We start from the raw sequence: 144,179 nt of genomic DNA, 5'->3' as shown, positions 1-144,179 counted from the left end.
TTATGGTATTATTATGTGCTTGTCGTAATTTTTGTAGCCTTATAATATGCTAAGCTTTAGGGTAGTTAGATACTCCTTGTTTTAATATATGTTAAATCGGTAGTAGAAGCAAGAATATGTTTTAGTTGTTAAGTTAATACGTGTTAGATGAATTTGTACCTTGTTTGATGAAAATACTAGTTAGCTTAGTATCTTAGTCATTAGAGTTAGCTTAGTAGATTAGTAGATGTATTTTTATTTTAAGAGCTGCTGTTGCTAAAATACTAAGTGTTGCATCATCGTTGCATGCATGTAGAGAACGAGTTGGTGGAGTTCATGACCACCGGAGAGCAGGAGTACGAGGAGGTTATCGAGGAGTACGAGGAAGAGGTCCTCGTACAGGAGGAAGCCTCGGAGCCACCGACGATCGACATAGCTGACAATCCGCCTACCCAAGGCCAGCCCTGGTGCATAACCCTTATTTTGAATAATCACTGGATATGTATATGTGATGTGCATTTACGTTACAGGATTTATATTGAAACTACATGCATAGATAAACCTACCTATGAGTCCTACTAGCATAGGTCGAGTAGTTGCTATGCTTAGGCTATCGGTAGCATGAGTTACCTGTCGTTACTCACAATATATGATTATTATTATTACTCTCATGATAAAATGGTGAAAGGAAATGGAGACCAGCTAGGGATATGGTACGGGTATTGGTGGGTGTAATAGGTTGTGCCCTACGGCCAATGGGGCATAGCTTGGTTACACTGTTTTCCCTGTCTATGTCGGTTAAGGACCATCCGTTGTTGTGGATGGTAGTCAGGTCATAGACTTATTATCCTGAGCACATACTTGTTTATGGGAGCGGGAAGGCTCGTTACTCTCTTGTCATGGGTTCCGGCTCTTTTCGGACCGATTGATTGAAGGTGAGGATGGTGGAGGTCTAAGCACCACACTAAGTTCAGAACTCAGGAGTGGGGGCTTGGAGTCCAAGTTTGGACGGGGACCTGGACCCCTTGACAGGAGAGTGGTGGGTTGACCTTGCTTGTGCTTGGGGTACAAGCGGGGCATGTGTTTTGGAGTACCTAGCTGGGATACATTGGTTCGTGAATCACCATGTGAGACAGTACAACTTGGCTATGGTCTAGCACCATAGTAAGAACTGGAAGATGAAAGGGGATGAATGGATCTAATTGCTCAACTCTTGCTTGAAAGTAGAACAGGTGCTTACATAGAATGGTTAGCTAATGAACTAATCATGACTGCTAATAAAACACATACATAAAGATTCACTACTAGTAATGCTTTTCATAAAAAGGAAACCCAGCAAACCATAAAACTTATCATATCCTTTAGAGTCGGGAAATTATTCCTACTAGTCGGGTAAGTCTTGCAAGTACATTGTGTACTTAGGGTTTATTTACCCATGTTGTTGGTGCAGCTTGAGAAGTGACTGTTGTGTGGATGATTTTTCTAGTGGGCACAGAAGGATCCTTGTATCTTATCGTTAGATGTTTATTTCAATTCCACTGTTTAAATTATGTACTCTGAACTTGGTATTGTAATAATGCATTTTCAAGAACTCTTGTTGTATGAAATGGACTAAGTATTGTAAGTTCATTCTCATTATTGGATTCTGGAGGTAAAATCTGGATTGATTCGAGTTCTCCCGTGTGGTGTGCTCGACGGAATTGCCCGGTGTAGCTTCCTTTCGAGATGCTTAGTGTCTAGTGGAAGACGAGCGTCTCCAGAAACGTGTTATTCGGGCGGTTCTGCCACAGACGAGCCGCTAGTGGAGGCTGCCATGTGTGAGGGTCAGGCTGCACCCAAGCGGCGCAAGCGCAAGAAGAGGCCATGGAGGACCGCTCCTGCCTTTGGGGACAGCGCTAGCACACTGTCGCAGCTGGGCGCATACTGGCCCACCAGTGCCTCGGGCAATGGGCGGACGCCAACCACCGACACAGCAGAGAGCGCATGCCCTTGCACCAACACCTAGGGTCCCAAGCTCCACCTCCAAGGCGACGCCGCATCTTGGCACCAGACGCCGAGGGGTGGAGGGAGGTTCTGCCTTGGCAACCAGTGGAGCACAGACTGCTACCTCCACGCAACCCGTCTCGTCGGCGATGAATCCTAGACACGCTCCGCGACAGGTGCCTGAACTGCCTTTCCTACAACCATAGGCTGGCTACTTGTCGTGCCTCGCTGCGCTGTCTGCGGTCTCACAGGCTATGGCATCTCGCGTGAGACTACAAGCATGGCCGCTCCCCAAGAGCGACGACAGCCGGTGATGGGCCATTGGGCCGCCACTTCGTCAGGGCGCCTCAGGGTCCGAAGAGCCCCAGAATGCCGTAGGGTTCCTAAGCGGGTGACTCCACTCCGCTAAACTCCCCGCTGGTCGACCACAACAATGGCAGCGACTACGACTTTGATGACCGTGACCCCTTACCACTGGGGCACCAGAACGAGCGGTAGGTGGAGAGCGCCGGCATCATCCAGCATACCGCCACCATCGATGATGCCGAGGTAAGCCTACGCCTTTCCTTCACAGCCATGGTGGCTGACGGCTTTAGGGACATCTCCACCGAGGACATGTCATGAGCACTGCAGATCGTGTGGGGGTGGGGGAGGGCACCTTCATAATCGTCCCATTCTACCCCAAGAACTTCATGATCCACTGCCACTCCTAGGAACTTTGGGATTTGCTCCTGGCCACGCCTGCCATGCCGGTCACAGCAATGGCCCTGGTCCTACACCCGTGGACGCGCTTGGCCCAAGCTGAGTTGGCAACCATGAAGTTCAAGGTCCTGATCAAACTTGAAGGCCTACCCCCACACGCTTGGGCAGAAGATACGGTGGCCAAGATCCTTGCGCCCAGTTGTTGGGTGCATATCATCGACCCCATCTCCACGAACAAGACGGGTCTCTCCTCCTTCAAGCTCGCTGTCTGGACATGCGACCCCAAGGCCATCCCCAAGGTGGTGTGTGTTGGTATATTTTAACGCACATAGATAAATCCGCAAGCGCACGGATACCATTGTAGCTTTCACCTGGAAGTATTCCAAGTATAGTATCCACAGGAAAACGTGTGAGACTAACTATGGTCTAACTTAACTAAGGGTAGCAACAAGGTTAGAATAAATAGGAGTGTAGAGAGGATAACTAAGGTTCTCTAATTCTGACTTTGGTAAGCTATGTCTTCTATGATTCAACTAGGGACATTACTAGGGAAAGACACCAGTAGAGGATGCTTTCCTTTGCAACCACGTCCTATGTGCCCTTACAAATGGGAGGTGGACTACAGAGGATTCAACGAGGCTATAAGAGTCACCCTCGTGAGCTACCACCAATCCAGAATTGAAAGGATCTAACAATGCCTAGAGGGGGGGTGAATAGGCATATCTAAAAATTTACTGCAAATGCTAAGTTCAAATCTGTCAGCCACTGTCGGAAGTCCCGACGTTTGGGTCGGAACTCCCGACGTTGTCAGAAGTTCCGACGCAAACGTCAGCAGTCCCGACGCCTAAGTGAACTACAAAAGCAGTGCCAAATTTAACTTTGCGGATAAATAATCTTACAACCTCACTTCCTAGTGGTTTGGTGAAGATGTTGGGTCACTCCCTTGACGCCGTAATGCCTCCAAATCGTAGATCGAGTCCAAACCCTAAAATGGAGATTTTGGAGACAAAGAGACAAACACATACAAGTAATCTCAAGCAATCATAACAACAACAAGCACGCGGGACACAAGGATTTATCCCGAGGTTCGGCAACCCCACAAAGGAGCTCCTACGTCCTCGTTGTTGAGGTGACCACTAAGGTCGGAGTCTTTTCCACCTCCTTGCCTCTCTCAAAGCGACCACAAAGGTCACTTGAGCTTTCCACTAAGAAATCGAAGGCTGATACAAACTTCCCAAGGCTCTTCCACAAGATGGAAGCTCTTGGGCAACGCCTAGCCGGCTAGGGGCAAAGCCCCAAGAGTAATAGACGCAAAGACAACCGGCTTGACGAAGAAATCAAGTGCTCAAGCTTTCCAAAGTGATGCTCTCACTTAATTCACTCTCCTTTCACTCAAAAACTAAGGGAATCGAAGATTGGAGCAAAGGAGGAAGGAGAGGGGTGCTTTGGTTGCTTGGGAGCTATTCATCACGAAGTGAGTCAACTGTGAAATGAGTCCGTAATGGTTAGAAGTGAAGAGAGGAGTATTTATACTCCAAGTGAAAATCCAACCGTTCAGATCTACGTCGGAAGTCCCGACGCAGATCCCGGCACTTCCAACCTTAATAGAAAACACTGTTCACAACGGGTCAGAAGTCCACGGGTGAAAGTTAGTGTCGGAACTCCTGGCAAACATCGGGACTTCCAACGGTCAGAACTCCCGACGATCGTCGGGACTTCCGACGTGCACAGTTAAACAAACAGTCAGCACCGCTAATGCCGGGACTAACAGCTTGGGTCAGGTCAGTGTCGGAACTCCCGGTGAACGTCGGGACTTCCAACGGTCCGAACTCCTGACGAACGTCGGGACTTCCGACGTGCACAGACAGCGAGCAGTCAGAAGCACAGGTGACAGGACTCCTGGCTTAGGTCGGGACTTCCGACATCGAAAGTCACAGAAAATTATTCTATGTGCTCGTGAAGTGCTAGAGTGACTCTCTTTAGACTTTATTTAAATGCTTGAGCACTCTATCTTCCTCAGACCAACTAAACTTGCATCCCTCTTTATAGTGCGGCAGATTCTAAACTCAAAAACAAAATTAAAACCTTTGGAGATCATTTTGAGTTCATCCACCTTTACAACTTCAAGAATTGAGGGATACCATTTCATCTTTATCAACTCTTTGAATCTTTCATGGGACTAATAGCTGCAACATATCTCATTAAGATCACATTAGTCCCTAATTTGGATGTTATCAATACACCAAAACCCACATAGGGGGCAAATGCACTTTCAATCTCCCCCTTTTTAGTAATTGATGACAACCAACTTAGGCTTTTATAAGAATGAAAGATTTTAAAACTTTTGAACCCCAAAATTTATGGAGGGCTCCCCCTTGATGTATGCATGAATTTGAATTTCAATTGAAATCATGTATACATGATTGCATACACCAAGACAAAAGCTCCCCCTAAATTTTACAATCCGTGGGGTGCAACAAGTATGTGTGAACAAATAAGTATCGGTGAAAAGAGATGCAATATGACATGTTATTTCACACAACAAGTAAAAAGAAGTATGATGGCCAAGATTTCAAAGTAGAAACTTGAAGAACACATGGCCATACAAAAAAAACATTCATCATGACAAGTAGAGATAAGCACAAGCAAATAAGATAGATTAAAATATAACTTATCCTACAATCATCCATCACACATATAAATAGATAGTTGTCCATCACACGGTTGCCACCACACGACATAGTTCATACACGCTAAAGGTTTTAAAGTTCCAAAACATAAAGACCAACTAACTTATTACAATAGATCAAAGCCTAACACTCCCCCTTTGTCAACAAGTGCCAAAAGGGGTAGGCCGCATGAGAAACCAACTACTCATCGTCGAAGTCATCATCCTCGCCTTGGTCACCTTCCTCACCATCGTCGTCGTCTTCATCATCTTCTTCCTCTTGATATTCCTCATCCTCTTCAGTTGCTTTCCCCTTGCCATGCGGGCGAGAAGAAGCATCATCTTCGTACGCCGCACAAGCCTCATCATACAAAGCCAACGGATCACGAGGAGGCACAAATGGCGGCGGAGGAGAAGATACAATGCCTGCTTGCTGTTCCAACCGATATAGCCTCTCTTGCATGTCTTGCTCACACTGAGCACTAGCACAACACTGTCCAAACATGTAGGTCATTAGAAACTTGAACTTGTTGGGCTTCTTTCCGGAGGAGGACGAAGAAAGGGGCTCGTCACTGGATGAGCGAGCAGCAGCAGCAGTGGTGGCAGCACCACGGCAAGAGCGAGAAGCCGAATGACCTTTCCCTCTAGCTTGGGCTGCCTCAGCTTGTTCTTTGAGTTCTCTAGCGGCAATGATAGAGGTCTTGTTGGATATCTTGAGGAGCTTATGCTTGGAGTCATAGGGAAAACAGATGCCGGATACATGCTCTATGATATGCATGATGTACGGAGCATAGGGAAGATGCTTTACCGGATCCTCAGTAGCATCATGAATCTTATTCCATATATAGCGACTGATGGAGAACTTCTCAAACTCATCTCCAAATCTCTGAAGCACCTTCTGCGAATCATCACGAAGGAAGGTGGAGTCACCTACCTTCGGATACAATATCTGTCTCAGGATGTTGTTCAGAACATAATAATATGGCTTCAGAAATGTGGTCTGCCCATCAGCTCTGTGACCCTCAAGATACATGTGTTGATATTCCTCCAAAGCAAGATCCTCATACTCAGTCAACTCATTTGCATTCCGGTCGCTGTGACCCAAACCAAGAAGGCGAGAGAAATTAACAAAGTCCACCTTATAGTGCTTGCCTTTAGTGGTCTAGTGAATAAAGTCCACAGCACCGGTCTGGTCTCTCTCATGATGATAAGAAGCATAGAACTGACAAATCAGCTCGTTGTTCCAATTCTTCCGAAACTGTAGCAGGTAGGACAGCCCCATTGATTGTATATCCTGAATCATCTGCACCAGCTCGAGTTCCTTGTACTTGCCAAGAGAATATGCATCAATGCACTTCATCTGAAGGACCGGTGGCTCCTTCTTCTTCAAAAACTTCCGATAAAGAATGGAATCATAGAAACCATAATGGAAGGGGTGCCAGAAATGATACTCAAGGCGGAGATCTTTCTCATCCTCTGCAAACAGGTCCCTTCCTCTGTTGTACCGGATGTCCTTGACTCGGTGATGATAATTCACTGGAAGGGGAGGAGTCCATCCATCAGCCGGATTCGGAGCCATGGAGGGCTCCCTCATGACCGGCGACACACCGGTGAATGGAACAAGCTGAAATGTCCCCGGCGAACCACGAGTCAGGGTGCGAAGTGGTGGTACAGCAAGGGTGCGTCCGGCACGGTCCAACGCTTCTTCTTCATCAACCATTGGCTCAGCCCCAATAGGAGCAGGAGCAGGAGGGGCAGGAGGAGGAGCGGCAGCCGTTGACCCCTGGTTGCCACAGCCACGGGAACCACCAGCACCACACGAGTAAGATGCCTTGGTGCGGCCATGCGGCTTGGGAATAGCGGCACGATCTTGAGTCTTCTTGGAACGCTTTTCCCGATGGCACGAGGGACTGCTACCACCATCCATGACTGCGTAGAACACAAAAAGGAACTAAGAAACAATACAAGGAGTGGTGAACGAACATCGAGAAGTGAAGAAATGGGAATGGAGTGGTCACCATAGGGTCGGTAGTCCCGATAGAAGTCGAGACTTCCGACAGCCGGGAGTTTCGGCGTATGTCGGGACTTCCGACGGTCGGAACTCCCGACGGTCACCGGGACTTCCGGCGCACACGGTGACCATCCCATTCATGGGGCTTCAAATCATGACACACATCCAAACAAGGGAGATAGAGGAGTAGAGAGGAAGAAAGAATAGAGGCAAAACAAAAGGTACATTGGATTTAGGGTTAGAACACCATGGTAGTACCTTGAAACGAGAACGGAGGAGATGAAAAGAAACGAATCGCAGTCATCGATGAACAAATCCACGGGCACAAACTCCTCCACCAATGAAATCTCCTCCACCAAAGGAATAGCCTCCACACCAACGACAAGATCACCACAATCCGAAGAAAACGAGGGCACGGGCGGTGGAAGGGAGGGAGGGAGGGCGGTCGGCACTACCGGCAAGACCTCCGGCGGTGGTGGAAGAAGGAAGGAGGCTGGAGGATGAGGTAGGGCGGCGGTGGGAGGGGAGGGCGCGATGGGGCAGAGCCAAGGCGGCGTCGGCGTTGAGAGGTGGGAGGAAGAGAAACCAAACCACAGTAAAAAAAATAGGACGAGGCCGGTTATAATGGAGTCAGGTAACGAATCCGGCGCAGTCAGATCTGCGTCGGAACTCCCAGCGTACGCCGGGACTTCCGGCGGTCGGGACTTCCGGCGCGAGCCGAGACTCCCGGCCGTCGGGACTTCTGACGAATGTTGGGACTTCCGACGCAGGGAAACAGAAAAACACCTTAACCTACACTCGCTCTGCCATGTGGGGCAAAAATATGATGGACACACATATTTTCATAGGTGACTAGATTTCATTCATCCGATACAAAACAATAGTCACTCATGAAAATTACAAAATAGTTTTTGAAAGTGGCACACAAAGTTTTCACAATTCTTTTCTCCTAACTAGATCAAACAAAATGTGTGTGCAAGGGATCAAGCCATGTTACGAGAATCAATGATATTTAGTTCACTCCTCAAAGCACAAAATCTTGACTCATCTAGGGGCTTTGTGAAGATATCGGCTAATTGTTTTTCGGTGCTCACATGATGAATGGCGATATCTCCTTTGGCTTCGTGGTCTCTCAAAAAATGATGCCGGATGTCTATGTGCTTTGTTCGAGAGTGGTTTACGGGGTTGTTTGCCAACTTAATGGCACTCTCATTGTCACACAAAAGTGGAATCTTGGTTAACTCACATCCAAAGTCCTTTAGTGTTTGCTTCATCCAAAGTAGTTGGGCACAACAAGCGCCGGCCGCCACATACTCGGCTTCGGTGGTGGACAAAGCAACGGAATTTTGCTTCTTAGAGCTCCAAGACACCAAGGAACGACCAATAAATTGGCAAGTTCCGGTAGTACTCTTTTGGGTTACTTTGCAACCGGCATAATCCGAATTGGAATAGCCAAGTAACTCAAAAGTGGAGCCCTTAGGATACCACAAGCCAAGATTAGGAGTGTGCACTAAATACCGAAAAATTCTCTTAACGGCCATCAAATGACATTCTTTCGGATTAGCTTGAAATCTTACACACATGCACACGCTAAGCATAATATCGGGCCTAGATGCACAAAGGTAAAGGAGTGATCCAATCATGGAGCGATATACCTTTTGATCGACGTCCTTTCCTCCTTGATCAAGATCAAGATGTCCATTGGTTGGCATGGGTGTCTTGATGGGCTTGGCCTTGTCCAAGTTAAACTTGTTCAACATGTCATTGGTGTACTTGGTTTGACTTATGAACGTGCCATCCTTGAGTTGCTTGATTTGAAATCCAAGAAAGAACTTCAACTCTCCCATCATGGACATCTCGAACCTATTTGTCATAATCCTACTAAATTCCTCACAAAAAGCCACATTAGTACTACCAAATATTATGTCATCGACATATATTTGGCAAACAAAGATATCATTATTGACTTTGCAAGTAAACAAAGTAGCATCGGCCTTTCCTATCTCAAAACCTTGTTTGAGTAGGAAATCCTTTAAACAATCATACCAAGCTCTAGGGGCTTGTTTGAGCCCATAGAGCGCCTTGTCGAGCTTGTAGACGTGGTTTGGATACTTGGGGTCTTCAAAGCCCGATGGTTGCTCTACATACACCAACTCAAATAGGGGGCCATTGAGAAATGCACTCTTCACGTCCATTTGATATAACTTGAAATCATGATGAGCGGCATAGGCAAGTAGAATACGAATTGATTCTAGCCTAGCCACCGGTGCATAGGTCTCCCCAAAATCCAAGCCTTCAATTTGAGTGAATCCTTGAGCCACCAACCTTGCCTTGTTCCTTGTTACCATGCCATGCTCATCTTGCTTGTTGCGGAAGACCCACTTGGTTCCAATCACATTTTGCTTGGGTCTTTCCACTAAGGACCAGACTTCATTTCGAGTGAAGTTATTCAACTCCTCTTGCATGGCTATCATCCAATCCGGATCATCAAGTGCCTCTTCCACCCTACGAGGTTCTAAAGGAGAAACAAACGAGTAATATTCACAAAAACTTGCTAAACGGGAACGTGTAGTTACCCCTCGTCGAATGCTCCCCAATATGTTATCAACAGGATGATCCCGTTGAATGGATTGATGCACTCTAGGATGCAGCACTTGAGTTGATCTTTGGATAGGGCCATCATCATCATCATCATCATGGTCATGATCGATTGGAAGATCACAATCATGAGCTTGTGGAGGGTTGACCTCACTACTTTCTCCATTGTTGAGTTGTGGTTGAGCTCGCTCATTGTTGACACCATCTTCATGAGAATGACCTTGTGCTTCTTTTGATCTCCCATCTTGATTATCTCTTGTTGCGGAAGCTTCACCATGTTCATTTGATGAAACATGATGAATGGTTGGATCAAGATCATCACGCACAACATGGTCTTCATCTTCGTCTTCAACGGGCTTTACTTCACCAATAGCAAGCTTCTTGATTGCTTCATGTGGGGCTTCCTCATTACCTACATTCTCAACATTGACTTGCTCTTTTTGAGAGCCGTCGGTTTCATCAAAAGTCACGTCTACCGCAATTTTAATCAAACCGGTGGTTTTATTGAAAACACGATATCCATGTTCGTTAGTACCATAACCAAGTATGAAACCTTCATCAACCTTTGGTGCAAACTTAGAACTTTTGGATTTCTTGTTAAGTATGAAACACTTGGATCCAAAAACTCTAAAGTATTGCACCTTAGGCTTTTTACCGGTTAGAAGTTCGTAGGCGGTCTTTTCTCTTATCTTGTGAAGATATAAGCGGTTGATGGCATGACATGCCGTGTTGACCGCTTCCGCCCAATAGTTGGTTGGAGTCTTGTACTCATCCAACATTGCTCTTGCGGCTTCTATGAGCGTTCGGTTCTTTCTCTCCACAACACCATTTTGTTGTGGAGTGTATGGAACCAAAAACTCATGCTTGATTCCTTCTTCATCAAGAAACTCTTCAATGTTGGTGTTCTTGAACTCCGTCCCGTTGTCACTTCTAACTCTTTTGATTTTGACATCAAACTCATTTTGGGCTCTTTTTGCAAACTTCTTGAAGATTCCTTGGACTTCACTCTTTTCACGCAAAAAGAATACCCAAGTGAAACGAGAATAATCATCAACAATTACAAAACTATATTTGTTACCACCAATGCTTATATAAGCGACGGGTCCAAATATGTCCATGTGAAGCAACTCCAATGGCCTTTCGGTTGTCACAACATTCTTGGCGGAATGTTTAGCTCCAACTTGTTTTCCCGCTTGGCATGCGCTAGAAATCATATCTTTCTCAAAAGAAACATTTGTTAGTCCAAGGATGTGTTCGCCTTTTTGAAGTTTGGCCAAGTTCCTCATCCCAACATGGGCAAGTCGGCGATGCCATAACCAACCCATGCTAGATTTTGCCATTAAACAAGTCTCGGGATTTACTCTATTTGATGTGAAATCAACTAGATAGAGTTTCCCCTTTAAATGACCCGTAAATGCAATAGAGGAATCCTCCCTTCTATAGACTTCCACACCCTTATCTGTAAAGAGACAATTGTAACCCATCTCACAAAGTTGTGAAACGGACAACAAATTGTATCTCAACGAATTCACAAGTAAGACATTGGAAATGGAATTATCATTTGATATTGCAATTTTACCCAAACCGAGTACTTCACCTTTTCCATTGTCACCAAACACAATATTTCCACTTTGATCATGACTTGGTTGGAATGATGTGAACATGTCCTTCTCTTCAGTCATATGATTGGTGCATCCACTATCCAACACCCAACTTGTTCCATCGGAGGAATATTCCTACAAAGACAAATTAAGCTTTTGTTTTAGGTACCCAAAAAGATTTGGGTCCTAGGGGGTTAGTCACATAAAACTTGGGCACCCAAACACTCCTCATAATTTCCTTTCTCTTTTGGGCACCAACATACTTAACCACAATCTTGCCATCCTTGCCCCAACAACACATATAGTCACTAGCATAGCACCGTGGAAGTGGTGCTTGTGGCTTGAGGACATCGGATTGCTTTGTCTTGCTTGTCTTGGTATTTGTAGGTTGGATCTTTGGAATGTATACCTTGTTGTTGGCCTTGCATATAAGCTCATCAAGAGCAACACCCTTGTTGAACTTCACACAAGGCACACCATTTATCATATTCCTTCCATTGGCCTTTCCATCATACCTATTGTAGCCAATGCCTTCCTTAATTGATGGGTGCCTTGATGACTTGTATATAGTCTTGTTAGATTTCTCTTGACACTTACACCCATTTTTCAATATCATCTCCAACTTATGAATCTCCTTGTTTTTCTTCTCTAACTCAACAAGGTTAGTTGCATATGCATTTACATTAATTTTATAGCATCTTTTACAACCATCACTAGTGGAGACATTAGAGACTTTGGTTGCCTTAGGAGAAGTTGAAGTGCTAGCCCAAAGAGTACTATAGTTTAGCTCAAGATTTTGATATTTTTCTTTCAAGCTTGTGAGGCTTTCTTGAGCTATACTCTTTTCATTCTTAAGGCTAGCTATTTGATCATTAACCGAGGAATGTTCCTTAGTCAATTTCCCAATTGAGTCATTGGCTAAAGACAATTCAACGGTTAACTTCTCAACCTTCATCTTTTCCTCGGCGATAGATGCTTCAAGTGCAAGGTTTCTCTCTCTCTCTTGAGTAATTATATCTCCTTGCAACTCTAAGCATCTATCCCTCTTCTCTAGTTTCTTCATTAGCATTTTTATTTTAGTGAAGGCCTTTTTACCAAATTTCTTTATCATGGTTGCTTCAATTTCTTCTATGTTATCATCACAACTATCATACTCATCACTAGAGGAAACGGGTGTAGTATGTACCTTCTCCCCTTTTGCCATGAGACAAGTTGGGGTGTAGTAGTCGTTGTCGATGAGGTTGGAGAAAAGCCTCGGTGGTGAAGATATGTTGGAGAAGAGTTTTGGTGGTGAAGTTGAGTCGGGGAAGATCATGGTCGGTGAAGAAGAGTGGTGGATGGCGATGTTTGCGGCTCCCTTCTTCTTCTTCTCATCATCACTTGAGTTGCTATCACTTGACTCCCATTCTTCCCCAAGATGAGCTTCACCTCTCTTCTTGCCTTTGTTCTTCTTATCTTCATCCTTGTCATGCTTGTGCTTCTTTTTCTCATTAGGACAATCGGCTATGAAGTGACCAACTTGACCACATCCATAGCAAAATCTCTTTTTGAACCTTCTCTTACCATCACCATAGGTCTTGCGGTTGTTTGTCTTCTTCATAAACTTTCTAAGATTTCTAATCACAAATGCAACCTCCGCATCAGAATCTTCTTCTCCACTTGAGGATTCATCCTTCACTTTCTTCATCTTTTCTTGACTTGAACCTTCATGTTGTTGAGTTGCTTTAAGGGCGGCACTTTTGTTGAATCTCATTGCATTAGGATTTTGATTGTGAGCATTGATTGCATCTTCATCTAGACACTCATGATGCTTGAGCTTTGAAAGAACTTCTTGAGGTGTCATCTCATCATAACCGGGCCTTTCCATGATCACAGATGCTAGCATGTTGTTCTTGGCTCTATAGGTTCTCAACATCTTTCTAGCAACTTTGTTGTCATCCCATTCGTTGCTACCAAGAGCTCTTATGCGATTGACCAATGCCATGAGCCTATCAAACATGGATTGTGTTGTTTCATTTTGCAAGAATACAAATCTTTCCAATTCACCATGAAGTAACTCTATGTTGCCTTTTCTCACACTTTTATCTCCTTCAAATGATACTTTTAAAGTATCCCAAATTTGCTTTGCACTTTCCATTCCATTCACTTTTCTAAACTCATCCAGAGCTAGGCTTGACACAAGCAATGCTACGGCTTGTGCATTTTGATGGAGGTTGTGCACTTCTTCTGGAGTTATCTCTCTATCTTCATCGGTAGGAATCATCACACCCAACATCCACAACTTCCCAAAGTCTTGCGGCTATTAGATGCATCTTCATCTTGTAAGACCAATCGGTGTATCTTGTTCCATCAAAGTGAGGTGGCTTGCCAATATTGACGGACGGAGTATGTAGTGTTGAACCTTTCATGATTTGTCCATAGTCAAAACTCATGTGTGAATATATTCCTTTTCCATGAGCATGCTCACCGGCTCCAACATCACTAGCGGCATTTTTGTTTGCTTCATTCTTGTCACTAACATCATTCTTGCCACTTATTGCATCATCAACCTTCTTGCTCAATTCATCCTTCAACTTGCTCAACTCTTCTTGCATCTTTTACATTTCATCTTAAAAGAGCTTGACTTGAGCACTCATCAACTCTTCAGCTATTTTCTTGGCCATTTCAATGGCAACGTCTTGCATCTTGTCGGTCTCCGACATTGTTTCTTCTCACGTGGTGAAACACAAAGAGAAGACCTTGCTCTGATACCAATTGAAAGGATCTAACAATGCCTAGAAGGGGGGTGAATAGGCGTATCTAAAAATTTACTGCAAATGCTAAGTTCAAATTTGTCAGCCACTGTCGGAAGTCCCGACGTTTGGGTCGGAACTCCCGACGTTGTCAGAAGTTCCGACGCAAACGTCAGCAGTCTCGATGCCTAAGTGAACTACAAAAGCAGTGCCAAATTTAACTTTGCGGATAAATAATCTTACAACCTCACTTCCTAGTGGTTTGGTGAAGATGTTGGGTCACTCCCTTGACGCCGTAATGCCTCCAAACCATAGATCAAGTCCAAACCCTAAAATGGAGATTTTGGAGACAAAGAGACAAACACATACAAGTAATCTCAAGCAATCATAACAACAACAAGCACGCGGGACACAAGGATTTATCCCGAGGTTCGGCAACCCCACAAAGGAGCTCCTACATCCTCGTTGTTGAGGTGACCACTAAGGTCGGAGTCTTTTCCACCACCTTGCCTCTCTCAAAGCGACCACAAAGGTCACTTGAGCTTTCCACTAAGAAATCGAAGGCTGATACAAACTTCCTAAGGCTCTTCCACAAGATGGAAGCTCTTGGGCAACGCCTAGCCGGCTAGGGGCAAAGCCCCAAGAGTAATAGACGCAAAGACAACCGGCTTGACGAAGAAATCAAGTGCTCAAGCTTTCCAAAGTGATGCTCTCACTTAATTCACTCTCCTTTCACTCAAAAACTAAGGGAATCGAAGATTAGAGCAAAGGAGGAAGGAGAGGGGTGCTTTGGTTGCTTGGGACCTGTTCAGCACGAAGTGAGTCAACTGTGAAATGAGTCTGTAACAGTTAGAAGTGAAGAGAGGAGTATTTATACTCCAAGTGAAAATCCAACCGTTCAGATCTACGTCGGAAGTCCCAACACAGATCTCGGCACTTCCGACCTTAACAGAAAACACTGTTCACAACGGGTCAGAAGTCCACGGGTGAAAGTCAGTGTCAGAACTCCCGGCAAACGTCGGGACTTCCGACGGTAGGAACACCCAACGATCGTCGGGACTTCCGACGTGCACAGTTAAACAAACAGTCAGCACCACTGATGCCGGGACTCCCGGCTTGGGTCAGGTCAGTGTCAGAACTCCTGGCGAACGTCGGGACTTCCGACGGTCGGAACTCCCGATGAACGTCGGGACTTCCGACATGCACAGACAGCGAGCAGTCAGAAGCACAGGTGACAGGACTCCTAGCTTAGGTCGGGACTTCCGACTGTCGGGAGTTCCGACTTACGTCGGGACTTCCGACATCGAAAGTCACAGAAAATTATTCTATGTGCTCGTGAAGTGCTAGAGTGACTCTCTTTAGACTTTATTTAAATGCTTGAGCACTCTATCTTCCTCAGACCAACTAAACTTGCATCCCTCTTTATAGTGCGGCGGATTCTAAACTCAAAAACAAAATTAAAACCTTTGGAGATCGTTTTGAGTTCGTCCACCTTTACAACTTCAAGAATTGAGGGATACCATTTCATCTTTATCAACTCTTCGAATCTTTCATGGGACTAATAGCTGCAACATATCTCATTAAGATCACATTAGTCCCTAATTTGGATGTCATCAATACACCAAAACCCACATAGGGGGCAAATGCACTTTCAAGAATGCAGGATGCATCTATGATTAACCTAAGTCTAAGCACCACGCTTACACTTATGATTAATACTTTACTCCCCCTACAAAGAGAATAAAGCACTCAAAAGAGTCGCAAACCTGATGAATAATATAAACAAGAGCTTACTTGGATCAGAAGTTGATTACCAAAGAAATCTCAGAGACAAGCTCAGATAGAACTTGGATCCGCCAAGGTACAAGCCATAGAGAGAGCACCGACAGGTAGGAACCTCCTCCAAACTCTTCCCTCCCTCTCTATATCACTATTATTTACAAGACTAGATTCTAAAGAGGACAAATCTTCTCTTTATAGCTGGCTCTAATCCTGACGAGGAGAATATGAATTAGGGTTTTAGGATAGCTCTAGGGAGGAGGGCAGGGGCTGGTATATATAGGTCGGAGCATCAATTCTGGACCCTCAGATCATATCGACTTGAAAGAACGGCGTAGATGTAATCTAGGAGGCGGTGGAAAACCGACATACGAAGGAGGGCTGACTGGTGGGACCCACAGGCCAGCCAGCCTGTAGGTGGGGCCAGTCGGCCACCCATGTCAGCCTCTTGCGGTCATCTTTGGTGGAGTCTCCTGGAGTCTTCTAGAGTCTTCCCACGCTGTTTACGCGGCTGAATTCCATGATTTCCTTTGAAGAATAAGTCCTACTTGGCGATTTTTTGATTAAATCCTGCTGAAAACATAGATTCACCAAAACTCATGGAATTTATTAGTTTAAACCCCTAGACCTATGTTGGTGATCCTTTTTATGCATTTATACAAGTTAAGTTGATGGTTTATAAAGCATGTTAACGACCATCAACAGTGTGGCTGCACGTCGCGGAGAACGAGCTAGTTCACGCAAAAGCCAACTCGGGCATTCGATTCGGCAACCTCCCGTTGTATCTCTACCGCAAGGACATCCTCACGTACAAGGTCATTGTCCATGTCTGCTGTGTCACCGACTTCAATCCGGTAGACCCTACACCCCCGCTGTCACCGCCAGACTCCGACGACGGCGACAGTGGCCACGATGGCAACCCCGACTGCCACCACTTTTCTAGCGGGCAGGGCCCATGCATCTAAGGCTTCGCTTGCCACTAGGGGATCATTGATGGCGAGCACATGACGGACACTATCAGCAATGGTGCGCGCCATGTCAGCGGACAGGATCAGCAAAGCCAGGCTATTGCTCTACAAAAGGAGTCGCTAGTTGCAGATGCAGACCCCATCTATAGGGAATCTATTGACAGAATGATAGATGTCACAGTGGGGAGGCCACGAGCGCACCCAAAGCAAGACCAGCCGTGGGGCCTAGCCATTTCGAATTTGATTCTTTCTCCACCGGTCAAGAACTCGCTAGAGGACAGCATGCCTTGGATCCTATGGTCATTGAGGCAGGGCTACTCAGCGTAGAGACAAAACCGATCTCCATGGCCAATGTCTAGAAGAACACCAACTACGGTGGTCCCCCAGAAGATAGCGATCGAGCAGAACACCGAGATAGAGCCGACGTCGGGGGCGGGACCTAGACGCACTCACGACCAACGTCGATCACCCACATCCTGGGGGGAATGTTGGCACGGGCCCATTGTCAGCGTCCACTCCAAATGGCAAAGCAGTGCTAGAAGAAAGGCTGGACAAGGACATGGAGGATGCACAGGATGCGACTATGGGGTCTGCCGTAGGCGCGGTCCTTCTGGGCACGACGCCGTGTTCCCAAGCTGCTGTATATGTGGAAGACCAAGCAACCAAGGATGCTACGACCATGGAACATGCAGCGCATGCAGCCGCTCCCTCTCAAGTTGATGCGGCAGCAACACATCATGTGCACACGCCTATGGCCATGAACACTACCGTGCTGGGGGCTACAATCCACCCAGCGGCAAGCTCTACTGCTACCATTAGGGCAGGTACTGATCAGGTGACAACTACACTCAGTGAGGTGGGTAGACGGCTAGAAAGGTTCGCCGAGGAGGTGCAAATACAATTGCGCTCCCCTCTGGTTGCCTCCCTGCCAAAACAGAAGCCGATCATCAAGAAATGGAGCATGCCGCTAAGAAGCACCCGCATCGCCGCTAAAAGGTCCTAATGGCTAGAGGGGGGTGAATAGCCTATTAAAAAATTCTACAACAACACTTAACAAACCGGTTAGACAATTATGAGGCGAAGCAAGTGTTGCGCTAGCCTACTAAAATTGCAAGCCACCTACCACAATTCTAGTTTATATAGTTTCTATCCACACAATAGCTATGTCACTACACTAAGTTAGTATGCTCTCAAAGGCTAACTAAAGAGCCACACTAACCAAACTAACAAGCTCTCACAATTAGCTACACTAAAGAGCTTGACAACTAGTTTGCGATAATGTAGATAGAGTGAGCAAGATGGTTATACCGCCGAGTCGAGGAGTGAACCAATCAATCGCAAGAATGAATATCAATGAAGACCAATCACCTCGAAATCAAATGATGACACAATGATTTTTTTACCGAGGTTCACTTGCTTGCCGGTAAGCTAGTCCTTGTTGTGGCGATTCACTCACTTGGAGGTTCACGCACTAATTGGCATCACATGCCAAACCCTCAATAGGGTGCCACACAACCAACACAAGATGAGGATCACATAAGCCACGAGCAATTCACTAGAGTACCTTTTGGCTCTCCGTCGGGGAAAGGTCAAGAACCCCTCACAATCACCATGATCAAAGCCGGAGACAATCATCAACCTCCACTCGACGATCCTCACTACTCCAAGCCGCCTAGGTGGCGGTAACCACCAAGAGTAACAAGCGAATCCCACAGCGAAACACGAACATAAAGTGCCTCTAGATGCAAACACTCAAACAATGCACTTGGATTCACTCCCAATCTCACAAAGATGTTGAATCTATGATGTAGATGAGTGGGAGAGCTTTGGCTAAGCTGACAAGGTTGCTATGTCAATGCAAAATAACCAAGAGAGTGAGCTTGAGCTAGTCATGGGGCTTAAATAGAAGCCCCCCATGAAATAGAGCCATTGTACCCATTCACTGGGCACTACTCAGGGTGACCGGATGCTCCGGTCAGATCGACCGGACACACCCTGCTAGCGTTCGGTCAATGGATGGCTACCACATCATCCCTCTCTTCAAATACTGAACGCCCGATCCCAATGGTCAAGTGATGACTGAACGTGCTGCTCGAAGTGACCGAACGCACCAACACCAGCGTCCGGTCGTTTCCAGTAAGGTTCCAAAGGCGACCGGACTCACCCAGCATCTGGTCACACACTGTCTCCTCTATGCGCTACCACGTTAGGAGGACCAAACGCACCCAGCCAGTGTCCCGTCATGAAGTGACCTAGCATCCGGTCGAAGACAGATGCTAGTGTCTTCACTGCTTCCACTGACCGAACGCTCTGGTCCAGTTGAAACCAGCGTCCGGTGCACTCTGTGAAACCCTATCTTTTCTGTATAGGGTGCCGGTGGCACCGTCGGACACTCCACCGGTGAAGTTTTGAACCCTTACTCAAATGTGCCAACCACCAAGTGTATCATCATGTGCACATGTGTTAGCATATTTTCACAAACATTTTCAAGGGTGTTAGCACTCCACTAGATCCTAAATGCATATGCAATGAGTTAGAGCATCTAGTGGCACTTTGATAACCTCATTTCGATACGAGTTTCACCCCTCTTAATAGTATGGCTATCGAACCTAAATGTGATCACACTCGTTAAGTGTCTTGATCACCAAAATAAAATGGCTCCTACCACTTATACCTTTACCTTGAGCCTTTTGTTTTTCTTTCTTCTTTTCCAAGTCCAAGCACTTGATCATCACCATGGAATTACCATCATCATGTCATGATCTTCATTTGCTTCACCACTTGGAGTAGTGCTACCTATCTCATAATCACTTTGATAAACTAGGTTAGCACTTAGGGTTTCATCAATTCACCAAAACCAAACTAGAGCTTTCAGCTGCCCAACAAATAGATCACATCCCAGTGGCAAAAAGGGGCGAAGTGATGCTCATGAAGAAGATGGGCGTCCTAGTACTAATGGCGCTGCCCTCATCGGCCTGCCGGCACAACTACAAAGCTTTCTTCAACAGAAAGCTCTCCACTTCGGATGTCGAGGCGTTCGACGAGCTGTTCCTAGCCACAAAAACAAGGGCTAGTCGAGCCACTTGCCGAACTCTAATCATGATGGTTTAAACGTCTGATCATGTGTCCCACGGTTGCTAATCACTAATGGATAATACAACCATCATTTCATGGAACGTCCATGGCCTAAACTCGTGGGCAAGACAGGACAACGTCAGAACACTTGTCAATGACATCTGTCCCACCATTGTATGTCTCCAAGAGACAAAATTGGATGTAATCTCTGTTTGCCCTGGATCTTTGGCACGGGTGAGCTGACCACTCACCAGCGTTGCTGACCACACACTATGGCTAGAGGTAGAAGAAGGGAGGGAGAACAGAGTGCACGCACACACAGCACAAGCACCAGCATTGGCCGAAGCTCTGCAGAGGAGATGGCAAAACTAAACTCGCTCTCTTTATTGAGTTGCAATGGGAAACTATATATATAACTCTACCCATCTAATCCTAGTACACAGACATGTCAGGCTGTCATGCTGCTACAGTGACTAGATATGACAACAGGACTGACCTTGGTGCCTGCTCCTACTGTGGCTATAGTGCGGCAGGGAAGCCTTTTGGCGCCTGCCCCTGCAGCGGCTACAGTGCAGCAGCAGGGAGCCCTTTTTGGTGCTTGCCCCCTGCCGTGCGTTCACACAGGGGAGCAACAGATTACTTAATAATTCTTCTCCTAATCCTGCTACTAACCCTAGAACCCCCTCCATGCCGATCATCTTCTTTAGCTCCATGAGCCAAAGACGGCCGAGCGGCTTGGTGAGGACGTCCGTGAGTTGCTGACCAGTTTTGATGAACATGATGATGATCTACCCTCCATCGATACAGTCCCTGAGGAAGTGGAACTTGATGTCGATGTGCTTGCTCTGGTCATGGAGAACTAGATTCTTCGCGAGGGCGATGGTGGGCTGGTTGTCCACCATCAGTGCTGGTGGGTGAGGTTCCACACCGATCAGCTTGTCCAGTAGCCGACGTAGCCATACAGCTTGGCACGCTGCTGTGGCCGCCGCCACGTACTCTGCCTCACACGTGGATAGCTCCATCACCTTCTATTTCAGCGACAGCCATCAGATTGGAGCCAACCTAAGAAAAATGAGCACACCAGAGGTGCTCTACCATTCATCATTGTCCCGCGCCATGTCTGCATCGCTGAACACAATGAGCTGCAGCCTACTTCTACTGGTCTTAGGGAAGATGATCCCCTGATCCACCGTTCCCTTGACGTAGCGCAGCAGTCGCTTCACCGTAGCCTAGTGATCCTCTCGGGGATCCTCCATGAAGCGGCTGACGTAGCCCATGGTAAACGCAATGTCTGGCCTCGTGTGGACTAGGTAGCGTAGACTATTGATGATGCTCCGGTAGAGTGTTGCATCTTCCTTTGCCACGGTACTAACCTTCATCAGCTCCAGTCGCTCCTCCATCGAAGTCACACATGGCTTGCACTCAGCCAAGCCGCTCCGCTCCAACAGCTTCGAGGCGTACGTGCTCTGACTGAGCATGAGCGCCACCTTTCCCTATCTCACCTCGATGCTAAGGTAGTAGGAGAGCGCACTGAGATCGCTCATTCAAAAATGAGCCACCATCTCATGCTTGAAACTGTCGATGTCCTCCGCACGCGCGCTGGTGACGATCAAGTCATCCACATACACGTCGACAACGAGCTCCACCTTCCCCCATCGCCGTGTGTAGAGCGCATGCTCGGTTGTGCATCTCGTGAACCCAAGCTCGCCCAGCGTGGCGTCGAGATTGGCGTTCCACGCTCGCAGGGCCTATTGTAGCCTATAGAGCGTCTTGCGCAGTCGGAGCACCCTATGCTCCACTCCCTTTACGGCGAAACCCAGAGGTTGCCTGATGAAAACCGTCTCTGCTAGCTCGCCATTGAGGAAGGCCAATTTTACATCAATATGATGGACGCGCCAGTCCTTCGTTGCTGCCAAGGCTAGAAGCAGTTGGACAGACTCCATGCGTGCTACCGGCGTAAAGACTTCCTCAAAGTCGATGCCCTCGTGCTGGACAAAGCCTCTGGCGACAAGGCGCGCCTTGTGCTTAAAAATGGCACCGCGCTCGTCCTGCTTGACCTTGTACACCCACTTTAGGCCAATCGGATGGCATACTGGAGGTGGATCAATGAGCTCCCAAGTCTTGTTTTCCTCGATCGCCTTCATCTCCTCCAGCATCGCCCATCGCCAATTTGCATCATGCTCGGCCAGCGCGAACGTGGGTGGTTCCTCTGCACTAACGAGAAGTAGCTCTAGGTCATTGAGCAGCTGACCCGCCAGGCCTGAGGGCCCTATGTCACCGATGATGTCGTCTAGCCTGCAGAACCGCACCTCCTCACTGTCGTGGAAGGCATCCATGAACTCAGTGATGTCGCTTGGAGGTGAGGCAAATTTGATCAGTGTCAATGGAGTTCCCTGCTTCGCTAGAGTGGTCGGCACAACACCTAGAGTGCTCGGCACCCTGACTACAGTGCTCGACACTACTCCTGGACCAGTCGTCACCACTCTTGGAGTGGTCGACACCACTGCAGGACCTCTCGGCTTCACTATGGGAGTGTTCGGCACCCATCCTAGAGTGTAGGACCGCTTGGCACCACTCCTGGAGTGCTCGGCTCCGTTGCTAGAGTGGTCGACACCTCCTCTCCAGCGTCTCCACCACTGTGGATGACCAAGTGCTCAATGACGAAGGTGTTGGTGAAGCCGCTAGCTTCCCTCGTGCCCGGACTGTCCTAGTCCCAGGCCGCCTTCTCGTCGAACATGACGTCGTGTGAGACAAGCACCTTGCCTCCACGTGGGTCATAGAGCCGGTACGCCTTGTTACCTTCCTCGTAGCCTAGGAGAACCATCAGTGTGCTCCTGTCCTCTAGCTTGGTGAGGACCGGCTTCATCTTCCTGACATGGCCAAAGCAGCCGAATGTCCGGAGGAAGGACACGCTCGGCTTGCACCGACACCAAGCTTCAAACGGCGTCATACCCTGCAGGGCCTTGGTGGATGCGCAGTTGAGGATGAACATCGCCGTGGTCACCGCCTCATCCTAGAACCTTGCTGGCATGTCCTTTGCCTTCATCATGGATCAAGTCATGCCAACCACTGTTTGGTTCCGCCACTCCACCACGCCATTCTGCTATGACGAGTATGACACGGTGTGGTGTTGTACCACACCCTGATCCGCGCAGTACACAGCGAACTCCACCGAAGTGAATTCACCGTCGTGATCAGTCCTCAGCACATGCAGCTTCTTGTCGCTCTCTGCCTCCACGCGTGCCTTGAACTTCTTAATCGCCTCTGCCACCATGTCCTTGCTCGTCAGGAGTTACAGCCACATATAGCGACTATAATCATCCATGAGCAGGAGGAAGTACCGTCGATCATCGTTTGTGGCTGGCGTGATTGGCCCGCAGAGATCGCTGTGGACGAGCTCGAGAGCGTCCACCACACGATACTTGGCCGCCTTTGGGAATGGCAGCCTCCTCTGCTTCCTAGCCAGGCAGCTGTCACACAGCTTGCCTCCATGCTTGATGTGGGGCAGCCCTCGGACCATCTTCTCCAGCCGACCGAGCGCGTCGAAGCTGAGATGGCCGGACTAGGCATGCCACAGCCACGGCTCCTCGGTGTGCCGTGCTACCAGGCACACCGGCTGCTCCACCTTCAAGTCGAGCAGGTATAGCCGGTTCTGGGACCTCTTCACCTTGGCAAGAAGGCACTGCTCTGGGTCCCTGATCCTAAGGACGTTGTCCTTGATCAGTACCTCACTGCCGCGCTCATCCAACTGCCCAATGCTGATAATGCTTGAATACAGCTGCGGGATGTAATATACATCCGTTAGCGCGCGGTGCTCGTTGTTCTGGCACCTGAAGATGATGGCGTCGCGCCCTTGGATCGCCACCCTTAAGCCGTCATCGAGCTTCACCGTGCCGGTCACGTTGCCGTCGAGCTCAGAGAAGGCTTCCCATCATGTGGTTGCTGGCGCCGGAGTCCAGGTACCACCGCTGCTCCTGTCCACCGCCCACACGTCCGAGGTGGACTTGGGCGTGTGGTTCGTCGAGGTGGACAGCCCTCAGAGCCTTGTCGTGCCCTTCCACCGCCGTCACCTCTCCCTTCTCCTTGGCCTCGACGTCGTGCTGTGCATAGAACATCGCCATCAGGAGAGTGGCCACATCATCATCATCAACCTACGTCAGATGAGCCTCAGCCTTCTTCTCCTGCTTGCGATTTGGGCACTCCTTTACCTAATGGATCGTCTTCCCACAGCGCCGGCAGGCGTTGGGGTCGACCTTCTTCTTTTTCTCCGAAGAAGCCTTGCCACGGCGCTTGCCATTGCCGCCATGGCTGGAGGAGGCTTCCCCGGACCTCTTCCTCCGGACAACCCACTCCTCCTCTGTTAGCAACAGCTTGCCGCTGTCCATCGTTGCTGTGGCCAGCTCCATGTGCTCGTCCACCGCCCGCAGACGGCCTGTCACATCCTCAATGGTGAGGGTGGATAAGTCCAGCATCGTCTCTATGGAAAGAACGATCTGGATTTACTTCATCGGCACGGAGTGGTGGTATTTGGAGGCCGCCTCTTCTTCGTCGATGGTGACGCCGTGGCTCCTTAGCTTGCTGATGAGCGTCTGTAGGCGGAGGGAGAAGTCATCCACTGATTCACCATCCTTGAACTTGAGATTGGCGTTCTCCTGCTTCAGCGCTGGGCCATCACCTTCTTTGCGCGGTCGGAACCAACGCGCATCGCCACAATGGCCTTCCACGCCTCCTTAGCAGAGCTCTTCGCCTCCAATGGCTCCCTGTACTCCGTTGGCATAGCAGCGAGGATAGCGTCCAACGCAGACATGTAGTCTTCTTCGTTGTTGGTGCCCTTGTCAACAGTATTTCAGAGCCGTCGGGCTCTGAGCTTGACCTTCATGGTCACCGCCCATTCGCCATAGTTGGTGCGAGTCAGTGTCGGCCAACTGGTGCCGCTGACCCCTCGCACCGTGCGCACGACGACCTCCTGTCGTGGCTGGACAGCCACCGCAGCGCCGCTGCTATCGCCCATCTCCAAACCGTCCGTCATCGCCAGCGGTTAGTCCAGCGACGGCGCTTGTATGGCTCTGATACGACTTGTTGACCCCTGGATCTCCGGCACGGGTGAGCCAACCACTCACCAGCGTTGTCGACCACACACTATGGCTAGAGGTACAAGAAGGGAGAGAGAACAGATCGCACACACACAGCACAAGCACCAGCGTTGGTCAGAGCTCTATAGAGGAGATGGCAAAGTTGAACTCGCTCTCTTTACTGAGTTGTAGTAGAAAACTATATATACAACTCTACCCATCTAATCCTAGTACACAGACATGTCAGGCTACCATACTGCTACAGTGACAAGATGTGACAGCAGGACTGACCTTGGCGTCTGCCTCTGCTGTGGCTACAGTGTGGCATGGGAGCCTTTCGACGTCTGCCCCTGTAGCGGCTACAGTGCAGCAACATAGAGCCCTTTTCAACGTCTGCCTCTTGTCGTGCGTTCACACAAGGGAGCAGCAGATTAGTTAACAATCTCGCAGTCGCTTGTGTTTTCCATGTTGGAAATTGAATTTTCAGACTTTGGTTACCTGCCGGCATCGCACACGCGCGGGGGTGTCTTGGTTGCTGGTCGTCAAACCTGCCTGTCTTTCAGCGAAGTCCTGGTTTGGCTGCTACTCCATCGCAGTGGCGATCCAACCGGCTTACCAGTCGCCTGAGGTCGATGCTAAATGGTGGCTAACCGTGGTGTACGGGCCACAGGAATACGGTGACAAGGTCCTCTTCTTGGAAGAGCTGGAGGCCATCAGGGACTCGTTCACAGGGCCTTGGGCGGTGACCGGCGATTTCAATCTAATCCTATCTGAACAGGACAAGAACAATGACAGAATCGACAGAACAAACCTATGCCGTTTTCGCTGGACCGTCGCGGCTCTGGAACTGCAAGACCTCCACCTGCATGGCCGGTGCTTCACGTGGAGCAACGAAACGGACGCGCCGATGCTTGTGCGTCTGGATCGGTTCTTGGTCTCCTTTGATTGGGACCAAATGTTCCCCAACTGTCACCTACGAGGGCTGGGCTCCGACGCATCTGATCACTGCCCTTTGTTGCTACAAACCAACTTGGGCCAAAAGGCCAAGGCGCGGTTCCATTTCGAGATCTTCTGGCCCAAGTTCGACGACTTCGACGAGGTTCTCAGTCAGGCGTGGCGCAGGCCGCAACATGCTTCTGACCCCCTGCAACGGCTCGACAGCATGCTTAGAGCGCTGGTAAAAGCTCTTCAGCGGTGGGCGGCCACAAGGATCGGCGAGATCAAATCGCAGCTGCTGATGGCCCGCGAGATCATCTTACAACTTGGCACAGCGCAAGAGAACCGGACGCTTTCTGAGGAAGAATCAGCCTTCAGGAAGAGGATGAAAGTGCGGTGCCTGGGCCTATCTTCGCTCGAACGCACAATGGCCAGGCAGAGATCGCGGGTCCGCCAGTTGAGCGAGGGCGATGCCAACTAAAGATGGCAACGGGGACCCGATCCCCGATTCCCCGCGGGGAATTCCCCTATTAGGGGACGGGGATGGAGTCAAATATGCCCCCACGGGGATCTAAACGGGGAGAAAACGTCCCCCGTCGGGTTTGGCGGGGACAGGTCTGGGGGAGCATTCCCCGTCCCCGATACCCGCATCCCCGCCCCGTTTATATACAGGCTTTGTTCTCTTTCCTGATGGCCCAACCAGCCCACGAAGGCCCAATGTCTTCTGAGTATATATAACAGCAATAACCCTAGTTCTACACCTTTGTGATGATTAATATCCTGCTTCTTGCTATTTAGCTATTTTTGGATTGTGATTCGTGGTGTACTCTAATATTGTGTCGATGAACTCATGTAAATGATGATGAATTAACCTAAATGGTGATGAACAAATGCGGGGACGGGGATCCCCGACGGGGATTTTTCCCCTCGCGGGGGCGGGGATGGGGGAGAAATTGTCCCAGTGAGCTTTGGCGGGGACGGGGACGGAGATTTTTTCTCCCCGCGGGGACGGGGATAGGGAGGCAACCTCCGACGGGGAATTCCCCGTTGCCATCTTTAATGCCAACACCGCATACTTCCACCTCATTGCCAGGGGACGAAGGAGACGGAACTATATACCGTCCCAAACTGTGGCGGGCCACGTCATTGCAGATCATGAAGGAATGGAAGAGGCACTCCACGACCACCGCACATCTCTGAACTTCGAGGCGCTGGACATCATACCATTTGACCTCTCTGAACAGGAAGTTGATTTCAGCACCGAGGAGGTATGGAATGCCATCAAGGCAATGCCCAGCGACAAGGCGCCCGGACCTGATGGGTTCACGGGAGCATTTTACAAGGCAGCCTGGCCGGTTATTCAAAACGAGGTGATGGATCCAATTCATGCGCTCGCACAAGCTGACAGTCGAAGCATGGCTAAACTCAACAACGCACTAATCATGTCCAGGCGGCTTTAGGCCCATCACGATGATCCACAGCTTTGCAAAGCTGGTCTCAAAGATCTTGGTGCTAAGGCTGGCACCAAGGATGGATGAGTTCATCGGCAAGAATCAGAACGCATTCATTAGGCAGCGAACGATCCATGGCAATTACAAGTACATTCAGAGGGCTGCCGTGCTCATCAGGAAGAGGAAGGTGCCGATGCTGCTGCTCAAGATTGATATCTCTAAAGCATTCGACACCCTCTCTTGGCCCTTCCTGCTTGCTGTCCTGCAGGCACGGAATTTTTTTTTAATTTTAATATTTTTTGAAAACTAATTTTAAATCTAATATGGTCGGGTTTTTTTTAACTAACACTTTTGGCCACGCCTATTGTCCTGGCGCGGCCAAATGCCTGTGTCGCCTCATGCATGTTGACGCGGCAGAGGGCTGACGTGGCGGTGACCGGAATCGCTGACCGCTGACGGGGCAGGGCCTGCCGCGCCATCGACCTTGGCGCGGCAGTGATGCGCCTTGATACGTGGCGCGGCAGAGCCGAATAAAACTCCGCGGCCAGTCCCGCCTGCCCGAGCAGCAAGCCCGTCTGCCCGCCGCGCCCACCGCCCGCCCGGCAATACCTGGACGGTTTAATCGGAACGCGTCGCGCCGATAGTGGGAGTTATTCTAAGTATTGCTTGACGTAAAATCAATAGTGGATTTATTTTTGTCTTTTGTTGAATTAGTTTTACGGCCGAATAGAGAATTTGATAAGGCAATGATTTTTTTTCCGTCTTTCATAATACGGTTAACCACCATGTTAGCTAATCGATTATGAAAAATTAGATCGGATTGAAACGAATATTTTTTTAAGAGAACTTATTTCTTGGACTTTTTGGCCCCATATTGTAGGATCGGCAGCGACGCGACCATAGATCCCGGCTTCCTCGACCCCTCGCGCAAGACGCCGACCATCGGCGTCGAGATACGGCGGGACTGCCGGTTCCCGAACTAGTTGCTACTTAATCTCACCGGCAGTGCTGCCGCGACGCATAGAAACGAATATGAAGCAAATAAATAAAGTCCGTGCGCAAGTTGACAAGCTGCTACATAACATTTTTATTGGTTTGACATAAGTTTGACATAACATAACCAAATAACCCCGCAAGTTTCGGACGCCAATATTCGTTTGACCTAACAAACTAAGACCCAGGAGTGTAAGGATCCCTCAGACGCCTCTGTCTCTTCGGATTTGTTGGCAACACATTGGGAGTGTAGCCAACGTCGGTATGGTCACGTCGACGGTGCGTACGGCTCGTACCCTACAAGTATATGATACGCAAGATTACTTATAATTCTTTACGATCGTTAGTTCATGGAGCATACGTATTTAAAGAAACTACCTTTGTTAGTACCTGTGAGGCTCCTTGGGTACCAAGCGGGGCACCACCTAGCTGAACACATGCCGATCTCGTCCTGCGGCTAATCGTCCCACTGGTCGTGCTGTCTGCGAAAGCCCGGGGGGTCGTCTTCGTCATCCTCGTCGTCCTCGGTTGCAGAGTCCTTCCCAGCGCTATGATGTGGTGGTGTACGCACCGCGGAAGTGGCACTTGTCATCGGCTGAGAAGAGCCGGCTGGTGTCCTCAAAGAGGCTGAAGACGTGCCACCCGACCACGCCGGGAGTGGCAGTTCCTCATAAGGAGTGTCCATGCAGCTCAGCTTCTGAGCTAGCTTCCTGCAGCTCTTCTTCACCTTCTGCATAAATAGACGTTAAAGTTAGTGCATTTTCCAAACGCATATATACTAAAGAAATATTTTTGGAACGGACAAGTTTATGTTTACCTCCACAAAAGCCGCAAGAATGCCTGACCCCTTCCCTCTAGACTCGTGAAGCCGAAACGCTGCTTCGTTGGACAGTAAGTAGTGCTGGGTCAAGAGGCGGAAGACCGTGGTTGACAACACGGACAAGCTCGAGGAAGCCGGCACGCCGTATGTACGGCGCATAACGCTCGTCCCACTAGTACGCCTTGGTGTGCGTGCGGGGCCTCAAAGTAGGCAAGGCCACCTCTACGTCGTTGTCACTCAAGAGTGTGCTCGGTGCTGGTCGTCGTACTTCACCTCAAGAATGGGGTACAACGGGTGCTGCGTGGGAGGGGCCATCCTGTTACAAATTGATAAACAAAGCGTTAGAGTATTCAAATTAACAAAATTCAAATTAACATTACGTAGCATTGCAAAATTTGAACTACTTGTTATGCAATATGAAAGCACATGTATATATTCAAAGTAAAATTAACAGACATATCACGCACTAGTAACATAAACAACTTCACTAGGAATATAAGCATTTGACGAAACTTCATGAAGTCATCAAAATCGACGTATCACACACTAGTAAGTACCGACATTTGTAAACTAGTATCTATACCCAAAATCTTTAACTGAATAACTAACTATAAACTAAATAATAAATACATAATCAATCCCTAAACCCAAAATCCTAACCTCAAACCTAAAAACTACCTACGTAAATCATAAACAAATTCACTAACCTAACTATCCTAAATCACTAACTATCCTAAATCACTAACTATCATAAATCAATAACAATCATAAAATCATAACTATCATATATTACTAATTATCCTAAATCACTAATTATCCTAAAACAATAATAATCAAAATAACATGAAATCGAGAGGGAGGTACCTTAGGAGCGCACGGCCTTGACACGCCGGCGTTCGTGGCGCGGCCGGCGCGGGCGCGGCCGCATGCGGGCGCTGGCGGCGGGGCGCGTGCGGCTAGCGGCGGCGATGCGGGCAGGGGCGATGCGCTGTGGCGGGGCACTGTGCGGCTGGCGAAGGACGCGGCGGCGGGCGGGCGGGCAGGGGTGCGGGCGGGCGGGGGGCTCGCTCGCGATATTTATTTGGCCCCGCAGCGCCATGCTCCGTGGCGTGGTACTGCCGCGTCAAAATCGGTGGCGCGGCAGGCCCTGCCCCGTGAGCGGTCAGCGATTCCGATCGCCGCCACGTCAGCCCTCTGCCGCGCCACCATTCATGGTGCGGCACAGACATTTGGTCGCGCCAGGACAATAGGCACGGCAAAAAGTGTTAGTTTTAAAAAAAAACCGACCGTCTTAGATTTAAAATTAGTTTTCAAAAAGTGTTAAAATTAAAAAAAAATGCAGGCACGTGGTTTCGGGCAAACTTGGCGCAGATGTATCACCACGCTACTTTGCACAGCCTCCTCCAAAATCCTTCTGAATGGTCATCAAGGTCCACCTATTCAGCATCTAAGAGGAGTGCGCCAAGGCGACTCAGTGTCTCCGCTCTTGTTCATCATTGCCATGGACATCCTCCATAGGCTATTCCAAAAAGCAACAAATGATGGGGTACTCAGGTAAATGGAGCCGGCGGCCATCAAGTTCCAATGCAGTCTATATGCTGACGATGTCATACTCTTCTTTCGACCCACTATGCAAGAGGCGTCGGTTGTCAAGCGTATACTGCATATCTTCGGGGAGGCCAGCGGGCTCAAGGTGAACCCTGCAAAGTGCTCGATCACACCTGTCTACGGTGGTGAGGATGCTTTGGAGGATATTGTCGCAATCCTTGGCTGCCAGGTCCAACAATTCCCAATCAAGTACTTGGGCCTGCCGTTAAGCACGAAGCTGATTCCCAGAGCACAGGTGCACTCAGTGGTGGAGGCGGTCACGCGCAAGCTGCCACCAAGCCACGGCTCGCTGATGGCTAGAAGTGGGCGACTTGTGTGGATCAAGTCCGTTCTACGAGGGGTGCCAATTTACGCGATGATGGCAGAAAGTCTACCAGCCTGGGCACAGAAGGAAATTGACAGTGTGTGCAGGAAGTTTCTTTGGGTGGGCAGCGATGCCTCTGTCCGCGGCAAATGCATGGTAGCCTGGCCAACCGTGTGCAAGCCAACTGAGCTGGGAGGACTCGGGCTCAGCGACCTCAAGCTCCAGGGATTCGCGCTGCAATCTAGATGGCTGTGGCTGCAGCGGACTGATCAGGAACGGGCGTGGAGCCAGCTACCGATCAAAACAGCCCCCGAAGTGCAAGCTTTCTTCAGGGCCTCAACCTTCATGTTACTCGGCGATGGGCGACAAGCGCTGTTCTGGGAAGACAAATGGATTGATGGTGAGTGCATCCAAGACATTGCGCCATGCATAGTCCAGACGGTTCATAGAACAAGGCGCCGCAGTCAGACCGTCAGGGAAGCTCTGGCTAACAGACGCTGGGTGCGAGAAATCAATGGCGGCCTCTCCTGGACTGCTCTTCAGGAGTACTTGACCCTTTGGCACATCATGGAAAACGTTCAGCTAAGTGACCAGCCGGACAGGCTCATATGGAGATGGACTGCGGACACAGCTAGATCGGCATGCAAGATGCTGCACCATGGTACCACCTCTTTCCGCGGTCACCGGCTCGTTTGGAAAACCTGGGCGCCTTTGAGGGTGAAGATATTTCTCTGGCTGGCTCTCAGACGCCGTCACTGGACTGCGGATAGGCGTGCTAGGCATGGCCTCCAAGCTAGAGAGACCTGTTTCCTCTGCGATCAAGACCAGGAGACAATTGACCATATCATCGCAGCGTACCCGTTCACAAAGGAGCTTTGGCACCACATCCTACAAGCTCTTGGTCTTCAGTTACCTGCCGGGACAGCATCTTCTCTTGCCTGGTGGCGACGCATCAGGTTACTCGCCAATGGACAGCGTCGAAAAGGTCTCGATACGCTATTTGCTTTGGTCTCTTGGCAGGTTTGGAAAGAGCGTAACGCCAGATGCTTCCGCGACGCCTCGGCAACAATCGTCGAGTTGCTCCAGCTCATCAAGATGGAGGCCGACCGATGGATTGAAGCGGGCGCCGCTGGTCTTGCAGAACTAGCTAGGGGATAGCTATGCTTAGTGTCTGCTATGTCGTTGTCGTTTCAATCATGTAGTCCCAGATGTGCAGACGGCTACGCCGGCAAAACCTTGTATTTCATTTTGCTTCCTTTTTAATGAAAATGATGCGCAGCTCCTGCGTATTCGATAAAAAAATGATTCTAGGTACAGCGTACCGAAAGCTAACAATAAGACATAAAAAATTCAGTAAATTGTCCCATCAGTTCTTGATCACTTTGGGAACTAATCGAGATCGTCATCCCGTTGTTCTATGTATGTGCGCGTGCACAGTCCGGTGCCTACAAATTAGTGGACAAGCAATGCTGTGCTAGATTAGTGAAAGCAAGTGCTTACAGTGTGCTACGACATGTGCCTACAATTAGGTAGACAGTGACGCTTACTGCTAATATGATTGTAGGTCTACAGTTCATCCACAAAGAATATGTATATCTCCTGTCCCTGCATTAATTGTCACTGCTAGCTATACATGCTTCAACTTGATTTCTCATTCATAAAAGAATTCCAACTAGGTTTGGGATCGAGTTGCAACGTCGACGTGCCCAAATTTCATTTTTCACTTTTATATATTACATACTATACAATAGTCAACCCGGGCATTTGCACAAGCTAATACTATATAAAGAAAAGCAATTTGAGAGTTGTTCCTTTTAATTGTAGAGACGGTCCATAAAACCCACCATCTCTAATGTATCATCTCCGAAGGTCTAGAGTTACGGCCCACTTCGGAAATGATTTTTTGAGGCGGTCAATATATCATATAAGCTACTGCCTCTAGAAATCCTATTTTTAGAGACCGGTGTTTATGAGACTCGTCAAAACAATATATAATTAACTATCAAACCTATTATCTACAACTCTTCTCTCTCATTTATCGAGTCCCTTGGCCACTGCCACCACTCGTCTCCTTTCTCTCTTCTCTCTTCTCTCTGCCCCTCCCCCGTTTGACTTTCCTTGCCCTCCAACCCGGTGGGACAGCTGCATTTGGGAAGGGGGAGAACGGATTTTGCGGGATCTACGGTGGCACTTCTAGATGATCCGACACTTCTCCAACTTCAGCCCCTCGCTCTCTCCATTGCAGGGGAGCACATATGGAGAAGTGGCATGGACCGGGGAGGCTAGAAGGTGTATCCTCCATGGTGTGCTGGTGGTGGATTCATCGTGACCGGTGGTAGATATGAAAACAGAAAGAGGGCTTAAAAAGCTCTGAACTATTTTGTGTCCATGTTTATCATCGAAAATGGGAGCAAGAACAGGACTACGGGTACGAGAATAGGATTGGAACATGTGGGTGCGTGTAACGAATGAATTAATACAGATGGAAGTGTTATGGAAACAGAACAAAAATGGGGAACTTATACTACTATAGAGGACATTTGTAGTCATGGTCAAAATTGATTTCTAGAAGCGAGTCTTCCATCGACCCCTCCCCATTTACTCAAGCATCTCTAGAAATCATGAAGAATCTATAGTAGAAATCAGCGATTGGCCGATTTCTAACGTGGTTAGTATCATGGCCCACCTCTAAAAATCATGTTTCAGAAAATGAAAAGGGACCATAAAAAATAGCAACAAATGTACGTCATAATCCATGTGTGCATGCATTTTCTATGAATCAAACTCAAGACCCCTTACCTTACTTGAGCATACCCTACCACTCCACCACACAATCACTACTTGTGACCAAATGAATGAACCTATTATTTTGTATTAAGTTTTGTGGATTTGTATTGAATATTTGGTATCCAAAATAATTTCAAATAAAAAAGTTTGAACTACAAAGTTTTAGATCTTATCGAGACTAAACTTTAGTATAATACATACGTTCATTGAGATCATTTGAAAATTTCGATAATCTGAATTTCAAAATCTAGTTCCAACTGAGTTCTGATTGTTTTGAACCATGACATAGCAACAAAGCTCATGCTATAGTACCAGTTCCGCCTGGTTCTACCTACACAACAGGACGCTGCTACAATACTTGCGCTATAGTAACGAAGCTATCCAACTGCACCTAGAAATATATTTTTAGAGGCGAGCCAAAATCCACCCGCCTCTAGAAATCGTTTTTCAGAATCTGCAAAATAGGCAAAAAAAATAGCAAAATGAAATTTTAACCGCAGGATAAGTTCGTCAGGCAACCCCCGTGGTCATATGTCAGTCACAAATCAGACAATTTTAGCGCAGGATTGAACTTATTAGGACCTCAGGCTTCATACTTTCCTTCCTTAATTACCACTACACCCCAAAGTAAATTGTGACCAAGTGGCTGATACAATCCTTTTGTATTCAATTTAGTAAATGTTGTAATAATATCTAAACAAAATTCAAATGAAAAGGTTGAACTAAAAGGTTTTAGATCTTATCAAGTACTATAACTTTTATTTATGTCATTTCTCTATCTAAGGTCGTTTGAGAAATTCAAGAAAAAAATTGAATTCCAAAATTTGGAAACATATGATAAAATGGAATTTTTGGGACCTAAATGGTTTCAAATTAAATAAAAAGGTATAAAGTTTGTCTTTATCTGACATGTTATGAATTTTACTATGCTAGCCTATTTTTAGAGGCAGACCAAATAGCCAACCACCTCTAGAAATCCATTTCAAGATACACGTCGAATTTCTCTATCCGCCTTTAACATTTTTAGAGGAAACTAGAAAGCCTATCTGCCTCAATAAAATAAAAGAAATTCCTATAGGTGGTTAGACTTTCCAACCGTCTCTAAAAATCGTATTTTAGCGGTTGGCCAGCTCAAAAACCATTTCTATAGATGGTTCTTGATAGAGCCCTCTCTGGACTAAAAGGACTACACATCTAAAAATGGTTTGTATAGCAAGGACAACAGCCGATAATTTCAATCCCCTCCAAAAACAAGATTTGCAGAGGTTGGTTTTTAAAATAGAGAGGCTATCTTTGAGGCGATTGACAAGGCAAGCTGTCTTTAACAATCGATTTTAAAGTCGGATTACGTACTCGATACTGTAACAGTTCTAGCAAGTTCTTCAAGAATATAAACACATGTATATGTAACAGAATTGATGTCTGACCGAACACTAGAACTTTTCATCCATATTTGTGCGAATTCTAGGCACATATCAAGTAATAACTAGTATATATAAGTGCGTCCACAATGGCAATTTGTAAATAGCTAGCTAGACGAGGCATTAAAAAAACACTGTAGTGGAGAGTTACGTGAGTTGTGAGAGAGGTATTTTTAAAAAATCGTGCTAGACTAGCTATTTGAGAGTCGCCAGCTATTTAATCTCTCACCTTCGTAGCCAATAGGATTTTTCTTAGACTAACTATTTGGAACCACTGGGACGCCCTAAGCAAGCATGTCTGACAGAACAATTTTCAGAACACTCATTAGAAGAAGATGCCGCGTATCAGCCTGACAAGTTTGAGACACGGACCAAGAGACGTCCGGTCCTGGGGACAATAATGACAAGTTGGAAACTTCCAGTGGATTGATGGCACGAATCGAAAGAACACGTAAAGGTCCATGGCGATGAGGGAAGCACGCCAGGGTGTAGTTACCGGGGCCTGTGCGGCTGTGCGACAACGTCGGCTGGCCGGCCGGCATATTCGGCCAGGAGACCGGGGGCACATTGTGATGAGCAGCTTGCTTATTGGGCTTGGTGGCTGGCGTGGGCCGACAATGACCTGTGTTGGTGGGAAGTTCCGAAGTTGGGTTCTTGTTTGTCTGATCTCTGGATTTAACAAATCTAGTTCCTGTTTCTCAAAAAAAAACTAGTTCCTAAAAAACCAAATCTATACTTTCTTAATTAATTAATATTAATAAATACAGAAGGCATTTTTTCCAAGCCGTCGATAAAAATAATGACAGATTCAATCCTCGACTAATGAACGCGTTCAAATGATCCATCGATGATTTGCAGCTTTTGGAACTAGAACTAAGGGGGAGACGTTTCACTTGGTGTGATGAGCAAGATACTCCAACAATGACACGCATAAACAAATACTTTACTCTAACTATCCAATGGCTAGAAGCCCACTTATAATCTTCTTCATTTTTTCATCTCCTTTTTCCCAAACTTTGTAAGCCAATTTTTCTTTACAGTAGGGGCACCTCTCCTGATTTTTTCAAAAAATAAATAAAGAATAGATGGGTTGACATCTATTTTTTATCTACTCAACTGATAGACTATCTAAACTCGTATCTCTGCTACTCCCATAGAAATTGTGTTGCTTTTGATACCACAGGTTAATTATTAGGTACTAAAAATTAGTCTTAGACGATCTAAGCAGAATGGCTAAAAGGTGCACTAAAAATTATAAGTCTTTGTCTAGTTATTAGCCCATTAGCTGGACACAACCAACTATCAAAAGCTAATAGTGGGGATTTATGCACCTACAGGGATCCAAACACACTGGGTAATATAGTTAGTGCAACTTCCAAAAAGCTCCTTAAAAAACTTCTTTAATTCGGTTAGTTGGCAAAAGGAAAAACTCTAATAGTTTTGTAAAACAACTCGATGATCCTTTGTTAAATCTCTTCCTCAACTCCTCGTGTCTTCCACACGTGCTATCCTCCTAGGTCCTCCCTTCCCCACGGTTTTTGCAACCCAAGTTCTCTCCTACCGTAGGTTTTCGAGTTTTAAGAAACTAACTATTGAAAATTAATTATTGGAGAAAGGTAAAAATTGAGCTCGCTATTTATTTGATTCACTTGACATAATCATTGATTTACTAAGTGAATTGTTATGAGTCTTTGGAGATGCTCTTAGTTTGAGAAATTTTAGTTGCATCTAACAGTTACCCATAGCCGGTCCAGACACGCCCTAGAAGACCTTTATCAATGTTATTCCCCTACTTAAATCATCCTTAGTCATTATCCATGTCCTTTCCCCGGCTCAAATCACTCGTAGTAGTGCAAGTGGTACCCAAACAGTATCACATTCAAAGCTTTTGTTGCTAGGAATATAGGAGTAAAACCGGCTAATATTGGTGTTAATATGTTGCTTTGAATCAAATAGTCCTGAATGTAAAACTTTTTTCGTTAAGGGCATGCCCTTGCATGGATTGGGGGAGTAGCAGATGCTGGTGCGCTAGGAGAGGAGGAAGAACAAGAAAAAGGAGAGGGAAAAGGAGAGGGGGGAGATGTGGGTGAGCCTCTCCTATCATGTTGTGCAGCGGTCGCCACTGGTGGACACGATAGATGCTTGTTCTTAATATTTTCAAACTATTTGGAGATATTCCTCGCAAAAGTTAGTTAAAATGACAATTTGAAACCAAGTAGTCAGTGTTTCTCAATAAGCATGGGCTATAATACTTAAGCTGAATGATCTGCTTAGCTACTATACCGTTGTTATAGCACACTATTTAGTACAACAGTCTCGTAACAGCGGCTGACGTGAGCCCACTATTTAAAACACTGATTCTTCTCGACCTCTTTTCTAGATTCTTCGGCCATTTGGTTTTGATTGTTCCCGATGTGCAGTAGATACACAAAGAACTCTTACCTCATAGCGTAGATCCTCGAAATCCTACACTCCCATGAGGAATGAATGCGACACCCTATAAAAAGAGTCCAGATAGAACGATTCTTTCTTACCTAAAGTCCCACTTGCTGACCTGCTTCCCTAAGGGAATAGAGTGACGTGCACTGGCACTAGATGAGCTTAAGATTTTCAATATACTTGCTTAAGACTTTCTTATACAATTGGCACTCCAAGGGAAGATCAAGGGATAAGCACTCACTATAATCGGGGTGAGATCTCGTAAGAGTTGGCACCCTCGCCGCTGGCTTACTAAATGTAAGAAAACTTGTGTCGGATGATTTCAGATGATTCAATAGTGTTGTGAGAGAGAATAAGCTGAAACCAAAAAGAAGTGAGCAGCCAAACACCTTTCGATCTTTTGGAAGCACAGTCCGTGCCAGTTGCGGGCCATAAGATACTTTGAGCCCATCAATCAATTTGGCTTACTACAGGACTGCAGTACGACAACTGGGCTACTTTGAGCTGTGCTTTTACAGACGAGCCCAAAGTTAGAGTCCGGCCCGAACATTTGACAGAAACAGAAGCAGATGAGTCCGAGCATTTCAGTTTCAGCGGATGGGGTCAGTGGGCCATGCCTGTGGCATCACGCATACGTATGTGGTCATGTGGAGTGAGACAGACGAAGGACTGCATGCTGGGAAGGCCGGCATCCGGGATTGGGTATCTGATTGGCCGTGTCCTTCAATTTGCAAAGGGAAAGGGTCCCTCACGAGTGTCACGCCCAATTTTGGTGCCTAAGTGGAATCGTCCAGAACCGTCAACCATCACGTGTGCTTTAATTTGCATGCATGTGCCCTCCTCACTCTATTGTTTTTCTAAGGGGAGAAGATACTCTGTTGCAAATTATAAGCCATTCTATTTTTTTCCTGTATGCATAGCTTTCAACATAATGTATATTTAGGTTCATAGCAAAAGTTATGCAACTAGAAAAGTCAAAACAATTTATAATTCAGAATGAGAGTACAATTAACAAAATCTACACTGTGTGCTTAACTAACATTTATATACATAAGTAACAAGAATAATCACAATATCTATTCACTGGGATATTATAGATCTATATATGAATAATGCTTGATTAGCATTGGTGCTCGTGTTTACGCCTTACGGCCAATTATTCTTTCAGCGGCAAGTGGTGTGTCCGAAGATAGGGATGTATTTGTGGTTCGTCTTTTCAAGGGGCCCAACTCATAGGGAGTAGAGTGTGTGCATACGTTTATTTCATAAGAGTAAGTATAATAGCAGGCTATAAGTAGGCGGAATGCTGAGGCGGAGGAGAGAGGAGAAGCGGACTATAATCTTACAGCCGGATTAGACACAAGAATCAAGAAACTTGTGAGAAAGACAAATGGGTCATGTATTAATAGTGGAGAGCTAACTACTATATAGGTGGACTAAGAGATATATAGATTGTAAAGATCTTTACAGCCAGCAACCGACTGTATTATGAGCCTTGCTCTAAGGGTAGTAGTGTAAGTGTATACATGAGTGTCTGCATTTGTACTATATATGTTCCGCAAAATAAATAACTGTCCAGAGAAGGTTTGGTGTTGGACAATGGTTTAAATCAAGCATCATTGGAGTGGTCACTACCGCAGAACACTCACTAGCATGTCATCATCACTCATTTTGAGCATCCAATTGAAGATAATCTGGACCTAAAGCACGTCTCTGTGAGCATCCAACTGAGCAGATCCAATCCTAGAAATATTTTCAGTGTCTTATGTCAGGTGCTACCCTCTCCGTTAAAAAATGTAAATCATTTTAAATAATTTGAAGTTAAACTTATCTAATTCCCATCAGATTTATATAGTTTGACTTAAGACAAGTCTAGAAGTTTATTTGTTTTGGGACGGAGATAATATAATATATAATTTAAAAAATGGTTAAAGCTGAATAGGCTTAAGTCACGACAAACCTAAAATATCTACATTTGGAATGGACGGGGAGTACATCTTTTAACTGACACCATGTGTTGGTAACTTTTAATGTCGCAATACCAGCAGGTAGCTTTTTTTATTTGATTCGCATATAGTAACAAGCAATTCAGCAGCAAAATGATTGTCAAAAATATAGGGGGCAATGTGAAGCCGATGGCACAGCAGTCGGCAAGGCCAGGCCAGCAGCCTGTTCGGTTGGCTGGTTCGTATCGTTGCTGGTTCGTGAAGAAGTACGGCTGGCTGATTTGTGTGAGAGAAAAATACTGTTCCGACTGAAAATTTATGATCGTTTACGACAAGCCACGACCAAACGAACAGGCTGCAGATCGATTGGTGGCCACTGTTTCACAGTGCTCCACTCCAAGCCAGCAAGTGGCCGGCGTGTGGCCCATTGCAAAAATCTCGACGCCTAGTATAGGCAGCACAGGCTCAGCAGCGAGCTCCCTGGCCACTTGAACTTGGACAGTGGGCCGTCCAGGAATGGGGTCTCACTGACTCTAGCTAACACAGCAGCACCAGCAACCGAGCGCGCATACACGCGCGCGCGCCCTGACATGACCCCCCGATGCGCGCCTCCATGGATCCTTGGCTGCCAATGCAAGTGACTGCCAAATGAAACGCGGACCTGCCTGACCTCTCACACGGCCGGCCTCGCACATACGGATGGATCGTGTGGCTGTCAATCGCCGTCGCCGGGCCAGGGCGGGGCGGGAGCGGGACCGTACTGGACGGCGACGCGTACGGCCGTCGGAATATTCGCCGACGATGGGAATTGGGAGTGGAGTGGAGTGTGGCGGCCAATGCATGCCCGGCTCCCGGCCCGCAGCGAGAGGTGAGAGGTGGTCAGGTGGGGTCATTCGGCTTCAGCAATCTGGTCCCGGCATGCCGGCCTCCCCTTCTCCTCGCTCGCATCTGGCCTCTGGGTGAACAAGAACAATGCCGCTTGCCGCATCATGCGCTCCAACAACAGTAGGTAGGTAGCTAGCTGCCATCCATTGCCAATTTGCCATGGTCCGTCCGAGATCCATGTGCAGCGTGACTGATGACAAGCATCGATCGATCGAGCAGAAGAGAGAAGCCATTCAGGGTTCACGATGCGTAGGGCCAGTTTGAACTATAGTTTTTTTAGCACTCTTTAGGTCTCACAACTTCACCTATTTTTCTAGAGTGGAGTTGCACCTATTTGGCTGAAAAAAACATAGAGTAGGGCTGAAAAATCTGGAGCGAAACAATCCCAAACAGGCCGTAGTACGTGTGCTCCTAGCGCTTCACTCATTATTAATTGATCGCTCCGATTGACCCACGCATCATCGACTCAATAATGGGTCCCACATGTCATTGACGCAAAGTGGCTACGTGAACCAAATTAAAGAGCGTTGCCGGCCGGTGTACTTGTCACAGCATCTGTATCTGCAGATACTGTGAACCGTTCAAACGGAAGAAACTAGCTAGAAACGGGCGGCTGCGTCCGGAGGCGGCGAGCGAGGCTCGTTGTAATCCCACCAAATATCGTTGTGATTTCACTTAACTCGTGAATTCGTCGTGTTAATCGAAGCTAGAACTCGTCGTACCGTAACTATCAGAGGTCACTCGATCTTGCGGGCATGGCGGCGATCTCGTTGTCAGGACAGGTGCGTTGCCGTGGTGCTTTTCCGCCTTGATCTGGATCCGTGATCCCAACGGCAGGTCGATCTCGGTTCCTCCCCTTCGGGTGAGGTCCCTGAGATCCCATAGGCCCCCTGTGGGGCGCTACCTACGTACACCCCTAGTCTCCTAGCATCATATATATACTAGCAACTGTGGAGGGTTAATGGCTGATTGGGGAAGATGAACGGCCGAGTCCTGTGTTTTGCGTTGCCACCAATGGCACCGCCGGCCAGGTACAGCGCTAGCTAGCTAGCTGCGACTGTTCACCTCAGTACCCAGCTGCTTCCTTCAAGACCTGTTCAACTCAGGACGTGTCGAAACTCTTCAGAAGAAGACATTCAGAGGTTGTTGGTTCGGTCGAGTACTGGCCTCGCTAATTAACATGCACATTATTGATCATCATACATGTCGTCAGTGTACACCGTGGTGACTGGTGAGCGGGATGTACTCCGTACATCAGAACATCACTGCCCACGGACTGCTCAGTGGCAGAGCCAGGGTTTTAACTTTAGACATTCTCACATTTAAAAATATCACCTTACTTTGTTTGCCTCTGTTCTGCTAACTGTCTGCTTGTTGGTGCCTGACTGCCTGGTGGGCCGTTGCTCACTAGCCACACAGGCGTAGGCGTGCAGGGTCGCGCAAGCGCCGCGCGCCCAACGTATCCATCGTGTAGCCCAGGATGCCGACAGCACAACCTAAAATAGGGACACATTCTATGGTTTAGGTCATACACAGTAAAAGAGTCGCACACCTAAAACTTTCATTCTTCAACAGCGACCGCAAAAGCAGAACACCCAAAACTGCCGCGCCGCTCCGGCCGATCCTGGCCGTGGACCCCACCGCGGACCCGCCTTGCCCTGCCAGCCGCGCCCTGCTCCCGCCGCGGACCCATCCCAGCCCCCAGCCGGAGTTCCTCTTTCCCTTGGACAGGCATGTGGGAGCTCCGCTGCTGCCGCCTCGGTCGAGCGCGCGGGAGCCCCAGCGACCCCACCCCATGGCTGCTCGCGGGCCTTCCCCGGCGCCCGGTGCTGGCTGCATGCTTCGATGTGGCTCCGGAGAAGAATCCCCTGAAGAACATGGCGAGCTCCCTCCCCTGCGCGGCCTCAAGAAACGCGAGCACCTCCCTCCCTCCCTCCGACGCTCCCTCCCTGCGAGATCCGGCAAGCACTGGGCGAGCGCCTCCGCCCCCACGCGGCGCTGCTCATCACCGGCGGCAGGGGAGCGGGTCCAAATCCGGCAAGGTAGCCAAGGCCGCCGGCTCCTCTCCCCACCGGCGGCGCGCATCCTCCTGCCCCACCTGTGGCACGCGGTCGTGGCTGCTCCTCCTCCACCGGTGGTGGCTTCCTCTCCCTTTCCAGTCAGCTGTGGGCGGACCCGGTCGATTGGGCTTGGCGGCGCCCCTTTCACGGCGGATCCGACCTCGACGTCCGCACATATGGCCCCCACGACGACGGCGTCGACCCGAGCGCACGGCCACCACGTTCTGGCACCCGTCACATCTCAGGTGAGTGGGCCTTCTCCACGGCGCTAGAGATTTGGGTTCGAGGAGAGAGGCGACGCTTATTTGGGTCGTGCATCGCGTCCCACCCAAAATAGGTTCCTCGTTTGCGTCATCTGTTGGACCACGTTTTCCACCGATAAAGCAACCTGGAGTAGACATTTTGGGTTTGCATGCCGTAATGCATGAGTTGTTGGAGACAGTCTTATAGATTTGGGAATGGGGATTGGGAGAAACACACGCACAGTCGGGGAGTCGCCATGTCAGGGTTAGGTTGTCGAGGTAGGACGTGAGGGTGCGAGGAGCCAGGGCGGAATAGTTGGAGTGGCCTGTCCTGTGAGGTGGGGAGGTTGGGAGACATGCCGATATGCCGTTTTTATGTCGTTGTGGGCTAGAATCAGCGAAAATAATAGACAATACTTCATTATACATTTATATACACTAGCAAACATGCACGGACCTCGTTGCAACGAAACATACAGTGTTGCGTGGTCACTTGAAGACCTGTGGCTCAAAGATTTATATACGCTAGATTTATATGTAACTTTTGGTGCTACCTTTAGGAGTTTTGAAAAAATAAAGATGTACTTGAACTTGATTTCCACGGTGATACATGTTGTGACGTGCATATTCAGATTTGTCTTGGAAAACAGTTTGGAAGCAAGATATGATTTGGACTTGGATATTTGGTGGGACAACTTTGAGTCAATAGGTACGGGTACTGAAAAATAAATATTTAGATTCTGATTTGCAGAAATAATGGAACAGGCTCGGCGAGAAACATTCGAGCGAACACAAAAACTGACAGAAAAATTACGGAAGGAATAAGCGAGACAAAAAAAAAGATAAATTTTAACTATTTAATATTAGGTATAGATAGATATAGCCCTTGTTTAGTTGGATCCCAAAATCCAAAAAGTTGCTACAGTACCTGTCACATCGAATGTTTGCGGCCCGTGCATGGAGCATTAAATGTAGACGAAAAGAAAAACTAATTGCACAGTTTGGTGGGAAATTGCGAGACGAACGTTTTAAGCCTAATTAGTCAATGTTTGGATACTATTTGCCAAATAAAAACGAAGGTGCTACAGTAGCCCCAAAATCCAAATTTCGCGAACTAAACAAGGGCATAGATAAGTATGCATACATATATACTTAAGAGTACATAAAAAAGTTAGGTATTTCTGAAAATAGCCAAGAATACCACTGTATCCGCCCATGGCTGTGCTGCAGCTAAGCTACTGCTGTGTGTGTGTGTCCCAACTGCTGCCACTATTCAGTATTCAGCAGCTTGAACCTGTTCAGCCGCAGCAACAGCTGGCTTGGCTGGGACTGGGAGTGGAGTGTGGAGTCCTACCTACAGCAGCTCGCGTGTCTCATCCGTACGTGCTACTTGTTCCTTGATCGTTGGTTGCCAATTGGCCACGACATGCATGCCCATTTTTAACTCACACCGCTCGTTCCTTCCTTCCTTGTAGTTGTATGTGATCGATATGACATGACTAAACCAAACAAAACTTGAGTTGAAATAATTATATATTTCTTCATCAGAGATACTCCTAGCTAGATCGAGAGATGCATGCTGGTTACTTTACTTAGGCCATGTTTAGATTGCAAAAAATTGCAACCCGATGAATAGTAGCACTTTCGTCTTATTTGATAAATATTGTCCAATCGTGGACCAACTAAGCTCAAAAGATTCATCTCGTGATTTCCAACTAAACTGTGCAATTAGTTATTTTTTTTACCTACATTTAATGCTCCATGCAAGCGGCTAAAAATTGATGTGATAGAGAGAGAGTGAAAAAACTTGGAATTTGGAGGTGATCTAAACAAGGCCTTATTTATCTTCTCCCGGTGACATGAGAATGAGATGAGAAGAAGAGAAGCTGCAGTGCAGGCTATAAGGCCTCGTTTAGTTCCACCCAAAAGCCAAAATTTTTTGCATAGTAACCGTCACATCGAATCTTGCGGCACATGCATGGAGTACTAAATGTAGACGAAAAAAAAACTAATTACACAGTTAGTCGAGAAATCGTGAGACGAATCTTTTAAGCCTAAATAGTCCATAATTGGACAATTTTTGCCAAATACAAACGAAAGTGCTACAGTAGCCCAAAGCCAAAAATTTTCGAAACTAAACACGCCCTAAATCTACCCTTTCTTCATTGAATTCACTCCATTGTAGCGTACGACGACATATGTGACAGCAGTGTGATGTGACGCGAGATTCAGCCGGCCGGCCGCATCGCTTGCAATTGATCGACGGCGAATATTCACTGCTCATCCAGTCATCCGTCATCCCCAGCGGTGCCTTTCGCCGGCGTTTTCACCACACAACACCACCAAGGCCCTAGCTCTCATCGATCTCCTGCTTGGATATTTTGGCCGCAAAATCTGGAGTTAGTGGTCCAGATTACAGCGATTAGGCTCTCGTTTATCCGTCCGCTACCTCCCAAGGCTCCATCGCATTCCACCAGCCTCGATCCTTTTCTTGGCTCTGCTTCTGGTTTTCTTCATCGCTTGATTGGTTTCCATCCATCTATCCTTCCCACAGTGCATCGTTCAAAGCCCAAAAAAGCTAGCGAGCGACCGACCGAGCTTCAATTCTGTGTGCGCCGCCCTCCGGTTTCGGCTGCGACTGTGATTTGATTGACATGGCCGGCGGCACACAGATCGATGGATCGATCTTTTGCATTGCATCTGTAATTAGGGCAGTGGTGGCGTCCACGTGTCAGGTTTACCATGCTCGTCACTCGTCAGCCAATCATGAAGCACTCAATCGAGAATCTGAATCGCCACCGGATCCATCACCCGGCCAGCAGCCACTGGAATTTCTGAGAAACAGAAACCATATGGAGGTGTCAATTTTCTGAGACCGTGTGTAAAAAATAACTCGAGAAAGAGCTTGACCTGAAAACCGGAAAGGTAAATGGATGAGCTCATTTCTTGCATTGTTTCACTGTCAAGGGTCTCGAGGAAAGTACCGGCCAGCAACTGAAATTGAAGGGTGCTGACAAGGACCTGACCTGGCGCGCCCACGAGCCGCAGCCCACAGCTAGCCAGCCTACCAAAAGCGTCGCAACAGGTGTCCGCATCCGTCCGCCATGGATTCAACCAGCCACTAGTACAGCAGCACCTCTCTGAATGAAACACGAACACGGGAGGCGAGGAGGATGAGCAATCAGCAGCAGGCAGGCAGTCTGGCGTCCCTGTCTGCAGCTCATCTCACCCTTCACTGTTGGGCGTTTGACAATTTGCCTGCCTGTGCCTGCCCCTGCTTGCGCCTCTGAAGATTTTCAGGCACGCACAACTACAAGAAAGGGTACTGTGCTCGGACAGCAATGGGTCTGGCTCTCTGCCCTGTCTCTGCCTTATCCCATTATCCACTCTGGGAGTGGGTGGTTAGCTGGGGCAGGCATGTCATTCTTCTGCCTCTGCCCCTGCCCAAACCGAACCCTCTTCTCTACTTCTACCGTTGTACGTTCTACCACTACCATGGCCTTCTTTCACATGGCTTCGACAAGGGCACCTTCAGCAGTGATAGCAGTCAACACCAGCAGTTCTCCTCTTTCTAAAAACCACACGAATCTCAAAGCATCCCATTAAATTAATTAAATATAATTTCCTTTTATACTATCCATCTATAATTTCCAGGCGCAGACCATGCCCAGCCCAAATTCTATCCATTTGTTTTGGTCCTCCAGTTCATGATCCTCTTTGTTCAGAGTTCTTTCCCGGCGCGTCTCAGAGTGGACCAGGTATGCACGGAGGCAGAGCTCCGCTCACGATCTCTCCAGCCCAAACGGCGGTGCCCGGCTGTCCAGTGTCCACTACGCAGCCATCGTGGTGCCCCTCCTTGCCTACCTCCTCCACACGGGCAGTACCGCAGTAGACAGCGGCAGACGCCCATCTTCTCACACGAAACGGAAGACGGAGATCAGATCGAGTTGGGCTGGAGCCTGGAGGTACCGTGCGTGGAGGTTCGCCGCCGTGTAGACGTCGTCACTACATACGAAGGAAATCTCGAGGAGGACTCGATATGTGCTACGTACGGTCTGGGCTTGGAAGGGCCGGATCCATACGGGACCTAGATGGATCATAATTATATAAGATAATTATTTGATTAATTGGACCGTCCCATGGCAATTGTATGCTGTAAGCGAAATTCGTTAACAATTGCAAAAAAAATGTTTGGAACGCGGAAATTGGGGCAGTTTGTTCGCCTTATGTCGAAACTTATGAGGAAATTCAAAACATGCTTGCTTCCAAAAGAGCCTGCGCCGTTACATCTCTCTTTCCTGCTTCCCGTTTTCCAGGATGGCGTCAAGGATATGCTTCTGATATCACGATGGCGAGATGCTATGTATGCGAATGCAGAGGATCGATCCCAATAATTCAGATGTGGGGGTCCAAGAGATCACGGGGATCTACCAATGGAGACGTGCAAATTGGTAGCCACTCGACCCTTCTTTGTCTCAAGTTTATACCACAGCAAATGGTTCCAAAAGTAGTGAGAACTGAGGACTCACCCCGGCTGGCCTGCAAATGGATCAGTAGATCTTTTTTTAGAGTATACAAAGGAAAAGGAGGCAAGGAGTCATAGCTGACATAACGTTTCAGTTTCAGGAATACGAAACTTTAATGTGCTAAAATTTCAAAGCAATACAATATGTACAGTAGCCAAGTTAAATTAAGAAAAGATGATTCGGTATACTTTATAAGTTCTGTTCATATGTTTATGTATAAATAAACTCAGTCATTGATAAAGTCCGAAATATTTTGTACCAGATCTTATCTTTGTAACACTACCTATATCACTTCATTACCACGGCCATAGTTTTGTTGTTTTTCTCCATTCGGGTTCATTGATTACTAAAGAATCCTTTAATAATCAATGGGTTCCCATGTGGAGAAAAACTACAAAATCATGGTCATGGTATTAATGAGCTATGAAATTCATCCCCCATGTTTTATGAGAGAGTCCGCAATGATAAATACAATAGGGCATCTTAAGAGCCCAATCAGATGTTCAAAGCACAAACTTTTTGCCATGATGCTTCTACCCTAGCCAATGAGTCTGTTCGCTGGTTAGTTTCGGGGCTGATAAACCCGGCTGGTGTTGATTTGTTGTGAGAGAAAAATATTGTTGGCTGATTGATAAGCCCTGGCTCTGAATGTAACTTGCATTGCTCTAGCTCGCACTGCTATTGGCATTGGTGTCAACCTCAGGCGTGTTTGGATGTTTTTGCCTGCGCTTGCCTGGCCTGTCCTGACAAAATTCATGGCGTTTGGATTCTTTACCACCTCTTTTTTTTTGTGACGTGTCAAGTTTTATCCTTGCTAGCTCAGGTGAGCTGATTCGGCTCGCCTCGGCTAGTGAGGCTATCCTTGCCTAGCTAGGTTAGGCAAGGCAAAGGTGCAAGAAAAACAAACATGCCCCTCGTCATCAAGTGAAGTTTTGCCTTGTGTGCACCACCACTCAAAATGTCAACGGTAAAATTCCCGGTCGGGGGTTACTGCCCCATCCCCATCCCCGCGGGGGCAAATTTCCCCCGTCCCCGTCCCTGTGAAGGCTCGCGGGGAGAACTTCTTTCCCATCCCCGTCCCCGCTCCGGGATTTAATCCCCGCGGGGATCCCCATCCCCGCATCCCTTCTTGTCGTCGACGCTGACGACCACCTCGCCGTCCCTGGACGCGGGCGAGCGGAGGAGCAGCAGGAGGGCAGGAGGAGAAGGGCCCGCGGACCTGCTCTCAGCGGCTGAGCAGCACGCGGCGCGGTGCGGGCGCGAAGCGGCACCGGACGTGGGGGAAAGGGAGAGGCGCCGCTGTGGGGGAGAGGGAGAGGCGCCGCTAGGGCTTGCCCGCGACGCCATCGCAGGGTCGTCGGTGTCGGGTCGGTCGGTAGCTTCGGGCGGGGGCGGCACGGCGATGGCATGTCGGTGGAGCCAGATCCGTCGCCGTCGATGCTGGTGGTGGCCGGATCCGTCTCCACCGCTCCTTTAGGCTGGTCGCCGCTGGCACTATGGGTGAAGGGCACCGCGCCCTGCACGACAGTTGTGGGAGAGAGCCGGAGAGGTAGAAGGAGGGATGCTCGGCCTTGGGAGCAGCAAGCGACTGCTGCAGCTGGGAGCGGGAGGAGATTGCGACGAGGCGAGCGTGCGAGAGCGAGAGCGAGAGAACGACGGCAGCGGCTGCGGCTGGAGGACGGAGTGAGTGACCGGATGGGAATTGAGGAATTAGGGTTGGATGGCGCGTTATATACCTCCGCGACTTATTGGGCCTTTACATGGGCTGGCACCTGGGCTGCGTGCTTCGCGGGGCGGGTTGGCGGGGATCGGGTCGGGGACCAGGCAACCATCCCTGTCACCGCCATCCCTGACGGGGACAGCCTTCCTACCAAATTCTTTCCCGTGGGGATTAATTCTCCTCCATCCCCGTCCCCTAATGAAAGAATTCACCGCGGGGAATCGGGGATCAGGTCCCGTTTGACATCTTTAACCACCACTGGTAGTCACTACCGGCTTGCTACTTAGGCATCTCGGTAAGCAAGGAAACCATTTTGGTAAACCCAAAGCCTAAAATCCTAACTCATTGGAGTTGTTCTCAGTTCCTCACCAAAGATGAAGGACATATTGCATAGAAAATCAGATGTACCTAAGGGCTTATTTAGATACACATGTACCCCCTCAATCCATATGTGATGAAGTAGACTAGAGTGGAATTTAAACTAAAGTACACCTCAAGTCACTCCACCGCATAGAGATTAAGGTAGATATATATGCATATATCCAAACGAAGTCTAATTCCAAATAAGTCATCTACTTATAAGTTAAAAAGTGAAATAAGTGACTGATTTTGCCAAACACCACCAACTTATAAGTCACCCCTGCTTATAAAAAATAAACTGGTTCACCCCTGCTTAAAACTTATAAGTCACCATTTTTCGCGTGGGGCCCACACCTTTCACTTAACAGGCAACCAAACAGCCATGACTTATAAGTCACTGATTTTTAGTCCCCTAACTTAATAAATCACCTGACTTATGGAAACCAAACAGGACCTAAGATTTGTTTTCTTGCCACCATGAGAAATACATGTGGCCCAGACATCAATGCTAGATGAGGGTCTCATGCAGAGGTTCAAACCAAACCAAACACGTCCTTAAATTTACAGAGACCAACTCTCGAAACGGTATAGTCCTGCATTAATTGTATTATTATTTTCCTAAAAAAAACTGCATAATAATTGTTACAGAAAAGTGGGTAGCCCATCATGAAAGTGACGGTCAGGAAAGTGGTTCGTGTGTCCTCCACAGCACACCACTTTTTACTGTGTGATAGCGTGTGTAGACCCAGAGTTCTGTGTACGAGCCCTCGTGACTTGTCTGGTGCGCACGTGGCGTCTCCACAGCCACTACCTCGGTCTCAGACGTGAAGTACTATGGCGAGCGTTGGCGTCTTCATCTCATCGCATCTCACTGCAAGGGTAGACCACACAAGGAAAATGACAGGCGAATTTGCTCTTCATTTTTGGTGACCACCAACCTGGTTTTCGTGTGCACAAGGAAAATAACCGCTTCTCTGTATGAAGCATTACCTTTCTTGCTGTCTTTATTTTCGGGGTATTAACCTTGTAAGGCCCCGTTTGGCTCGTTGAAACTGAGTTGAAATTGACTGAAAAACGCTGTTCTGACTGAAATGTTGTAAGAGAAAAACACTGTTTTGGCTGAAAAAAGAAACCGAACAAGCCGGATTTAAGGTAAATGGAACGGGGTCTAAATTATAATGACTTTATTCTGAACGAGGTCTGTAATTTTGCAACTGTGCTGATTTATTTTTGTAATAAAAATATCACAAGCTGTTCTATCAATCATTGCTTGAAGTATTGACATTTTCTCTAATTGCGTATGGTTTTTCTCTTTGTCTAGTCATCATCATAATGAAACTGTGGGATGGAACATGGGATCAACTGATTTGATGTCACACTCAAATTAGTTGAACTATGCTTGTGCTTCGTCATCTAGTACCAGTTTTGTGGAAACCACTGCATCACCGGTGACCGGCGACCCGTTCGCTGGTTGATTTCTGGGTTGATAAGTTCGGCTAGTCCTGATTTATTGTGAGAGAAAAACACTGTTGGCTGGCTGATAAGCTCTAGCTGAAACCAACAAACGAACAGACTGTAAGAGAAACCAAATTGATGACTCATTGTATTGTCCAGGGCAGAACACTACTGTGTGCGCATTGATTGGTTACTTAATTAATCTTCAAACTCCTTATTTGGTGTGAAAATAAAAATACAAATATTATTTTTTGTGCATTTTGGTATGTCTATGTGGTTTTCACTATGACGAAGCAATGAATCGGAGATTGTGAAGATTTAAGTTCCACTTTTTTTTTATATAAAAATACACCATGTTCAGTATTTTTAAAGAATCTTACGTTACATATGGAGTAACATTAAAAAACACTTGGAAAAAAATCCAGACGCAAAATTTTATTTATGCACAAAGAAAAAGAAGTTCCAATAAGCCGAGAGAAGCTTTAGATACCTTTTTGGCCACCCATCATATACTCTGTCTTCTTTACTTCCCTATATAAATTTGTCAAACTCTCCATATCACATAGAGAGAGAGGGAGGGAGGGAGACAGGAGAGAGGGAGACAGAGAGATGCGGTAAACCCAAGAACTGCTCTTATGCATGAAGCAGCCATAAGCATTGCTATTAGGTGCTGATTCCCCTCTTGTTCTTTGTTTTTTATTTCCCCCTCTTGCTCTTCTTCTTCGATGATTGGCTGGGAACTACATCTTGGGATTTCTTTTTTCTCGCTTTCTTTTGTTATTATTGGCCTTGCTATGGTCATGTGGTTGATTCTTTGCCTGTTTTGTCTGTGAGATGGCAAGCATTTATTTGTTCTTTTGGGACACTGGATTAGCTGTGAGTTTTTTAACCCCCTGCCTTATCCTGAGCTCAGTGTACTCATATTGCATCGGACCAACAATGGCAAACAGTTTCCATGAATATGGCTGTTCATGAAAATCCTTAGTACCAGGTTTAATCTCTTCAAACTAGCGAAATTTCTTAAAAGTTGGTTTGGTCCTTGAAAACAGCTTGTTGGCTGAGCTGGTGGGGTTATGGAGTAGAGTTCTTTTTCTGCCATTCTGTTAATAGACCTGAGACACCCGACTTGAGGAGAAATTGGAAGCTGAACCTGAAAGATTTTATTCTGACGTGCATTCAGAGAATCGATTTTCTGTTTCCAAAGGAATTCTCGAGTCGCTTGTTGCTAGCCAAGCACTCTTGTGTGCATTCTCTCCAAGATTTGTGGATTTCAGTGCAACTGAAGCCTCTCTCGCTCTGTTTCATCAGCATCTCCTGCACTTTTTTCCAGGGTTTCATGCAGGGCAAAGCAGCTGGTTTCTGCCGCCTGAACGCCGCCGGAATCTGCGAGGCCTTCCCGAGCAGCGTCATCGGATAAGGCAGCCGGCACGGCAATGCCGGTTCCCCTTGCCCCGTATCCGACTCCTCCGGTGCCATTCACGCCGCCCAATGGTAAAATCTTTTTTGCCCCCCAGTTACCACCTCAGATGTGCACAGGGTAATTTTGGCATGTAAAGAGTGTTGCTAGGTACCAAGAAATGCTGGGATGTATGAAAGTTATATAAAAAATTAGTTTCTTTTTATCAAGGCGTGTTACTGATACAGTTCAGATGCTGCTTAATTTTGGCTACAACCTGCAGTTTCTGGTTCAGAACTTGCAGCAGTTCCTTCTGCTTGGTGAAACTTTTATGTTTTTATGTAACAAATTGCCCAAAAACTGTGGGAATGGACTGTGGAGCTTTATCTGCTGACTTTGATGTTGTAATGCATGAAAGGGGCCTTTTTGAAACAGAGGTTCGATTATTGTGTAGCAGAAAATTCATACACGAAGTGTCATTTGTCCGTCCTGCAATTTTCAGGGGGCCAAAGCCAGCTTGTCTGCATCGGATGCCGGAATCTCCTCATGTATCCAGCTGGTGCGACGTCGGTCTGCTGTGCAGTTTGCAGCACCGTCACCGCCGTGCCGGCTCCAGGTACACACATGAATTACCTTCATTTCGGTTTGAAGAATTTGTTAGTAAGTAACATGGCATCTGAACATTGAGCCACATTTGTGCGTGGAGAACTAGTGTAATACCGTCCATTTCGTCTTTCTGTTCTTTTTAACCAGCTAAGAAGTAGCATTTGCTGTATCCATAAAGTTTTGCATCTTGCAAACTATATATACACATAGGAGATGAGAGCTTTTATTCACTACAGAGATCTAGTTGTAGGTTTCATGATAGTTCAGGGAGATCAAAGGGGACAAGTTTGTTTGCCCTCTGAAGCGTTGCAATTCTGGTGCAGTAGCAGTACTGGTTGTTGGGCTGAAATGTGAATTTTCTGCAGGAACTGAGATGGCACAGCTAGTTTGCGGAGGATGCCACACTCTCCTGATGTACATACGTGGTGCGACGAGTGTACAATGTTCTTGCTGCCACACTGTTAACCTGGCTATGGAAGGTAGACCTATGAAGCTTCAATATTATTTTCCTCTCAGTTGGAAGAAGTATATTCTGTGGTTTTGATTCCTGTCCAAAAAAAATCCTACTTCTATATATTGTGCAGTTTGGAAACACTAGCAACCTGCCAATAGCATTTTAACATTATAGACTTGGCCTATCTTGAAGTCATAGTCATTGAAATTGGTTATTATTCAGAAAGATGAAAAGGTTGACAGGGATATCCTAGAATCACTGGAGTTGAATGAATATCTCATAGAGCTACTTTAGTGTGCCAAGTCCAAGCATTTACAGTTTCAAAAAAAAAGTCCAAGCATTTACTAAAAGTTTCACAAGGATTTAGTGCCATGACCCAGTCATCAAGTTGTCAACTTTGTCAAAAGGAAAAAACATCACGTTCAGAAATTCTATATTGTTCAGAGTTCAGAAAATAAGTGCTCAACTCATTCTTAACATTTCCAGTGACGTTTTCTTGTTTCCTATCGCAGCAAATCAAGTTGCGCATGTAAACTGCGGGAACTGCCGTATGCTGCTCATGTACCAGTATGGAGCTAGGTCTGTGAAATGCGCAGTCTGCAATTTTGTGACATCAGTTGGGGTAAGTATTCATCCATCAGAGTGCACTTAAAAATAAATGTTGTATAAGACTAACAGCATTTCACTCTTATTCTTACGGTAAAACAACTTGTACTACCTTTGTCCACAAAAGAATGCAATTGTGGGAACCGTGCCGGTCAAGCAAACTCATGTTTAACCAACGTTATAGTAAATAATATTAGTATTTATGTCTCTAAGTAATTTTATTATAAAAATATTTTCTATAACTAATCTAATGATACTCATTTTATATCACGAATGTTAGTACTTTTTTATACAAATTTAGTCAAAGTTCAAACTGTTTGACTCCTCGTAAAACGAGAATTGCATTTTCTTTGGGACGGAGGGAGTATTTCTCATGAGAGTTTAAAATTAACCACCAATTTTCACTCTCTTCAGGCCTCACCTGGTGCAGAGCAGAAGCCCAGCAGCTGATAGTGTCCCTGAAAATACTGAGATCACCTATGAAGGCAGCGACTGAAAGGATGCTTTGAGTGCACATGTATAGAGTTCTTCCCTGAAGCAATTCTTTTTTTGTTCCTCCTCATCTCCATTCTCCCCCATCCACTTCTGCGTTCCTTCAATGAATCTGGCGAACCCGTGGAATAAATGAGAGTTTTGGAAATAACTAGGGCTCAACCTCGTCGACTTGTCTGTAAAATCAAATGAGACATATATAAACCTATGGTATTTCCTTTGTTTCTGAATTTCTGAATGTTTCTCTGACTGTACTTCGATCCAAACCTTTTTGTCACCCCCCCCCCCCCCCCCCCCCCCCTTTTTTTTTTTTCTAAAATGCATTCACCATGGTCTCTCTTGAAGTCTTGAGTTTAACTGAAGAAACTGGTGCATAGTAGCTCAATGAACTGACCCTAGCCCCTGGGAACATCGACACCGTTGTCAACATGGCATCCATCAAAGTGTTGAGATCAGAGGGTGCATCGCACCAGATGGTCAGGAACAGAAGCATTTGTTGCTTGCCGTGGCACAGGCCTGAATGCCTGATTGACTGCTGGGCTGGACACCCTCTCTCTGATTCTTATCCGACTGTGATTGCAGGCTTGGCCCTCTCCTAGCACTAGCAGCAGCAGGCAATGATGCCATGTGGCTTGTTTCAGTTCTGCAGGCACTGCAGAGGTCGACGGACAATGCCTATTAGTGTAGGATCAGTGATCCAGTTATTGCTGTGTACGGATTGCCACAATTTCAGAGAAAATAGTGCAACACCTATGCCCGGATTGTCACGATTCAGAGAAAATGGTGCAATAGTTCAGAAGGCAAACACACAATGATAAAAGGCACAGTCATAGGTGGTGTTTGGTCGAGTCAGCAGTTGAGGAGCAGACAGCACAACGCCTAGATTTCCTAATCTAAATCTTTGCAGCGCTGTATCAACACCACTTTGCAGCTTTTCGACAGCAGACAATACGGAGTGTTGATCAAGACGCTAATAGGTCATAGCCAGATCTTGATCTGTAAGATGACTAGTACTTTTTGTGGATCTTTGACAGGGGAACACGTCACTTCTTTTGGGCCAGATGAACAGATGCCTTTTTCAATAAGAATATGCCGTGGAACAATTATGCACGACAAGAAAGCTCAACAGCTTCATATGTCCGCATAGACATCTCTGATAAAGTTTTGCGTAACAAACATGTAATGACCATCACTTAAACAGGAGAAGTTTTATGCACATTGGAGCATTATCTAAAACACAAACTAGGTTCAATACTTATTAGAAAAATTTAAAGGATGTGCCACCTGCACGGCTGCACCAGTGCATTGGTGTGCTGAGTTTGGACTATGTAAGCCAAAAAAAAACAGATACATGCGAATGTGAAGCTCTCCATATGCTACACAACCAGGCACATATATTCTCTTCAACTCGATGTAATTGCACGGTTCGGATATATGTAAAACTTTGGAACCACTACTGACTGATATCAATCAAGCCTCAGAGAATCGTGCATCGGTTTCTTTGTTCTGCAGGAGATATCGTGGCCGGTTGAAACCTGTTTGGATCAAAGCTATCCACCCCGTACTGCCACAACAGAAAACGTTCATGTAAGCAAAAGAAAGAAATGAGCCACCCCCATAAAAATTACAAGGGCTCGAGAGGACCTGATACCTTTTCTCTCATTCTTTGGCTCCATGCGTCATTCCGGATTGGGACGGTAGTCGAGATTGGGCACCCTAGGATCAGCAGCAGCAGCCTGCTGATTCACCAACGGCTGCCGTATTCCAGACCTTGCGCCGATGTACTCATCATCACTGTCATAATCAGCTTGATTGCCCGACTGTACTATGATAGCTACAGTGAACAACAATGCCTGCATAAAGAACAAGAAACAGTTTGCTGCTATTACTTCTAGCTGGTGAAACATTGCATGCTGTGATGATAATTCAGTTCTATGAAGCAAAAAGGGTGAGACATAGCTTGACGGGCACACAAGAAACAATTTAACCAATGCTAAACAAATACGTGCAAGCTAAGGCTAGAAATTTTTCATAACAGGTACTATTTTTTCCACAGAAGCTCAAATGTATGCAAATTTCTTTCAGTTTCACCAGAAACCTCAACTCTTTCTAAATATGTTCTAATCAGGTCCATTCCAGTTGTCTAACATTACTACTGCCTAGTATAGTTTGAGGCATGACAGATGCCCATGTCTATATCGATACTATGGTAAAAACCACTCCCATTGTACAAGCCTAGTGATTAAAAATCGTAATAGTATAACCCAAAAGAGACATTCTCAAAAATCTATGTGCAAAAGTTAGAAAGCATGGAATTTACTTTATTTTTCCCTAATATAATTTAACCTAATAACCTACAACAAAAACACCTTAAGTGAAGCAAGCAGGAATGGAATAAGAGAAGCAGCGTAAAGAGGATATGAAATATTTATAGGGACCATCCTGTAAACTCCCATAATAAACATACCACCAGGTTATATTTTGATAAATTTCGTAAAATTGATTTACCCGAAAAGGATCTAAACTTAGATAAAGTAACAAGGTACTGAGCTGCAAATCCCAACCAATTTTCTCACAAGCTGCTTCACTTCATAATTACCCTACTGCTAACATTATTGTTTCCCTTATTTGGATGGCTTCCACTACAATATGATAAAAAATTTAGAGCATGTCATCTATGTTCATACGTAAAACAAACTTAATACATAGGCAAAATTGCTTGATCTCCTGAATGCTTGTATCAAATTACATCCAACATTCCAAGGGCTTTGCTTTCTTTTTTTTTTACCTCAAATACAACAGCTCCAAGTGCAACCCATTTTGCAATTCTCCAATTCTCTTTCAAAAAGCTGTACATAATGTCAAAGTTTCCTGTTTTGTCAACTGGGATGACCTGCAATGCGAAATTAAATTCAATAAGAAAAAAAATCATGCGCCACAGTAGAGACAGGGATCTACAGTGTACTCACCTCTTTCCAACTATGGTTGAAGAAAATGAAGCCTCCTGCACCAAGCTCGACCAGTATGAACAGAATAATGAGGAATGAGTACTATTCCAGATGTCAAGGAAAGCATGGTATGCAACCACAGAAAATAAGTTATTTGCTAATGGTGTAATGGGAGACTTATACCAACATTAGCAAGAAGGGGACAGCAAAGCATTACAAAGTACACATGAAACCTTTTTTTTAGTTAATTATTAATCAAGCCTTTGAACATTAGTTGCATCTTGTGTGTCATGTCGGTCAAATATAGAACAAGATGTTCCCATATTTCGATGTTCCCTATCGATGATTATTATGGCTGATTCCTTGCTCCACTGAGCACAACTACTTCATAATTGACAAGACAGTAACAGAAACCAAATTGGATATGAGCACACCACATGATACTAGGTTCATAAATAGGAGTCCAGAATTAATGAGGATACAATAGACAAGCAGCATCCATTTCTAGCTCCAGCACAACCAAAGATCGATGTGATAAAGAGTATAGCGCCGACACCAATGAACGCAAAAATAAACCTGCAGAAGATTTAAAACAAAGTAAGAAAAAAAGAGATGTAAAAGATGATACACAAAGCAAAACATCCTAACAACGGTGCAACTTCATACATGATCACTGCAATTATACAGTGCTTCAATTGTAATGCTGAGATCATATAGTACGAAAATACATAATCCTTTCTGGATTAATCCTATTAAGATTGGGGTGTTCCTATGAGAAGCAAAATTAAAGATTGAGATGTTATCAATTCTATAAATAAAGTTGAAAAAAAATATCAATTCCAGAAGTTGAAAGAACACAGTATTATCATTCAGATAGTTTTTTTTTAATGGGACATCAATTTCAGACAGTTATAAAAGAGTACAGATTGGGGAAAATATCCATGATGGCAGAAATTCCCAATATAGTAAAGTAGCTAAGGATACCACCAGAAAATGCCGAAAAGGAAATGAAGATCTGTACTTGGGCTATGCAGTACCCACATACTGTACGATTTTGTAAGATTCTTGCCACGACTACATGCAATTGAGTCATTATTACTAAGTTGCAAGATCCACATTTGTCTATACATAACATGCAGAGTGTTCTTAAGCATCTAATCTAATGATCTAAAGCCTGCTGCGTCTCCTAAAATAAACCGCAGATGCCACATCAACCAACACATGAAAGGTAACAACAGAGGAGATCAGTCGTCACACACGCACCAGGCACTGGAGAGTCCTCTCCACGGTCCCATCCGCATCCGACAGGGACGCATCAACAAGGAGGAGCAGCGGCCTCCCGAGCCGCACGAGCTCGCCGCTGGGCGGCACGGCCGCCGGCGCCGGCGCGGGCGAGGGCGGCGCGACCTGCAGCCACATCACGAGCAGGTAGGCGCCGTAGCCCACCATGGCGAGCCCGACCGCCATGACGACGAGGTTGAGCAGCTTGAGGACGCACTCGAAGAAGCCCCGGCACGCCATGGCCGCGGCGGGGCGCTCCTCCGATCCCTCCTACGCGCGCAAGGGACAGTCGGGAACCTCGCCTCACGCCGGAATCTCGATGGCCCGGCCCCGGCCACGGCCCCGGACCCGGCGCATCAACGATGGCGGCTTGGGGGAACTCGTCGCATCAACGCCGGAAGCGCGGAGGGATCGCGGCGAGGCAGGCAGGGTGGGCTCCGTTGGGATGTTGGGAGGTTTCGACGGATTGGGGGAACTCGTCGGGTTCTTTTCTTCTTGGGCGGTCGGAGGAGAAGATGGAATTGCGTTGGGAGTGGGTGACTACGTAGCGTGCGTTTTTATTCTCCTCGTAAGCCGCAATGAGTTTATTAACCAGGAGGAGTTACAGTAATAAATCACTTTATTATAAACCAAATATACTTTGGTGAAAAGATGACTCTGAAACCTCACGGCATATAATTAACTGATTGTCGCATGACTCTAAATCTCCTGCTTTCTGTCCTAAAAGAATACAATTTTAGATCTGATTAAAGTTGAATTATCTTATGTTTACTTAAGTTTATTAAAAATAGTATCAAGTTGTACGACTTGAAATAGGTGTCTCATGGAGAGTCTTATAATATTTTTTTTCAGTATGATTTTTTATATAAATTTAATTAAACCTATCAATATTTAAATTACACCTTTTTCTTGAGACCGAGGGAGCAAATATGACGTACTTTGGATAACTTTTTTTCACGCAGTTTTACGTTGCATCATCACAGTACCAATTTCAGGTAGCCCAAAATTCTGAATTGCAGGCCACGGCATATCATTATTAAATTAATAAATCAGAGCTCTTTGACACGCTCCGCCGTCGGTATCGTGACACGAACACGAGTACACGACCATGGATAATTGGATAGGAATAGGATAGGACAGCTGACGCGAGGCGAGGCGCCGGCCCACCGCCCAAAGCATCTCGTTGTCTAGCGATTTCGAATTACCCATGGGCGAAGCATCTGCCGCTAGTCCGCTACATAATGGGTGGGACGATTTTTTTTTAACCTAATTAGTTAATGATTTGATAACGTTGTGGTATAATAAATATGTACTAATAATAAATTAATTAAACTTAATGAATTCGTCTCGCGTACTCCCGTGACTTCTATAATTTCTATGATTTATTTTATTATTACTGTTACTATCCGAACTCACCCAACACTCGGATATAACATTCCATGTGACCCCATCCCACCATGCAGACACTGCGCAGCTGAAAACGAAACGAAATGTCCACGCCATGTCCCTGTCACCACTGTTTTTGGACTCTTCTCGTCGGCTTCGAATCGCTGCTGGGATGAGATGTGTCGGTGTTTCGGCTAGTAAATTTATTATATGTTAGGTCTCGACGGTGCACTAAAGGATACTGAGGTTTATACTGGTTCGGGCTGAAACGATGTCCAGTTTGCTGCTGCTGCTCGTGTTATTAATATCTAAAATGGTTTGTAGTAGGGGGTACAACACAGTCGAGAGAGGGACGAGTCTCAAGTCTCTGATGGAATGATCGAAAAGGTTGCTGAGAGCTTGGTCGCTGCTCAGCTGTGTATGAAGTGTCGTGTGTGTTCAACTTATCCGTCAAGAGTCGGTCCCCCTTGTTGGAGAAAGCGTGTCCCCCTTTTATAGATGAAGGGGACGGCTTTACAAGTCAGATGAGAAGAGTGCGTATGCTACCGAGCCTTGTTGTCCATGCCTACCGAGCCTTGTTGCCCACACCGGCGGATACTAGATAATGGTAGGCGCCTACAACACTGTTTGTGTCAGGGTGGCTGCAGAGTACTGCTCCGTACATGGTATGGTCCCTGGTACAGTGGTTTTGACTTGTGAGCCTTGCCTTGCCTTTCTCCGCACGTCCTCTGATTTCTACCGAGCGGGCGTCCCCAGTCGGATGGCTCCAGTCAGCTCTGAGTGCGCCGGTCGGCAGAAGAGCGATGAGCAGGAGTTCCTACAAGTCCCGGTCGAAGGGACGCGGGGTCAGAGTCGGAAGTAGCGCTTTTGGGCCAGACCCTCCGATCGGAGAGGATGTCCAAAGGCGGCTAGAGGTCAAAGCGAGTGCTCCGATCGGAGTGGTGGGCCCAAAGGGTCGTCGAGCGGGCGCCGCTCCTTTCGAACCACGGTGCAGGTGACAGTACATCCGTCACTGCCAGCAGATACTCCCTCCCTCGTATTACTTGACTTCTATAATTTGTTTTATTATTACTACCTCCGTTTTCGTTTACTTGTCACCGAATTTTTACTGTAGCAAATTTGACCATACGTTTTTCCTGCAAAAGATTTTTAGATACATCAAGTTTTCACATATATGATTCTTTATTAAACATACTTCATTAGTATTATATACATTGAAGTATCTCAGATTTTTTTAGAAGAAAAAAATAGATGATCAAATTTACTATAGTAAAAAATTGCTGACCAAGTAAACACAAACGTAGGAAAGTACTGTTACTATCCGAACTCACCCAACGCTCCTATATAACATTCCATGTGACCCCATCCCAACCATGCAGACACTGCGCAGCTGAAAACGAAATGAAATGTCCACGCCATGTCCCTGTCACCACTGTTTTTGGACTCTTCTCGTCGGCTTCGAATTGCTGCTGGGGATGAGATGGCAAGGACGGCTCTAAAAAAAAATTGGTCCTTTGATGAGTCATGTCATCATTAGTGTCTCCTGTTTCAGTGTGCAGACCATAAAAAACGCTGCTTGGTTTCTCATTCTCTGACCGGGAATACGAAGATTGTGAAGCGCAAAACACAAGATAACAACAATTAACCGTGTAGTAGTACCAAAGACGAATTGGCAATGAAAACATTGCAACAAGACCAGCTATAACTTTCTCATGTCATGTGTCCAGTAGTAAGTAAAGTTTCTTCTATATCAAGGGATCCCCTGACTCTAGTTCAATAGGAAAATTACACTGATCTGTTCTGTAGTTCCGGCCTCTCCGTTATCCATCTGGCGACTCCATGATTCAGTGGAGCTATAGCCGTGTAACTTCTTCCTCGCTAGCCAAATCAATGCATGTCATTCAGTCCGACACCTGGAATATTGTTTACAAGTATCGCAGGATAAGTTCACTATGTAATGAACTAATGATCATGATGAATTCATGATACAAAACAGAAGCTACACGACGGAGACCAGACATATAGATTTAGCTACTTTCCATTCAGAATATATAGTCTACAGTATAATGCATACATTGAGCATTGAATCATCAAAAGAAGTTCTGGTGTAGTTCTCACATCTCAAAAAACAAAATGTTCTGGTGTAGTTCTCAATTTGCCTTACCAATGTACAGGAATTCATGTTCGAGTTCCAACTAGGTTAGAATGAGGAAATTTCCACAAATGATAATCTTTTAAGTTTTAACACAGATTGAATCAGAAGTTGAAATTTTAAAAGTTGCAACAAGTCCTACTATATCATACTGCTTTCCAGGATTTTTTTGGGGGGTGGCATGACCATTCTGCAGCTGTGGCATGACCATTCTGCAGCTCAAAGCTGATTGCAAACTCAAGAGAAAAAAAAAAACTGGCAGTTTGCAATATGCGCATCACATTAGCAGTAAACATCGGTAGCTCTTTCTCCTTTATTGCACACATTAGCAGTTCACATTGGTAGCCTTTTCTCCTTTATAGTTCTTGTTCTTACATGATCTAATGATATTTAATTATTTTCCTTTACGAACATGTGATTGCTTGAAATAGAAAGTGTGCACCACACTCTGTTCTGCAAATCCTTTCTATCCCTGACCCAGACTACAATGAGCTACACTAGTCCTAGAAAGATACACCTTTCACCTGCAGATACAAGAGTGGCAGAGTAATTTTATTACACAATCCTACTTATAGTAATGTTTTGAAAATGTGGACCAAGAAAATGGTGGTGAACTGGTGATACCACAAATTCACAAAACACTAATTCTGCAAGACTGCAACATATTCAGATTAACTGCCCTGTCGATTTCAGCAAGTAGCCAATGCAGCAGATAAGCTATTTCTTTCTATGTAGCTTCCAATCGTGAAGGGCTTTTTGTGGGGCCAATATATCATGAGCAGGATGATATATTGGAACAAAGCAAAATGCAGGTATATTGACTGTATTGGTTAACTATCTTGGCATAAACCTAACTAACTATCTTGGTAAGGTTAAAGAACATAGTCTCAGATCAGCTAAATGCAAACCGAGCATCATTATGGGGTATGGAACACTAATCTAAAATATCTTTAGAAGGTCCAGTAGATCTTAAATCTTTTAGGCCAATTTCGGGAAAAAAAAAACTTTTAGGCCAAGATAATATCTCATCTCAATAAATTGTACTCATATTATTTCTATGAATAGGCTATCCATCTGGTAAATTCACTGAAATTGCACCATGTCAATGTCCAAAAATGAACAGCGGGCGCTCCTAGAATATGCTATGCTGTAAAGAATTTAAATTCTTAAAAATGAAAAATGAACCTTTGGCAGATAACACAGAGCATCATTCTGAGGCTTCAGACTTCTAATAGCAGGCCTAGGGAGCCACCTAAGGGTGAGCTCTTAAATTTCACCTAAGTTCCTAATGAAACAAGACGTTGATACGTCATTGCATCATTGTTCATGACCCGGGAAAAGTTAACAGCTATCATGACCATCAATTTATTCATTTATTTATTATACACTCAAGCACATACTCTTTCTAATTAATCTGATCAACATCAACTAATAAAATGGTATCAAACTTGCATTGCTGGATCCAATGTTGGCTGAGACCACGATGATGCGATAAAAGATAATTAGGAACACAAAATACTTGTGTAGGAAGATCATATTGATAGCAAAAATGTTGACAGGCTAACCTTAGTTGTAACATCAATGTCATTAGGTTGATACTTTGATGTTAACTTGAAATGGTTTATGGACTAAATTTCCTTTTCTTTTTCTTTTGGCAAACTAGGGGTCTAAATTTGAATTCAGCACAGGGCCCATGAAAAGTCCGGGACAGCCCTGATTATGGGGTATGGAACACCAATCTAAAATATCTTTAGAAGGTCCAGTAGATTTTAAATCTTTTAAGCAAATATAATATCTCATCTCAATAAATGTATCCATATTATCTGTCGATAGGCTATACATCTGGTAAATTCACTGAAATTGCACCATGTCAACGTCCAAAAATGAATGAATGGCGGGTGTGCTACATTTCTGAGGTTTCAATGAAATTCAAATTCCAACTGCTTTGTTTCAAATTCCAATGAAATAAAAGTGGGGGGAAGCCCTACAGTTCTAAGGTTTCAGACTTCTAATAGCAAGCCTAGGCAGCCACCTAAGGGTGAACTCTTAAATTTCACCTAAGTTCCTAGTGAAACAAGACGTTGATACATCATTGCAACATTGTTCATGATGACTCGGGAAAAGTTAACAACTATCATGATCAACAATTAGCAACATATGGCTCCACTGATGTATCAGAATGAAGAGAAGAAAAGGTTGCAGAAACCTTACCCCTACCAAAATTCTCAGCAAAGGCGTCCGCCTATGATGCTGCCTCCGATGCCGTCTTGGTGCTCCTGAAGTCCCGCTTGAGCTCAGTGACCCTCTTCATGCACGCGGCCTTCGTCTTCCCGGGTACAGAAGCCGCCACCTTCTCCCACCTCATTGCAGTGTCCTTAGGGAACTCCTTGAGCGCGTTCAGCAAGGCCCGGTCATCCCCGGCGCTCCAAGCGGCGTCTGCACTCTCCGCGCCTCCAGCAGTGTCCCCAGTGTCAGCAGCCTCAGCCCTCGGATCGAGCGGCTTCCGCTTGCGTAGGAACTGCTCGAACGAGCTTCCCCCCGCCCCCGGGGCGCCCGACTTCGCCGCCCGGATGACACTCTCGGGCGTGCGGCGGCCGCCGAACACCGCGGCGATCTTCTCCCAGCGCTGGGGCTCACCCGCCGGGTGCTTCACCATCTGCCGCCGGAGGAGTTCCAGGTCCTGGTCGGTCCACTCGCCGGCGTCCTCCTCCCTCTCGCCGCCGTCCTCGACGGCTCCACCCGCAGCCGTCGCCTTCTGCAACGGATGCAGCGATGCGGCCGACTGGACGGAAGGAGTGACCGGATCTGAGGGCTTTGTGGGCGTCGGGGCCGGGTTCTGGCGACGGCCGCGGCGGGGGGCGGGCGTGGGTTCCGGGGTGGGTTCCGGGGCCGGTTCTGGAGCAGGAACGACGCGGCCTCGACCGACGGAGATGTCGCCGCCAGTGGCCCAGGAGGGCGCGAAGGGGGCGAGGAGCAGGGAGGAAGCGACCCATATGAGGAGGGAGGAGAGGATCTGGTAGGCCGGGGGGAGGTAGTACGCGGCGGCGAGAAGCGCGACTGCCGCGGCGGCGCAAGATGCGGCGTGCGGGAGGGAGAGGGGTGCTTTGGCGGTGGTGGAGGAGGAGAAGGAAGTGGAGTTGGCGCCGGAATGGACGACGCGGGCGCGGGACTGGGAGTCCCAGGGGTCGATGAAATCCATGGTCGCCGGCGCTCGGGTTCGTGGCTCGCCGGAGTCTCACGAAGCGAAAGCGACAAGTGAAGAAAGGGTAACTGGCCAGATCGGATGATGGGATCAGATGGTCTTCCCTTTGGAAAGAAAAAAATACAAAAATGATACTAGAAAAATTGACTTCTGGAGTATGATACTAGGGTGAATGACAAATGGGTCCATTTATATCTATGAATATGGGTCCAGTGTCAACTCTGCAAATGACCGATGTTTCGAGATCCATTTTTGCAAATCCTTTGGAAGAACCCCCAAACTGTTACTATTTCCTCTGTCCCAAATGATGTTTTTAACTTCTATTAGTTTTCGTTTTCAATCATTTGTCTTATTTATTTTTTTGTAAATTATAAATAAATATAAAGTATCTCTGATGATAAAATAAATCATAATAAAATAGATAATCTTTATAAAAAATTTAAATAAGACGAAAGGTCAAAAAACAATACTAAAGTAAAAAACGTCACTTATTTTGAGATAGTGGGAATACAATATTATTTTCAACCCAAAAGAGAAATATTTGACAAGGATTCGTGCTAATGCACCGGAGTTTGACTAACGCCGTCTGTGGCAATGTTTTTTTTTAATGGTTTAACCTAAGAAGCCATGGCAGCCACATTTATTAGGCAGCTTCACTCCTCTGATAAAACGGCTTCTCTCATCTATGGCTTCTCTCCTACAACCATTTGATAAGATAGTGGGTGGGTGTTCGGGCCGTTTAAAATTAGGCCCCGTTTAGATTGGAAGCCAAAAACCAAAAATTTTTAAGATTCTCCGTCACATTAAATCTTGCGGCACATGCATGGAGTACTAAATGTAAACGGAAAAAAAACTAATTACACAGTTAGCCGAGAAATCGTGAGACGAATCTTTTAAACCTAAATAGTCCATAATTGGACAATTTTTGCCAAATAAAACGAAAGTGCTACAGTAACTAAAAGCAAAAAAAAAAAAATCGAACTAAACGGGGCCTTACATATACGGTCATCCCACCACGAGAGTCGAGAAAATCCCGCAAAATACCTCACCAGAATCGATGATTGTTTCCACTGCTGCAGACACGACCACCACGAGATTGAACTAGCGCGTGTTTCCTGTACCACGGCCGCGGTGCCGATACTGCATCGTGCAGTGGCCATGCCGTGGTCCCAAACACGTGTTTGGCTGGACTTCACCTCAGAGAGGCTAAAACCGAAGCCCCTAAAAAGCCTTGGAAAAGAGGGCCCAACTCTTACAACAATGGACTCCTTGCTAGTAGATTAGAGCATTTGGCACATCTAAAATACTTCGTGTTGCCATATAAACAATTAAAAATAAAAGATATAATCATGGACGTTGCTTAGAGATTAGACGAACAACTATTTTTACTCTCTGTGTAACCAGAAACTTAGAAACAACATATCACTTTATCTTGGAATATCTCTTCTCTAGCCGTGTATAGAAGTGAACCCTGAAATCTAGTGCCAAGATCAGGAACGACAATCTTGGATTGCAGCCATCGTGAATAACGATGACAATGTAGCTCACACCCTACCGATTTTGGTCACCGGGACATTGTGGAAGCAGAGAAACAAGTGGATTTTCCGGCTCGGGCTTTGTTCGGATATAGTCAGATTCGCATCAATCTGGGCGTTGGGGTCGATTGAAGTGAATTTAGACTAAATTATCCATCTCAACACATGTGGATTGGGGCAACAACATTCAAACAAAGGCCTCAAGGAACGAGAAGTATTATTCGAAATTGTTGACGAAGCCATCCTGTGAGAAAGCAACGGAGTTAAAAAGATCTTAATCTTGTGATAGATAGACATCGAGTAAATAATAGCTATTGACCTATTAGCGATTTGTCTATTCCTTCCTTAGAGCATCTCTAAGAGTCTATCTACCTTACTAATTCACCGTCTTTTTTTTTGTTAAACCCACCCTAAAAAACGTCCTCCACTGAGGAGTCCCACATCCATCCACCCAGAAAAGTGTACACAAAAACGGCACTTTCAAAATAGACTGTCCAAATTTATTTGTAAGCATTCTCAAATCAAATGATCCAAATTGTGTGTCAACCTACTCGTCCCTCCCCTGTCCCCTCCCACGCCCGCGCCCAGCCCCGACGCCCACGTTCCCCCGGCCACGGTTCGATTCCTCAGACCTCAGGTTCTTGTTTTTTTTTTTTTTTTGCGCAGACACCACGCTCCGCCTAGCGGCCACCAAATGCGGCGTGCACCAGGCCGAGTGGAGCAGGAGGGCCTCGCGCCTGAGAACACAGGCGAGGATCCGCCGCCGCCGCCACCGCTAGCGAGCAAGCCGCGGGCGCACTGGCCCGGCCACCCTCCACCACCAGCACTTCCTCGATGGTGCTGCAAACCTTCTTGTATCACGGCCTGAAAAACACCAAGCAATCACATACAAGTTAACATTGTTTCACTCAGCTAAACGATTCCCTAGCAATGCAGCCTGCTGCTGGCCGTCTGGTCCTGGCTGGCTGGTGTGGGTTGCATGCTGGCCTGTTGCTGCTGGCTGGTCGGCTGCTGTTGCCTGGCTGATTCTGTTCATCGTCATCTGAGGCAAATAGGGAGCAACAACAAGGAGAGGCGGTGAGGGAAATACACAGGATGAGGAACCCCAAAGGCCAAAGTATATCCATTACCACAAGTCCACAAGGGTGGCTGGAAGAGGGTGCAACGTCGTCTTGCTTCAGGGATCGGTGACTTGCAGCGGCGGGACTGAGCAGATGCAGTGCCTTTTTTTTTTAATCGGATGTCTCCAAAGAGACATGCAGTGCCCTTTTGGCGTGCTGTTACAGCTGCAGACCATGTTCGTGGTGTGCTGCTGCTAGCCTGCTACATCACGCGCCGCCTTCTCCGATCTCAATCCCTAAGGGATGAGCGATGAACACAGCCTCCTTTACTGCATTCTTATCTGTTTGAAAGTACATATGCTATTGAGCCTGTTCGTTGGTTGGTTTCTAGGCTAATAAGCCCGGCTAGTGCTGGTTTGTTGTGAGAAGAAAACATTGTTGGCTGGCTGATAAGCCCTGGCTGAAACCAACAAGCGAACAAACTGATTGAAACTTGCTCCTCATTAACTGCTACTGCACTCTTATCTGTTTGAAAGTACATATGCCATTCTGTCCTAATGTTTCATAGTTTACTCGAATAACAGAGCACAAGTTACTCCTACAATTCTAGAATGCCATAACATCTGAACTTATCTCTCCTCCATGCTATCTGTTAAACAATTTTTGCCTGGTTTTTAGTTATCCATCTGTAATCATATTATTATGTTTTTGTAAATTTGCCATTATAAGGTACATTGCTGAGCTACAGAATGAAAGCACAACAGCCAAATAAAATGAGATTGATTCTCTGGGCTACAACGTATGGAAGACGGGCTGGTACGCTCCAAGCCACGCCGGTGTTTCTAGTGCACCTCAGCCCAAAGGGCTGAGCCGTGATTCATCGACAAGCTCAACAAACCACCAAACGTAATTTTAGGTCCTAATTTATGCTATAAACTAAATTTAAGACCAGTCAAGTAATTATAAGTAGTTTATTGTGCTGCCGAGCACAAGAACATCAAATAAAACAACATTTAAAACAAAGTGATATTTTCACACTAGCTCTACTTTATTAACAACATTACCTGCAACATCAAACACTGCCAATAACTTCTGCATGAAGATTTAGTGCATTACAGATTAGTAAGTCAAATTGTGGCACTGTCAGACTGCCACAATTACACAAATCTTACAATACACAGTTCATTTAGCAACCCCCTACTTCAACACTGGAAAAAAGAATAGACCTCATCAAATTTAACAGCAAACAAGAGTACGAGTCAAGCAGCAACTACTCAAAGGATGGGCATACACCTACCCCTGTTCCTTCACATTCAAAGGGATCAGCTATAATCATGGGCATGAGTAATATGCATAAAGTCGTGGTCACATCTTTTAGTAGTAAAATAAAACTGAGCACATCTTGGAGCCCTCTTCTCCAGCTGGAGCAGCTGATGCTGCTCTGCAAGAAATCTTTCACTCACATTGTACCTTTGACCCTGAAATGTCACGTTCAGTACAAAGAATGTTGCAAAGTTAACTTGTGACCTTATGCCTCGATAACAATTCAACACAACTGTCTTGAGACGGATGTCAAGGCATTTGACAAGATTACGATGTTTACGGCGCCATAAATTCTTGTCTCCACCCTGGTATGACTGAAAAGGGAAAAAAACAGTATACAAACACAACCAATTCAAGAAGAATTGACACAATATTAAACCAGATCCAAAGAATATATGAACACAATGAATTTACTAGTTTAGTATGTTTACCTGGATATACAACTTCCCCAAGCATGGGAAGCATCTCATTAAGTCAATAATCACATCCAGGCTAAGAGTAAAAATATAGACCGCTAAAATCTTGACAGTACACGCCGGCGTTGTCGAGTTAAAGACCCGGAATTCCTTTATGCTGCATGACTGCATGAAACATGTGTCAGCCCATCTATAAATGACTATATTTTCAAGTATTTTTCTGCACACAGAAAAGCAACTCAGAACCTGTAGGCAAGAGGTACCTCAATAATCATAGAGCCCAACGTGAGCCTGGAAGAGTAATCAGAAGAATTTAGGCAACCCAAGGTCTCCAGATTGGGTGCTGAAATAACTGACACTTGCAGTCGCATGCCCCTTTGTGTTGGTCGATGATACAGAATCCTTTTAAGACAAGGGGCATATCCTCGACGATGAATTTTTCTAAGAACGTCAGTGTCAGTTCATACCCAGCATTAGCACCCACCCCAATGCTTGTAAGGCTAGCTGAGTTGATCCTGACACAGCGGAAGCCAAAATGGTGCTGTTATGGATGGCGTTGGGGTTGTTGGGATCGAGAGGAGCGAGTCGAGGGAAGTGGCGGCGATGTGTGTGCTACAGTACCCGCAGTACTACAGTATCCACAGGTACTGTTCACATGACGGTGGCGGCGGCTAGGCCTGTAAGGGCGCTGGGGGAGGTCGGCCGCAGGGCTTCGCCCACGGCCGGCAAGAGAGAAGGGATTTCCTTTTAATCTCTTGCTTGATTTAGATTGATACATCTCCTCTCATTATATAGAGAGGTCTGACTTGACCCCTAAGCAAGCGACTAATTAACCCTAATGGGCTAAGGCCTAATAGGCCCTTGACTCCTCTAACACTACACCCCACCTAGACATGCAGCTCGTCCTCGAGCTGCAATCTAACGATGACACTAACGATGCCTCCACTAGACACAAACCTAACACCTAAAAATAAGCCTTTTACATCTTGGCTTATTTTATTGACCTAAAGAAGACTACGACTCTTTATTTTTGACTCCTGAAGATACGGCGGGCACCCTCCGCTTGCTGGACCAGCACGTGTGTAGCCACCTGGATCCCATGGAGACCATCGGAACGAGAGGGGTGCACGGGTATGGCCACCTAGAATTGGTGGCAACAGCAACCAGCGAAGACGTGCTTGTGGCGGACGGTGGCGGAATGCGATGGCGCTAGGCAGTGCGTCCCCGCCGGTGACAAGGAGGGAAGCTGCTCCCATATCGCCGGTGCCGCAGAGTTGGAGTTCGCCGCCCACGGAAAAAACACCATGCTTGCGCCTGAAGACAACAGCAGGTTGGCGCGGTTGCTGGTGGCCGTCCGACCAGGCGAGGTCGACCGACCATGCTAGGTCGCGCTCCCCTATGCTAAGGTCGACCGCCGCCAAGGTCGCCTCGTGCATAGGTGAGCGCATCTTCTGCAGCCGCCGGCGCGCTAGGAGGCCACGCGCCGCAGCCTGTAGCCGCACCGCCGCAAACACCTTGCAGGCACTTGCCCGCGCAATCGCCTTCCTCTCCGTGAGCTGCAAGGCTGCTGCTGTAGGGACGACTGGACGCCGCCGCTTGAAGATGGGGTGTTGTCGTCCCTGCCGGCGCGCTAGGAGGCAATGCGCCACCGCCTGCAGCTGTGCCGCTGATGCCTGGATGCCATCCACGCCCCCGTAGAAGATGCCATCGCTGTCCTGCTGTGGCGGCACGGGGCTGGGGGTGGTGAACGACGGGATCAGTGAAGGAGAGGTGGAAAGCAGCGCGGGACTGCTGCTCTCCACGCCCGTGTTGTCCAGCGAGGACGACGCGGTGGAGAGCGTCGGCATCTGGCTGCCGCCGTGGAACAAGGGGCCGTCCACCCCGCCGTCGAGGACGCCCGGAGCCAGGGCACCGCTAGGCGCCATGACAACCCCGCTGGTCTGAGGCATGGCATAGGGGAAGATCGCCTGCGGCTGCCACGGCTGTGGAGGGAGAGGTGGTGGGATGATGGCGGCCAGGGTCGCCTGCATGGCCGCCATGGCCGCCTGCATGACCGTCATGCCGCGGGCGATCACAGCCACGTCGGCGGCCAAAGATTCCAACGTCAGGGGCGCTCTCGAGGATGCGAACGACAACCCCGACGCGGCCGACGGCGCTGGCGCTGATGGCAGGGGTGGACATGATCGAACCACATGATCGAACCAGAGATCTCTGATACCAGATTGTTATGAATGACGTTGGGGTTGTTGGGATCGAGAGGAGCGAGTTGAGGGAAGTGGCGGCGATGTGCGTGCTACAGTACCCGCAGCGCTACAGTACCCCACGGCGCTACAGTACCCGTGGGTACTGTCCACATGGTGGCGGCGGCTAGGGCTGCAAGGGCGCTGGGGGAGGCCGGCCGTGGGGCTTCGCCCACGGCCGGCAAGAGAGAAGGGATTTCCTTCTAATCTCTTGCTTGATTCTAGATTGATACATCTCCTCTCATTATATAGAGAGGTCTGACTTGGCCCCTAAGCAAGCGACTAATTAACCCTAATGGGCTAAGGCCCAATAGGCCCTTGACTCCTCTAACAGGTGCGAAGGGCATCCCCAATGGCCTTTACAAGTCGCTGGCTCAAATCAAATAAAATATGAAATAAATCTAAAGTATCATGAGAGGATAGCAAAAGGAAGGGAAGAGCAATAACATCGGAGATAGTGCGATCTAAGCGATTGAGGACTCGCTAGCGCTTTCTTTTTTTGCATTCTCTCTCTTCAACAATGAATAAAATACGCTTCTAGCTAGCGATTTGCTCTCCCGTTGGACATGCCCTAAGCAGCAAGGGCTCGAGGATGGGAGAGCCAGCAATAATGTTATGCGGGGAATCCTCTGAAATGCTGATCCATTGAGGTGCGAGCTTCTTGAGCTTGGGGAACCGAAGCGCCTGGGCGACATCGTCAGAGAGGTGGCATTGGCTGAGAGTGGCGACGCAAAGGCACGACGATAACCGGAAGGCAGATGCCGGCGGATTTGGCGGTTGCAACACCTACGGCCCCCAAATGAAACGGATCGAGCAGTCAATCTCTTGGAGGTTGTCGAGGGCGGGGGATCGGAGCCATGCATCCAGAGTGGTGGGGTGGTCTTGTAGTCGTTGTGCGGGGAAGCAAAAGCGGCGGCCGAGGCCCCGGTGTACGGAGAGGATGCGGGATACGACATCGATGGTGCGAAGGTCACCGCCATCGAGGTTGAGAGGGGCGGAGCGCCAGAGATGGCGCCACCGGGTGGCGAGGATTTGGGTGTGGGCGGCATCCCTGGTGGGGAGGAGAGAGATGACCTCACCCAGAATGGCATCCAGGAGGAGGCTGATTCGGTCGATCCCATCTCCTTCCTCTCCGCCGGCTCCAGGCGACGGATCTTAGATGTAGGGTTCGTCTCCTCCGGCTCCAGGGGGACTGGAATCGGGCGCAATCATCGCTGGTAGCGGCGAGATGTTTACTCCACCCTCCTGTTCCACGCTCTCGGGTGCCTCTGGCTTCCTTCTCTTGGCACGGCGAGCCGCCGCCAGAGTCTCCATTGGCCGCACCTGATTGGCCGGTGGCCTGGTGGGTGACTGGGGGAAGGGGGAAGAGCACACGGCTGGCTCAAGACTCAAGAGCATCGCTCGCCGCCACGCTTCTCAACCCCACGAGGTTGGGTGCGTAGCGTGCACCGTGCAGCATCCAGGCCTCCCGTTTCCGGCCCATAGGCCCAACCCACCTATGTTAGGCTTCACCACCACATTTTTTCAGGAAAAGTCCACGTGACCTCCCTTAATTTGCGTGAAAATATGTTTTTCTTCTCTGAACTTCAAAACCGGGTAAAATATCTCCCTCAACTTTTAAAACTGTTCATCTTACCTCCCTGGCCGTGTTATAAGCAGTTTTAAAGACGGTTTTGTCTTTTTCTTTTTTATTTACTAGGTAGCGTGCCCGTGCGTTCCTACGGGATAACTAATAATTTATACTAAAAACACACGGATCGCACGATAAAATAACAATACTGTTAAATTAAATATCAACGTTAAAGTGACATTTAATCTAAAAATTAAAGTTTATGAATTTAACACAGTCACGAAGTGCGCTGCGTCGTAGGCTCACAAACTCTAGAGCTTCCAGAAATTGGGTTGAATCCAACCTAGAGCCACGGAACCCTGTATCTTTTCCTGGATGGGCTTCACTTCGGATGCGCCGGTAGCAATATCAACGATCTCCAGTCGATGGACCAAGTCGTATGGATCCCCATTGTCGGGTACCACAAAAAGGGGTCCCCTAAGCAACAATAGAAAAGATCACTTAGAACCCATCAAAATCAAAGCCAAGGAACAACTATTAGCTAAACACCAAACATGTCCCAGGTTTAGCTAATTTCCGCCTTGCTCAAAGCCTTGCGCGGAAGGCCTCGGACGGCCTACCAGTCTTCCGTCTTGCTCGAGGCCTCGCGCGAAAGGTCTCGGCCGAGGAACCAATTCTCCGTCTCGCCCGAGGCCCCGCGCGTACAGCCTCGGACGGGACGCCGATTCTCCACCTCGCTCAAGGCCGGCTCGACAAAACAACCCCGTCGCCTCTGCCTCGACCAACTTCTCGGACAAGACGTCGAGTCCGACCGGCGCGGTCGATCGTTCCTGCGATATCAACCGAACGACGGCTCGACACAGCGACGTGGCCGACTGAACGCCAGTCACATCGATGCCACGCCGTTCAGCACAGGACAGGGGTTACCGGGCACTACGCTCGATACTATGCCCACGACCGGTGCCCATACTGCACTGTGCTACCTAACCCCTGCTCCAGAAACAACGAGGCGTGCGGAGTCACGTCCAGGCTACTATAGCCTCAGAATCAGTGTACAGAACCAACTGCTCCTCCCACGCCTCGGTAGTCTACTTCAGGGTCTCGGCAACCTCGGGATTCGCGCCTGCCGAGCCCCCTACGATGGCTCGGCCTCGGTACCAACTGGGTCTTGGCTCTTCACGCAGCCAACGCACAGCAAGCAACACGTCGCCCGCCAGGCCCTGCGTCTAGCCAGCACTGGAGCTCCGACGTCGCACAAGTTCGGATGTGACCGGCACGTCGCTCCAGCGCTTCAAGGGCAGGACCACTCCATCAACCATACCGCCATAATAATAGGTTACAGGGCTTGGACATGCCGCCTCTGTTCGCATGGCGCCGCATAGCTAACACATGCATCACCCCTGTCCCCCTTCAACTATAAAAGGGGGGCGGACGAACTCATGAGGGGGATGAACACACACTCGACTTTCTATAACACGCATGCTTCTCCGCCGCCTGAGATCAACATCTCAAGCAATCCACGCTGCTCCGCGCAGAGACCTGGGACTAGCTCCCTCTCTCGCCCTGCTTGTAACCCCCTACTATGAGCATTTCGGTGCAAGGAATACAAGGTCGATCTTCCAGACTGGACGTAGGGCACTCATTGCCCGAACCAGCATAAATCTTGTGTCTCTTTGCATCACCATCCGGGATTAGGGGCACGCAGCACATTTTTACTAGTTGGTTGAGGGCCTGCCGGTCCAAAACATCGACAGTTGGCGCGCTAGGTAGGGGCTTCATGTGTGTCAGCTTCATCTCCCTAACAAGTTCTGGATGGCAGATCACGTACGACCACTGCGTCTCGGCACGGTGATCTGGTTCGGGAGCCTAGAGTTCATGTCCCTAGGATGTGAGTATGATATGGTACTTCTCACGCCCCGAGCCCCACCGACCGATGACGACGTCACGCACCCGCAGCCCAGGCGCAGGTGGTGCCCAGGCGGCCGCTCTCGTCGCGCTCGCCAGGCACGATGCGAGCGGGGCCACCCCGACACCACGCGAACTCAGGGTGACACACCGTTCTCCATCGGTATCCCACGACCAGCTGTTGGCACTAGGTCCCTGGTTGGGGACCTATCTAGCCTGAGCTTGGACAAGGGAAAGACACTGGTGGCGCATGACGACGCTCCATCGTCAAGCTCTGTCCCGCCACCTCCTGAGGAGTCGGCTTCGGCGGAGCAAAGCCTGGCGATGGCACCATCCCCGTACCCCTTCGAGTTGAGGAATGCCGCCGCCACCTACGCTTCCACCTATGCTTCTGCTCATGCTGAGCCCTCAGGACGCCACCGACGCTTTACCCTCGACTTCGGCACCATGACTCCGACTCACACCCATGCTGACTCCTCGGAGGAGGACGAGGTGTGGGCTGGAGCGGACTTCTTTGGACTTCGCGACCCTGAAGCTATGCGCCGCTTCCTGGCCATGAGCGACTACTGCTTCGGCTACTCTGACTCTGACGGCGAAAGCACTTATGATCCCACTCGTGAGTGCTTCCACGTCGGACTCGGAATGCCAAGCACGGGCGATGAGGACGAGGGGGCAGGCAACCGTTCCCCGCTTCGCTAGGGAGCAAGCGATGCCACACCTTCGCGCATTGTCCTACCAGCCACGTAGAACGAGGGCCCTGCCCCCGAACAACTTCGACGCTCGGACCTGGAACAGCTCCGAGAGCTTTAGGCCAAGGTCGAACAAGACCGACTCCTTCTACAGCAGCTCCGAGATACTCTCGAGTAGGAGCAGCAAGGCCGCAGTAATGGTGGAGGAGCCCGGCGGAGGGCCCGCGATGTCCATCACCGCATCAACGACGACGAAGGGGGCGAGCATCCCCCAATCTTCAATCGCGCTAGCTAGAACATTACGGCCGCGGCAATGCTAGTCCGAACGATGCCTGAGCCCTCTACTACGGAGGGGCGATGGGTCCGCGGTGAGCTCTGGGATCTCCTCAAAACCACCACGGTGCAGCAGGCCAAGAGTTCTGCCTCTAGACGGCGCGGGGGCGCTTCAGAACTTCCCACAGCGCCGCCTCGGCAGGACAGGGGGGCCTCAGTCCGTCCTAAGCCCGCTCAGGTGTTGACAGCCAATAGGGTTCCTTCGGTCCACAGCCGCCTCGACAACCGATGCGAGGCGCAAGACGACCACGAGGTGGTCAGCCGACGACGGCGCCACGATAGTGAAGGGCCTGCCCGGGGCTACCATCCGCACCGGGGCAGCCGCTACGACAGTGAGGAGGACCGCAGTCCTTCTCCCGAGCTGCCTGGCCCATGAGTTTTTAGCAGAGCTATCCGCGTTGCTCATTTCCTGGCCCGGTTTCGGCAACCGACCAACCTCATGAAGTATAGCGGCGAGACCAACCCCGAACTTTGGCTTGCCGATTACTGCCTGGCTTGTCAGCTAGGCGGTGCGGATGTTGACATGCTCATCATCCGCAATCTCCCGTTGTTCCTATCAGACTCGACGTGAGCCTGGCTTGAACATCTCCCTCCCTCACAGATCCACGACTGGCGCGACTTGGTGAGGGTCTTCGTCAGGAATTTTCAGGGCACATACGTGCACCCTGGGAACTCCTAGGACCTCAAGAGTTGTCGCCAGGCGCTAGATGAGTCTCTCCGAGACTTCATCCGGCGTTTCTCCAAGAAATGCACTGAGTTGTCGAGCGTCGACGACTCGGAAATCATCCAAGCCTTCCTCTCTGGTACCACCTGCCGAGACCTGGTCTGAGAGTTGGGTCAGAACGTGCCAACCTCGGCGGCCGCACTACTCGACATCACCACCAACTTCGTCTCGGGCGAAGAGGCCGTTGGGGCCATCTTCCCCGACGACGACGCCAAGGGGAAGCGGATGGACGAGACCCCCGGGGCCTCGACTCCCCACCTCCCCAAGAAAAAGAAGAAGGGTCGCCAGGGGAAGCAGGAAGTCCTCGAGGCCAGCCTAGTCGTGACCGTAGAGTGCAAAAACCCCAGAGGCCCCGGGCTCTTCGACGACATGCTCAAGAAACCTTGCCCTTACCATCAGGGCCTGGTAAAGCATGCCCTCGAAGAATGCACCATGCTGCAGCGTTACTATGCCAAGCTCAGGCTCCCCGATGATAATGCCAAGAGGAGGGACGCCGACGATAAGGACGACGGATTGCCCGAGGTGCGCAACGCCTTCATGATATTCGGTGGGCCTTCAGCGTGCCTCACGGCACGCCAGCGGAAGAGAGAACACCGAGGTCTTCTCGATGAAGGTGGCCGCTCCCCGGTACCTCAACTGGTCTTGAGAGGCAATCACCTTTGACCGGGACGACCATCCCGATTACGTCCCGAACCCTGGGCAGTACCCACTTGTCGTCGACCCCATTATCGGTAACACCCGGCTCACTAAGGTATTGATGGACGGAGGCAGCGGCCTCAACATCCTCTACGCCAATAGCCTGGAGCTTCTGGAGCTCGACCAGTCGCAGCTCCAGGGTGGTGCCACGCCTTTCCACGGCATTGTGCCGGGGAAACGTACGCGGCCCCTCGGGCGCATCGACTTGCCCGTCTGCTTCGGTACCCCCTCCAACTACTGTAAGGAGGTCCTCACCTTCGAGGTGGTTGGGTTCAAGGGAACCTACCACGCCGTCTTGGGGCGGCCATGCTACACCAAGTTCATGGCGGTCCCCAACTACACGTACCTCAAGCTCAAGATGCCGGGCCCCAACGACGTCATCACTGTCGAGTCCACGTACGAGCATGCATACGACTGCGATGTCGAGTGCATCGAGTACGCCGAGGCTATCGTAGAGGCCAAGACCCTCATCGTCAACCTCGACCAACTCGGTAGCGAGGTGCCCGACTCCAAGCGTCATGCCGAAACTTTTGAGCCCACGGAGGCTGTCAAACTCATCCCGGTCAACCCCACCTGCCCTGACGACCGGGCGCTGAGGATCAGTGCCACCCTCAACATCAAATAGGAAGCCGTGCTCGTCGACTTTCTCCGTGCGAACACCAACATGTTCGCATGGAGTCCCTCGGACATGCTGGGCATACCGAGGGAGGTCGCCGAGCACGCCTTAGACATCCGGGCTGGCTCTAGGCCGGTGAAGCAGCGCCTGTGCCGATTCGATGAGGAAAAGCGTAGAGCCATCGGCGAAGAGGTGCAGAAGCTTTTGGCAGCCGGATTCATCAAGGAAGTGTCCCATCCAGAGTGGTTAGCTAACCCTGTGTTAGTCAAAAAAGAAAAATGGGAAGTGGAGGATGTGTGTAGACTATACCGAATTGAACAAAGCCTGTCCGAAAGTCCCTTTCCCATTACCTCGGATCGACCAAATTGTTGACTCCACTGCGGGATGCGAAACCCTATCTTTCCTTGATGCGTATTCCGGTTACCATCAAATCAAGATGAAAGAGTCCAACCAGCTCGTGACTTCTTTTATCACACCATTCGGCATGTACTACTACGTGACTATGCCATTCGGCCTCAGAAACATGGGGGCCACATACCAGCGGTGCATGACCTAGGTCTTTGGCGAGCACATTGGGCGAACCGTCGAGGCCTATGTGGACGACATCGTGGTCAAGTTTAGAAAGGCCGGGGATCTCGTCGATGACCTGGAGATAGCCTTCAAATGCCTCAGAGAGAAGGGCATCAAGATCAACCCCGAGAAATGTGTGTTTGGGGTTCCCCGAGGCATGCTCTTGGGATTCATAGTATCGAAACGCGGCATCGAGGCCAACCCAGAGAAGGTCTTGGCCGTGACCAACATGGGATCGATCCGAGACCTTAAGGGAGTATAGAGGGTTATGGGATGCCTTGCAGCTCTGAGCCGCTTCATCTCGCGCCTTGGTGAAAAAGGCTTGCCTCTGTACCGCCTCTTGAGGAAATCAGACCGCTTTTCGTGGACTCCCGAGGCCGAAGAAGCCCTCGCCAAACTCAAGGCATTGCTGACCAATCCTCCCGTCCTGGTACCATCAGCCAAGGGCGAGGTTCTCTTACTTTACATCACCGCAACGACCTAAGTGGTCAGCGCGGCCGTAGTAGTCGAGAGGCAGGAAGAAGGGCATGCTCTACCCATCCAACGACCTGTCTACTTCATCAGCGAAGTACTCTCCGAGACCAAAACACGCTGCCCCCACATCCAGAAATTGATCTACGCCGTAGTCTTGGCTCGACGCAAGCTGCGTCACTACTTCGAATCCCACCCGGTAACCGTGGTGTTGTCTTTCCCGCTGGGGGAGATAGTCCATAACCGGGAGGCCTCGGGTAGGATAGCCAAGTGGGCCGTCGAACTCATGGGGGAGGCTCTGTCCTTTGTGCCTTGGAAAGCAATTAAGTCTCAGATCTAGGCCAATTTCGTGGTAGAGTGGACCGACACCCAACTGCCACCAGCCCAAGTCCAGGCGGAATGCTAGACCATGTACTTCGACGGGTCCCTGATGATGACCGAGGTGGGTGCAGGTCTGCTCTTCATCTCACCCCTCGGAGTACACATGTGCTGATGAGGACATGGCACCTTCAGATACGAACAATGATTATAAGGTGTGCTCGTTCCTATATTTGCATAGTGGCTTTGGTTATAATTCACTTGGTTCCACATGTACATGTCACTATTTGATTGTAGGTTCAAATGTGTTTCATAATGGAAGTTCATCAAAGTTGAACTTTTGGTTTGTCGGTAGCCCGATAGTGCCTCATTGGGAAGGCCATAACTCATCCATCCGGAGTGCGATCGAGGTCAATGAGCACTTGATGGAAAGCTTGTTTGATAAGCTTTCAAATAGATCTGGTCCCATCTCAATATCACGTCAGCAAGGCCTCCAAATCACCAATATATTCTATCGCTATTTCTGGCAGGAGCTACACTGTCGTCATGGGCTTGTTAGACATCCTTGGGACCTAGGCCCAAGTTGGAGCACACCCTAAGAAGATGGAGAACACCTAAGAGATGGCCTTGGACGTCCTCCTCCTTGGCCCTCACCTTAGGAGGCCAGCAAGGACGTCCAAGCCAAGCTAGAGGCCCAGTCCAATCCGAGTTCGAGTCTACCTCGGCCGTCAGGACCAGTCTGCAATAAAACGGACTCCCAGGACGCATCCGAACTCCGTTTTCGATGATCCACATATGTATGGAAAGCTAATTTGATAAGGAAGCCAATACAAGTGGTTTCACATCAAAACCTCTTCAGAATCAACGGGAATAGTCAAAACAAGTCAGCGTCCAGAATCTGCCAGGGTGCTGCGACACCTACTTTTGGTCCGTTGGACCGTGTATCGTGTTTGGGCCCATTAGGGGGCGCGTCCAGGGTAGGCGACGACCCTAAGACCTTTATAATCATACGCCGCTGCCGTCATTAGGTTTTGGGTTTTGTTTTAGATCAATCTGTCATTGAACAGTCGCCGTTATCGGTTTGCAAGACCCCAACTTCGAGTGCTTAATCATTCATCTGCAATTGTCACTTCAATTGAGTTGAGTTTTATCTTGTTCTTGCTTGTGTTCTTCGATTCGCAGTAGGGATTAGCCTTCTTGGCGAGGTCAACCGGATTGTGGCACGGTTGATAACCAGAGGAGACGTGGTGCTAAGGTTGCAGGGTTTGGGTCTTTGTGATCTGAAGCCGAATCGGTGTGTCGCTCTCCGAACAAATCGTTGTTTATCTTAAACCTGACGGAAGATCAGGACCCCCGTCTCCATTAAGTGGTAATCAGAGCTAAGGTATACCATCAGGTTCACTTTTATTCCCTAGTTTGAGAGTTTCGCATTCGTCCTATAGTCCAGTGCCGTACTTTTATTTCCTATCCTAGAACCTTCCGCGCCATAGCCTTTGCATATTTCAGTTTTAGATTCCGTTGTTGAGTTTGTGTCCTAGGTCAAAGTCTTGTTGCTGGTTTAGATTATGTTCTTTTCTAGTTTGTGTTGATCCCTCCACCCGCCGCTATTCCGTATCACCATCGGTTTGCATCTTGTGTCCACTAAAACCCTTATTCGAGCAGCTTCCTTAAAACAGTCATAACTTTTGCATCCGAACTCGAAACGGGGAAAATTTTATATCTACGGAGAACGCCAGAAAATTTTAGATCTATTTCATCTCAGCATGACTGGGTTTGCAAAAATTAGATTTGTGAAATTCGATTAGGAAAATTGAGTTTCTGGGCCCACAAGTTTTGGTATGCTTTTTAGAGCACAGTCTTAATTTTCTATAGGCCACATCTTTTATTCAATTGAGCTCAAATTTTTTGTGGTTTATTCTTGTGTGCTCCTTGCTGAGAAAAAAATATCAAAAGAGCAAAAGCAAGAAAAAAAGATTGGACAAAAAAAATAAAAGAAAAAAAATAGTAAAAGAGAATAGAAGATATCGAAAAGGAGCACATAAGGAATACTCAATAGCTCTATTGTTTGTGGTACCTTTTGCCTTGTTCATATCCGTTGATACCTTTAATACTTGTTTCCTTTCATCATTGTTTCCTCTCTTGTTTATCACAACTGGTGATAGGAACACGTATAGGCCAGCAACTAGGACAAGTGCTCTGGACATTTATTCAATATTGTTGTCTGTCACTGACTTGTGTGCCACATATATATATTTGTTTTTTTTCGTGCCTCCCAAGCTCCACATATATACTTCAGATCAGTACAGAAAAAAGGTCCTTGCAATCTCGGTACCACTACCTCATAGGTATCACGAACTAGCCGCCGGTTGTACCGCCACTGTTTGCGTTGGTAAGAACTTTGTAAGAGCTTGGTAAGACGCTTCCACTTGCTGTGAAAAGTGACACCACTGCAACCACATAGTCATTTGGTAGGGATAACTTTCACCGTTTGTTCTTTGTTTTTGTGTTTACAATGACAAGTTGTTCGTATCCACTGACTTATGATGGTATAGGTGCTGATGAGTACATGGAGTGGGAAATTACCATCGACAACATATTTGCTACTCGCTTTATGTGTCCAAGAAGGAAGGTAAAAAATGCAGCTAGTTCTGCTTTATCTTGGTGGGAGTCTTTAGATCCTTCTGATAAACCTCAAACTTGGAATGATATGAAACTTCTTATGCGAGAAACCTTTGTTAATCCACCTCCTATTTTGATTTCATATGATGAGGTGCACCATTTGGAGGAAGAATCTATTGTTATTCCTCTTGCTATGACTAACCTTCTGCAGGATAATATCCATAAGCGAGAGGATGACATGGAAGAAAATGAGGAGCTCACAACCTCATATGCAAATTCAGAACCATCACTTCACAATGCACCTATTACTCCTGCTGAGAACACAGGTAATGCCCATGGTGCTACACCCACGGAAGGTGAAAATTGTCTTAATGTACTAAATTTTTCCACAAACCATGCTATCATAGAGCAATTGTTAGTGGAACCCTCTCTTGATTTATGTTTGTCCCGTGATAATTTGCTTGATGTTCCTTGTGATAAAGATGAATTAGTTGATGATGCTTCAATTTTCCATGTTTTGGAACCAATTACTTTTGCTAAACATAAACGTTTGCTTCCTATTGCTACCGAAAAAAAGAAAAGAAATTATTGTATTCTTCAAATACTTTGGGTTATATTGAGTTTGATACTTTATATGCTCTTAGTAGTTTAGAAGAGAAACTTAAATGTGTTGAATTGCCATGGTTGTCTACTTGTACATATCATTTTATTGGAAAATATAATTGTAAAGGAGAGTATATGGTGCATCGTGTCTATATTTGTTCAACTCTGAAATCTCCTAATATTGCGCAAAAGTATGATCAACCAAAGGATTCCAATTGCTATAATCTTGTCATGTCGAGTTTCCCTAGTTTTGTTATAAAGAAACATGTTAAATTTTAAGAAGGGGAGCAATGTTGGCTACTACCAACAACGTTTCCTTCAGCTAATCCCAAACTGAGGACGGTTTGTTGTCAAGAAGGAGAGGATGATGAGGACATGGCACCTTCGGATACGAACAATGATTATAAGGTGTGCTCGTTCCTACATTTGCATAGTGGCTTTGGTTATAATTCACTTGGTTCCACATGTACATGTCACTATTTGATTGTAGGTTCAAATGTGTTTCATAATGGAAGTTCATCAAAGTTGAACTTTTGGTTCGTCGGTAGCCCGACAGTGCCTCATTGGGAAGGCCATAACTCATCCATTCGGAGTGCGATCGAGGTCAATGAGCACTTGATGGAAAGCTTGTTTGATAAGCTTTCAAATAGATCTGGTCCCATCTCAATATCACATCAGCAAGGCCTCCAAATTACCAATATATTCTATCGCTATTTCTGGCGGGAGCTACACTATCGTCATGGGCTTGTTAGACATCCTTGGGACCCAGGCCCAAATTGGAGCACGCCCCAAGAAGATGGAGAACACCTAAGAGATGGCCTTAGACGTCCTCCTCCTTGTCCCCCACCTTAGGAGGCCAGCAAGGACGTCCAAGCCAAGCCAGAGGCCCAGTCCAATCCGAGTTCGAGTCTGCCTCGGCCGTCAGGACCAGTCTGCAATAAAACGGACGCCTGGGATGCATCCAAACTCCGTTTTCGATGATCCACATATGTATGGAAAGCTAATTTGATAAGTAAGCCAATCCAAGTGGTTTCACATCAAAACCTCTTCAGAATCAACAGGAATAGTCGAAACAATTCAGCGTCCAGAATCTGCCATGGTGCTGCGACACCTACTTTTAGTCCGTTGGACCGTGTATCGTGTTTGGGCCCATTAGGGGGCGTGTCTAGGGTAGACGATGACCCTAAGACCTTTATAATCATATGCCGCTGCCGTCATTAGGTTTTGGGTTTTGTTTTAGATCAATCTGTCATTGAACAGTCGTCGTTATCAGTTTGCAAGACCCCAACTTCGAGTGCTTAATCATTCATCTGCAATTATCACTTCAATTGAGTTGCGTTTTATCTTGTTCTTGCTTGTGTTCTTTGATTCGTAGCAGGGATTAGCCTTCTTGGTGAGGTCAACTAGATTATGACACGGTTGATAACCAGAGGAGACGTGGTGCTAAGGTTGTAGGGTTTGGGTCTTTGTGATCTGAAGCCAGATCGGTGTGTCGCTCTCCGAACAAATCGTTGTTTATCTTGAACCTGACGGAAGATCGGGACCCTCGACCCCATTATGTGCTACATGATTCGGCTCCACTTTGCAACCTCCAACAATGCAGCCGAATACGAAGCCCTCGTCAATGGCTTGCAGATCGCTGTCGAACTCGGAGTACGGCGCCTCGACGTATGGGTCGACTCGCAGCTCGTCGTCGATCAGGTGATGAAGGAGTCGAATTGCCACGACCCCAGGATGGAGGCATACTGCAAGCTGGTATGTCGCCTCAAAGATAAGTTTGACGGTCTCGAACTCAACCACATCGCGCCTAAGTTCAACGAGGCTGTGGACGAACTTGCAAAGATGGCGTCGGTGTGGGCCCCGGTCTCCTCGAACGTTTTCGCCAGAGACCTCTACAAGCCTTCCATCGACCATGCCTCGGCGGCGGGAGAGGGCCCATCGATCGAGCCCACCGCATGACTCGAGGCCTCCTCCGTCACCGAGACCCCTTCGGCCGAGCCCAAGGTGATGGAAGTCAACACGAAACCTCCCGAGGCCGACCAGGGCATGGACTATCGAGTCTACGTACGAGCATGCATACGACTATGACGTCGAGTGCATCGAGTATGCCGAGGCTATCATAGAGGCCAAGACCCTCATCGTCAACCTCGACCAACTTGGTAGCGAGGTGCCCGACTCCAAGCGTCATGCCGGAACTTTCGAGCCCACGAAGGCCATCAAACTCGTCTCGGTCAACCCCACCTGCCCCGACGACTGGGTGCTGAGGATCAATGCCACCCTTGACATCAAATAGGAAGCCGTGCTCGTCGACTTTCTCTGTGCGAACGCTGACATGTTCTCATGGAGTCCCTCGAACATGCTGGGCATATCGAGGGAGGTCACCGAGCACACCTTGGACATCTAGGCCGGCTCTAGGCTGGTGAAGCAGCGCCTGCGCCGATTCGACGAGGAAAAGCGCAGAGCCATCGGTGAAGAGGTGCAGAAGCTTTTGGCAGTCAGATTCGTCAAGGAAGTGTCCCATCTGGAGTGGTTAGCTAATCCTGTGTTAGTCAAAAAGAAAAATGGGAAGTGGAGGATGTGTGTAGACTATACCGGTTTGAACAAAGCCTGTCCGAAAGTCCCTTTCCCATTACCTCGGATCGACCAAATTGTTGACTCCACTACGGGATGCGAAACCCTGTCTTTCCTTGATGCGTATTCTAGTTACCATCAAATCAAGATGAAAGAGTCCGACCAGCTCACGACTTCTTTTATCACACCATTCGACATGTACTGCTACGTGACTATGCCATTCGGCCTCAGAAACGCGGGGGCCACATACCAGCGGTGCATGACCCAGGTCTTTGGCGAGCACATCGGGCGAACCGTCGAGGCCTATGTGGACGACATCGTGGTCAAGTCCAGAAAGGCCGGGGATCTCGTCGACGACCTGGAGATAGCCTTCAAATGCCTCAGAGAGAAGGGCATCAAGCTCAACCCCGAGAAATGTGTGTTCGGGGTTCCCCAAGGCATGCTCTTGGGATTCATAGTATCGGAACGTGGCATCGAGGCCAACCCGGAGAAGGTCTCGGCCATGACCAACACGGGACCGATCCGAGACCTTAAGGGAGTACAGAGGGTTATGGGATGCCTTGTGGCTCTGAGCCGCTTCATCTCGCGCCTTGGCAAAAAAGGCTTGCCTCTGTTCCGCCTCTTGAGGAAATCAGAGCGCTTTTCGTGGACTCCCGAGGCCAAAGAAGCCCTCGCCAAACTCAAGGCATTGCTGACCAATCCTCTTGTCCTGGTACCGCCAGCCAAGGGCGAGGTTCTCTTACTTTACGTCGCCGCAATGACCCAAGTGGTCAGTGCGGCCATAGTAGTCGAGAGGCAGGAAGAAGGGCATGCTCTACCCATCCAACGACCTGTCTACTTCATCAGCGAGGTCTCGAACTCAACCACATCACGCATAAGTTCAATGAGGCCGTGGATGAACTTGCAAAGAAGGCATCGGCGTGGGCCTCGGTCCCCCTGAACATTTTCGCTAGAGACCTCTACAAGCCTTCCATCGACCACGCCTCGGCGGCAGGAGAGGGCCCATCGATCGAGCCCACCGCAGGACTCGAGGCCTCCTCCGTCACCGAGACCCCTTCGGTCGAGCCCAAGGTGATGGAAGTCAACACGAAACCTCCCGAGGCCGACCAGGGCACGGACTGGCGGGTCCAGCTCCTTGATTGCCTCATTCGAGGAGAACTTCCCATAGACAGAACCGAAGCCCGACGGCTTGCGCGACGAGCCAAAGCTTACGTCCTCAGCGACCGCGAGTTGTACCGGCGAAGCCCATCTGGCGTCCTCCAATGATGCTTCACTACCGAGGCAGGTCGAGCCCTACTTTGGGACTTGCACGCAGGAGCCTGCGGGCACCATGCGGCGCCTTGAACGCTCATTGGAAACGCCTTTTGCCAAGGGTTCTACTGGCCGACGACGGTTGTTGATGCCACTAAGCTAGTACGCTCTTGCGAGGGATGCCAGTACTATGCGCGGCAAACGCACCTCCCGGCCCAAGCCCTCCAAACCATCCCCGTTACATGGCCCTTCACCGTGTGGGGGCTAGACATGGTTGGGCCTCTACAGAAAGCCCCCGGGGGCTACACCCATCTGTTGGTAGCAATCGATAAGTTCTGCAAGTGGATCGAGGCTCGTCCGATCAATTGAACCAAGTCCGAGCAAGCGGTGCTATTCTTCACTGATATCATCCATAGGTTCGGGGTTCTAAACACCATCATCACTAACAACGGGACGCAATTCACCAGCCGCAAGTTCTTGACGTTCTGCGATGACCACCACATACGTGTGGCCTGGTCGGCCGTGGGACACCCTAGGACGAACGGCCAAGTAGAACGTGCCAATGGCATGATCCTACAGGGCCTCAAGCCAAGAATATACAACTGGTTGAAGAAGTTTGGCAAGAAATAGCTTGCCGAACTCCCGTCAGTCATCTGGAGCCTGAGGAATACCCCGAGCTGAGCCATAGGGTTTACACCGTTCTTCCTAGTCTATGGGGCCAAGGCCATCCTCCCCACTGACTTGGAGTATGGTTCCCCGAGGCTTCGGGCCTACAACGAGCTAAGCAACCGCACTACCCGCGAGGACACCCTTGACCAGCTGGAGGAAGCCCGAGACGTTGCGCTGCTACATTCGGCCAAATACCAGCAAGCTCTACGACGCTATCAAGCCCGCCGCATTCGAAGCCGAGACCTGAAGGTGGGCGACCTGGTGCTGAGGCTGAGGCAGAGCAACAAGGGCCGCCATAAGCTAACCCCGCCATGGGAAGGACCATACATCGTCGCCCAAGTGCTGAAACCCAGAACCTACAAGCTAGCCAACAAGAAGGGCTAAATCCTCACCAACGCTTAGAACATAAAACAGCTACGTCACTTTTACCCTTAAATTCCCAAGCATTGTGTACATTGTTTCCCAAAATACAATTAAGAAGCGTTCTTTAATTGTTCTAATTTTTTGAGAAACCCGCCGAGCCCATCGCGGGCCTCGGCATTACGATAACACCATAAGGGAGACTCAGCTCTGCCTCGACAGAGGTGCCCATTGCGGGGCTCGCACAGGACATGGCTCTACCTCTGCAGAACCGAGCCTCCCTCGGGGGCTAGAAGGGGGGACTCCCCCCTAAGTCCCACGTACCATTTTCTAGTCATTTTTTCGAAAAAATTTCTACGCCAAACTCTCTATTATGCTCTGACAAGTCAATTGTAAAAGACCTAAGGACTGAAAGTCTATCTCACTGCCAAAAGGCCGGCTGAGTCATGAGACGGCTTACGCCTCCGGGCTACGGCACTCCCTCACCACCTTTTCGCCCTAGGGATAGCTTAGGCTCCGAGGAAGTCCTTTGCAAGTGACATGCTCAGAAATAGGACAGAGGGCAGAGGCTCGAAAAATACAAGGAAAAATGATTAAAGAGGCGCAGACGCACGATTACTTAAAAAGGCCTCGATGGCCACCAATGTTATGGTAGGGTAACACAATCCCTAATCTAATTACACGGCCTCTTGGGCCCAGGTCAAGCCTCAGGGTCTCCAGCATCGGCGGACGGTGTAGGAGGGACCACCTCCTCTTCGAACAGCTTGGCCAGCACCATGCTAGGGTCCTTCGCCGCCTCCATCAGCTTCATTACCGCCTTGTCAGCCTCCCCGTCATCATCGGGCAGCACGTAGCCATCGCTGATAGCCACGAGATCGACGCCGATGTAGTGCGAGGCGATAACAGCCAGGGCACGCTTAACGCCCGTGTGCAGCGCCCCTCGAAGTCACTCGCGCACTTGGCCGCTTAACGCAATCAGGCGGCTCTCGAGGGAGCTGCCCGACTGGACCCCCTTGACCTCCAGGGCCTCGTAGGCGGTACGAGCAGCGCTCTTTAGTGCGTCGTGCTCCCCGATCTCGGTCTCAAGCACCGCCTGCACGGCGACAGAGGCCTCGGCTGCCCGGGTGACCTTTGCCTCCAACTCTGCGCCAAAAGAAACGGAATGGGTTTGAGCGTAAAGGAAAGCAAGCTGAACAGGGGCACAAGCCTACGGGACTCATCCTCAGCCTTCTCCTTCCAGCGTTGGGCCTCGACCCAAGAGGCCTCGGCCTTCTCCTTCAGGCGCTGGACCTCGACCCGGGAGGCCTCAGCCGCCCTAGAAGCCTCTCCCTCTAGCTCTGTATCACACCAAGGAGTTAGGGGCCAAACGCAAGAAAAATAAAATAGGGGGAGTAGGACTCACCCTCGGCCTTTCCCCTCCAAACCACAACCTCGGTCCGAGAAGCCTCAGCCGCCTTAAGGGCCTCATCTAAGGTACCTTTTGTCAGCTGGTGTGCACCCTGCTCCATCCCCAGCTGTCCAGCAAGGGCCTTGACTGAGGCTATGGCTTCTGCAGCCCAGGACCTGAAGGCATCTCGATCACCGGCCACGCGGGTCAGCTCCTCCTCCAGCTCCTTGACCCGCGCCGCCAAAGGGGGTGACCTGCTCCTGGGCCACCGCCACCGCAGCCTCCATATCGGTACCGCGTAGGCGGAGGTCCTCCACCTCCGCACTCCGCGCCGATAGTAGCTCGTTGGCATGAGCGAGCAGGTCCTTCTGCCACTGGAGCTGGTCCCAGACGTCCCTCTCCCGTCGGAGGAACACTGACTTCCCAAGGGACCAAGCCTCGAGCTCCTAGATAGGCAAAATAGGGGTCACGACATAGCCGGCAAGCTGAGGCCGCACTCATGAAAAGACACGAAGCTCATGACATAGCTGTCGTGGGGCCTCGGCTCCGGCTCGCCCGACGGAGCAATCCACTCCGGCCTGTTGGGGTCGGTAACCGGGTGGAGAAGGCCATCGTTGACGAGCGACTAGAGCGTCTCCACGGTGACATCGGATTGATCCCAAGGGTCTGCCTCAACGACAACGGCACCGGCCATGGGTGCGATAGAGAATACGACTACGACGGTGAGCCTCTCTCGCTCTCTCTACCTCGTCTCTCTCTCTCTCTCCTTCTCCTCGGTGCTCTCTGTTCTAGCAACGGTGCAAGGGCGGCAAAGGCGAATGCAGGCAAGGTAAGGAGGGGAGGGGCAAGGCTCGTTGCGTATTTATGCAGGAAAGAGGTGAAACGGGTGGGTGACAAAATCGGGAAAGTTTCCCCCAGATCCGGCATAGTTAATCCAGATCCGATTTTACCGCCCACGTACCCACCTTTCCCTCATTAATCGCATGAACAGTTATGTTCCCTCCGCTGACACGACATCGCGTCCGACCACGGCGGCGGTAGGCGCCGTTCTGCCTCCCTAAGAAAATTGCCTCAAAAGGCGCGCCTGTTGTTGTCAAACCGATGGGGGGAGGGAATATCCCCCACCCGATTTCTTTCAGACGAAGGAACTGGGCGTCTTGCCCACTACGGTCCAGGGGTTCGAAGGCTGGGCCCCCGAGGGTTTCGACAGCCGCCCCAGGGCAATAGAGTCAGGGACGACTATGGGCGAGTCCATATGGGGCCGAGACCCAAGCAAGCGAAACGCTTGGGACGCCCTAAGTCGTGTCCGAGACCGGCAGGGAGGTCTCCGAATGGGATCCCACCGTAGGGAGGCACCGAGCCACCGGGGCCCAGTGAACGGCCCCGACACCCACTAGAGAAACCCTCTGGTACTCTTGGAGTGCGTCTCTAGACCGCTAGCTAACCCCTAGCGAATGGGGCTCGGGCCTCCACTCGGACTTACCCGATAACAGCTCACCGGAAGTGCCACCGCTCGCGCCCATCGAGGGTAGCCTGGCATATTCCACCCCTCCTTCTGAACGAAAAGGAAGCGCGAGGGTCGTACGAAAAGCCAGGGGAACCCCTGACGGCCCTCTCGCTCCATGCAGAGGCTAAGGGGCTCTTCCTGCAACTTTGCCGAGACCTAGCAACCCAGGCTCGCACTCGAGGGGGCTCGGCAAAACAACCCCTCCTTCCGAACGAAAAGGTTGCGCGAGGGTCGTACAAAAAGCCAGGGGAACCCCTGATGGCACTCTTGCTCCATGCAGAGGCTAAGGGGCTCTTCCTGCAAATATGCCAAGACCCCGCGGCCCAGGCTCACACCCGAGGGGGCTCAGCAGACAAACCCTCATGCGCGAGGGGCGCCCAAAAAGTCAGGGGAACTCCTGATCGCCCTCTCGCTCTGTGCAGAGGCTCAAGGGCTCTTCCTGCAACTTTGCCGAGACCCAGCGACCCAGGCTCGCACTCGAGGGGGCTCGGCAAACAACCCCTCTGTCCGAATGAAAAGGATGCGTGAGGGTCGCACAAAAAGCTAGGGGAACTCCTGACCGCCCTCTCGCTCCATGCGGAGGCTCGGGGGCTCCTCCTACACCTAAGACGAAGACAAGCAACCCAAGCTCGTACTCGAAGACTCAGAAAAACACGATAAAGGGCATCGAGCCCGTTACGGTCTAGGGGTTCGAAGGCTGGGCCCTCGAGGGTTTCGACAGCCACCCCAGGGCAGCAGAGTCAGGGACGACTGGGGGTGAGCCCATGCATGGCCAAGGCCCAAGCAAACGTCCGCTCGGGATGCCCTAAGTCGTGTCTGAGACCGGCAGGGAGGTCTCCGAATGGGATCCCACCGTAAGGAGGCACTGAGCCACCGAGGCCCATCGAACAGCCCTGACACCCACTAGAGAAACCCTCTGGTACTCTTGGAGTGCGTCTCTAGACCGCCAGCCGACCCCTAGCGAATGGGGCTCGGGCCTCCACTCGGACTTACCCAATAACAACTCACCGAGGGTGTCACTGCTCGCGCCCACCAAGGGTAGCATGGCACCCTCCACCCCTCCTTCCGAATGAAAAGAATGCGTGAGGGCCGCACAAAAAGCCAGGGGAACCTCTGACGGCCCTTTCGCTACGCGCAGAGGCTAGGGGGCTCTTCCTGCAACTTTACCGAGGCTCAGCGACCCGAACTCGCACTCATGGGCCCGGCAAACGCAATAAAACCCCTCCCACAACGCAAGAAAAGCCTCTGGAGGAATAAATCCACTCCTCCAGGGCCTTAGGGGCTACACCCGGCGGGTGCGCTCGCGAGCACCCACCGAGGCCTCGAGTACGAAACACCATCCCGCCAGGAGCTGCTGCAAGACAAGCCTCATCAAAACCTCAAAGAGAGTGCTCACACTCTCCCTGAGGCTCGGGGGCTACTGTCGGGTACCACAAAAAGGGGTTCCCTAAGCAATAATAGAAAAGATCGCTTAGAACCCATCAAAATCAAAGCCAAGGAACAACTATTAGCTAAATACCAAACATGTCCGAGGTTTAGCTAATTTCCGCCTCGCTAGAGGCCTCACGCGGAAGGCCTCGGACGGCCTACCAGTCTTCCGTCTCGCTCGAGGCCTCGCACGAAAGGTCTCGGCCGAGGAACCAATTCTCTATCTTGCCCGAGGCCCCGCGTGTACAGCCTCGGATGGGACGCCGATTCTCCACCTCGCTCAAGGCCGGCTCGGCAAAACAACCCCGTCGCCTCCGCCTCGACCAACTTCTTGGACAAGACGTCGTGTCCGACCGGTGTGGTCGACCGCTCCCGTGATATCAGCCGAATGATGGCTCGACACAGCGGCGTGTCCGACTAAACGCCAGTCACGTCGACGCCACGCCGTCCAGCATAGGACAGGGGTTACCGGGTACTGTGCTTGGTACTGTGCCCACGACCGACGCCCATACTGCACTGTGCTACCTAACCCCTACTCTAGAAACAATGAGGCATGTAGAGTCATGTCCAGGTTACTATAGCCTCGGAATCAGTGTACAGAACCAACTGCTCCCCCCATGCCTCGGCAGTCTACTTCAGGGTCTCGGCAACCTCGGGATTCGTGCCTGTCGAGCCCCCTACGACGGCTCGGCCTCGGCACCAACTGGGTCTTGGCTCTTCACGCAGCCAATGCATAGCAAGCAGCACGTCGCTCGCCAGGCCCTGCGTCCAGCCAGCACTGGAGCTCCCACGTCGCACAAGTTCGGATGTGACCGGCACGTCGCTCCAGCGCTTCAAGGGTGAGACCACTCCATCAACCATACCACCATAATAATAGGTTACAGGGCTCGGACATACCGCCTCTGTTCGCACGACGCCGCATAGCTAACACATGCATCACCCCTGTCCCCCCTTCAACTATAAAAGGGGGGCGGACGAACTCATGAGGGGGACAAACACACACTCGACTTTCTGTAACACGCATGCTTCTCCGCCGCCTGAGATCAACATCTCAAGCAATCCACGCCGCTCCGCGCAGAGACCTGGGACTAGCTCCCTCTCTCGCCCTGCTTGTAACCCCCTACTACGAGCATTTCAGTGCAAGGAATACAAGGTCGATCTTCCAGACTGGACGTAGGGCACCCATTGCCCGAACCAGCATAAATCTTGTGTTTCTTTGCATCACCATCTGGGATTAGGGGCACGCATCACATTTTTACTAGTTGGTTGAGGGCCCGCCGGTCCAAAACAACGACACCCATACAATGGCTCAGACATGTAGATTTTGTTCTCCTTGTACTCGGATACACTTGTTCCACTGAAGCTTTCATTGAAATGTTTAGACACGAACAGTGTCTGATCATCGATGTCCCTCACCCTAGACCACTCAAGCGTACGGTCGTGGAGGTTGCACTTGTAGATCGCGCTGCTGTAGGTGTAGCTCTATGTCTCGTGGAATGTGCTCACCATGGCACCCACAATGTATAGCTCACCGTTTGATTCCAGGTAGCTACAGTGGTAGAGCCCCGCAGGTGGCAACAGCGATGGTAGCAGTGTCGCGGTTGAAGTAGCTCCGACGACGTTGCTGCTGCAGACGGAGATTTCTTCAGTGCAGTCGATCGCCAAGAATTTATCTTGGCAGTGGACGATGGACCCCATGGAGAACTCCAGTTTGGTGTCGAGCAGCGTCCATGCGCTGTCGACTCCAACCCGGCAGAACACGACCTCCGTGGAGCACCCAAGCATGGCCATGGCCACGCACTCGCAGCCGGCGGTGTCAGGCGGCGCTGAGAGCATGATCTCACAGAAGAACATGTCCCTCATATCTTCTAGCTTGATGGCGCTGTCTGCAGTATCCGCGTCCCCGTAGCCATTGGTGGGATGGAGGACCCACCGGTCGTGGACTCTAGACACGTGTTTCGATGAGGACACCGCCATGGCGTGTTCGTCTGCTGGCAGGAGCTCAATGCGGGGGGCACAGGCACCGGCGAATGGGTTCAGCAGCGTCACGAACGCCGCCTCGTCCATGAGCGCTAGCCACCCACATGAGGAGCCACACGCCACCTTGCCGCGCACATCGGGCAATGTCTTGGATAAGACCTTCTTCTTCAGGATGCAGTAGAAGCTGACGCGGTCCGAGTCAGGGTCGAACGGGACGACAGCGCGCCATGGGGAGAAAGTGGATCGAAAGGACGCCGCGTCGTGGCTTGACGCGAGACGCTGCCCGATGGACTCGAGGAGATCCTCTGGCAGGCCAGATCTCCAGTCAGGGAGAGGTAGGGACCTTCTCTTAGGATTGGGAGGCTGAGCCATAGAAGACAAATGACATCAACTATGGTTCACGCAAGAAACAGCAAGCGAGGGCGATGGAACACGTGAGCGTGAAACCAAATGAAAGGAGAAAAAAGATGTCCCTTTTACAAATGTAAAGAGTGGAAGTAATTAAATGTAGGCAGATTTGATAAGGTTATTAGAAATGCAAAGAGGTTTCTTTTGTCTTAATTCTCTTTCCTTTTATGTTAATTCTCTTTTCTTTTGCTCGTTGCCATGTATGCTGGTGCATGCAAACATGCAATGTGTATATGGATAGCACAATAATTTTTTACTTTCTATTTTACCGTGATTCCTCTATCACATGACAGACAATATTCAATCAAGGAGAATGACACGATCAATCAGTAATTAAGATGTCGTGGGATCGTAGGCGTGGGCAGACGAACAAACCAAAACAAATATCGCACCAAAAAATATCCACACTTTGTTCTTTTTAGTTATAGGAGAAGGAGATATACGTGTATACGGCAAAAACACTAGGCTATCCTTTCGAACAAAAGAGCACCCAAAACCTTCCCCGAAAGGCGAAGGCATCGTCTAATCGAATCAAATCAGGGCTAGCGAGGTGGCGGCGGACGAAGGGCCCACGCGTCAGAGACTACAGAGCGAGGGGGGTATCACTCTCCAGCGGGCGATACGATGGCCATGGCGGTACAAACCAAAACAAATATCACAGGGGTCGATGCATGATTATTATTTTCTTCCATGCATGTGGCCTTAGGTGATCGATTTGTTTTCTTCAAAGCAGGCGGGGATCCTTTGAAGAACATCAACGTATCTTCCTTCTAGAGCAGCATGATTTCTATGTATGATTATTATTTCCTTCCATGCATGTGGCCTTAGGTGATCGATTTGTTTCCTTCAAAGCAGGCGGAGATCCTTTGAAGAACATCAACATACCTTCCTTCTAGAGCAGCATGATTTCAATGCCTGATTATTGTTTTCCTTCCATGCATGTGGCCTCAGGCGATCGATTTGTTTCCTTCAAAGCAGACGGGTATCGCAGGCGTGGGCAGACGGACGAACCAAAACAAATGTCGCACAAAAAATGTCCACGTTTTATTCTTTTTAGTTGTAGGAGATTTCGACTGAATCTTTGAAAAATTATAGTAAATCATAGAAAAATCATAAAATAAAAAATCTAATTTTATTGGACTCCATATGAGTAGATCTACACAGTGAACATATAATAGGGTATGCTTTAGTACAAAGGCTTTGATGTGGCTTTAGATCTATGCTTTTTTGTAAACTAATTGGAATAATTCATAGCTGCAGTTCTATGGTATAATTGTGATGAAAGTTTTATGGTGGACTACTTATTGTATGATTGAACTATAGTAAAATTTTCATATTCATTGGATCATGTATAGCTTCGTTATAGATTTATTTATATTTAATAAGCATAAACCTAAATAAAATATATAACTAAGTTATACATGATCGAATGAGTATAATTTTTTACTACAGTTTAAATATACAATAATTAGCTCATCATAAAAATTTCACCACAATTGGACCATAGAAACTGCAGCTATGAATTATTGCATTTAATTACGTAAAAGCATAGATTTAAAGCTACAACATAAACTTTGTTCTAAAGCATACCATATTATATATTCGCTGTGTAGATCTACTCACGTAGAGTCTAAAAAAATTGGATTCTTCATTTTATTATTTTTCTGTGATTTACTATGATTTTTTAAAGATTCAGCCAAAATAAATAAATAAAAGAAAAAGACAAAACTGCCTTCAAAACCACTTATAACCGGGCCAGGGAGGTAAGATGAACGGTTTTTAAAGTTGAGGGAGGTGTTTTGCCTGGTTTTAGAGTTCAGGGAGGAAAAAACGGATTTTTACAAAAATTGAGGGAGATAATGCAGACTTTTTTCTTTTTCGAATACACAGCTGCAGCAGAACAGCCAACAGGGGATTGGCATATGATGATCATGTTTGCTCAAAAAAAAGATGTTGATCAAGTTGCAAACTTTGCGCTTGAACTAACTTGTGTGTTAGGAGAAATAAAAACGATAGAGAATCAGCATGTAATTGGGTCGGAGTGATCTATTTAAAAAAAAAATCCGAGTGATCTATTATTATTCATCTCAACCCACAACCTGTTTCCACGATAATTTTTCCTTTTTTTCTAACTAGCACACATGTCCATACATCACAACAGGAGGAAAATGCTATCAAATGTTAATGGAAATGGGGATAGGAATATTACATATCTATTTATTTATTTTTAACCTTTTTCGTAAGTCAGGATAACCATGGCATCTATAATATAAGTTAATATCGGTAATAATATGTCCTATTAAATCTATCTCAAATTAAAATACGATCTTGATAGATATATTTCCTTTCATTGTAAGGCAAAAAAAAGTCATAAATAATATCATAGCTTTATTTCATACTATTTTTATGTTGGTGGAGTTCGAAGTTTCGTGATTTCTTTTAAAGGTCATAATAAAAGTATGTAATTCTAATATCTGAATTATATTCGTAAGGAGATAGTTACCGACGTGTCAAGGATTAGTCTATCCGTTCATGATTATGAAGGAGATCTATCTCAATTTCTACATGGCAGCCCTCATCGAGGATTACACTGGTACATGCGTACAACTTGGAGCTAGATATATTTTGATTAGATTGACAACAAACTTCTCAATATTTGTTCACGGTTCAATTGGTTGGACCATAGGCTATTAGTTTGATTTCTTATTAAAACTATATACAAAATTCATTGGTCAAAATGTTTATTTATTAGGCAAAAGTCAGAGTTCAAAGACATCTAATTATTATTTTTTTACATATGTAAGAAAAAACAATAGATACTCTAGTCTATAAATAAAAGAAAAAATCTAAAAGAGTATAGAAAGGAAAGGAAAGGAAAGGAAAGGAAAGGAAAAAGAAGTTGATATGAAAAAAAGAGGTGGACACTATAGAAAAAACGGATCAAACCAAAGGACGGACGCGGTTACTAGACACGGGAACAGCAACGGAGAAAACACGGATACAGATTTAAGCTGGATTAAAAAAATTATGACAATTTTTTTTGTTAAGTATAAAGAAAAAACTTAAAAGAGTATAGAACGGAAAGGAAAAAAAGAAACGGAACTTAAAAGAGTATAGAACGAGAAGGGAAAAAACAAATGCAAACGCTCACGGCTCACGGAAAAGGTACACATGGAAAAAAAGGACGTGGACAAACCAAAGAAACAGACGCGGTTAGTGGACGTGAGAATGGCAATTTTATTTTTAAGCAACACCATCCTCTTTATTGAGTTAGGAGCATTGTACGTGTTACAAACACCATATGCTGGATTCAAAAACCAAACATGTCAGCTCTAACTCGGCATGGATCGAGCTACGAGCTATCCTATGAACATCGGTATTTAAGTCTCTATGCTCATGTACAAACTTGACACTTCTAAAAGCTGCTTTCCTCGCATTCATCTCTCGGATTACTTCTCCATAGATTCCGAGATCGCCTTGTTGTTCACGACATTCAGATAGTCACCGGCTAACTTGAAACTGTTAGCTCGTAGGTCTGAAGCGAGAGTCATCCCTTCTCTGCATGCAATAGATTTGATCACCTCATGGTCGACAATTCCCCGAAGGACCAGCGCCGAGGCTCCCATAAATCGACCATCCTACGTGAGAATGGCAACTGAGAATGGCAACGAAAAGATGTGATAATAGATTTGGACTGGACGAAAAAAATTTAAGTAGAAATTTTGGCTCTTTAATATTATATATATATATATATATATAGATACAGAAATTCATATATAAATTTCTCGTGCAATTTTTGTGTGAAAATTTTCCAAAATTACCTTCGCAGAAAAAGAAAATCCAAAATTAAAATTTGGGCGTTTACCACGAATCTTGGGCCTTGGGCTCTTGGACCAAGCGATGCTTTCCGCGGGCCGTTGGGCCCGTGGAACCATATCCGTTGCAGTAGACTTCAGAAGCGCTAGTTCGCTTGCTGTTGTTGCTGCTGTGCTGCCAACTGAAGGGATGCGAGCCACCGCAGGAGGCCGCGCGGTGTTCCACCTCCAACACCTCCGCCCGCGCCCGGCATGGCGAGCCCCTCCTCCTCCCGCCACCACGCACCTCTCCCACTCAGCGCCCGCGAGGCGCGCCGACCACCGTCGCCTCCCCAAAGGTTTGTCTTACCAGCTACGCCCGCCACTCCCGCCCCCTCGCACGGAGGGTGTTCGACGGAATGCCCCCCGGCGACGCCTTCGGTACAGGTAGTCGCGGGCATGCTGTTGCTGCTCGTGGGGTGCTTCTTTGCGCGATGGATTTTACTTCGCTACGCTTCTATTGAGGCCTGCGTGCTGTTCACGCGGGACTGCCTGCCTAGGATTATTTATTACCTAGTACTAGTTTCCACATCGTATTTGCCTTACCAAAGCAAAGAAAATGGTTGCCTGCAAAGTGTTTGAGAGCAGCTCCAGTGTACTCCTCAAATCGAACCGAGGGAAAGTAAGATTCGATTAAACGAACGGAGCGCACTAGAGACATCGACTGCTTCCAAAATCGGACTTTGCAGAAGAGTCGAACTGTGCGACGTCCTCCCTATTAAAATATTATGCTCAATCGGCTTTAGGGAGTGCACAGCGTGTGCATGAGCGGCCAGTTCAGATTTTTTTGGTTGTTTTTTGAAGCAATGGTCGGATGCCACACTAGAGCTTGCGAACTTTACTTTACCAGATCAAAATGTGTTAGAACAATGTCAGTTTGGTTCGACGCCACACTGCTGATGCCCTGACGAAATGCCCATTTCCAGTCATGCTTCTCAGTTTGATTTTTTCTTGCAGGAAACCAAAACTCTGCTGCTCCCACAAGCATTATTATTGTGGTTTTCAGTGTCGTTTCAATTTTCGTACATTGTTTTTAATATTTTCCACTCGTGCTGCCTTCAACTCAGGTTCTTTATCAACTCTGGAACCGGGGATTTCATCAGTCTACTTGTGTCGGCGGGCACACTCTGCAACATGTAGCTATACGTTGGATGACAGGTTACAGGGAGAGCTAGATGATATGAATGTAAATTCTTTTCTAAATATTTTAGCAAGTCTATTTCACTTGTTCAACAGGCCAACAGGGCCTGACATTGAAACCCACGTTCTGGTTCATTAATGACATGGGAATCATTGTAAAACTGATGACTTACATAAAAGAATGGAAAGTGAAATTCTCACTCTTGGCAATTAACTAATTTTCACGCCTCAAGCACTAACCTTATGAAGCACTTGTGAGTTGTTTAATTGAATCATCTCACAAAAGAAGACCGTATTTTCTTGGGCATTAAACTTCATGATCATGCTTACCTGCTATTCTTCTACTCCTTTACCTCATTCCAGGGAGAACAGAGAAAGCAAGAGACAGTTGGTGCGTTTCAGAAAATACCAATGGTGATGCCTGCAACTGATATACTAATGTCAGCACAAAGGAAATCTAGAAATGTGCCACCAACAAAAGGTATGATTCATCTGACCATTAACCATTTATTATTCACACTCTGCTAAATGAGTGACGATCGTTCTCTTAACATTTTGTTTTAGCATGACCAGATGTTTGCTTTATGAATCATATGTAATGTAGGTATAGCAAATATTGCTAAGCGTGAAAGGAACAAAGGTGCGAAACAGCTTGATGCCTTAATGAAAGTAAGTGGATCATGTTGTCTCTCTGCTGAGTAAGTTCATTTATTTGATATTGAGAACTGTTTTGTTTCTCAGGAACTTTCTGTACCGCTGAGAACATACACAGAAAACTTCCCAAAGAGGAGAGATTTGCATCCTTATGAGAGGTCTCTCATTGAGTTGACTTTTGGGGAGGGTTATTATGAGCAGGTATAGTTCTAAGAACTTCGTTTTCTTGGTATTGAGTATTGGTATGAGATTGTCCATAATGGCACAGAAACAAGTTATCAACTTGGTATGAATAATACTATGATACTTCTCCCTTCTACTCGTTGAGTTATTATGATGTTGTTGGTAGTGCCCTGCCAGGTTCTAGGACGTGTGGATACTCTCAGGAAAAAGATTACTTCTGTTGGAAAGCAGCATGCTTCAGTCTGTGCTAAGGTGAATGCATACCAATTGATTTATACATTAAATTATATTCCAACTTATGGAAATGCATACTGGTTTACTGTACTTGGAGATAAGATGTACAATAAGGTATTGTTCAAGGGAAAATGATCAAATTTGACTCCCACATTCAAGTCAAGACATGTCCTCTGAAACTCTCTTGTGTGCGTATACTTGCAACTCATAATCCAATAATAGTTATGCTAAGTATTGAACCATCTCACCACGTTTTCAGTCCAGTGGATTAGTTTGATCTCACTTTGCAAAGTTACAAAAGCATGGTTTCAGTTTTCGGAATATGATTGTTATCAGTTTGTTCTCACTTGTGACTAATAAAATAACAGAAAGTTATACTCAGTATCAGTGTTACATCATATTAAACATTTTCTAGGAAAACATGGGATGCTATGTCTAAAATCTAATATTTTGATCTGTAATCTTTATTTAATAAACTATCATTTTATATTTGGAAAATCTTGACATTGCTCCCATAACTGGAAATTTGGGTAATATTTGTTTTCTTTTTCATAGAATAATATGGAATCTTATTCCTGATGTATATATATTTAACCTTGACAGTCAACAACAAAACGTGAAGCAGAGGAGCGCCTCACCGAGGTCTGTTCAGATTCCAACTTATACAACGATTGCTGTTCTCGATCCTTTGTCGCTGTCTTATGGCCATTGACAAAAAAATTCTGGAAGTGACCCTGTAGTTGCATTGCTAATGTTTTGCTTTTGTGTCTCTATCTACTTTTCCAGGGCAGAAAGAAACTTGAAGAGGCTTTCCAGCATGGGAAGCATGCCATTGATGATTTAGTAAATGTTGCAAAGGTATTAACTGCAGTTATCTTTCTTTCAAGTTGGAGAATAAGAAAATGATTTCGGTGCCTCTTTTTTTGCTGATGTTATTCAGGCTTCTAAATTTTTTAATTTGATTTATGGCTAACTTTTGAGTTGCTACAGGCTTTGCGTTCTATGCCTGTTGTTGATCTACATATTCCAACACTATGTCTAGTTGGATCACCCAATGTGGGGAAGTCATCATTAGTCCGCATATTATCATCTGGAAAACCTGAGGTAATGCTCAGCACAGTTTGTATGTTGGTAGATGGTAGATACAGTTTCACAAGCAATTTCTGCTCAGCACAGATTGTTGTTGGTAGATGGTAGACACAGTTTCACAAGCAATTTTCTATTGCTAATGTGTAATCAGAAGTAGTTGTGATCGTCTTGTTTGACTTGTTGAGTTCTTACCAAACAGTAGTTTTTTAATGTTCATGCCTCATCCAATGTGTTCCTGTATCAAAGAATGTGTTCTTCATTGGTGAGCTTCAGTTGACATCTTTGAGAGGCTTGACTTAGTAGCAAAACGTTTCTGTTTATCGAATATACATTATTGGAAAAATGCCTGACTACGGGTTCTGATTGTTGAGTACTTGAGTTTGTTCCATGTCATCATTTAAGCATTGGTGGCTGCAATAGTATTATCTGTAATATACAGTTAGCTGATTGCTAAATTCCTCTCGTGTCTCATCCTACTTGTATTTCTGCAGGTCTGCAGCTACCCATTCACAACAAGAGGGATTCTAATGGGTCACATTGTATCCAATCACGAACGTTTTCAGGTTCAATCATAGAACCATTAGACTTGACACCAGTTTTGCTTCCTTTGCTTTTCTTCACAACTGAACAAAGGCATCCTTCTGCAGGTTACGGACACTCCAGGACTCCTAACGAGGCATGATGGTGAGTCAGACTTGGTTCTCAAAGCACTCTGCTTAAGAGGCTGTGTAGCTTTCATGTGTAAATGTGTGATATTTTTGTTAGTAAGTTCAGATGATTAATTTTCCTTTGTGCCTGATAAAACAATACTGTAGAAAATATGGTTTCTAGTAAAACTAAGAGTGACTGTCATTTACATAGTGTGTCTCTTTTTTATATTTTAGTTTATTGCTTATTATAGGCACATATTACTGCACCAAAAGCTCTGATCCATTTTTTATTTTGGTTTTTTTTAAAGATGACAGAAATAACATAGAGAGATTGACACTTGCTGTCCTTTCATATCTACCTATCGCTGTCCTGTATGTGCATGATCTATCTGAAGACTGTGGGACCTCAGTGGCCGATCAGGTACATCTTTTACTTCTCTGTAGCTTCTGGTGTCATTTATACCCATTCTATTCTAGGGGACACCAGAAATACTAGCTTGCCTAGGTCAATCAGAAGAAAATTCAATTCTCAAAAAAATCAGAAGAAAATTCTTGGCCATGTGTTCAGACATGCCAAATCACAAGTTTCACATCCCTGCACTTAAGCTGATGTTTTGTTTGGCAGTACATCACGTACAAGCATATTAAGGACAGATTCGGCGACCGCCTATGGCTTGATGTTATATCCAAATGTGATCTTTTGGGAAAGAAAGAGCCCATAAGCTTTCACGATGCTGATGCTGATGTAGCACAGTACAGAAGATTGGGGCCAGAAGGCGCCCTCCGAGTATCTTTGCAGAGTGAAATCGGCGTCAAAGAGGTTAGCTATTCTCGTGCCAGCCTCATACTTAAATCTATAAGTTGTGTTTACTTGTTGCTTATTGTAGCGAAGAGGTTAGCTATTCTCGTGCCAGCCTCATACTTAAATCTATAAGTTGTGTTTACTTGTTGCTTATTGTAGCGACTGCCAGGCCCGTTAGAATTTAGACTAATATATTGCTTCTGTGTCTCTCCAGCTAAAGGAAAGAGTGCATGAGCTACTGACCTCTCAGATGGCTCGGATCAAAGCTAGCAAGGCGGAGCATGAAACACAGGAAGTAGGGACTAGTGTTGTTTACTGAAGTTTGACAATGAGCACTCGAATATCCATGCTGCATGTTTGTGTAAACATTCCACTAATGTCGATGACGGTAACGCATTTCATCTGTTGTCATTTTGCCCATTTGGAAAGGGTGGTCAATATGAATTATTAGTATGAATGTGATTGCCCATTTTCTTTCCCCCTACCGTGGCCGTTATCCATTCTTTAGCAGGGTACACCGTCCGTCCCAGAATGATCACCATTCTTGTTTTCTCCATTGCAGAAAGATTATCATTCTTGTTTTTCAAGAAGTCAACTAATCTCGAGTTTAATCAAATAAATTTATGATGAGTAATAATTACCCTTAGATAAATAATGGAATTATTTTTAAAATAAACCTAATTGATCGTAGCTCAGCTAGTTTTATTATTATTATTATTATGGAATCCGGGTTCAAGTCATTGACTGGAAACTTGATGTAGGTGTTCGTACTTTTTTCAAGTTATTATCTAGAATATAATAGCGTTATTCATTAGTAGTAATACAATGAGATATTTATGGTGACTTTTTCAATCTTGAGAGTTGTTAGTTTAGTCTTTCGGATGTGCTCATAAGGTGTGTGTATATGTGAGCGTCTAAGTCTTTACTCTAATTTATATAAAAAAACTATTTGAAGATACATATGTTGATACTATTTTCTGTAAATTTAGTCAAATTTAAAAAAGATTGATTTAGTCCAAACTTAGAATTACATTCTTTTGGGAATGTAGGGTGTAGTAGACATCCTAATTGGAAATAGAATCCTCCTTATGTTTAGTTAAATACACTGACGGTCCTTAAACTTGTGACTCTACGCCACTTAGTTACATGATCTCTCAAAATTAAAATTTGTCTCCCTAAACTTGTTAAGTCGGGCAAGAGAGGTCCATGCCTCTTAGGAGGACGCTAATTAGGATAAAATTTTATAAAAATCACTCTGCTATAGTTATTTCTAGACATATCTTTTATTATATATCTAGAAGGTGTGTATAGAGAAACAACTATGTATGTAGAAAGCTAAAATGACTTACAATTTTAAATAAAGGTTTAATTTTTATTATTGCAAAGAAAGGAAATACGATCCATAGTCTCATTTTGGGGATGGGGACAGGCCCAAGAGGCCAAGCGTCTTGACTGAGCTGATGTGCCCATCCAAAGTTTGCATTCCTTCTATTTCCAATTATAAGCCCTTGTTTAGTTCGCGAAATTTAGAATTTGGGGCTACTGTAGCACCTTCGTTTTTATTTGGCAAATAGTATCCAAACATTGACTAATTAGGCTTAAAACGTTCGTCTCGCAATTTCCCACCAAACTGTGCAATTAGTTTTTCTTTTCGTCTACATTTAATGCTCCATGCACGGGCCGCAAACATTCGATGTGACAGGTACTGTAGCAACTTTTTGGACTTTGGGGTCCAACTAAACAAGGGCTAAGATGTTTTGACTTTTCTATATACACAGTTTTTGCTATGCACTTGGATCTAAATTATGTCTAAATGCATAATACAAACTATGTATCAAAAAGCTAAAACGTCTTGTAATTTGAGACAGAGGAAATACGAGTGTCTGTTCTGCAAGCACATTTACACGACGTTGGAATATTGAGACTTGAGAGTTATTGTCATGCTGCAACCCGAAAAGCGACATTGCTTTCCCTTCAAAACAAAAGGAATACACACACTTAGCCCCAATCTATATCCATATCCTCTAATAAAGCTAATCTCCAATAGATGTTCTATCTCTTCATACAGGATGTCCACATCATCCAATTCACAAAAAAAAGATGTCCACATCATCCTCTAATAAGTGCTCCACTAACTTGTAATTCTTTTATGTAATCTATCTATGCAATCCTTTATTAATTACAAAAATGATCTACATCATCTCTATTATGTGCAATACTTTTAATCTTTAAGTATAAGTCATCTACGTATTATATTTGTTTCATCATCCTATCCTTCTATAGTGTAATATTATATTTGTTTTTCTTCAATTCACTTACCGATTTTTATCAGATCCGTGCTATGAAATAACATGCAAGCCAATGACATATATAAACATGCAATAGCCACGAGGTATTTTATAGAAACTAATTTTCCTATAATAAATTTATTTGTAGCAATAGCAACGCAAGGTATTTTTATAGTGTAATACTACTCTTAGGTGGCGTTTGGACAGGGATAGGGATAAAAGAACATTGTATCCTAACCATTCATTTTTTACGTCTCATTTAATTCTAACCGTTCATATATTTCCCTTTTCCTATCTCACCTCTTATGTCCCCGCATCCAAGCGAATTATTAAAGTCACTGAGGATGATGTGGTACACCCGGTGTACAGTGGAAACTGAGGCGGGCCCAGCAGCCAACATTTTCCACCACTCAAGCCACAGAGGATGCCGTTTGATGTTGATGGTGGTGCTGGTTCCTGCTTTGACCATCTTTTCAATACTTGTTCCTCAGCAGCAAAATTGGCGGTTAGGCGATTAGGGAATTACCAAGTGAAGTCCGTAACAACGCACGATGAGATCCTAGTCAAAAACCATTTTTTTTTATTTAAATAAACTAGTACTACCATCGAATACTACACGCGGACACTGCAAGTCTGCAAGCACCTTTGGCCCCAGCAGTGTGTGAAACGAACATATAGCCTGTTCGTTGGTCGGGTTTCGGCCAGACCTTATCAGCTAGTCAATAGTGTTTTCTTTTCAGCACCGTTCGGCTTATCCTATATTCAGCTTGTTTTGTTTCTTTTTTTTAGCCGGAGCAGTGTTTTTCTCTCACAACAATTCAACCAAAATCGTGTTTTTCAATCAGTTTCAGCTAAAATTCTGTCAGCTGAACAAGGCCAATAAATCAGCATCAGCCGAACTTATCAGCTCAGAAACCAACAAATCAACAGGCTGACAGTACAGATGCATGTACTCCGTAGATCCATATATGCATACATATAGATCAGCTAGAAGACTATATGCAGACAATCAGCGTGTTCGGCTGGTACGGTTTTGGCTGGTTTTGGATGATTTTGGATGGTTGAATAGTATTCTGTGAGAGAGAATAAGCTAAAATAAGCTGAAACAAGCGAAAACGAGCTGGGACCCTACCAGCCGAACACGTTGAATGTAACTATATGCAGATCCAAAGATCAGCTGGAAGATAGTGATCGATAGCCGATAGACGCAATTTCCTGGAACCTCTAACCTGGGATCAGGAAACAGGGATTTTTGTGTGACGTGGGATCTTCTGTGGCCAGGACTCGACACAAAAGGAATGTCAGTGTTTGGAGGTGATGCCAACAGGCAGAAGCTGAGGGAATGAATGAGCTGCACTGCTGCTGATCGAGAGGTGGAGTCGTCCTAGCAATTTATTGCATTGTTCTTTTCTTATTATTAGGTGTGTGTCCTAGAGAAACCTTGAATGCAGCAAGTTTTGAATAAATAGGACCGTGAACGAGAACCTTAAAGGTCACTTGGGGGAAAAAAAGGAGAGCAAGTTTGGAATGGAGGGAGCAGCTTGTAAAGGTGGCTTATCATTATTTTTAGATTATAGATACGTGGTGAAATTAAATTCCAGAAAAAAAAATACTGCTGAGGACCGTTGTAAGCTCAGGCGCTCTGCTTAGCAACCAACGGGCTACACACATTCCAGCCAGAGAACATCCCGAGACACGGTACTCGAGAGGTCGTTGGCGCCGAAGGAATAGCGAGCAATCCCATAAAGTATGGTATGTTCGATATAATTAAATATAAATTAAAAAATAACTAATTATACAGATTACAACTACTTTGTGAGATGAATTTTTTAAGCTTAATTAGTCTATGATTTGATAACGTGGTGCTATAGTAAACATGTGCTAATGATGGATTACTTAGGCTTAATAAAGTGCTACAGTAAACATGTGCTAATGATGGATTACTTAGGCTTAATAAATTCATCTTGTGGATCACTGAGAACTTGTGTAATTTATTTTATTATTACTATCAAACACTTCCATGTGACATCTGATATGACACCCCTAAACTTTAACATCTAGATTTAAACAACACGTGAGCCCCAAGGAAAAGGCTAGCTAGCTACGGTAGACCTGTCTCCATCCTCCCTGGGCGTCAGAGAAAGCTACAGCCTGTTAGACTGGCCTTATACAATCCTATACGATCATTGATTATAAGTTAGAATAATATTTTTCTCTCACATCAAACCAGTTAAACTAGTCAGCAGTAAATAATTCACGACGAAATGAACAGACTGCTAGCTTAGCTACTGTACTCCGTAGGTCTGTCGGTATAAATATGGGTCTGCCTCGTCCTTCTCTGTTCGCATGGGCGGATCTAGGGGGGCACTAGCCCCTACAGCTGGTGCATCAATGAAAATATAAGGAGGATGAAAGAGAAAAGGAGATGGAGGAAAGAAGAAAAATGAAGAGAGAGAGGAAGAAAAAGAGACCGGCCCCTTCAATCCTATTCTACGTCTGCTACTGTGTGATAAGCTAGCTAGTTGTTCATCATATCCGTGGCCGCCTGAGCAAACTACGCTTGGCAAGGAAAGGAACCTGGAAAGGTATGATCTCTGCTCTCTTGAATCTCAAGCTTGACGACATCCTCCAACGTTTCCTCACATCCAATTCTGAAACGAAATCTTTTTTTCCTTTTTCTCCGAAAACAATGGAAACGTGTTGCTGTTGGTATTATAGTTCTCGTATAAGATTATTGCACTCTTATTATGGCAATTGGCAAGCAGCTACAGTTACTTTTTACAAGAAGAAATATTTCATTCACGGAAATGGTATTACGATGAGCAGGTCGGTCGTCAGTGCCTCTCACGTCTCAGCGCAGAGAATGGATGCTCCCATGATCGGCCTCTGCATCGTCTCTGTCGCCGTCGCCGTCGCCGTCGCGGCTACTGCCGAGGCTGAGCCTGGGATGTACTTAATGCCCTTTGCGCTATGCGTTGCGTTAGCCTGTTCGCTTGGTCGTAAACGATCGTAAATTTCCAGCCAAAAACAGTGTTTTTCTCTCACACCAAATCAGCCAGCAGTAAATAATCCACGATACGATACGGCCTCCCGAACAGGCTGTGCTCGTGACTCGCGGCGGCGTCGCGCAGACTGGTGGACGCCGCCGGGCACGAAGGCCGGCGAGCCAAAAAAAAAAACGGCCGGCGACGCACTAAGTACTGGGGTACCGGGCTATGCACTAAGATTATATTTGCATATATAGCAAAACACTATGTATTTAGAAAAGCTAAAACAACTTATAATTTGGAACATAGGGGTGACTATTATGTAATATTGTAGTTGAGACTAAAAGAAAAAAAAAATTATACAGAGCTTGGTACCGTTGGAAGAAAATATTAGCTCAAGAGAAAAGCACTAATGATGTTTGGCAGAAAGAACAAATCCAAAAAGCAAAGTAAATATAAAGATTAGCAGATTTCAAGCAAAAGTGAGAAAAATAATAAATAAGATAAGATAAATGTCTACGCAACTTCATAAGCAAATGTTCAAGCTTAAGGAGAAATAAATGTTTCATTTTAGAAAGGCAGTATTCTAGCTTTATTAGAAAATTATTCTAACTTCACAAGAAAATATTTAGGTTTGAGAATCGAGAGAAGGATGTTCCAGGTTTAAAAGAACAATATTTCGAGATTAGGAGAAAATATACTAGTTGCACACAAATAATCATAATGTTCCAGCTCATGACAAGAATGTTACACCCCGTTTGGATGTAGATATTCAGACTTGGAATTTGGAAATGGAATTGAGTTTTTCTAATTCTGCATGGATGTCTTTGGCATTGAGAGATGAAATTGAACGCCATTTCCATGGTATTCATCTACAACTAAATCTGTCCACCTTCAATACCGAGCTCAACCCCTTCGTATTGGGGAGAATCCAGAGAACGAACTAATCTCAATTAGGACCAGCTCCAAGACTACCCTCAAACGTTGGAGGGTACTGCCCATGCCATCGATGTCGGTGGTTAATCACCGCCGGCGGTTCGCCACCGTCAAACCCGCCACAACCCGAAGACCGCCGCTGCCCGTGATGGCTCGGGCTACCCACTTGAGCGCAACCTTCTTTCTTCATCCGGCCACCATCGTCGTGTCCCTCTACTCTATTCACCACACAGGTGGAGGAGACCTCGCCGACGAAGAAGGAGGCTAGAGTGGACCTTGCCGATGGAGAAGAAGGACGGAGGAGATGTGGAGATGCGGGGGGGGGGGGGGGGGGGGGGGGGGGGGAGGGACCCATCGACAGAGAGCTCAAGCAGAGGCGGCACGAAGAGGGAGGGTGGATGGGATCTTTCCGGCAGAGCGACGCGAAGAGAGGGAGAGCGGCGAGAATCTTGCCGGCAGAGAGGGAGGACGGAGCGACCTCGCTGATAGAGAAGGGCATATGCGATGTCGAGAGGTAGTGAGGGATGACGGAGGCGACCTCGCCGACAGAGAGGGAGGACAAAGTTGACTCACCAATGGAGAGCCCGGACGCAAGGGGAGAAGGGAGGAAGAGATTTATCCATTTCAATGTATGGACAACCAAACAAGAACTGGCATTATGACCTTGCTTTATTCTAGCTACCAGTTCTGTCTACACCCTATTGAATCTATTTCCATTCTAAGGCTAAATTGGTATTGGCACCCAATTTAACTTCTCCGACCCAATATCTACATTCAAATAGTCTTATAACTTTGCAAGAAAAATATTTACTCGCTAAAAGTTAGGATGATTATTTTCATTTAATAGTTTTATATTTTCCAACGGTGCACTGTTACTTTTTGTGCTAACTGTACGAGTAGAGTTTTACTATTTTGATTGAAGCAATGTACTGGTAGAATTGTACCGTTACAGCTGAACGTGGTATACTGCTCTCGTGAATAAACTGGAGAGTATGGTGAATGGGTCGTTTTCGTTTCATCGCGGTCATACCCATGCGTGGTGGTGAGTAATGTACGCCTTTGTCCTCTGACTGCCCCACCGGCTAGTGACTGTCACTGCCCTGCTTGACACGTTCGAGTCCCAGCGATTGCCTCGCTCGACAAGTTCGGGGCTCGCGTGTCAGTAGCGATGTGTCGTGTCAGGGGCGTGCGACGCGTCTTCTTCTGCTTTACCTATACGTTGGTTGGGTGCACGAGCTTTTTGCTGCTGTGTGCTGTGCTACATTACATGGGGGGACGCAGTTTGGGGTTCTTGCCTTCTTGTGGGCTTTCTTGGGGAAAGCTCCGGGGCTGCGTTCTTTCATCCCCCGCGTTTGTGCAAGCCTAGCTATTTCGTAATGGTGTCCTCCTTGCTTTGATGTGAAGGCACAAGTTCTGCCCTTGGGTTTTCTGCCTACAGCTAGCTATCTCTGCATGTTCGTTCTTCTCCTCCACCAAACACAAAGGCACGGCATCATGTTGTTGTCCCACGTTGCAATGCAATACACCGAAGCTTCAGTCCATGTCCACAGCAACCAGCTCCTTTCTCCCCCAATAGGCAGCCAATAGCAGCAGCAAGCACAGCGTCCTTCGTGTCTCCTTCATCAGGCACGCAAGCACCACTAAATTTCTCCAATTCCTCTAGGCTGACTGAGCCAAGTTGCAGCACAAGCATCAAATCCTCACCGATCCAAACGCGCATCGCCACCACTGCACCCACCGTCCGGCTCTGTTTTCTGATCCCTGCAATTCAGCGCTGCAGCAGATCGATGCCAACCTCGCCGTCACAGCGGTGTGCTGTCGACGGTGGCGGCGGAGAGGAACGCGGCGCCGGGAGCCTAACAGGCACAGTTCGGCCTTCGTGGAGAACAACACAAAGAGACAGCGCGCGCTTGAGGAGAAAACCGTTCACATAACAAGATCAGTGGAAGAAGCATTATAGCGTCATATCTCTTTTTTTTCCCTGGAGTATCCAATGTTGATTCTTGCCTGTCATACCCTTCTTTCTGCATGCATTACATACTTTTTCTCTCTATTTTTTTTGTTATGAGAAAAGGAGGTGATACTGCATTCAGTAGGACAAGATGGTATGCAGCATTACCGTATGCTGACTGTTTTTTACTTGTTTTTGTCTTTTTGATGGGATTCAGTTTAGGTTCAGGCGCGGAAGATGAACTCTGCTACAGTTGCCCTCTGTGTTACCTCCACGGTCATCGCAATCGCTGCACCCCCCCCCCCCCCCCCCCCCCCCCCCCCCCCACCACCACAGCGGTGGACTCCCTATCCCTGGGAACGAGATCCCTGCACGATGTGCTTCGCTCTAGCACTGTGCGTGGCTTTCCACGGCGGCATCGCGATCATCGTCCGCGGCGGTGAGCCCACGGCCGGCCCACGCCGGCGTGGCCTAGGCACCTAGCCACCACCGTCTCTGTCTAGGCCTAGGAAGGGCACTGCTCTTTTGCACTTGTGTCACAATCCGTCGGCGATGAGATTGTATGAATGTATTATGTCATGGGTGCAAATCAGCCGTGCCTCACCTAGGCAGACAGTGCTCCTCCGGCGTCTAAGCTGGCTTTGGCTGGTGGGTTCTTTTGAATTAGCTGTCTGATTAGCGTTGGTTATGTCCATGTCAATGCTGATTTGACAGTTAATCACAAGAGAATTCCACTTTCCGAAGCCATCTTAGACACTAGCGGAGCGCCGGAGCACTGTCTACCGGGGTGTGAAATATTCGACAAATTAGAGATTGTATGTAATGTTGTTGTTTATTGCTATGCGCGCTTTCCTGCCTTGTCCTTTGTGTAACACCTCCATTGTTTGATTGTTTCAGTCCTATAAGACAAGTTATTATCATAAGACAATTTAGTTGGTTGGCACAAGTTATGTAATCTATGTCTATAAAAAAAGGATTCCCTATAAGAATATGCACGGGGGTATCCAAACAGTGCTTTAGGCACAGCTTGGTTATATACAGGCTTATGTCGGGAGGAAGCGTGAAGTAGGGTCTCCTTGCCATGGACCTCGCAACTCGCCACTGAGTTCGCAGCAGGCCAGGCGAGTTTGGCAGTTGGAACTTGGAATATTGGATCGGTTAGGGCGCTGGCAGAGGCCTCGTATCTGGGCCCAGCAAATGGACCCGCATGGCAGTTGATGGGGCACGGCACCGTTGAAAACCCCGGTCCTCAAGGACCCGCCTCGACGTCGGTCTCGCCGCCCGCCATCTCTGGCTTCACTCCGTCGTAGCGGCCGTCTCGCGGCCAAATGCCACTCGCGTGCCGCGAGCGCCACCCTCCAGGCGCAGGCGCAGAAGGTGTTCGTGTCGAGGTGGGATCCTGCAACCCCCAAGCAGCAGCCGGTTTCTCAGGCGTTGAACGATTTCCAGTTCTAGGGGCCGCTTGACTTGTCTAAGAGACAAGCACTGCGGGCGTTGTTCAAAGTCGACCTGTCAAATGTCGAGTGCGTGCTTGAAGATGCTTGCTAGCTTCGCTGGCCTCCCTTTGCTCGTCGACTTTGGTGTGGGATTATGGCAATTATGGCTATAGTCGTTGTCTTGTTGCAATCTTTTCTTGTAATTTAGGCCTTAGCCTGCTCTTTAATTTGGGTCACTACCCTGCTTGGTAATCCTTGGATTATCTGGGATGCTTGTACACGTGTCACAAGGACACGTTCGTGAAAAAAAAGTTGTGGAGGCCGAGCGCAACCGACCCATATGCTTTTTTTAAGAGGCTCGGTGGAGGAATTCAAAGGATTTTCAGCATACCTGGTTTGGCACTGGTCCAAGGTGTTTTTTTTTTAGAATCGGCACCGTCCCAAGTGGTAGTCATGGCGACCATGGCCCATGGTCGCGGGCTCCTTCGGCGCAAAGGAAAGACGAAAGAGGGAGGGGCGCGGCGCGTGTTTGGCCACGCGTCGGCGTTGCTCTGACAGATGGGGGCGAAGAGAAGAGGCGCGGGCGGCGGCGCTGTGCGCGTGATTCCGCGTGAGAAGAGAGGAGGCGGCGGCGCGCAAGGAAGAGCGGGTAGGCTGCTGCTTGGGCTATGTGAAAGAGAGGAGGAAGTTGGGCCACGTAGGGGAAACCGGCCCAAGCTGAGGTAGGAGAGGGAAAATGAGGTTTTAGTTGTTTTTGAGATTTAAATAAACCAAGTTGAATTCCAACGAATTTAGTCCAAAAATCTTGAGAAATTAACCAAATATATTTGGTGCCTAAATGAATTGGATTGAGTATTTAAAGATTTATTTCTTATCATATTTATTACATGCATAAGGAGGGTTAAAATGCGTCCCCATGCGAGGGAAAGTCCGAGAAAAGTTCTATGAGCTATTTTATACAAGTAATAGCTCTCTTAACCATGTGAATTTCATTTGGGATGTTACAGAAAACATATCATGGATTTATAATTAACTTAATTATGTGTCTTCATGTTTAATGTATTTAGTTAACACTTGTTTAAATAATATAAGCTCTATTTATCCTGAGTTGTTTGATTAACCTACTGTTTGGAAAAAATATGAAAGTGCTATTGTTCTGTATGCGATAATCTGTTTAGAATTAAAGTAAGTTGTCGCATGTTTGTTAAACCAAACAAAATGGCTTTCTAGCTAATCAACCCCTTAATTACTAATAAGGTGTTCCCAGTATAAGTATAATAACAAGGGTGTGTTAGGATCATAGCTTACCTTTCTGTAGCCGTAGATCCGGGGTAAGCCTCCTCACCCTTGCGTAGTTTCGCCGCAGCAGTGTAGACGCCGGTACCATGGCGTTGTAGGCGTCGTGGTGGCGATGCAGGCGAGGTCCAGTGGTGACCCTGCAGGGGCGACGGCGGAGTCGGTGGGCTTCCCGTCGCTGGCAGCACTCCTTTGATCGGATTAGATTTACTGTGGTGGTTCACGGCGGCTCAGACCAACCTCATAGTTAGAGCCGTGATCCCCACCTCTCTTTTATATGTGCTGTGCGACAGGAGCCCATCAACCGTATTAGGGTTGGACGCCTCCGATCAGGGCGCAGAGACAAGGGCCCAATAGGCCATTAAGCCTATTGGTAGAGATCAACTAACATTCTCCCCCCTTGATCTCATTACTATCTTTCAATTTCATATCATTTACTTTTGTTCATTCTATTACAGATTAGCGCATAGAGCATGTCTCATCGTCACGGTCCATTGTCGATAGATTTAACAGCTACAATACACTACTCTGTTCTAAAATAGATACTTATCTTTGGGACTTCTTATGTCCAGGAATTTTAGGCTTTCCCTTAAACCCATGCTAGCTACATGTTCTTTGAACACGTTGGGTGGTAAGCCTTTTATAAGCGGATCCACGAGCATCTTTTCTGTACTTATATGCTCAAGACTTATGACTTGATCCCGGACTTTATCTTTCACAACATAATACTCTATGTCAATGTGTTTGGCAGCACCACTTGACTTATGTTGTGAGCATACTGTACTGCAAGATTATTATCGCAGTATAACTTAAGTGGTCTATAGATATCGTCAACTACCTTCAAACCAGGTATGAACTTCTTTAGCCAGTTCACCTGCCCCGTTGCCTCATAACATGCTACAAACTGTCATACATTGTGGACGATGTAGTGACGGTTTGCTTTGAGCTTTTCCATGAAATAGCTCCCCTTTGCGAGAGTGAATACATATCCCGACGTGGATTTTCAATCATCTCCCGCATAATCAGAATCTGAATATCCCACTATATGGAGTGAATCAGATCTTCTATACGTCATCATGAGGCCTTTCGTTCCTTGCAAATAACGCAAGACTTTCTTTACTAATTTTTAGTGTTTTGTTCTAGAATTGCTCTGGAATCTGCCAAGTAACCCAGTAACAAATGCCAAGTCAGGGCACGTACATACTTGAGCATATTGCAAGCTTCTGACAACTGAAGCACATGAAACCGTTTTCATTTGATCGATCTCATATTGGTTCCTGGGGCATTGAAAATTCCCATATCTGTCGCCCTTGACTATAGGAGCAGGTGAGGGACTACATTTGTGCATACATAATTTCTTTAAGATCTTTTCTACGTATGCCTTTTATGATAGTCCTTATACACCTTTACTTCTATCTTGGTGAATCTCAATCCCTAGAGCGAACAAAGCTTCACCAAGATCTTTCATATCAAATTTTGAGGACAAAAACTTCTTTGTCTCCAGCAGTAGACTGACATCACTACTAGCAAGTAAGATATCATCCACATACAGGACAGGGAAGATAAACTTTCCATTCTTAAACTTTGCATAGACACAATTGTCCTCTATATTCTCTTTAAAACCCAAAATTCTTTATTGTCTGATCAAACTTCAAGTACCACTGTCTTGAAGCTTGTTTTAATCTATAAATGGATTTCTTTAGGCGGCATCCCATTCGTTCTTTTCCTTCCATGACAAAACCCTTCGGTTGTGCCATGTAAACATTTTCCTCCAAGTCCCCGTTAAGAAATGCCATCTTTACATCCATCTGATATAATTCTAAATTGTAATATGCCACTAATGCCATTATGGTTCTGAAGGAATCCTTACATGAGACTGGAGAAAAGGCCCATTGTAATCAATCCCTTCTCTTTGCATAAAGCCTTTTGCCACAAGTTGCACTTTATATTTCTCTATATTCCTTTGGGAGTTAAGTTTTGTTTTATAGACCCATTTACAGCCTACTGTTTTGGCTCTTTTAGGAATTATCTTCGAGTTCTAAACTTTATTGGCATTCATAGATTTCATTTCATCTGCCATGGTCTCAAGCCACTTTGATGAATGATCACTTTTCATGGCTTATTCAAATGAGGTGGGATCATCCTCCATTTGAAATTCCTCAGTGTTGTATACTTTATTGTCAGCAGGAATAGCTGATTTTCTAACTCTTTGAGACTTTCTAGGGGCCTTCACATTTGGCACATCTTCTGTTTGAGGCTGTTGTTGCTCCCCCTCATGTGTGGCAATAGGTTCTATAGGATCCTAAAGAACAGGTTCCTTATCATCATTCATTGTTGTCACAGGCGGAATAACAACAGGTGCTGGCACCACAGTATCTGACACTATCGGTGCAGCGATAGCAAGTAGTGAGAAAAATAGCTCATGAATCATTGGAGTGGGTGCATACACCCGTTTCTATTCAAGGTCAATTTCTCGAGCTACCATGCTCCCCCTCACCAATTCATCCTCTAGGAAGACAGCGTGTCTCGTTTCCACAAACTTTGTATGTCTCTCTGGACAGTAGAAATGAAAACCTTTTGACTTTTCTGGATAGCCAATGAAATGACAACTTACTGTTTTGGGATTTAGCTTCCCAATGTTTGGGTTAAATACTTTAGCCTCAGCAGGGCTCCCCCGCACACGTAAGTGTTTAGTGAGGGTACTCTTCCTGTCCACAACTCATACGGCATTTTCGGCACCGACTTACTTGGTACTCTATTGAGAATATGAATAGCGGGTTTTAACGCCTCCATCCACAGGCTCATCTGTAAGGTGAAGTAACTTATCATACCGCGCACCATATCTATTAGGGTACGATTACGTCTTTCAGCTACTCCATTTTGCTGAGGTTCGCTCAGTGTAGAATACTGGGCTACTTTGCCATTCTCCTGTAAGAACCTTGCAAAAGGTCTAAGAATTTGGCCATATGGGGTATGCCGACCGTAGTACTCCCCCACGGTCGGACCTGACTATCTTAATCTTTAAATTGTGTTGGATTTCAGCTTTTGCCTTAAATATCTACATTTATCTAATGCTTCTGTTCTTTTTTTGATTGGATAAATATAGACATAACGGGAGTAATCATCTGTGAATGTTATGAACGAATCATTACCATCCACACTCTTTACAGGAAACTAACCACATATATCTGTGTAAATGATCTGTAAAATTCCTACGCTTCGTTTGGCATCTTTAATCTGAGAGCTCTAATGGAGAAAGAATATTATTCTTAACTAGTCTTTTATTCTCCCCCTCGAAATATGGCATAAACGATAGTGCCATAATTTCGACGACGTATCGTGAGCTCTCTTATACCATAATTTCCAGATTAACTTTTTATCACCAACTGCTTTATCAGCTGGGTAACATATGTCTTTGAAGAGCCAGTGAACTGACTCTTTATTCTATTAGGATACTCGATGACCGTGTCACACTCTAGGATTGAGCCCATAATTGTAGGCTCAATCGTGTTCTTTATCACAGCAAAAAATTCCTTGTTGGCAGTGACCCTCTTCCTATGCTCGAAGTCATAGGACATCTTTTGTGATTCAAAATCCCTCTCTTTAGTTGCCCAAGCGGTATCAATCTCGTTTGTCTCCCTCACCAGTGCCACAGGATCAGTGGGACACGGTGAGGTGACTACCCAGTCCACCTTAGACAAGATGAAAACCAGGTCAAACATTTTCTTAACATAAAAATGACACCATTTGCATGCCTTGATTCCAACGTTGGTCAAAATCAAAACATACAACTGTTCGTATACACTAATTCTACATCACCGTTGGGCAGAAATAGAATTAATGTATAAAATCATTAAAATTCACAACTGTTCTTACACACGAATTCTACATCACCGTTGGGCAGAAATAGAATTAATGCATAAATCATTAAAATTCACAACTGTTCTTATACACTAATTCTACATCACCATTGGGCAGAAATAGAATTAATGCATAAAATCATTGAAATTACGATATTGTTATTAACAACGTTGGTCAGAAAATAACAACATCATAATCATGTCAAAGTCTCTTTTTCTCCAATTAAAATAACATGTTGGTTCAAAATAACTGAAGAATAAACAATTCCTTTAGCAGCGGAAAAACTCTCTTTTTCTCGAATTTTACCCAAAGGGGAACTCTCTTTTCCATTTTCTTTAAGCCATTAATCATTTTTCAGGAAATAAACATTTACTGGAAAAAGGAAAAGCATGAAAAAATTCATTATCTATTTTTTAGAAGCTTTTCTGGTTCATATCTACTTTCTAGAAAAAATAACACGTTGGTGTAATTTTACCAGAAATTTTAAACCATTGAAATTCATCAAAATTCATTCAAATCAGCTTCTGAAATTAAATAAAACCTTTCTATACTCTTCTATTCATTTTGGCCCGGCCTGTTGGAACAGTAACCGGCCGATCAACAACAGTGTGCGGCCCAGCCTGCCACAGCAGTCCACGCTCGCGCGCTGCCCGCACCCAGGCCGCAACCTGGGCCTGGGTCGGCAAAGCGGCCTCCCGCTCGTGTCCGCCTGGGCTAAAAGCCAGCCCGGCGAAATCTCGCCGTCGGATCTCATCCGACGGTCGAACGCAGGCTTCGTGGGGTCAAAACCCGCTCGGCCGCGTCGGCTGGAAAACCCTAGCCTCATTCGCTTCCTCAGCGCAACCAGCAGCGACCAAGAGCGAGCGAAGGCGATGGAGCGAGGCAGCCATGGCGCCGTCGTCGGCCCCCTCGCCGACGCGCGTGCTCCCCAACGGGTGAGCACGCCGCCGTCGAGCGGTCTAGCCGTGGCGTCCCCTTGGCCGAGCCCGGCGAGCAGCTCGGCCCTTCTTCTCCCGCGCCGGCGAAGGGTCATCCCGACGCACGGCGAGGTAGGTCCGTTCCCCCTTTCCCCTTCTCCAATTTGGTTTTCTTTTCTCTTATCCGAACCGGTGATAGGGATTAGGGTTTGGACTGTTCTTCTTCTTTCTTTGGTTTTCTTCTCTAGTTCTCTTTTGGTGCTCGGATTGAATCGATTTGGGATGGGGATTCGTTCTAGGGTTAGGGTTTCGCTTTTCTTTTGATTTCTTTTCTTTTCAGAGTTCATCCGAATCGAGATCTAGGGTTAGGGTTTCGCTTTTCTTTTGATTTCTTTTCTTTTCTATTTATACCGAATCATTCTCTTCCCTTCCTCGTCATGAGTTAGGGTTAGGGTTCCGACCCCACTGTTCTTCTTTCTGTTCGTGGGTTAGGGTTCGGCTTGAAGTGCCGAGACCCCTATCTCTTCTCTGATCCGAACACGGATGTTCTTCTCTTGTTTTCTTGTCGTGCGCCGGCGAGGACGGCGGTGCGGCATCTTTCCCCGCTTGGTGGCGGTGGTGACCGGGGTTCCAGTGACGTCCGCCACCCCGGTCTCTTTTCAATTTGCTTTTACCCGATTAGGGTTAGGGTTACACACTGACAACCTGGCTCTGGTACCAATGTTAGGATCATAGCGTACCTTTCTGTAACCGTAGATCCGGGGTAAGCATCCTTGCCCTTGCGTAGTTTTGCCGCAGCAGTGTAGACGCCGGTACCATGGCGTTGTAGGCGTCGTGGTGGCGATGCAGGCGAGGTCCAGTGGTGACCCTACAGGGGCGACGGCGGAGTCGGTGGGCTTCCCGTCGCTGGCAGCACTCCTTTGATCGGATTAGATTTACTGTGGTGGTTCACGGCAGCTCAGACCAACCTCATAGTTAGAGCCGTGATCCCCACCTCTCTTTTATATGTGCTGTGCGACAGGGGCCCATCAACCGTATTAGGGTTAGGCGCCCCCGATCAAGGCACAGAGACAAGGACACAATAGGTGGAGATCAACTAACAGGGTGTGCACAGTAAGATTTATCGGCAAGCACATCTCTAGTCCTTTGTTAATATTATAGCTACGTTCAGATGAGTGGCACTGGGTAGGGACTAGGGAGTAGAGACAGTTGGCATTCGGAATCAGAGTGCCGCGCTCCCTTTCTCTGGCTGGCAGCTAAATATGCTGCAATTAACTAGAGTTGCGACGCAGACATACGGCAACAACCCTTCCTTTCTCTGGCTGGCAGCTAAATATTCTGCAATTAACTAGAGTTGCGACGCAGACATACGGCAATGCGGACGGGCTCCCTGAAGTATCGCACTCTGAAAAGGTACTTGGAAGATGACTGGAAATTTTAGATGGCGCGTGACATCGGATTTCCTAGCTGCAGCCGCTAGGTCCGAACACCACCCCCCGCTTTGAATCGTCCTTTCCACATGTGTCTGCATCCGACGTCAGGGCCCCGCCGAACAAGCCTATCTCTCGCGTCTCGTGTCATAAATACGCCATGCCACCTCTCTCTCGCCCGACCATCCCACAAAGGCACAGAGCAAGCAAGGTGTGATCCTCTTTGCGCATGTGAAAAAAATAGAGGTATGTATGACCATTCTTTTCGAACTAGCTTGATACATACTCAGATCTCTGCAAATCCTCTCCTTTTTTTGCCATTAAATTTGTATTTGTAGCAGCATCCTATCCTAGCAGCAACTAACTGTTACATGTACTGTACGTTACGACGAGCAGGCTTTAGTTCTGCAAATATACACAGAAAAATGGATGCTCTCAGCCCCATCTTCGGGCTGTGCGTCGTCTCGGCGGCTGTCGCCGTCGCCGTCGCCGCAGGTGCTCAGCTGCAGACAGGCCTCGCGCTTGCTCTCTGCGTCGTGTTCCACGCCGGAATTGTGCTCCTGCTTAATGGCGTCCGCGCGGGTGGACGTCGTCTCCGCCGCGCATGAGAAGACGGCCCCGGCGACGATGTTGTTCAGCAGCTCAGCTTAGCGCTGCTGACAACTGAGGGTGGGACCGGTTCAATGAGTTGCTCTTGCTCTTTTGCACGCACTCACTTTCTCTGATGTCTTTCAAGTTTCAAGTGTTCTTTTATTTAGTACGTACTAGAGTTCTATATATGTTGGTATATTTGGTTAGTTTGTTGCACACTGTGAGTTGCCGCTTAGGTGGCCAGTTTGACTTGTTTTACACTCTTTGCTTTCTGTAATGAATAACGGCAGCTGTCACTATATGTATCTCTCTCTCCCGTCCTGAAATATGAGCGATTTTAGAACATATGATGAGGTAAAATGATGTGTATAACCCTCTCGATCAATCACTCTTGTCTGGACCCGGTTCTTATGTCCTCATCACGCCAGTTTATTTTTTTCTCGGCCGTTTTTTTTCTCCACTTAGAGCATTTTTTTTTGGTCTTCCATTGCCTCGTCGCCAGTTGACCCCACCCTTGCCACCGCCTAGCCAGCCGTAGCCCTGTGCCTGTCTGTGTCCCTGCTGCCGCCGGGTGAGGAAAGGCTTAGCCCTGGCTACGGCGACCGTGGAAGGCTAGACAGCGCTCGCCGCTCGGTGATGAAGCGGACAGGCGACATGCAGATCCGAAATTGATCGTTTAGAAAAATAGATTTTTTTTTGGATCGGGGGTGGGCTTCCACAATTTTTGCATAGTATTTTTTTTCCAAACTCTTCACCTTTTTTTTAAAAAAAAAGTGGAATCCAAACTCTTCACCTGTGATGTGCTTATGATGAGTGGGCCCTCGTTAGCCGCATCGTAGATTTGGAGCATGGGCCCACGGAGCGGTCATTTGAAAGGGTCAAAGTGACGAGGGTCCACCACCGCAACGAACCCGTAGTTTTGTAGTACGTTCGGTTGGTTGGTTCGTATCGTTGTTGGTTCGTTAAGAAGTACTGCTGGCTGGTTTGTGTTAGAGAAAAATATTATTCCGGCTAGAAATTTACAATCGTTTACAATAAGCCATAGCCAAACGAACAGACTCATGGCGTGCCCGCCACACATTCATTCAGGCTATAGGCGGGTTGTTGCGTCTGGATTTTGTTCAGTAATCGTGCCGCGGCTGGCCTGACTGGTGAGATTGTAAGGTGGCAAAGCCAAGGCGTGCCTGAAGCATGTGTACGTTCAATCGGTAGCCTTGACCGATGAGATATTGCAACCTGTTGGATAGCCAGATAGGTGACTCATAGGTTGAAATCCTAAGAAGGTAGAACATTCAAATAAGTGGGTAAACCTCTTGGATAGGCGATTCATACGTTCAATTCAGTGACAGTATTGTAACCACTAGTGGACAAACCGTAAACACACTTAACATATTGATTAAAAAGGATTAAGTAAAAATATTGATAAAGGATTAAGTAAAAATAAAAAAAAAATCCCGGGAGAGGCCTGGCCGCCGGGGTGATGGCAAATACCCCTTCTCTCACTAGCTTTTCTCGGTCCTTGACAGCGCAAAAGGATTAAAAATAATAAAAAATCCCAGGAGAGCCCTGGTCGCTTGGGTGATGGGCTGATGGCAAAGACCCCTTCTCTCACTGCTTTTCTAGGTCCTTGACAGCACTTGGATTGGTTCTGTGTTTTGTCTTAGTCGTCCCTGTATCTTTCAACCGAGAGACCCGCCCAGAATTCATTTCATTTCTTCCTGCACTGGATTGTACTGAGTACAATAATATGTACCTGTAACGGAATACTAAAATAATCCTGCATAACATATGACATGGACATGCATGTTGGCTGTACTGGTAGTTCTTTTATATTCGGCTTCGGTTACAAACATAATTTTTGTAACTTCAGTACTTAGCATTAAATAAAATATTAGGGTCATAGCTCTTGGGTAGTAAAAATCAAGTTCTGATATTTATGAGTGGTTCGTTTTTTTCTTCTTTAAGAGTAAGTTAATTTTGTGGGCATTAGTCTTTTAGTCAATGATGTTTTGTTTGACTGCATTTTTCCATTGAATTAAGAACGGTACGAGGATAAAGAAGTCAGCTTATAGAGAGAGGCTTTTTAGAAATAGGCACCCAAAAGTATTACTAGGATAGTTGATTTCTTGCAACCTGCTCAAGTAAACGAAATTAATTAAGCTAGTTTCGTAACAGGATACTGTTCAGATTCTTTTGTTCACTGCGTTTTGGCCGGTCCATTACAAAATACCAAATGGAAGTACGGTTGTTCAGTTGTGGCTCCTGTCCTGCCTATGGTTGAGAGAAATGGAGGCCTGAACAAATATTTGAATTGTTTGTTTCTTCTTTTATGTTTGACCCTATGTTCGCTATGCTTTAAAAATTATAAAATCCCTGCCATGGGAACCTGTGGCGTCAAGAGCTGACTTGAGTAGTTTTTGCTAGTGCGATCCCGTTGGACTTAAAACTTACTAGCAAGTAAGATGCAGTTCAACGAGTACTGTAGATTTTTAGATGAAACCAATTCGAGTTTTGCTTATATTTGAACTTTTTTTTAAGAAAGACGTAAGAGATTTGCCGGAATTTTATTAGACAGGCTTATATTTGAATTTTGAGTTTGCTATAGGACCGCATTACGACTACTTACCTGAGGGCCTTTGGACTTTTTTTTGGGTCAGGGGTGCCAGCTGCGAGTTGACAGCTTTCGTTGCAGACCATCAACGAGAAAAGAAAAGAAATGAACCGCAGGCCTGTTGTATTTTAAATAAATATCTGTCGACAGAATATTGTCGGCGGTTCTCCGAGAGATACCCCATAAATGTAGATTGATCGGTAGAGGAGTGCGAGATCAAGAACAAAAAGACAATAGAGACACACGAGTTAGACAAGTTCAGATCGTCAGTATGATGTAATACCCTACTCCTGTGGTCTGTTGGTTTGTATTAGCTATCGTATGATATGCCGTGATTTTAGAGAGGGTCCCTGCCCACCTTATATAGTCCGGGAGGCAGGGTTACAAGTCGGTTAGATCTGAGAGATAACCAGAAAGTAATAACTAATTACAGGAATCTTGGGATCATACATATCCTAACAGATCTCGTAGTATCTTTAGGATATCTTCCCGATGTCTTGCGGAAGGCGCCGAGCAGAGTCATGCCCCGCAAGGCTTCTTCTTGTGGGCTGGGCCACCCCTAGGGGCGCAGCCCATGTGGTCTGCCGTGGGCATCCGGTGTCGTACACCCTACAGCTAGTCCCCGAGCGCCTTGTATCCGTTGTGCAACGTCGTCTTGAGCTCGTCCGAGCAGGTGTGAATAACGTCGAGCAGTCAAGCTCATGGTCCAACCACTATGCTGAACTGCCGAGCAACGTGAACCGTCGCCGAGCAGTGTGAACCGTTGCCGAGCAGCATGACCTGTCGCCGAGCACCGTGAACCATCGCCGAGCAGAGTGACCCAAGTATGGCTTGCCATAAGGGTGTAAGGAGCTCAAGTTTAGAATCGAAAATTTCTCCGCAGTGGAACAAGTGTGCCCACTTAGAGTCCGAACAAAGTTATAGAAGTCAATCTTCCTCTATAGGCATGTAGTCTTCGAGAAAAAATCCCACACACTCACCGCGAGGTGAAGTGTGCCCACTTAGTCCCCGAGCCTGACAGCAGATGATGTAGTCATGTGGTGCCAGGGTCAGAAACTTGAAGAATAGTAGAAAACCAGCCGAGCAGGCAGCCAGTCCCCGGGCGTGGCCCAAAAAGAGACAAAAGCACATTCACCGCAAGGTGAAGTGTGCTCACTTGGTCCCCGAGCCTAACAGTAGGTGACGCGGTCTCGTGGTGCCAGGGTCAGAAACAGAAAAATAATCAAAGACTAACGGAGTAGGCCGCCAGTCCCCAAGCTGCAGACGGAGTTATCGGAGAAATCGAATTGTGGAGAAAAAACCAGAGTAATGGCTGTACAGTGTCAGTTACTTGGCCTCAATAAAAGGCAGAGAAGTCGGCGATATTTCGGCGAGGAGCAACTAAAGGCAGTGATAAATAAGCGACATGTGCTACGGTTGCGCAGAAGCCCAGGTAACGGCCCATTTGCCGCATCGGAGAAATCGGAGCGGCGCAGATCGCGAGAACGGTTCCCCAAAAACCCTTGAATGCGGAACGGCGGGGAAAATCCTATATAATAGTGCCGCCGCAGACCCCGTTCCCACCTTTTCCACTTCATCTTCCTCCTCATCTCTCGCGTCGCCGAATCTGCAACCACATTTGCCTCCGCCGCCGAAACCTAACCACATCTGAGAGATGGCACCGAAGAGAGGAGCTGCGAAATCGAAGAAGACGAGTCCCAAGAAGGCGGACGTCATGGCCCGACGCGACGAGGAGTGGGTGCCCTCACGAATAGGAGAAGCTGAGCTGAACCGATTGGTGGAAGCCGTCGTTCTCCCCAACCGTGCGACCGCCGGATGGCGGCCAGCTCTTGGTGAGTCCTTTCCCACGCCTCACACTGACAAGGCAGTGGTATTCGAAGACTATTTCTAGCGTGGGTTAGGGTTTCCTGTTCACCCATTTCTGAGGGATCTATTGGAGCTCTGGGGGTTACTCTGTGCAATCTCCACCCCAATGCCATTTTGAACATCTCAATCTTCATCCACTTTTATGAGGCATACCTCGGAATCCTACCCCACTTCAATCTTTTTCGTCACCTATTCTGGCTGAAGAAGAGAGGCGGCGCTGGTTCCAAGGTGGTCGGCGGGGTGTATCTCCAGCTTTGGAATGGGATGGCGAGTGAATACCTTACCATACCGCTAAACACGTCGCTGAAGGGGTGGAACACCAGATGGTTCTACATGAAACAAAGCCACCTAGCGGTTCATTGTAACGCTGACCAAATCCCAGAAAGCCAGAGGAGTTGGTCGGAGCTGCCGAGCAACGATGACATGGAGCAAGTGAATGAACTCCTCAGCTTGATAAAGGGTGTGAAGACCAATGGTGGATTGGTGGCGACGAGTTTCACAGTGCGCTGCATACATCCCTGTAAAGAGAGGGCGCACCCAGGCTTTGAATTCAAAGGGGAGACCGATGGTCAGAAATACTGTCCAGGAACGACGTCGAAGAGCGGACTGCCGAGCTGTTCGCATCGCTAGCCTCCTTCAGGTTGTCAGGGTACACAAAAGCCCTTCAATTGCAAGAATCTGCCTCCTCAGGTGAATATCCTGACTATATGTTTCCGAGAAGTTTATTTATACTGCCAAGCAATAAACTGATCCTACTCATGTGAAGATCCATTCGCAGGATAGGCGCGGTGTATTTCTCGGGTGTGCCGAGAAACGATTGGCCGCCGTCAGTGGATGCACGATGACCAGTTCAAATTGAAGAAAGCTCCGTCGGTGTCTCCTCAGAATCCAGAGGAATGGATACTAGTCAGACGGAGAGTCCCCCCTGGTGTCGGTGAAAACCTGAGGGAAGAGGCCGGCGGTAGATGAGTCGGCCCAGAAGAAGAGGAAAACAGCAGCGGCTGCTCCCCGCAAACCAGGCGGCATCTCTCTGAATGATGACCAGACCAATCGAACACGAAGAACCGTGGTGTTCGATTGGTTTGACGACGACGAGATTCTCACGAACCCTCCCCCGAGCACGAAAGGGCCTCCACGCAACCCACGCGCGGAGGAACAAACCAGGGTAGGCGAAGAAGTCCGTGAACCTTCGACAAGGAGAGTCCCTGAGCAACGAGCAGAGGCAGCCTCAGAGCAGCAGGTGGAACCAAGGCTGACCAAGGAAGAGCCGAGAATTCCCCTGCTGAGCACAGGAGTCGACCCCGCGGCTGCGCCCGGAGGCTCAGGCCGGCACCGTCGGTTCAAGAAATTGAACCGTCAGACCAAACCGTAAGTGTCCTTGTGCTGACGTTACTTTGCTGTATTTCCCTTACTTCTGTTGTGACTGAATAACTAATTTGGTACAGTGCAAAGCCAACAACTGATCCAGCCCCACCCGCTCAGACTGAGCAACAACCAAAAACTGGCCCTAGAGCGGTGGAGATGCCAGTAGACCACATCCTGGAGTCCCTGAGTGTTCGGGAGCACGCGGGGGAGCCAATTGCTGCCCCTGGTGGGCATGGTAGCCACGAGCGACTGCCTACTACGACGAACGAGTTAGCGTCAGTGCCTTCAGCAACGGTGGAATTAGGAGCGGAAAAGCTTTCAGCGCCGAAGGAGCAGACGGCGGTCCCCGATACTTCAGAGGGCGTGGTCGGACCTGCTATCTGACCACTGAGCCCCCAGGTGGTCCCCCCGGCTGCAATGGAGGAGGACGAGGTGGAGGAGATCATGCGTGATGAACCTCGACCCCAAGTAGTCCGGATCCTCCGAAAGCGCGACGATGAAATAGTTATTGTCAAAGAGGAGGACACCATCAAGGAGTTTAGGAGACTAGAGACTGCCCTTACCGGTGTGATGAAATAGATCAAGGTGAATACTTTGTCTGGAAAGGTCCTTGTTGTTTATTGGAATTGGTTAACGATAATGTCATCATACATTTTACAGGAAATATCTTGAGTTGCCGAGTAGCGCCGCCAGCTGATAAAGCGAATGGAGCCCCTTGCTGAGAAGAACGAAAAACTCAAAGAGGTCAGGAACCTCTCGGAGAAGAATATCTAGAGGGCCCAACGCAAACGAGACCTTACAGAGTCGAACACGTGGGACCTGGAATACTAGAAGGGGGTCCTTACCGAAAAGCTGGTGGTTGTGTCCGAGCAGGTGCGGAGCCAGTTCGAGCAGCTGGCCGTTGTCTCCGACCAACTAAAAAGTGCGTCCGAGCAGCTAGAGAGGAAAAGCGAACAGCTCAACAGTGTATCCAAATAGAAAGCAGGTACGGTACATCAACAAATGTACTTTGGTATTACTGAACAGCCGTATTTTCATTAACAATTGTTGTGCTTGTAGAGCAAGACGCTGAGCTCGGCCAGATGCGCTAGGCCATCGATCAACTTTGCCAGGAGAAAGCAAAGGAAGCAGAGCGGGCGGACAAAGTTACTGAGGAGCTGAAAGGTGAATTCCTCCTGGTCGGAATTACTATTGAAGTAGCTTTCTTGTATAATGGATCATTGTAACGCTTGCAGGCTATCGTCATAAAGCCAAAGCGTAGTTCGACGTGCTGGTGCAGGAGGCCAAGGTCCAAAAGGAAAACTTCGACGCTGTAATCGCAGCAATTAAGCCGATGCTTGACTGCGTTGATCTGGAACCGGCCGCTCAGCACGATGGCAGGCGTCAACGTCCCGACACCATAATCCAGAGGTGCAAGGCAGCATGGGAGAACTTCAAGACCTTCAACCATGACGCCATTACGACCGTCGCTACCCATGTCCTCGCGGTTTTTCGGTCCCATTACGACCGTCGCTACCCATGTTCAAAGCACTACCACCGTCAACAAGAACTTTTCTGAAGAGCACCTTCTGGACAGTTGCGTCGAGGACGAGGGGAAAATGCCCTATGTAGGGTATGTCTGCCCACTGGTCGGCCCTACTGAAGGTGATGGGGACCTTGGACCATGGGCGATAGCTGGGGTCGGTGGTAGTTTCCTCTGAAGTGATGGTGAGCACTCGTCGGGCGTCCAGCTTCCATTCCCTTCAACTCTCAGTGGTGGCGAGGCCCCTGAAGATGGTGGCAACCACCTTATCGTGGTCCTAAAAGGTGTTGTTGTTGCCCCCAAGTGGTCGGCGACCTCTGGCTCCATCGTTGGCGTCGTCATCGAGCCTCTAGTCCTAGAACTCCCTAGCTAGACCAATGCAGTCCTTCATCTTGTGTTTGGCGTTCTTATGAAGAGGACACGGGCCATCGAGGATCTTTTGGCACTGCTCGTCGTAGTTACGCTTAGCGTGAGGTTGACTAACGGCGGCGACGATGTGTTCTGGCCGGCGGCGGCGGTTTTGGCCAGGCCTGTGTCCTCCTGTTCGATCATGGCCGCCATCACTATGGTAGCTGCGGTCGTCGGGGCGGCGGTCGTTGTGACATCGGTCGTCGGGGCGATCGTCGTAGCGGTGAGGCGAACACTGAGTGCCTGCATCCTCGTTGAAACGCACCTCGGCTTCCTCGGCGTTGGCATACTGGTTGGCGGTAGTTATCATTTCGCCGATACCGGTGGGTGGCTTGCGGTTGAATTTGGAGCGAAGCTCGTGATGGTGGAGTCCTCGAATAAAGGCGGTGATGACTTTAGCTTCCGTGATGTTGGGAATAGAGTTTCTCATCTCGGAGAAACACCGGATGTAGCTGTGGAGGAGCTCGGATGGCTTCTGGTTGATGCGGCTAAGATCATGCTTCATGCCAGGTCGAGTACACGTGACCATGTAGTTGTCGGTGAAGACTTTCTTCAGCTCTTTCCATGACCCGATGGAGTCCGACGCAAGGCTGGTAAACCAGCTCATGGCGGGTGGCATGAGCATGATGGGGAGATAATTTGCCATGACGCTGGTGTCTTCTCCCGCGACGTGGGCAGCAGTGGCGTAAGCCTACAGCCACTGAGTCGGGTTCATTCTTCCTTCGTAGGTCTCACCCTAGTGATCTTAAAACCACGGGGCCACCGAAGCATTCGGAGTGCCCTTGTGAAAGCCAAGGGCCCCTCAGGGTTGTCGACACCGTCGTCTGTGGTGTTGTGGTCAGGGATAGGCTCGAGGGTTGAGTCCGGGTTGCCGTACTCCTTTTCATAATCCTGGCGGCGACGCACTTCGTCTTCATGGCGACCAAAGCGACGTTGCTCGATACGCCGTTGTGCATCCCGAAGGTTGCTGAGATGTACTCTAGCATCCTGTTCGACCTCCTGGTCGTGCTGGCGATGGTGTTCAGCGCGATGCCCCCGGGTCCCCCTAGAGAGGTAGCGACTGGTCGACGAAACGGCTTTGACTGGGGCGGTGATTAGATCTCGGCGCAGCTGATCGGTGAATCATGCTCATAGAGCATGAAGGTCTCTGATCCTCGCAAATCTTATTGACATGGCAGTGAGCCGCTTTAAGCATGGCAGTGATCTTGGCGAGCTCGGGCGTTTGAGGGAAACGAGCGAGCTCGTTGGCGGCTACTGCCAAATTGGTGCTTGGAGTCTTGAAGATGTCGTGGCCGTCGACGTGGAGAAATTCTTCGTCGAGGTTGTGGTGGAGCGGGAGTGGTCTTCCTTGAGAATTGAGCTGATTATTCCGAGTAGCCTCGGCCCTCGCGATGGCTGCCTTTTTTTCTCACCGTTGCGCACGGTTGACGTTCTGGTTCTCCCGAGCAACGCGCTCCTCCTTGGTTTTGCCGTTCCGATGAGGGCTATCGATGCTGACGTTGAAGATCGTACCACCCCGGAAGGGTGGAAGGAAAAATTGATCGGAGAAGGTTTCAGCGAGGGTCTCCGTAGAGCCCTGAGACTCGAAGCCTAGAGTTTCTTCCAAAATGGTCTAGAGGTACGCCCCGGGGCTTCGGCCTAAGTGTAGCGTGTTGACGGCTGACGGAAGCTGGATGGCGACCTGGTCGGCGAGTTTGCCCCTTAGCGCGTGTTGGTTAGCGACGGCGGCGTTGGTGAATCCGAAGGGTAGGGCCGTAACCCCTGCAGTTTCCCGAGCAGCCTCTGATAGATCTGGATCGGAAGGTGGTCGGCGCTGAACCAGAGTGTCCAGTGCCGATTCGGCGATGGAGAGACAATCGGCGAGCTTCAGTCCGACCCGATCGATGGATTCGATCAGATCGTCGTTGTTGATCTGCCTCTTCTGGTAGCGAGGAAGCGAACGGCGAGTCGTCGCTGAAGGAGACCTTGGAATCGGCTCCGAGATCGGATCTACAGTTGCAGGGGCGGGGGTGGCCGGCGCAGAACCGATCTGCCTCGGCTCGAGGAGTTCTTCGACTCCGTCAGTGTTGATGACCCACGAGATGGATCCGACCGTGAAGATCTGGCCGGGCTGCGGAAGGGACGAAGAGCCTGCGAAAAAAGCCATCTTGTTCGACAAGGAAACAACACGCACACCCCTACCTAGCGCGCCAACTGTCGACAGAATATCGTCAGCAGTCCTCCGAGGGGTATCCCACGAAGGTAAATTGATCGGCAGAGGAGCGCGAGATCAAGAACAAGAAGGCAACAGAGACACACGAGTTAGACAGGTTCAGACCGTCAGTATGACGTAATACCCTACTCCTGTGGTCTGTTGGTTTGTATTAGCTATCGTATGATATGCCGTGATTTTAGAGGAGGTCCCTGCTCGTCTTATATAGTCCAGAAGGCAGGGTTATAAGTCAGTTAGATCTGAGAGATAACCAGAAAGTAATAACTGATTACAGGAATCTTAGGATCATACATATCCTAATAGATCTCGTAGTATCTTCAGGATATCTTCCCGATGTCTTGCGGAAACCGCCGAGCAGAGTCATGCCCCGTAAGGCTTCTTCTTGTGGACTGGACCACCCCTATGGACGCAGCCTATATGATCTGCCGTAGGTATCTGGGGTCGTACACCCCCACAATATCCTATGCATATGCATGTTTCTTTTTCTTATGTTGTCACGTCACTGGCTATAAAGAGAAGTCACGTACTAAACGTTGGATAGAACTTTGCGAAATAAAAAGGTTCACTGTATTCAACGGATCACGTATGTAGCACTTAGATCTAAAAATTATTTTTTAATCAAAACTTGCTTTATTTATTTTATTTTCCAAAAATAACAATTAAATAAATATACGTGTGTATATATATATATATATATATATATATATATATATATATATAACCTACATAGAAGTAACAGATAATCCTAATCATTTGATGTAATTAAATGAACGGCTCACAGTTATTTTTTCTCCCCAAATAAGTTTATTATAAAAATACATTCAAAATTAATCTAATGATATTCATTATTCATTGTAAATATTAATAACTTTATATATATATATATATATATATATATATACGTACTATTCTGTAGCTGACCGCAGAATAAGTTATTCTGTGGCCATTTTAAGTTACGATAATTACTATACTAATTTACGAGATTATGGTAACTCCCTCATAAGTGATTTACTATAGCATTATGGTAAGTATCATCTTGAATTATAGTAACCCATGTATCGTAAATGTGTATTGTCATTTTCGTAAATTGGTACAAACATTATCGTAAATCAAGGTGGCCATAGAATAAGTTATTCTGTGGCCAGCTTGTAGAATAGTCTTACCGTTAGAACTACTACCCTGTAGCTGGCTACAAAATAACTTATTCTGTAGCCACTTTGAGTTACGATAATTACTATGTTAATTTACGAGATTACAATAACTCCTTACTAAGTGGTTTACTATAACGTTGTGGTAAATATCTCCATGTGTTATAGTAACCCAACTATCGTAAATATATATTGATATTATCGTAGATTAGTATATAAAATTATCGTAAATGGAGGTGGCTACAGAATAATTTATTTTGTAGCTGGCTACTAAATATACTCCATATATATAACTACTACTCTGCAGCTGGCCATAGAATAACTTATTCTATGGTCATTTTGAGTTACGATAATTACTATTCTAATTTACAAGACTACAGTAACTCCTTACTAAGTGATTTACTGTAACATTATGGTAAATATAACCGTGAGTTACAGTAACACGAGTATCGTAAATGCATATTCATGTTATCGTAAATTGGTACATAGACGTACTGTTCTGTAGCTAGCCACAGAATAAGTTATTCTGTGGTCACTTTGAGTTACGATAATTACTATACTAATTTATGAGATTATGATAACTCTCTTATAGGTGATTTACTATAACATTACGGTAAGTATCATCTTGAATTATAATAACCTATGAATCGTAAATGTGTATTATCATTATTGTAAATTGGTACAAACATTATCGTAAATCAAGGTGGCTATAGAATAAGTTATTCTGTGACCAGCTGCAGAATAGCCTTACCGTGTGTGTGTGTGTATATATATATATATATATATATATATATATATATATATATATATATAGAACTACTACTGTATAGCGGGCTACAAAATAACTTATTCTGCAGCCACTTTGAGTTGCGATAATTACTATGTTAATTTACGAGATTATAGTAACTCCTTACTAAGTGGTTTACTATAACGTTATGGTAAATATCCCCATATGTTATAGTAACCCAACTATCGTAAATATGTATTGATATTATTGTAAATTAGTATATAAAATTATCGTAAATGAAGGTGGCTACAGAATAACTTATTTTGTAGCTGACTACTGAATATACTCTCCATATATATATATATATATATATTTGATCAAAATTAAAAACATTTGACTTAGTATGTATACTATCTAAATGCTTCAACTCTACATTCAAACTTCGCCAAAGTTGAGCTGGAATCATCTCGCTTTTCACAATTCACAAAGCTTTAGAACTTTCCTTGCAGCTTCCCTTGAACAAAAAACAACGTCCTCGTGGTTACCTTATTTCAATGGAACAGCTAATGAACTCAGGGGCTAAACGGGAAAACGGCTTGGTGACCAAGGAAACACATCGCCTCAAAATAGCTGCGCAGGCTTCCTGGCAGCTTCCGCGACCACCTCATAGATATAACGAGTTGTGCCATCTTCCTCTTCCAGACTACCAGCACCTGTTTACGTATAAGCTGTGAGCACTTGTTTTTTTGAGGAACCTGTGAGCACTTGTTGGGATCAAGAAACCACGGTCACCGTCATCGTCACAGGCGTCCCATTGTCTCTCCTGTCCTATCTTCATACCTGCACACTCTGTGCCTGAAAGCAAAGGAACCAGGAAAGGTATGCGCTCTGTGCTCTCACTTGACCTCGCACGATCGAGAACATCATATTCTGAAAGTAAATATTTAGTTTGTTGATTTTGGCAATTCTAGTTGTAAATTGAATGCAATTCTAGTATCTTCTTTCCGTAAGCAGCAGCTACAGTTCTAAATTATAAGACGCTTTTGTTTTTTGGGATATTTTGCTAGATTTTACTATGTTATCAAAGTGCATAATAAAACCTGCGTATCTATGGAAGTCAAAACACTTTATAATTTAAAATAAAGGAAATACCTTTTGAGGACAAGAATATTTTTTCACGGAAACTGTATAGCTGTGACCAGGCCAGTGTCCATCTGCGCAGAAATGGATGCTCCCCTGATCGGCCTCTGCGTCGTCTCCGTCGCCATCGGCGTTGCGGCGACTGCTGAGGCACAGCCGGGGACGTACTTATTGCCCCTTGCGCTATGCGGCGCGCTTAACTTGGGGATTATGCTTGTGACTCGCGGCGTCATCGGAATGGCGCACGCCGGTGGGCGCCCCCGGCCATGAAGGCGGCGAGGCGACAACGGCCGGCGAGATATATATGGCTGGTTGAACCAGCAACTACCGAGTCAGCACCAGTCTGATTGGATCTTCTGCACTCGTGCTGCTACTTATTTCGTACACTTTCTTATTCAGTCACTTCTACGGTTGCCTTTATGTGGTTTGATGAGTTTGGTCGGGTCACACTGCAAGTTGTTGTAATAAAGTTCAAAAAAGAAAAGAAAACGTTGTCCAATTCATGTCGCGCGCACGGCAGGCACACGTTTCTCCTTTGTAGTACCAGCACCTTTTGTTTTGAAGATACCGCAACACGATCATGCATCAAATCACCCAACAAATGGAGCGGATCTCCCCAGCAGTACCCGGCCAACACCGATTCTGTTAAAAATTAGCTCTCACAGCGACATCTGACATACTGTTTGGTAATATCCACACGCGAAGGTGTCAATTGAATATGAATATGCAAGATTACAAATAACAGCAGAGGCATGGCATTTGTTGAGCCTACGTCCTCGGGACATGACCACAGATGTTCCTCTCTAATGCCATGATAACGGCCGCTTTATGGTCTCGGCAATGTGTTGTTGCTATATCGTCTCATTACAACTGCAACTCTCTTCTTATGTTTACGAGGAAGCAAGGCTACAGAGTCCGACTCCAACTCTTATATTTTTAATTTCTATAATGACCCAAAAATCCATCCTTTATAACACTTTTTGCTACATCTTTGCTAAAAGCCTTAGTTGCACGTTTCTTTGTGGCTTTGTCGGATAGTCCGACAACGGTTGAGCCGAGTTAGTCTTAACCGGTCAGAATCTGCTCTGACGAATAGTCCGTGCTTCACCTGCTGATGGTCCGCTGGTACACCATGACACATGTAATCATGCATCACAACTCACACCTGTTCTGATCAGACCCCTTGTCAGCACCTTCCCTTGGCCCCACCCATACTAGTCCTATTTTGACGGACAGTTTGTTAGAGGACAATGACACCTTAGCCCTGCATGTTATACCCGCCTCACCAACACCCACATGAACCCCCTTACTCTCTCTCTCTCTCTCTCTCTCTCTCTCTCTCTCTCTCTCTCTCTCGCTCACTCCATCCCCATCAGAACAAACCTGTTCGGCTTATCCCATATTCGGCTTGTTCGGCTTCTTTTTTCAGCCGGAACAGTATTTTTCTCTCACAACAATTCAGCCATAACAGTGTTTTTCAGCCAGTTCAGCCAAAATTCTGAAAGCCGAACGGGGCCCGGGGAGGAGAGAAAGAAGAAAGAAGACGAGAGATGAAGAGGAAGAGGAGGAGGAGGAGACCATGGCACTTGAACAGTTCACACCGCATCACTTAATATGTTGAATTTGTTGTATTGAAGAATAATGTGTGTAGCAATATTGTTTTATAATATGCTTAAAATTAAATTACCACTATTAATATGACATAATATTTCAGTCAAAATATAACTTAAAGTGAATTGTTAATGTCCATTGGTATGTTAGACGTCATTGACATGTTTTATTCTATATAAGGGATTTTTTCACACTTGATAAAATATTAAATAAATATTTATCCTAATGTATATATTATACTTGTACATGGTGTCGCACGGCATTACGCTTAATTTTAATTTAACAATGATAAAAGTGTGTAATTTAAAAACATATATAGTATACTTTATGGCCATTAATTTTTTTTCCACCGTCACCCTCCTCGCAGCTCACCAAACTTGGGGCAAACATGTAGTTAGAGGTAAAAATGACGGCATAAAGACAATGTGCCCTAACATTTTTTTTCTTCAAAAAAATCAATATTCATACTACTAAACAACAATAGTATGTTGAGATTTATCAGAAGTAATATATTTTTGTGGTATACATATTTATATTTAGTGTTATAATTGTTGACCCTCTTTTCTATAAATATATAGTTCCATCTAACACAATACTCGTACTAGATATCCACTTGGTCTTACGCTATTCAAGGGTTCAGAATGGAGCACATTATTTATTTGTCTCCTGACGCGACTCAACTACCCTAACGCGGTGCTCGCCACCGCGTGCAGATCGACGCGGACATTGATATCCACCACTCCATCTCGCCTCTTTTGCTACGGAGTACTACCTATTGTTTGTCGGGACGAATGAAGAGATAGAGATGCCAGGTACGGTCATTCCTAAAATCCTGGCAGGCATGCAGAAAGCTGCACACATAAACATCCACTACTACTGTAGCTCAGGCCTGGTTTAGTTCTAAAAAATTTTCACCCTAAACTATCACATCGAATCTTACGGCACATGCGAAAATTTTCACCCCAAACTATTACATCGAATCTTGCGGTATATGCATTGAGTATTAAATATAGACGAAAAAAACTAATTGCACAGTTTGGTTGGAAATCGCGAGACGAATGTTTTAAGACTAATTAGTCCATGATTAGCCATAAGTGCTACAATAACTAACATGCGCTAATGATAGATTAATTAGGCTTAATAAATTCGTCTCGCAGTTTCCAGGCGAGCTATGTAATTAGTTTTTTTTATTAGTATCCGAAAACCCCTTCCGACATCCCCGAAACATCCGATGTAACATCCAAAAATTTTCATTTCGCGAACTAAACACATCCTCAGGTAAAAAAATACTACTCTTTAGGAATTGCAGGAGTGCTTAAAATAAAGAGTAAAAACACAGAACTAGAGTGCCTTAGCATTTTGAATGCTGTAAATTAGAAAAGCACAGGAAAATCACAGAAATAATGACCGTTTATTCGTTGTAGAGTGAATGAAGAACATAGGAATCAGAAGAGAGATGTAGATATAAAACATTTCCAAGATACTAGACCTCATGCTACAAGTACTCTAAAATCTAAGTGAAACAAGCCATTGCATAGAAATTTCATATGATTCAAGGGGTTAATTCTGTCCCAAAGACCAATAATTTTTCCTATATATAGGATTCTAATCGTTTGATATATAGTCTTACATTTTTCTATCCCTATTGGATAGGATATAATAATGATCAATAACCTTCTCATTAGAACAAAGAACAATGTGTGCGCTGAGTGATCAAATCCATATTTTTGCTGCAAGCCAGCGATTCAAAAGTGAATAACAATGAAGTATTGGGAGTTCATCCATAATCCCCCACAACGCTGTAGAATGGGTTGCTACCTGTTGATTTCCTTTTTTTTTATCGACATCATCCATTGATCATATCATGTCATCGCAATTCATGTAATATCATTTATATACAGGACCAAAGATTTAACAGCATTATTCTAAGTGGTAGGCGACACGCCCATCGGCAACAAGATATCGGTAGTGACTTCATAATCTCGAGATCCACTGGCTCAATCTTTCAAAGGTTCTTATATGGGTAGGATGTGTTCGTGCGTTCATATGTGTAAATGTACGTGTATGTATGAGTTTCTGCGTTTGTTCTGTAATTAGCAAGAAAACAAAGATTACTTAATTCACCTTTTCTTTTTGGATGAGTATATGTAATGAGTAAAAACCACTACTCAGAATCCATGATCATAACCACAGTGAAGTTTCGGATTGATCTAATTTAAGGACCTTCATTAACGCCTGATAAAAAAGGAAAAGGTTTTACACAGTTTTTTTTTACTTCTACGGGAACATCACGGATAATACATGTACACTATTATTTCATCCTTGGAATAAGTAGTACATAGCAACTTATATTGTACTCCCTTCGTTCCAAATTATAAGTCGTTTTGACTTTTTTATCCATCCATTTTACTATGTATCTAGACATATTATTATATTTAGATGCATAGCAAAATTGATATACCAAAAAAGTCAAAGCGACTTATAACTTAGAACGAATGGAGTATATCCCATCCACATGTGACCACTGAATATTAGTCTAACATTTTATGATACTTGGTCTATATACTTTGATAAAAGCTAGCCCTGTGGGGGGATGGCAAGTCAAGTCAAGTCAAAACCTCAAATTCTCGATGCAATGCATGCTACATCTATATATATGCAATTCTCAGAACGCAACAAAAGTAAGACAGACGGTGCCCTCCCGAGACTTCTCCATCTGTTGCTGCTTTGACCAGCGCGATTATTTCCTTGAGCACATTTCTGCCTCGTCCTTCTCTGTTCGTGTGACGAAGCTAGTTTGTTCATCCCTGGGCGCCGGAGCAAGCTACGCGTGACCTAAAAGGAAAGGAACCTGGAAAGGTATGCATGATCCCAGCTCTCTTGAACCTCTGTTTCAAGACATCCTCAGTTCCTCACATCCAACCGTGAAAGGAAGTCTTGATTCCTTTTTGACAAAAAAAAAAAAGGAAACCTTGTTGCTTTTGGCATTTCTAGTTCTCGTATAAGATTGACGCACTCCTATTATGACCACCACCCAGCTCGTATTTCGCCTGTGACCTGTTTAGCTAGTGTATGCGCTATCTCATTACAAGAACGAGCAACAAAGGAAAATTTTAACTCTTGGAAAAGCAAACTAAGCTCCCTAATCTCCTTCAGAATAGTCACAATGCTGGACCGTTGATTAGCATCTGCCGACCAGAGCCTTATGACCTCTTGACAATCAGTTTCAAGCCAAATCTTTTGAACCCCCAGCTGGAGTGCCATGACCAGGCCATCTCGGCAAGCTGTCGCCTCCATCGTCAGAGCATAGAGGCAGTGGTCATACCACTTAGCAACGCCTCTCACTAAACGCCCCTGGTCATCACGCAAGACAGCTCCTGTTGCACCTTTCCACTGCCGTTCATAGAACGCTCCATCAGTGTTGCATTTGAACCAGCCCACATTCGGCTTCTCCCAGGTCGGCACTGCTCCTGTCCTCCCGTTCTGAAATTGAGGTGACCCGCCCTGCATAAGATCAAAGGCCAGATCGACCGCCCACTGGACAGCTGCCCGGACAGGCAGGCCCGGCTCCCCATGTCTTCGCCTATTTTGTTGCATCCAAAGCGCATACATACCGATGATAATCGTGGTTTGATTGTGCTCTGAACCAGCCCTACCTTCCAGCAGGTCCTGCGCCCAGGTTTCATGATGCAGAGGTGGAAGTTTGACACCTGTGATGGCCTTAGTCTGATCCCAAAACGCCCTGGCGACCGTGCACTCGATCTGTATATGTCTGATGGATTCAGACTCCGCCCCACAGTCTTCACAGTTCGCTATCGGCTCTATATGCTTGCGATGCAATACCTGCCGAGCCGGGAGGAACTCGTGAAGGACACGCCACCAAAAGACTCTGATCTTGGGCGGCACTTTCAGTTTCCAAATTTTCTGCCAGCAGGTATTTCCTGAACCGCTCGCAACTTGCTCATCATTGTTGAAAATTCGTGCCTTATCAAGGAGTTTGTAGGCTGATTTGACCGAGTATACCCCATGTTTCTCCGGTTCCCAAGCCCACACATCCCCACACTGGATCCGTGACGGCGTGCGCATGATTGCTGCCGCATCCACCGGTATAAATGTCTGCTTGATGATGTCCTCATTCCACTGACCGTTTTCCGACAACGGCGGATGCAGGCCTAGGATCACCGGCGTGGTGGCCTAGGACGACGATGGACTCGTGATCGCCAACGAAATCGCCTTGGGGGCGGCTCCGAGAATTACGGATCTAAACATGATGAGCGTGCTCCCGTGTGCGCTGTCTGCCGAGGCTTAGCCGGGGATGTACTTAATGCCCCTTGCGCTATGCGTCGCGTTTAACTTGGGGATTATGCTCGTGACTCGCGGCGTCATCGGCATCGACCACGCCGCCGGTGGACGCCGCCGGGCATGAAGTCGGCGAGGCAATAGCAACTGCCGACTCAGCACCACTCTCTGGTAGTGGATTGCACATTCTGCACTCGTGGCAGAATACTATAGAATAAAATACGTTGCTGCTACTTATTTAGTACACTTTTATTATTCAGTCACTTCTGTGGTTGTCTTTTGTGTGGTTTGGTGAGTTTGGTCTCTGTTTTGTTCGCGTCACACTGCAAGTTGTTGTAATAAAGTGCAAGAAGGAAAAAAAAAAGATTGTCCGCGCACAATGCACACGCTTCCCCTCCATGTGTATTAGTACTAGCACCTTTTGTCTTGGCGCCACTGGTTAGCTGGGGCATGTGCTTCAGACCATCACTGTGTTGGGGTGGTCTGCCTCTACTAACATAAATGTGTAATTAACTTAGGTGTAAAATTTGGAGCCCTATTTTAAATTTATCTTTTATAGTGAATTGGTAGATAATTTAGAAGTAAATCTAAGGATTATTTCATAATAGCAGAGTGGATATATTTATAAAATATAGTAGATCGAATTCATATTCTTGGCGATGCTGATTAAACTCTATCAAATTATTAAACGGCATATGTTTCTGATTTTTGTTGGAACTTTTAGAATATTTTTTTTCCATATTGTGCATGGTAAGGATCAATGTGTTAGCACGTTGTTGAGCCTCCATAGTTGTGAGATTTCAAGGGATACACTCATGCTGGCACGAAACGAGGAGTATTATATATAGTGTTCCTCGGTGAAGTTAGAGACCGAATATATAGTTGCACGTTGGGATGTCTGATACTCTGACTCAGCTGCATTTCCCTGCCCCTTCCCTCCGAGGATATTTAAATATTTGCCATCCTTACGCTTGGCACTCCTCTATTTGTCAAGTTTAAGGTTGAACCTGCAAAATTACCATATGACACAGTTCACATTGCGAAATGTTTGTCATTTTTTAGGACATGGCACGCCATCACATCCCCCAGGCATCAGGTAGTGCATACAGATCAAAATAACTTTCACACTTCTTAATCCAGAGCTTAGGACTACTACCACCAAATTCAGGAAACTCAACATGGGGCAAAGCATGATTAATATTGAACCGTCTCGCATCATAATCATAGCATGAAAGTTCCAAAAGAGAACGACACACTGTAAGTGCATCAAATCTTATTTGTGGGTTTTGGTGAATAGATGACGATACATATAAAGAGCTAATGATGTTTCATGAGATTTTTAGTTAAATATCAATGTGAAAAGTGCAAATGAAACATGTGACCCCTCAATTATTACTTTAAAGAAAAATGCGGCGTCACGCTTCAACTTGAGAGAAGTTCGGTTTTAATTTCTATTTCATTTGAACTTCACTTGACTTATAGGATGTCGTACTATAAAGATGGATTGAAATTATATTACTTGCAGATGTCCTAAGTGCTCAATTGATCAATTATAAATTCTCTAAACACCAGGGGCGGACCCACAGGGTATGTCGGGTGGGCCGTGGCATACGCTTGGGGTCCAGCAGTCATACACACATAATAGAAATTTTATATGTTAAAAAAAAGAGCTGAAGCAACGCGGCTCGATCTGTTCGGCTTCTGCGCTCCCGCACGCGCGCATACCGCGGACGCCGAGTTACTGCGCTGGCCTGAGGGTAACTGAACGCGGAGAATGGGAGAAGTCGAGTCGTCTGTCGTCGTCTACTCGTCTTCGACTCTTCGTCTCTACGCCAGCGGCCGCCGGCCGGCCACGGCGGAGCTTCGGCAGTTCGGCGACGACGGCGCGTCGGGCGGATCGCTTCGCCGCGTCGGGCATTGATCGGCACTTTGGCGGAGCTTCGGCCTTAGGCGCGGCGCGGCCGCATGGGCCAGGACGGCAGGACGCGGGACGCCGCACGTCGGGCCGGGATTGCGTCGGTCGCCGGGGCCAGCGCAGCACTTAGTTGCAGAACTGGCTAGACTGCAGGTATTGATCTTGTAAAAAAACTTGTGTGCTCGTATCGTATAGTCATATTTTTATTTATTTATGAGTGATTTCTTATTACAGTTAGCAATTTAGCATCAATCCATCAAAGGTAGTATATGAAGATGATATAATCGAGACATTCATGTCGAAAGCGGTGGATAAACAAGTAATATTGTAAGTATCTTCTATGGCTATATTTTGAACTATTTATATTTCATTTGAACAATTTATATCGAGATTTATCGTTGTTTTTAGCTTATTCTTTGAATTTAAGGCTCGTCATGTTATTTAATGTATGTGGTTTTACCGAATTAGAATATAATTTTACCGAATTGTAAATGGTTTATCGAATCGCATAAGAATTTTTTTTAGGCATACCCTGTGGTAAAATCCCAGTTCCGCCACTGCTAGACACCCCAAAAATACTTCCTAACATGAGCTCATGTTTTCCCCATCATCCATCGCAAAACAGAGAACATTTGCCCAGAAAATTTTACCACCCTACCCAGAATTTTTCAGGCTTCATGTACTCCTTGACCACGTGCATCAGTTCTCAACCAAAAATTTTTACTACCTGACCCAGAAATTCTGGTTCAACTTAGATCTAGACGCCCTACGATTAGTGCGACCAACTGAGGGGATTTGGGTGAGGCTGCCCACTTTCTCTCACTCTCTTGCTCATATTCACCTTCTTCAACCTTGAGACAAAGTGCTTGCTCTCTCTCTCTCTCTCTCTCTCTCTCAAAACTCCTACACTCCTCTCACTTTTGCTTGGATTCCCATCTTTGTGAGTGAGATTGGAGTGAGCTCTTCATGGATTTCGACCCCGGGAGTAAGATCCATCTCTTGAGCACTTGTGGCACCTACCGATGATTTGATTTTTGCTCTATTACTCTTGGGTTCTTGGAACCCTAGCTGGCTAGGTGTTGCCTGGTGACGCCCTTGACTCGTGTTTGTTGAAAGGTCCTTGTTTGGTCTTGATAATTGAGTGATAACCTAGATGGACTAATATGTGGTTATGTGAGAATACACAGGAGATTAGTCCACAGGTGAATATGTAATGAAGGAGCTCATTGCATATGAGACATGACATGGAGTCATGTGACTAAGGTGGAGAAGATCAAGATGAGGTTTGGCTTGATGGACCGTTTACAAGAGTGAAGGGCAAGTCGGAGGCTTTGAAGCGCTGGACCGCGTGGCGGGATGCTTGAGCAAAGACTTGGCGCCGATGGATCGATGCAACGATGAAGAGCAAGTGAGGTCAAGATCGATGAACCAATAAGGTCACATGATGATATGAAGTGAGTCGTATCATTGTTGATCATGTTGGTGTATGTGTTGCATTGACATTGAAGGAGATGGAATGGAATGCTCAAGGCAAAGATACAACCTATAGGGTATTTCATTTCACTGGTCATAGGTGTGTAAAGAAGTTTATGACCGAGTTTAGTATAGATGGTCGTACTATCAAGAGGGGCAAACTTGTTTGCATATCGGTCATCTAGTGCAACTTGAGTGATCTAACTTTGCATTGTTGCTAGGATCGAGTGGCGTGACAAGTTAAGTGGCTAATCCTTTGAAAAATGATTGTGAAAATACTAACACACATGCACATGGTGGTGTACACTTAGTAGTGTTGGCACATTTGCTAAGGAGAAGTTGTTGGAGTTGAATTGGATCAACTTGGAGAAGAGAGAAAGGTTTTTCAGTGTGCTCTGAACTATGCGATGGCTATTGGATTGGAATTATGCATCGACCCATTTTTCTTTGGATCAAATTTACTAGTGAATTGTGTAGCCCTCTGAGTAAGCTTTCCAAAATGTCCAAGATCATCGAATTCGGAGTTCGGAGCTAAGAGTTATAGCCGTTTTAGCGCTGAAAGGTCTGTGACCGAACTCTGTGATCTACGCGTCCGGTCAGTACCTACGAGTCCAGTCAGTGTTTCTTTCACGTGCAGAAGCGATCGGACGCTAGGGGAGTCCGGTCAGTGATGACCTGACGTGTCCAGT

At 46.9% G+C, this 144,179-nt stretch overlaps 5 protein-coding genes and 3 pseudogenes across 7 annotated transcripts; 3 read left to right on the top strand and 5 right to left on the bottom strand.

Moving 5' to 3' along the window:
• The first annotated feature begins 24,808 nt into the window (after positions 1–24,808).
• Positions 24,809–27,564, top strand: LOC136469134 (uncharacterized). The gene is made up of 3 exons (XM_066467451.1): positions 24,809–24,865; positions 25,656–26,500; positions 27,198–27,564. The coding sequence occupies exons 1-3, from the start codon at positions 24,809–24,811 to the stop codon at positions 27,562–27,564; spliced, it is 1,269 nt and encodes a 422-aa protein (XP_066323548.1).
• Positions 27,565–51,631: 24,067 nt separating this feature from the next.
• On the top strand, positions 51,632–54,925 carry LOC136472200 (protein LSD1). The gene is made up of 6 exons (XM_066469933.1): positions 51,632–51,788; positions 52,452–52,612; positions 53,020–53,133; positions 53,489–53,602; positions 54,090–54,199; positions 54,598–54,925. Exons 2-6 carry the CDS (start codon positions 52,555–52,557, stop codon positions 54,631–54,633), a joined length of 432 nt encoding a protein of 143 aa, XP_066326030.1. The 5' UTR covers positions 51,632–51,788; positions 52,452–52,554; the 3' UTR covers positions 54,634–54,925.
• A 976-nt stretch (positions 54,926–55,901) lies between these two features.
• Positions 55,902–59,482, bottom strand: LOC136472199 (tobamovirus multiplication protein 2A-like; annotated as a pseudogene).
• A 2,295-nt stretch (positions 59,483–61,777) lies between these two features.
• Positions 61,778–65,737, bottom strand: LOC136472198 (transcription factor MAMYB-like). 2 transcript variants are annotated; one of them, XM_066469932.1, is made up of 2 exons: positions 64,660–65,737; positions 61,778–62,203 (listed from the first exon to the last, which is right to left on the bottom strand). In XM_066469932.1, the coding sequence occupies exon 1, from the start codon at positions 65,639–65,641 to the stop codon at positions 64,685–64,687; it is 957 nt and encodes a 318-aa protein (XP_066326029.1). In that variant the 5' UTR covers positions 65,642–65,737; the 3' UTR covers positions 61,778–62,203; positions 64,660–64,684. The 2 variants fall into 2 exon arrangements, with proteins under 2 accessions (XP_066326029.1, XP_066326028.1); XM_066469931.1 differs by having other exon boundaries at positions 61,930–62,203; positions 64,654–65,737.
• Positions 65,738–69,510: 3,773 nt separating this feature from the next.
• On the bottom strand, positions 69,511–73,533 carry LOC136475346 (FBD-associated F-box protein At1g66320-like; annotated as a pseudogene).
• Positions 70,932–72,039, bottom strand: LOC136475399 (uncharacterized; annotated as a pseudogene).
• Positions 73,534–88,884: 15,351 nt separating the features above from the next.
• On the bottom strand, positions 88,885–89,692 carry LOC136469133 (uncharacterized). The gene is made up of 4 exons (XM_066467450.1): positions 89,587–89,692; positions 89,396–89,521; positions 89,143–89,327; positions 88,885–89,100 (listed from the first exon to the last, which is right to left on the bottom strand). The coding sequence occupies exons 1-4, from the start codon at positions 89,690–89,692 to the stop codon at positions 88,885–88,887; spliced, it is 633 nt and encodes a 210-aa protein (XP_066323547.1).
• Positions 89,693–98,882: 9,190 nt separating this feature from the next.
• LOC136472197 (nucleolar GTP-binding protein 1-like) lies at positions 98,883–103,909 on the top strand. 2 transcript variants are annotated; one of them, XM_066469930.1, is made up of 14 exons: positions 98,883–99,047; positions 99,816–99,934; positions 100,252–100,369; positions 100,493–100,557; positions 100,630–100,743; positions 100,903–100,977; positions 101,563–101,601; positions 101,746–101,817; positions 101,950–102,063; positions 102,540–102,611; positions 102,696–102,732; positions 103,007–103,119; positions 103,324–103,518; positions 103,715–103,909. In XM_066469930.1, exons 1-14 carry the CDS (start codon positions 98,900–98,902, stop codon positions 103,817–103,819), a joined length of 1,386 nt encoding a protein of 461 aa, XP_066326027.1. In that variant the 5' UTR covers positions 98,883–98,899; the 3' UTR covers positions 103,820–103,909. The 2 variants fall into 2 exon arrangements, with proteins under 2 accessions (XP_066326027.1, XP_066326026.1); XM_066469929.1 differs by having other exon boundaries at positions 99,706–99,934.
• The last annotated feature ends 40,270 nt before the right edge of the window (positions 103,910–144,179 follow it).

This window comes from Miscanthus floridulus, chromosome 8 (assembly GCF_019320115.1).
Source record: "Miscanthus floridulus cultivar M001 chromosome 8, ASM1932011v1, whole genome shotgun sequence".
In the NCBI taxonomy this organism is placed as follows: Eukaryota; Viridiplantae; Streptophyta; class Magnoliopsida; order Poales; family Poaceae; genus Miscanthus; species Miscanthus floridulus.
Note: the sequence above shows the minus strand (reverse complement) of the source record. Positions and strands in the feature narration are given on the sequence as shown.

Bases quoted from the DNA above. Each gene is read 5' to 3' on its own strand.
- LOC136469134 (XM_066467451.1), top strand. From the start codon at position 24,809: ATGGCCTTCCACGCCTCCTTAGCAGAGCTCTTCGCCTCCAATGGCTCC. The intron at 24,866-25,655 runs GTTGGCATAGCA...TTGAATTTTCAG, and splicing joins CCAATGGCTCCCTGTACTCC to ACTTTGGTTACCTGCCGGCA. The intron at 26,501-27,197 runs GTGCCTGGGCCT...CCTCATTGCCAG, and splicing joins AGGAAGAGGATGAAAGTGCG to GGGACGAAGGAGACGGAACT.
- LOC136472198 (XM_066469932.1), bottom strand. From the start codon at position 65,641: ATGGATTTCATCGACCCCTGGGACTCCCAGTCCCGCGCCCGCGTCGTC.
- LOC136469133 (XM_066467450.1), bottom strand. From the start codon at position 89,692: ATGGAGCAGGGTGCACACCAGCTGACAAAAGGTACCTTAGATGAGGCC. The intron at 89,522-89,586 runs GTGAGTCCTACT...GGTGTGATACAG, and splicing joins TTGGAGGGGAAAGGCCGAGG to AGCTAGAGGGAGAGGCTTCT. The intron at 89,328-89,395 runs GTAGGCTTGTGC...CTTTTGGCGCAG, and splicing joins GAAGGCTGAGGATGAGTCCC to AGTTGGAGGCAAAGGTCACC.
- LOC136472197 (XM_066469929.1), top strand. From the start codon at position 98,962: ATGGCGAGCCCCTCCTCCTCCCGCCACCACGCACCTCTCCCACTCAGC. The intron at 99,935-100,251 runs GTAAATTCTTTT...ACCTCATTCCAG, and splicing joins GAGAGCTAGATGATATGAAT to GGAGAACAGAGAAAGCAAGA. The intron at 102,612-102,695 runs GTTCAATCATAG...ATCCTTCTGCAG, and splicing joins CCAATCACGAACGTTTTCAG to GTTACGGACACTCCAGGACT.
- LOC136472200 (XM_066469933.1), top strand. From the start codon at position 52,555: ATGCCGGTTCCCCTTGCCCCGTATCCGACTCCTCCGGTGCCATTCACG. The intron at 53,603-54,089 runs GTAGACCTATGA...TTCCTATCGCAG, and splicing joins TGTTAACCTGGCTATGGAAG to CAAATCAAGTTGCGCATGTA. The intron at 54,200-54,597 runs GTAAGTATTCAT...CACTCTCTTCAG, and splicing joins ATTTTGTGACATCAGTTGGG to GCCTCACCTGGTGCAGAGCA.